The following is a 144,179-nucleotide window of genomic DNA, read 5'->3' on the forward strand; positions in this document are numbered from 1 at the left end:
AATAGGATTAGTATTGCCCATTAGCTGCTGATTACCTTTTAACATAAAAGGAATGTTGGGTGTCTTGCAAAATTTCAACAAAGCATTCGGCTTCAGTGTAATATGTGCCTTGTAATTTTTAATACTGCTTGTTGCTTAGGAAAGAAATCATATTTTTGCGCCAGCACACTTAAATTTCATTTGGAATGTCAGTTGGAATTTGATGCTCTCATTCGTGAATTGTGCAGCCCAAAGCATTGAAAAGATCCTATCCTAGTAAATTCGTCACTTTATTTGAATTTGTCTCTACCAATGTAGCTGTTTGGTAAATTGTCTACACGTAACATCAGATGACAATTGTCCTTTTACTCCAATGTCTTGTTTAATGTAAATAAACAGAGGTCTTTGAAAATTTGTTAACTTTGGCGATCCTGATTTCAAGTACGCCTGCAGGTTAACGATTGAAATTGACGACCCTGTGTTAAATTAAGGAGTCATTGGTACTTTGTTAACTCGAAAAACTATTGATAAAAACTTGGTATTGAAAAAAAGATGATGTTCAGGTGAAATTTAGTTCCTGAATATATACATGTTCGTTATGAACATACTATACTTTTCATTATTAACCACTCGAGTGTGTTTGAGGGTCTGATCTTTTGTCGGTTGTGCTCCATTTTGCCCAACTCAGCCCTCTTCCCGATCTTTAAAGAGTATTTACAGCGTGTGTTCCGATAGAAACATCTGTCTTTTTTTGTGGTTTACACCGCAGCGTGAACAGGATGATACTAGGGGCTTTCAATACGAAATGCAACACATTTTTCTAGGCTATTTTAGGCTGCAAAATGTGTAACTGGTTGTGGGACATCGTGAAATACTCCCGCTTCAGCCCCTAGAGTTTCACGAAGTTCCACTATACGTATCCTCAAATTGGCGTTTGTCATGGAGACGCGTTCCAAGCACAGAGCTGTCATTGAGTTTCTTTTGCAGGAAAACCAAAGCAGCCCAGATATTCATAGTCACTTTCAGGATCTCTACAGAGACCAGACAGTGAACAAAAGCACGATAAGTCGTTGTGTGAGCTTTATGTCATCATCGCAACAAAGTCACTCACACCTGTCCGGCCGCACTCAGCTGTGACTCCTGCAGTGTTGGAACGTCCGGACACTCTCATTCTAGGAGATCGACTAAGCTGGACGTCTCTGTTGGTAGTGCTGACATACTCGTCCACCATTTGTGATCCTCAAAGTTGTGTGCCAGCTGGGTGACTGGCCGCCTAAAAGAAGACCATAAAGAGCAACGAAGGATCGTCTGTGCGGAATTGCGTTCGTGTTGTGGAGCTGATAGTGACCATTATTGTGCGAACATCGTCACAGGTAGTGATACATGGATTTGTTACTTCGAATCTGAGAAAACGGCAATCCATGGAGTGGCACCGCCCCGCCTCTCTCCCGAAGAAAAAGTTAAATTCCACACCTGCAGCTCCTAAAGTCATGGCGACGATCTTCTGGGACTCTGTAGAGAACATTGTTTGATGTCCTCCACCGTCGTACAACGCTTAACTCTGACGTGTATTGTGGTATCCTCAGGAAACTGAAGAAACGATTTCAGCTATTCGTCGCCAATAAAATGCAAATGAAATTCTCCTTCTCCACGACAACGCAAGTCCGAACACAAGTCTACGCACCAGAGAGGAGCCCAGAAAACTTCTTTGTTCTTCCTCATCCACCCTCCGGACCTGATCTCGCTCCTTCCGACTCCCATCTATTTGGCTCAATGAAGGCTGCACTCCCCGCGAAGCAGTACGTGGATGATGGGGAGGCTACTGATGAAGCAAGACATTGGCTCCGACGTCGACCGGTAAAGTGGTACTACGCGCACATACCGGCCCTCACAGTAGTGTGGCGTCACACTGAACGAAGATTATGTTGGAAAATAGGGTTCTGTAACCACAGGAGTAGGGAAAACGTGGTATTTAGGAATCCTGAATAAAACAAATCTGCTTTCAGAAAAAAAGTGTTGCATTACTTGTTAAATGCTCCTCGTAATTTAGAATTCTTGAACTACTTTATTTACTGTGTCAGTCGAGTAGCGTGCTCGCCCTGTGTGTTCCGGGTCCGTCCGTGCCGATCGCTTGGCCGTGCCGGCTGTTGACGTGTAGTCAATACGTCAATGGCTTCGCACTGTAATACTTCAACTGTTAGACACCCAAATCAATGGCTAATAGTCTTGCAAACACGGGTTTGCTAGGCTTAGCACGTCCTTCTTTAATTTATTGTCACGAGATTGCTTGATAAGAATGTTGAGAATAAATGAGTTAGCATAATATTTCCTAAATTATTTATTTTCGCAATTAAATTTACATACCCTAGTCAGGCCTGGTCGGTCTACAATCACTGATAGTGGTGACACGCGGGTCCGACGTAATCTGAGTAATCCACTCTTCATGGCATTGATGTGACTTCATAAAACGTTGAAGAAATGTATGTCTGCCAGCAGCAACATGGGCTACGAGTCAGAATATATCTCTAGAATGTCTATAATGGTAGAGTAGGGAACAGTCGCAGGTTTACAGGTAGGTTACAAATTCTAGAAAATCTGAAATACAGTGGGACCTGAATAAGAAAATTAAAATTATTTTCATTTCACATCACCTGATATCTGACGTATGGGCAGGTGCTGCTCCATGCGTTATATATAGTTGTTCCAGGTCCCAACTTCCCGATCAAATGCTAGAAAGGGTAGTGGCTTCATCTGAAATTGAAGTGATTCCCGGAAGAACGACTTAGCGCCCATTAATTCGTTTTTACTTCTCCTGCGGTAATTGTGTCTGTACTAACCGGTCTTTGTACTGACAAAATATTATTACTCTCCGACAGACGCAACGCCATCTAGAAACATTTGACGGTCATTCTGCTTCTAGCCGTTCCACATACCGCTGTAGCCAGTAGACATCCTACACACCTTTCGAACTTGTCTTCGTGTGCGCCGTGATGAGACGTATTTATTAGGGGCAGGGTATCCGTACCGTGGAATTTACTTTTGCCAACATCACATAGGAAGTAAGTAGTGACTTGAGATTCAGAAAGAGTAGAGGAAGAAAAGTTGCGAAGAAGAAGAGAAATTCAGGGCAATATTGTGTTTCAATAATATCTTCTTTTGTGTTAGCAGAAGAGCCAACACCGTGTTACGAGTGGAGGGCGAAATGCACGCGTTTTGGCTCACGCAAGCTGGCGTGAGGAGGGAAGAACTATACTGACGTGAGGTCTGGAACATGACAAGGAATGAGAATTCAGAAAGCGGACGTAATTAGTTTGATACTTAACTTTAATCCATTAAATGATGAACGTCGCTCTTGACGGTACATGATTCACAATATTATCTGTTCAGAATACATTCCTGAAGATAGTAATTATAGTAACTGGGGCTTTGGTAGGTCATAGCCAATGACGTAGCTGAAGGGTATGCTAAACTGTCCTCTCTGCTAAACTGTCCTCTGAACCATCGCTAGCAAAGTCGGCTGCACAACTGGGGCGAGTGCTAGGGAGTCTCTCTAGACTAGACCTGCCGTGTGACGGCGCTCGGTCTACAATCACTGATAGTGGCGACACGCGGGTCCGACGTATACTAACGGACCGCGGCCGATTTAAAGGCTACCACCTAGCAAGTGTAGTGTCTGGCGTTGACACCAAATCTTCTCTGCTTACAAGTGCGTCATTTCGTATAAAATACTCGAGCTTCCGATAACTAACTACGCAATTGTCATTAGCAGTTAAGAACACTCACTGTCAGGGCTGGCACGGTGTTCTACTTGTGTAGATGTAATGGCAGCGTCTGGGACCTTTCAAAGAGAGCCGCAATGGCTCATGCCGCGGAAGGTAAGTCGAGCAGCTCCTGGTTGCTCCGTTCCGCAGCGTGACAGCGGCCCACGAGATATAAGGGCCTGGCTTGTCTGCCATACTTCGCCAACGCTCAGCTCCGTGCAGGGCCCTCGGGAAAGCAGTATGTAATGGAAAAGGTATCCACTGAAGGTCTTAACTTTGTCGTGTGCTACAAAGAGCTTGAGTGCAGTTAAACGCGGAGACAAGCATTATTAAATTCGTCCGAAAGAGATATTCGCTTCCAGCCGGAGATGGCTGCTGGCACTCGTAAGATCTACAGGATTGTGTGCTTTTATGTACACTCCACGGCTTAAAAGTTTTCTGGGTTTGGTACCGCGTCATAATGTAAAAACTACTGCTGCTATACAAAAGCCAACGTTTCGGCCACGATTGCAGCGGTCTTCTTCTGGGTCTAAGACCCAGACCCAGAAGAAGGCCACTGCAATCGTGACCGAAACGTTGGCTTTTGTATAGCAGCAGTAGTTTTTACATTATGACGCGGTACCAAACCCAGAAAACTTTTATGTCGACTGACTCTGGCCGCAGTAGCTTACGCAATTATACTCCACGACTTGTCTTTCTCTTGGACCTCGCGTGGGATCACATGGCGCGAGTGGCCGGCGCCACGTTTGAAACTACCGCTCCCGCGTCCCTACCAGTGACAAGCGTGTTTGCTTTCGCTCAACGTCCAAAGTCTGACTTGCCTTCCGCGTATGCGACACTCCATTCTGTATAACTTCAAATTCCCGGCAGAAATCATAAGAATCAGTTCTTGGTTTCCGAAAAGAGTGCAGACTATTCTCCCTAAAGAAACATATAATAAGTGTCATACTTGATCTCGAGTACGGTTGTCGTTTCATGGAGAAAATGATCGCTGAATTATGTCAGTAATTTTGTAGCCCTAAAGTTCCAGAAGCTGCCATTACAACTATAAAAGCAAAACACGGTGCCAGCCCTGGCAGTGAGTGATTTCAACTCCTGATTATGATGGCAGGGTCAGCTATAGAAAGCTATAGTGTTTTATCCGAATTGACGCTGCTTGTAAACTAAGCAGATTTTATTGAAACATGTCACAACGAAAGACTCCAAGGACACAATGTTATGTTTCGCCGGAAAGAAGGTAATAATACAAACAATACTGTTGGAAAAACATTCGCAAGTGAGCAGTATAGCAAGTGTTGAAAATGAGGATGGGCTTACAACAGTCCTAAACCGGTCATGGGAAAATAAAGTAATTTACAACTGAAGCGGTATTTTCAACCTCTGCTAAGGTGAGAATAACTGTTCCAAGCAATTTTCAGTCAGTAGGAAATGTTGCGCCAAGAAATGTTCTCTGAAAATACGCGCAACGGACCAAGCACATGACCATGAATGATTTTGGGCTTTAGGTGATAAAAACCCACAAGGTATACTGAGGTTAAGTTTACCCGAAAAGAACACCATCTATAACATCTAATGCAGTTAAGGTCTTATCGGAACGTAGGTCCACCTATATTTACCATTCAGAATGCAGCAATAATGAGACTGTAGTCTGTAAATCCCTATTCCAGAGAATCCTGAAAGTTATCGAGAGTCGTTTGAAGACAGTTTCAACGGGGGTTGAATGTTGGTGCTCTTGCAGTGGACGACGGAACTGGGAAGCACAGCGAGAGACCACATAAGCTAGCAGTGGAAACATGGTCCGATCTCAATGGGATCAATTTCCTTCCAACAGTCGCATTATTGTCACGATGAATTCGAAAGGAAATATTTTGACAACCCTGACCTTGGTGCTATAAAATTATTCATATAATTCAGCGATCATTTTCTCCATGAAACGAATACCGTACTCGAGGTGAAATATAGCACTTATCATGTGATTTTTAAGGAGCATAGTCTGTATTCGTTTCCAAAACTAAGAACTGATGCTTACGAATTTTGCCGGGAATGTGAAGTTAAATTAAATGTCAACGCAAATGATTCCCGTAAAAAGAAAAATCAAGAACACAAACAAAAGGCGGTGGATTACAATAAACACAAGAACAAGTATTTGAGGAGGGTCAAAATTGACAACACAGATGCCTTAATGCTCGAGTTTGATTCTGCCCAAACTAAGCATTACTGCGCAGTTCTATAAAAGGCTGCTGTGGCTCTATGCATTTAATTTTCACTCTCACAATGGCCAATCGAGTACATTTCACTGGTTTCTCGAAGGTTCAACAAAAATGATTCAAATTCTGCTTGTTTCTTTTCATATGACTTCACATGTAGGACACTCTAGTAGTCAAACTATATTAAGACCATTATACTTCAATCGGATTCGTGCGGAAGGCAAAATAAAAATATGATTAAGGTACAAATTTGTACTTGGCATCCTGGAACAGACGGGGTAACCATACAATACACATTTACAACTAGGGACACTCATAGAGTCCATACGGCTACAACTTCGGCGTGTACTGAAAAATGCTTGGGTAGCTCAGTTGGTAGAGCACAGGTCCCGAGTTCGAGTCTCGTTCCGGCACACAGTTTTAATCTGCCAGGAAGTTTCATATCAGCGCACACTCAGATGCAAAGTGAAAATCTCATTCTGGAAACATCCCCCAGGCTGTGGCTAAGCCATGTCTCCGCATATCCTTTCTTTCAAGAGTACTAGTTCTGCAGGGTTCGCAGGAGAGCTTCTGTAAAGTTTGGAAAGTAGGAGGGGAGGTACTGGCAGAAGTAAAGCTGTGAGGAGGGGGCGTGAGTCGTGCTAGGGTAGCTCAGTTAGTAGAGCACTTGACCGCGAAAGGCAAAGCTCCCGATTTCGAGTCTCCGTCCGGCACAAAGTTTTAACATCCCAGGAAGTTCCATACCAGCGCACACTCCGCTGCAGAGTGAAAATTTCATTCTTGTAATTTATATGTTAAACAGCAAAAGGAGGAGATATCGTCATTAAGAGATCCTATGATCAGCTTCAGGGGGTAGTCAAACAGGGCAAAATCTTCATTTTAGAGTTCAGTATTTTCCGTTGCGCACATTAATTTGACACCCGCTTGGAACGGTAAACTCATCGCATTCGCAGAGAGCGGCTGACGACCCTCCGAACGTACGATGACACATGCACCAATTTCTCAGTTTCCACGTTATAGTACAACAGGCTATAGACCGCAAGTCAATATGAATCAAATTGGACGACAAAACACTGATCCAGTAATGGGAAATTTTAACGAAATTTTCAGTCCGATACACGAGGAACGGTACGGTTTAGGTAACTGCACATCACTGCGTAGATACGATGCTAGATGGGACGTATATCTGCCATCTCAACACTTATATATGGTAGAACGAATAAATGACACTGTTGAAGGGAACGGATAATGTTGTGAAAACACAAACGCCGAATGGTGGAATAGAAAAATTTGACAATGATCACTTCTTGACAGTCAGAAAATTCGAACATTACAAAGAAAAAGGGAATGGCTTACACCCATGCGCGTTTATAAATCAATTCCAGATCGGTTTACCAGAGCATTGGCCACTTAGACATAAACTTGACTTCATTTGTGTTGATATGGACGGCGCAATAGCGGAAACCATACAAAGAGTAGCTGCAAACTGTCAATCTTATGAGTAATTTAAGTTAAATCCGCATTCTTGGAGCGATACTGACCCACGGAAACACAAAATAGAATAAAGTATGAACTGTTACAGAAAGAGTTATTCGAAAATTCAGGAAAAAACAAACCAGTTAAATTTTTCGAAGAAATGAAAAAAAGGAATCAGTGTTTACATAAGCCATACAGTGATGGGGAACTTATACGTATGTACACAATGAAGTTAACGTTAAGTTATCAGCAGTCATTGGTTGGTATGGCAGGAGATAATATACAAGCATTTAAAGGGATGTTAAGAGAACTTGAATTCATCGTCAGTGAAGATGACGTGAAGAAACAACGTACAGTGAGAGAAAACAATGGTGCGAGGATAACAGCAACCGATTAGGCTTTAATAATAATTACAACGGCAATAATAGCGTAGGAAAAGGTAATAGTTTTGGAAAGAATGGTAATCGCCCATGGGATAACAATAATAACTATGGTCTTGGAAACTCACAGAGGTCGTATAATAATTATGGTTTTGGTAGGCCACGGAATCACAGTAGTAGATTTGGTCCTAGAAACTACGCTGGTAACTGTGATCCGAGATACAATCACCGTGCAAATGAGGCAGGAAGGTTTAGAGCTATTCAGCAAAACATTCCAAGTTACTCAGGTGGAAATGGAATGGACAGAACGCAGAAAGGTTGGGAAAAATCAAGCTTTAGCAGGACAAAACACGCGAAATGAAGTGGTATAGGAAATCGAGTTGAGGCCACCAAACCCAGGTAAAAGACAGAATTGACGAAATGAACGGTACGGAGAACGGTCACATGTGATTCAGTAAATGAAGTTAATTATATAATTAAACATGTAAATAGACTTAGTTTCGATCATCAAGATTCTGATGTAGGTTTAGGGGGTAATCGGTTACAAACACCAGCATGCTGGAATTCAGTTGACCGGGAATCGACCGATGATGAGGAACAGGAGCTATGAACGGTGACTATAGACAGTAGTACAAAAACTGATGATGAACAAACTGTAAAAGATGTAGCTCATTAATACAGAAACGGAGAAAGAAATGGTATGCCAAGAGAATAATGCACCATTGATGACACCAATAGTGATATCCAAGTTGGAAGTAAAGCCCCACTAGTACCTAAAGTAAAACATCGACATCAAGTAAAATTAGCACTAAGCAATAGGAAGGTTACGGCGTTGAAAATAAATTCTTTTCTATATACATGGAAGTGAGTAAAGTAGTCCATGATAATGCAGTCGAATTGATTAATCCAAAAACAGGAAAATAATTGGGTTTGCACCATGTGAGTCAAAAATGGCTCTGAGCACTATGGGACTTAACATCTGTGGTCATCAGTCCCCTAGAACTACTTAAACCTATCTAACCTAAGGACATGACACACATCCATGCCCGAGGCAGGATTCGAACCTGCGACCGTAGCAGTTGCGCGGCTCCGGACTGAGCGCCTAGAACCGCGAGACCACCGCGACCGGCTACCATGTGAGTCATTTGAAATTGTATAAAGGGTAAACAAAAGAGAAAAAGAGTAACTCTACACGAGAATTTAGTTGTATTAAATGCCCAGAAATCAAAGAGTATGAAAGATAAAAAAACGCACACAGATAAAACTTTTAACTTTTACTTATTTCAGTTAAATAAATAAAACAAATTTCATAGGAAGTTAAAAGGATATTATGAAGAAAATACAGGAAAGTAACACCTAAAGTAACTCTTCTGCAAACGAAATGTGTTCTTGGGAAAGAGTAGAAAGCAAAGAGGAAAATCAGCATGTGGATATTTGGACGAAACAGTAGTAGATTCTCTCTTAAAGACGTAGTGTAAAGGAGAAGGAAGTTGATTTATGTGGACGAAAGGAAGTAAAGAAGTAGGAAGGAAATAAAGAATTAGGTAATAAGGAGAGAGTAATTTCTAATTTGTTCCGTCGAGGACGGTGAACAAACAATTGAGGAGATATTTTGGGGGGATTTGTGAAACATATATGATTTGTGGGAGGTACCAGTAACTAATACTGAAATACAGATATGAGGGAAATAAGTATAAGAAGTCTTTAGGAGATAAGCTAAGCAAGAAATATGTTATTTCGTGAAAGGAGGTAAACAGTAGGAAGTAAGATTAACCCAGAAATGATTTCAACAAGGATGAGTATGATGGGGAAATAAAGGAATGTAAAAGTTTAATATCGAGAAAAAGGAGAAAGGGATAAGTACAACTGCGAAAAAAATTTAAACTTTAAAACAATTAAATAGAACAATAGAAAACAATTTTGAAAAGGAAAGGAAAAGAAAAGAGATATATATTATATTTTGATGTTCTGTAACAGCTAATGCCAAAAAAGAAGAGAGTGTAGAGAAAAATACGTGGGAGTCGGAGTCAAGGTGCGAAGTTTCTAAAAATAATATGAAGTACTTGTAGTGGTACTTGGAAGGTAGGAGACGAGGTACTGGCAGACGTGAAGCTGTGAGGACGGGGCGTGAGACGTGCTTGGGTAGCTCAGATGGTAGAGCTCTTGCCCGCGAAAGGCAAAGGTCCCGAGTTCGAGTCTCGGTCCGGAACACAGTTTTAATCTGCCAGGAAGTTTCATGTCAGAGCACACTCCGCTGCAGAGTGAAATTCTCATTCTGGATACTTGTAGTTAGAATAATAAAGTGAGGTGGTGGAAGTAATTCACTAACTTACGAACTGTCATCACCATCAGTTTCACTCTTACTATCCGAAACCATGACCCATATATTAAGAAAATCAAGTAGAATGGTGAGAAGAGATGAATAAATAAAAACAGTGATAAGAAATATATTTTATAGAGGAAATGATGACTTTTGTAAAGTTTATTAAAAATTTTAATGTTTGTTTAAGTTGTAGCGTAATTTAAGGGAGTAAGGGTTATAAGTACTGGGAGATGAAGAAGCTTGCACAGGATAGGGTAGCATGGGGAGCTGCATCAAACCAGTCTCAGGGCTGAAGACCACAACAACAACAACAAGGGTTATAATAAAATAGATAATGATATCATGTGAAATAGAGAATTGGTGAGGATGTAAGAGAAGTAAGATAAGCTAATCAGGGACAAACATTGTGTTAGATATGAAGTCAGCACACAAGGTACAGCATCATTGCGGCCAGATCAACAGCAGGACTGAGGAAAACCGTTATGCGTGAGAGGAAGGGACACTGAGTGTGAGTGCCTGGTACGTCACCTTACGAGATGAAGAAGAGGCCTTGGTGGAAGCAACGGTCCAAGAGAATAACACCTCTGGGGAAAAGTTTGGAGAACTGAGACGCATCCTGGATACAATCAACATGTACCCTGACGTGAGCTATATTCATATGAAAGCCACGTACAAGCGTTATAACAATGGTTTTGCGAAAGTGTTAGATACTTGGCACTTCTATCGTGAACGGTTCAAAGCAGCATATTGAGAGATGCTGGGTGTCGACCGACCCGGAATGGAGGTGGACAGATTACTGCAAGGACAAGCGGGTGTTTAAACTCACCACAGGAAGAAGAAAAGACGGGTTTCTATAAATCAACCTGCAGAATAGCTGAAACTGTCATCAGACCATACAGAATTCAACAAGTATGAAACAACCCCTGAATACTCATGGGATGAAGCAAGAAAACGATGAAAAGCTGTCCAATCTATCTAGATGAGCAACCGAATACAATAAAAGAATACACAACAATTTCAAAGAAGACACCATAAGAACGGATTAAACGATAATGAGATTAAACAGGTATTCAGTCCCAATTCCCCGTCCAGACAAGATCGAAGACACAAGTGAGAAGACAGCAAGATGCACCAAGAACAGAAGATGCGTCGCAGAAGATTTGGAAGAAGGAAGAGCCTGGACCAGAAGAGATAAAGAAACCTTTTCAAATTCCTTCCCAGACAAGACCATTATTGCATTTAACTAACAACGAGAATCCAACTTAACTGTTCTAGCAGTATAAATATCCGATATTTCTATGGCGAATTGCAACATCCTCAGATGTCATACTGAGAAATAGGAGATGACTATTCGTATGAATACCTAGAGACGAATAGACCAACGATGAACCGACATGAAGACGAAAAGTTTTAGGCTGCCAAAAACGGATCTCTAACACAACGTCACCAAGGGCACATGAAAAATGGACCATAGGCAACCACCCATTCACAACATGCTCAGATCTTCAGCAACCTTTCTCTCTGCCCACCGTCATTCCACGCTCAGCAGAAACGAGGTGAGGCTTCTGCCAATCGCCATTCCATGCACAATGGAGACACGGCGAGGCACACGGCGGACCGCCATTCCATGTTCGACGGGGACATGTCGAAACACATAAAAAAAACGTGACGATTTCAATGAACCATGTTAAAGATGTAGGAGAAAGAACTGTCTGTGTCAGACTACTATCCGAACAAATTGAAAAAAAGGGGATAATCTTTGCGATTGTGTTAAAAAATTGAATTTGAATACTTTTATGTGTTAGCAACAGATCTTTATTATCGACGTTCTTAAAACTTTAATCATGTCATACCAATAATATTTCCTTGTATTTCATATTTTTCCAAATGTTTAAATTAAGAAAACCTAATATTAACTTTTCCTCGGAGGCTAAGATTTCAATGTGTGATACGTTTGTCAAAAACAGAGGATAAATAAAGATGAATGGATTTAGGTATTCCATGACGACAGTTTAAATTTTGTAAAGTAATTAGTAGGATTAGAAATTTAATATGTTTGTAAAAGTCAAATTTGAAATTTTTTAAAAGTTATAATATGTAGAATTAAGATTTTTGGGGAATATAAACATGTTTATGAATAGGATTATGACTGTAAAGTCATGGGAATGATTCGGTTGAGTATAATATAGATCATAAAGCTTTATTATAAGAAATGAAACTTTTTTAGATTATGATCGATATGAATGCTGGAGATAAAGTGAAAATTATGGGAAAAGAGGAGGATTTTTTTAAAATGAAGGTTTCTTCAACTTCAGTACATATTCCTCATTATTTAACATAAATTAGGTAATCAAAGGAAACAGTTCAGTCTCAAAGTAAAAAAAAAAATAGGGAGATACAAATTTATAGATAATCTCGAATTGTTTGAATTTAAATTAAAAGTAAAATGTAGACAGGTATATTGAAAGCAAAAGATCCTAGATTAATAAATAGAATTGCATAAAATTCAGAAAATTAGAAAGAATGTTAAATTTTGAAAGAAAAAAGAACATCACTTAAGAGCTCAAATCCCTAAACATGAAATCAAGTATAATGTAAAATAGAACGATAAGTGACTAGATCGAGCCACTGTTTAAGGTACACCAGATATTAAAATAGGAAGTTGGTCAGTAATTATGCCTCTTTGTACAGTAAGCAGTTGCAAACAATTTTGCACTGACTCAATCAATTTCTCAACAATTGATTGACCCAGTGAAAAACTGAACACAGAAGGAGGAGGATATGTAATGTGGCAGAATAAATGAAGGTCAATTTTGCACCTTACATAAGAGTTTATACATGGTAACGGGAAGGTATATGAAACTTAAATGACTTCGGCGGTAATGAGCAGATTTGCCTATAAGTGTGTAATGCAAAAGGGATGATACTCAATCAACGGTATTAACACACTGCTCCAATATAATGCATGTCAATGAGCAGAAAGTGAAACAAACAACGAGAGGAAACGTTCTGTGTGGAAGCAGGCGTGGGCAGAAGCAGAGGCCGCACCACGGGAGGCACCACGAAAACCTCTTAGGGGCCGTCCCATGGCGGGAGTCAGCGACCGGACAGGTGGTGCATTTTTGGAATTCCATCAGAAACTCTCCCAATGTTTCTCGTTATGTGAGAAAACAGGTACTAATCCCTAGTCTTGGAATATGGCTCAAAACCAGTTACGCAGTTGATCACGTGAACAACGAGTGGTAAACATGTTATGAATGCATGTAACTTTTAGGCATCTGGAGCGGGCACAAAAGATCCGATTGGCGGAAACGAACTAGGAAGGAGTAGAGTGGCGAGATTTCGATGCAGTTTAATGGTAGGGCGCTTGTGATTGACACAGAGAGTTTCCACAAAATAAGAGGAACGCTCCTATTGGTCGCAAAAAGATGTGACGTCGAGAACGAAAGGACCCCGGTGTGGAGACAGTTCGGCTACGAGAAAGACAAGAGTGAAATTTTCAGGAACTCTTCTCTGACCTGGCATCAAATGCAGAATGGGTCGCATAACACTCTGTACGATGAAGAGGAGAAATTTGTGTGAATACTGTGTTCACTGCAGCTGACATTCAGCTAGATAATAGCTGTAGTGTCGTTGAGATCCAACTGTGGAAAAACAAACCAGCCAGTCAGTTAATTGTTCTTGTGAGGACTGGGAGGGCATTTCAATATGCACCCGGCTCCAGCCATGTGCGTGCATATCGCCATATTCCAAGACTAGGGATGAGTACCTGTTTTCTCACATGACGAGAAACACAGGGAGAGTTTCTGCTGGAAAAATGAGCAAAGGCTTACTTAGTTTTTATAGGAATTTCAGAGCACGAGAGCAGATACGCAATGACAGCTCATCGCAGTAGATGTAAATACCGCGAGCAGAGGTTCAAATGGCTCAGACACTATGGGACTTAACTGCTGTGGTCATCAGTCCCCTAGAACTTAGAACTACTTAAACCTAACTAACCTAAGGACATGACACACATCCATGCCCGAGGCAGGATTCGAACCTGCGACCGTATCAGCCACGCGGTTCCAGACCGTAGCGCCTAGAACCGCTCGGACACACGAGCAGAGGCGTAAACTTGTTGGTTCACCAGCTTGCGTCCACTGTAAACTCGAGCGACCTAGGGTAATCTTTTGCTCAACTTGTCATAAAACTAACAATCCTCTGTAGACTTGATTTTCATCCTAAATAGTACTGAACTTTGAACCGAAATCAGATGATTTACCGTAGTACTGGCCAACATCATGACATGGTAATAAGAATATCTTGCAAAGAAACTTCTAGTTAAAATTTACCATTCTTGTATTTAGGATTATTTCACTTTCTGAGGACGAGATGTGTTCGTTTGACAACTGTCGTAACAGTGTCACATTGTAAACTGTGTAAATGAGTGTATTTATGTGATAAGATTGCAACATTAAACGAAAAATACACTCCTGGAAATGGAAAAAAGAACACATTGCCACCGGTGTGTCAGACCCACCATACTTGCTCCGGACACTGCGAGAGGGCTGTACAAGCAATGATCACACGCACGGCACAACGGGCACACCAGGAACCGCGGTGTTGGCCGTCGAAAGGCGCTAGCTGCGCAGCATTTGTGCACCGCCGCCGTCAGTGTCAGCCAGTTTGCCGTGGCATACGGAGCTCCATCGCAGTCTTTAACACTGGTAGCATCCAGCGACAGCGTGGACGTGAACCGTATGTGCAGTTGACGGACTTTGAGCGAGGGCGTATAGTGGGCATGCGGGAGACCTGGTGGACGTACCGCTGAAATGCTCAACACGTGGGGCTTGAGGTCTCCACAGTACATCGATGTTGTCGCCAGTGGTCGGCGGAAGGTGCACGTGCCCGTCGACCTGGGACCGGACCGCAGCGACGCACGGATGCACGCCAAGACCGTAGGATCCTACGCAGTGCCGTAGGGGACCGCACCGCCACTTCCCAGCAAATTAGGGACACTGTTGCTCCTGGGGTATCGGCGAGGACCATTCGCAACCGTCTCCATGAAGCTGGGCTACGGTCCCGCACAACGTGAGGCCGTCTTCCGCTCACGCCCCAACATCGCGCAGCCCGCCTCCAGTGGTGTCGCGACAGGCGTGAATGGAGGGACGAATGGAGACGTGTCGTCTTCAGCGATGAGAGTCGCTTCTGCCTTGGTGCCAATGATGGTCGTATGCGTGTTTGGCGCCGTGCAGGTGAGCGCCACAATCAGGACTGCATACGACCGAGGCACACAGGGCCAACACCCGGCATCATGGTGTGGGGAGCGATCTCCTACACTGGCCGTACACCTCAGGTGATCGTCGAGGGGACACTGAATAGTGCACGGTACATCCAAACAGTCATCGAACCCATCCTTCTACCATTCCTAGACCGGCAAGGGAACTTGCTGTTCCAACAGGACAATGCACGTCCGCATGTATCCCGTGCCACCCAACGTGCTCTAGAAGGTGTAAGTCAACTACCCTGGCCAGCAAGATCTCCGGATCTGTCCCCCATTGAGCATGTTTGGGACTGGATGAAGCGTCGTCTCACGCGGTCTGCACGTCCAGCACGAACGCTGGTCCAACTGAGGCGCCAGGTGGAAATGGCATGGCAAGCCGTTCTACAGGACTACATCCAGCATCTCTACGATCGTCTCCATGGGAGAATAGCAGCCTGCATTGCTGCGAAAGGTGGATATACACTGTACTAGTGCCGACATTGTGCATGCTCTGTTGCCTGTGTCTATGTGCCTGTGGTTCTGTCAGTGTGATCATGTGATGTATCTGACCCCAGGAATGTGTCAATAAAGTTTCCCCTTCCTGGGACAATGAATTCACGGTGTTCTTATTTCAATTTCCAGGAGTGTATTCACAGCTTACACAGTTGTTGTTCTGTCCTCAAAACCTTACAGCCTAACCTTTCTCTCTTGTTTTTGGTCGGTTTCCTTGTGTTGGGTGTTTACGTGGGCTTTCTGTCCAGAAGGAGCAGTGTTCAGTTCCCAGAAAGGGCACCGCCATTTTTAATTTCCCACCAGTCCCCAGGTGGGGAGTGGAGTGGCACTTCAGCACAGCCCTGGGACAAAGAAATTCCCTTCGGGTTGGTGGGGGGAGGAGTGGAAGGGGGACCCATATGAGGTCATCCTGCAGGAGGTGAGACTGGTGTAATTAATTGATCAATTTAATTAATTTGCACACCATTTTGTTACCAATTTGATTTCAATTGTGTCCCAGCACCACCCTTTTCCTACTATTTGTGGAAATAGAAATGATAACAGAGGCTATTTATGCTTTACATATTTTATACTTCTGGAGTCAATAAGGGCCCACATAAATGAAGGCCAGCTACCCAGGATCTTCCCACTCTTGATTGGCAGCTCTTAAATTTGTTTTGGCCTAATGTTTCTGTAATACATTTTTAAATTATATTTACATATGTAGCGGAAAGTTCGTGTTTTCTAACGTGGTTAGTGCAATGCCAGTCCCCGCCACCCCGCCCCCTGGCCACGCCTTCCCTCTCCCTCTCCGACATTACATGTTTCCATAACCCAGCCATTTTTACAGTAACTTACAATTTTAATACATACTGTGTAACAGAAAACAAATATACGGAAATAGTTCACGTTCCTGGGAAAAAAAGGAACTAGACAGAAAGGGAAAGAGAGGTAAATCGTGGTATATGTGCAGAGGTTATCAGCAATGAAAATGTAAATACGTACGTTTGGTGCATCCTACACCCTGAACAGAAACATGAAAAATGCTATAAGCATCCATATCCACTTCACCATCTGGTGCGCAACTGGGATTTAGGAATTTTATTTTACGCAGTCGCTTTTTGATTCTACTTCCAGATATCACGTTAAATATTAAATACGTTCTGAAAGTGAATAGACCTTTTTAATCCCTTACGATTCTGTACTTTTACAGGGTCTGACCGCGTCCTAGTACGCGTGCTGGAGCTATACAGAGACTGCGCTCATCAGTGGAGCTTATCTCGGCGCTCCGTTTCGTCAAAGAGCTGCGCGATGCACTGAGAACAGATAGCTTACAGTGCCCCGCCGCTGACGCACGCGCCATCTCAGGCAGACAGCTGCTTACCGGTCCGTCATCCTTCCTCATTCCCACGAGTCCGAGCGAGAGACCACGTTGGCACGTTCAATCCGGCTAATCTACAATGCGTTGCTCTCTGACACGTAGCAACCGCAAGGCCATTGTGCTGTCTGCAACGTCTGCGTTTGCACTGCTGCGGCTATTCGATGTGAACGATTCGCATCTGGATAGATGTAGACAGTTCCACCTTATTTACCCACGTGTGTAACACGAACTGATTCCAAACGAGATATTCATGAAAAATAAAGCACTACCGGTCTTCCATGTAGCAGTATGAATTCTACCTCTTTCAGTTAAAGTTTAAATTTTTCATCGCGGAGGGTAACTGGCATTGATGAACTACATTCTGACATTAGAGTGATTCTTTTTGACGGTGTATCATTCGATAGAAGCAAATTAGATATACTGATGTTGACACTAATGCTAATTGCACAGCTCCTACCTATGGTGAAACTGTCACTGATAATGAGATGTAAATATTTCTCGTGCAGCCTCCTAACATATTAAATATGTGTACCGGAAAGAGATTTTAACCCGGAACCACTGCAACATCCTTTGTTTCAGGAGTGCTAGCCTCACTAGGTATGCAGGAGGAAGTAAACCAGTAAACCTGTGGGGGGGGGGGGGGGGGGGGGGAGGTCGTAGGTCGTGAATGGATAGCTCAGTCCCCCCCCCCCCCCCCCCCCCCCGATTAATCAAAGTTTCAACTCCAAGTCCGGCACACAATTTAAATATGCCAAGAAGTTTCAAGTCAGCGCCACTCTGCTGGAGAGACGAAATTCATTCTACCTCGGACTTGTTAATAAGGAACACCAAAAAACTGAGTGACAGAACAAGCTTGCTGTAGAAAGGAAACCTATGAAAATTGCGTTTCTTTTTTGGATGATAAATAATTTTTATATCTTCTTCGCAACTATAAATAGTGTCAATCACACACCGAGTAAATTTTTTTTGGAACATTTTCCTGAGGAAAAACAATACTCCGTAGAATTATATTAAAATTATTTCAAAATACAATCTTGATCGCAAATGTGTTCTGTATTTCGTTTGGTTACTGGTTTCGCTCTTTTGTAATACCATTACCAGATCATTTTTTGCTCCTTGGTACTCCTTGCTGACAGCAGGAGCCGATTGCGTGGCGCTGGCCACTCTGGAGGCGTCTGGAGATGGAATTGAAACTTCTTGTCAGATTTAAACATCGGCCTTTGCTTATTCGAGACCAAATCCTCTGTCGAACATGCATCGAGAGCGGCCTGTACCACGCTATTGGCTCCTGCTTTCACCAAGGAGTAAAAAATTGTCTGATGAAGATCTTATAAAAAACTGAAACCGGTCACCAAACGAAATACGCAACATACTCGTACATGCACTCAAGAGTGCTTTATTAAAATAATTTTGAGACATCGAGTGATTGCACATAGTGCAGACCCCACGTCCCTGAACGTATAGGCTCGTAAGTCCAGTCTGCGTTATGCTAGGTGAGACATACACTAGGACAGTGGCTAGAATTTATTTGCACTTTTGACACAGGCAATTTCTGCTTGAATAACGTTTCAACTGCGTTCTCTTGTGGCTGCTCTCATGGATAAGGTAGCATCAGGAAGACACCGAGGGGAATTGACTCGTCCCTCAAAAGGACGTAATGTGCGACAACATTAGAATTCGGTAGCTCCTCTGTCGGTGTAAACGGCAGTCTGCTAGCGGCAAGATCTTTGAAAAATGTGGTATTGCACACTATCCTCCTATCTGTATCTTTTCGGTAAGTACCTACGTCAACTCTAAATTTATAAATGGAATCAGAATTAGATGTTTGACCTTTTGGGACAAAAAGCTGGTGTGTAAATGCGGTACTAACTATGGGTGCTAGAGTAATGCCTTCCTTGTGTACCTTATGAAGGCCGTAATGTCGTGGTGACACAGATTCTCCTGTTCTACGACCATTAATGAAGCTTAACTTTCTAAGAAGAGTCATCAGACTGACACTCCATGAAACGCTTATCCCCTCAGCACTTTCCAGCTCTGGTGGACGTGAAGGCCGAGGACATCATAATAAACTGAGTGCCACTAGCCTTTTTTTGATTGAAACCTGTCCCTGTTTATTACGTTTTCAAGTTTTTTTTCGATAGGTTCCTTAATTACACTGTCCCAGAAACTTGGCGTTTGTACCACTATACTGGCCTCGTCGTATTTCGTTTCATGATTTTATTCGAGGCAGTGTTGGGCAGCAGCTTATTTGCTTGCTGATTCGAAACAGAAGTATCGCTGATGTTCCTTGCATCCCTCCCGAGTTTTGTAATAATCTGCCTCGCGTATGACATGCCACATTCGTATGGAATGGGGTACACATCCCGGTTTCGGAGACCTAAATTGTCTTTAGTATTAAAAGAAGTCTTTTTATGTTTGCTAATGGGAATATAATACACTGGATACCAGGTTTCGATGGGAGTCTACCGATGTTTCTGGATACTGGAGCATGATAAGGTAGCTAAGCAACTCTTGACTTCTTAGTCTCAACCTCTTTCTCAGGCATTGATGATTCTGACCGCAACGTCCGCTCAGTTTCAAGATCTGAGTAATCATTACTTTGGAACACTTTCCGTACGTGTTGTAGTTCTTTAGCCAGGCGGTCCTTGTCTGAAAATGATTGAATTCTATGGACTAGAGTCTCTAGCGCCAAATTTCTTCGTGAGAGGTGATGACGGCTCGAGGCTTCGAGATAGAAGGTAGTGTGCTCAGTACTCGGAAACATTAGTAGACTCCTACAGAAACATGACGTTGACCGTTTTGGTCTGTGGGGCGCTCAACGTCCCGTTTATCCATACAATTCCAAACCTTTTCACTTGAAACGCCCCTTAGAACGGAAAGACAATGCTGACTCTTGACATGCAGACAGGTAATGGGCCACAAGAGAGCAGACCCACAGCAGAGTCAGTCGAAGTTTTGAAGAATATTGGTAGGTAGGTCATCACACAGCAGACCCATTGTAGTCCTGGTAGAGATTATGGTATTGGTGGGCCATCAAAGGTAGGTTCAGACCCACTTCAGTCCTTGTAGAGACGACCAGCAGCCATCTGTTGCGACTGCGCAGATGCACAATCGCCATCGAAAAGTCTTGCGGACAATATAGCAAGTCCATAAACCACCACTTGTGCACTCACAAAGTTTTTGGAATTGTCCTTAGAACCAGTCCCTTACTGAATTATCAACACACATGCAAACACTAACAGTCCCAACTTCTCACATATTGTGCATTTACTATGACCAACAGAAACGTGTGCACTGAAATGAATGCTCACAAGTTACTTAATTTGCTGAACTGGTGTCCATTACAATTTTATAACATGAGAATACAATTACAAAGATACAGAAAACATCATTAAAAACATAATAATACATATAACAATTGTAGTAATACAGGTTTATAAAATAATAGAAATAAACATATACATCAGTATTACAGGAATTATGACATAAGTAAATACTATAAAATAATGAGAATAGTTTTCGAAACATTAATTTCACCCATGAGCATTGAAACAGAACAGAATTAATAATGTCTAAAGATCTTTACAAAGTAAATAACATATTATTAATGGAAATTATATTTGAGGACAACAGTATTCTTCATCATAGTGAATGTAGCTAAGGACTAGAAAAATTCTACAACATAAATCTTATTAGCTAAACACATAAAGAAAGTAAAAACACAAATACACAAGAGTACACAAACAGATAGCAGAATAACACGGGAGGAAAGGACAGGGTTTGTTTTCGGTGTAACATTTGGTACTGCAGTCCAACCCAAAACTTCATTCCATAGATCTTTCCTCTTATTTCTACATTTGTTTCCACCGAAAGAATCCTATCCAGGCATGCTTTCTGTATTTATATGTTCACATATTTCTTATCTCATTATTTATTTTCCATTATCTTACCTCATCATTTATTTCCAAGAAAATCCTACCTAAACCTGTTGTCCCTAAACCCTATTTTTTGTTCATATCCTCTATCAAAATACTTCTGTTATATAGACTACCCCATCTTAAGCTAACTTCAATCTACTGAGCTCAGATGCATAAACTAAGGGACGAGGCAATGCAGCAGCACAAAACAATTAACACAAACAGCAATGACAAAAAATGCAAATTGGCAAAGCAAGCAGCATTATAGAAATTAGCAAAGCAACTGCAATATTATAACTAATATAAGGCACTGTGCAGCAACAAGAAAAATAAATCAGTAGTAAAACTGGCTTAACAGAGTAATACAAAGTGAAATTGAGTAGCACTATGCCTGGCAAACAGCAGCAGCAAATGCTATAACTTATACCTACTCATGACAAAGCTCAAGAAGAAAAAATAGTACACTAAAGACAACAATGCAGATAAGGGAAATGTATATTCACATCTTAATGTCTATGTAACGAAAGTGGTGCAACACAAAAACCTATTCTAAAAAAAAATTACCAAGTACTTGAAAGGAAATTATGTATGCAGTTACTGTTATTGGTCCCTTCTTAATGTTCTTTCCTTTCCAAGTGCTCCTTTTTCGAAGAATGTGGGTCATAAAATTATTATTTAATAGATCTGTTGACAGAAAGTGTGCACATTATCAAATGCATTTAATTTCATTTTATAAAACCAATGCTGCAACACAGCTGGAAACCAGATATCAAATGAAATAAGCAACTATGTACAAAGTAAAGCATAAAAATATCATTCAATAGTCATGTGGCATTTCATAAGTTAGTAGAAATTCTCTCAACTCTCGTAGAAAGACGCTTGTCATAATCAGGTGTGCAGATGTAAGCACTTTTACAAGTAATGAGATGCTTTCTAGACAGGTATGTCAATAGCGAGGTCAATGGCCTCTCCTTCTTTTTGGTTGTGCCTCTGAAAGGCACTTTTTTTCTCTCGAAGCGACTGTCGCATAGCTTTGCGCAAACAGCGCATTACGTCACGGTCACTTGGCTTTCTTACCGAAATATTTACGACAGCAGTTTGCACTACAGTGACAGTCTCATATAAAAAATTTCACAGGTCAAGAATTTGCGTGTAGAAACAAGATCCTGTAAATATAACAGTGTCCAGAAAATTTTCGCCGGCATTGTGATACATTCGAGCATTTACACACATTTCATAACTCTTAAAGTACGATTCTTGGTTTCCAACAACCTTTTTCACAAACCAGAGTCCCTAACCACTACTCATTATTCCTTACCTGATAACACATATTCGTCGACACTTCTTAAATATTTGATCATAATAGATACGTAGCATAATCAAATTCCTCATATAGCATCAGCTTATTGATCATAAACGTACCTGACAGCATAATACACATCATCATCGTAATAATAACATCATAACACCTCAGTCAAATCTTAAAATCGTCGTAGCTTTCTGCAATAATTTCAAAACCTAAAAATAATTCTCTGCTCATTTCAATAGTGTCATCTACCTCAAACGTACTTTAAAAATCATGATCCCATACCAAATGCATCATTCAAAGCTCTTATAGCATCAGAATGGTTTCGAAAAAATATGAACAGTTCACAAAGTACAGACAAAATACAGTTCCATAAGTGTGAAGTTATCCAACTGTGTAATTGTGTAAACATGTGCCACTAATGTAGTAAAAAGATGTTTGTTTCTCCGTCAAATAATCAGATAGCTGTGTAATTTTGTTTTAGAGGAATATGGTACCGATGTGTAAAGTTGTATAAGCAGATACCATATTAGCAAGGGGTCCTTGTGTTTGCCACACAAATGGTACACAAAGTAAGCGTGTACCCCCCTGAGGATTAATGTACTTATACCCTCAGGTGTTACAGATTACAGCAATTGAATGAAATGTATCAGGGAAACCTTTGTATCGTTGAAATTCAAAAATCTTTAAAAATAAATGTTTTAAGTACGAAATTAATCACTCAAATACGTGTCCTTTTGCGCTAAATGTGCGTCTTGCTGTAAGATAATTCTGTGGAAGTGTCGTAGTTATCGTCCTCCGTAAACTAGGTACTGCAGAAGTTAATGTACTTACCTCAAGATAAACAAAAGTGAAATGCTATTTGTATATATATCGTAGTTATTACGTACATTACTGTGATCAAGAAAGTACTATACTGTAACGTATTGTTGTGCTACGAAAAAGGCTGTCTCATTGTAGCTGTACCACAAAAGTTACTACTAAAACATGTTTTACTTTCCAGAATAATACAGAAAAACTGTGCAGATATAAAACAAATACACCGCAAAAGCAACAATGTAAATTGTGTCACACGTTAGTAGCGTCGTGATATAATCGTGTAGCTGTCAAAGATACCAAATACTAAGTCATCATTAATCTCACAGAAAGTACTTCAAATAAAAATGTCTTTTCAACTAAACCAAAATGTTGCATTAAAATCTCATTAGCGGTATGTGTTCTAAGTATGTAAGCCTTATAGTCGTTACATAATCGTGCAACTAACAAGCAAGAATGTACATACACAGTATGTAAGTATCGTCTGTTCACTATAACACTGCATTCGTAATTATTGTCTAAATATGTTCCCTAGGTTCTAGACTGGATAGTTAATTTTAAAACACAGTTGCATGTTAACAGTTTCTAAGTGTGACAAAGAGTACTAGAAACGTGAAGTGAAAAGCTTTATAGCAAAGACAAAGTTAAAAAACAGATTATCTCTCAATAAACGGTTTTACATGTGAAATGTGGTATAATCCTTTACCTTTCCTCAGTACGCAGCAAATCAACTTGAACGCAATTATCATGCGGTATATGTCGGTAAAGAATACTAAAATTTTTCTCAAGGTTAGCGTCTATGTTACTTTTCTCTGAGCCAGCCGGCGCACGTGGCTGCCTGCGCTGCGAGTCATTGTCTGTCTCTTTGTTGGCGTGCGGCGTTATGAGGATTTGGAGACCTAACTTCTACAAATTCACCTTGTCGAGAGGGCCCTGCCCTGTTTGAATCCCGCCAGTTCTGATGCAATTCAGGTCTGTCGTTACGATCATATCGTCTGTCGTCATGTCGGTAGATTCCATAGTTTCCTTCTTGTCGGTCAGGGAGTGGAGAATTTCTCCCTGAATCGTAACTGCGCGCTGAACTGTTGCGCTTGAAGTTATTCTGTCTGCCTAGATAATAATTGTTTTGGTTGACATATTGTCTGTTTCTATGATTGTCTCTGTTATATTCATTACTACGGAAATGCGATCTTTCTCTGTAACTCTTACTACAGTGCCAACGGTTGTCATTCGGGTGGTGTTTGTTTTGGTGACGATTTACGTTGTAAGATTAGCCTTGTCGTGTCCAGTTATTATTTCTTTCATCGCGGAATTGCGACGGATGTGACCTGTAATTGTTGTGTTCCTGTTTTCGCGTTCCGCGATTGTCAGTGTCAATTTCTAATTCTTGTAAGAGTCCCTGAAAAGCTTCAATGTCGTCTTTGCAACGGCCTGCCAAAATAATATGCCGTAAATGTTCAGGCAATTTGATTAAGCAAATGCGAATGAGTTCTGACGGGCTGTATGGGTTTGACAGGTACTGATTCTTGTGCAACATGTCTTCAAAATATTTCACAAGACTGGAAAATTCAGATTGTTCGAAATGTTTCATCATTATGATGCTATGTTTTACTCGGTCTTGTGTGGCTTGAGACCAATATGTTGAGAGGAAGGCATGATAAAATTCACCTTCACTGTGGCAATCGTGAATGACCGATCGCATTCTCACAGCTGGTCCATTCTCTAAGCAGCCACGCATAAATTCAAATCTATGCTCTAACGACCAGTTGGGAGGAAAACAATGACAGAATTGTTGAAGTCACGTTTGTGGATGAATGTCGTTGCCAGAATTCTTAAATGTTTTGAATTTACGTTTAGTAATGAACAGCTTATAGTCAAAATCATCGTGTCGGCGAGTCGCGTATCGGTAATTGTTACGTCGTGTCGGCGGTTCCATCTCAAAATTTGGTGCACCTTGCCAATTTCTTTCATAATTTCCGAAATGCCCTGTGTTATTATTTTGTGGCTTTTCCGTATTTCTAAGTCCCTCTTCCCGTGTTGGAGCGCAAGTGTCATCTGAAGTAAATGTAATTCTTGCATTACTTGTGCCAACTGATCTTGTACTTCCCGGATTTCTCTTTGGTGTTGCGTATTAATTTGATTCTGATTTTGTTTGATTCCCTAATTTGTTCTTACTCTGCTGTGTCATTAAATACTACCGGTCTTGCGTCATTCAGAATATCATCTACCTTCGTAGAAAAATTATTTACCTGATCCGAAAGTTCGACTACTTTCTCTGATAATGAACTAATTTCCTCCATGTGTCTTTCTGAACCAAATTTTCAGAGTATCTACTGTGTCCTTTAAGTTTTCCTGGGTTTTTGCAAGTAGCGTAACCGAATCGGTAGATGCAACTGAGTCAATTTTAGCCCACAAGTTCTCATGATTTTCATGAACAATGGTTTGCAGTTCTTTTATGGCTGCTTCATGACTCTAATCATTTTCATGCCGCGAAAAATAGGTTTAAAATGCTCACAAATTTGTGTTTTTACGTCATTACAGGCTTTTTTACATTTCGATTCAATGTTATGTAACTCAGTAGTTAAATCTTCACGTGTTTGTTCAAGTATGGTGTCTAACTTTTGAAGCTTTTGCTGTGTTTGTTTATGAATTTGTTCCATTGTGTCTAACTGTTGCTGTGTTTGTCTCTGATTTTGTTCCATTGCGTCTAACTGTTGCTGTGTTTGTCTCTGATTTTGTTTCAATTGTTGCATTAATTGCAATAATAATGTGTTAGTGTCTGGAATCTCTTCCTCTATGCTTTTCGGCTCTGCATTTGCACCGGCAACATTCACATTTTGACAAGCAGAAAATGTGTCTTGACTTATTTGAGGAAGCGTTGAGGACGCAAAACCTGAATCTACAGTATTTTCAAGATTGTGTCCCGTAATTTCGGATTCGTGAGGCGAGCTGTTGCCGACCGATCGATCGATAATGCTTCCCTGTTCCCTAATTGCTTCACTACCTACACCATTATTTGCAGCCCGCTCCATTTCCCTGCGCACAATTACCAAATTACTACTTTGAACATTAGTTAATTCATTACTCGGCAGCACTAACACTCTACTTTCGTCTTCACTGTCATTTCTCAGTTTACTTTGGAGCCTGGTATTACGTTTTTCACACGCCATTATTGTCACAATATTTCACACGAGAACACAGAAAAGCACAATTTGAAGGGCAAAATAAGAAAACACATTAACATAGCATTGAATATAATGTCTAGTTAATTGCAAGCGCAGCTGCGAAATACTTGGTGCAAAGCTAGTTGCATGCCACAACTGTTTTACTGTACAACAAAGAAAAACTACAACTACAAAGGAAATTCTCTCTGTGATTACGCGCTAGCAATAAACAATAGCTACACTAATTACACACACTACAAGAAAAAAATCTTCTTACATTATTTGATTTTCAAACAGCTGAGCAGAACTGAACGTACTCAGACATTTCTCACTTTATTTATTCAGATCATCACTAAATTGACACACAATATTTTTAGCGCAACGCAATCTGACTTTCTACAATCCCTACAAGAGAATGGCCCTGACTAACAATTAACCTATACCTTTCACGAATCACTTACCTCACAAAAATCTTCGTTACTCGAACTACTGCAATACAGCGAGCGCCACTACTGCCAGCTAAATAAAAGATTCAAACTACTGAAGGCACTATCTACTAATAGGCATAGTTATCAAATGAAAGATTTTGATAGAGAACAAACAATGTATTTACCTTAATAGTGTTCAAAAGTCATAATATATATAGCAGTTAATGACATCCATTCTTACAAATGTACTGTTTCTGATGGACACACGTCCAGATCATCCACTCTCAAAATTCCGCCATCTCTCTCCCCACATCCATCACTGCTGGCGGCTGACCTCCAACTGCACAACGCTACGCGCTGTTAACATCCAACTGCCCAACACTACAATAGCGAACAACAATGCAAACCAGCCACAGACTGCACACAGCACAGCCAGTGATTTTCATACAGAGCGCTACGTGGCGTTACCAATAATAAAACATAAACAGCCTACTTACACACTGTCCAGTTTCGCCATTTTCCCGAATGATGATGAAATGATGAGGGCAACAGAAACACCCAGTCTCCACGCATAGAAAATTCCCGACCCGCCCAGGAAGCGAACCTGGGATCCCGTGATTCAGAGGCAGCAACACTAACCACTAGACCAGGAGCTGCGAACGCAGGAACATAGCAGCCAGAGTATTTTACCCCATCGACTACGATAAAAAATCCTCTTTGTAATTTTAAAGACAAATTATCTCTCGGAAATCTGTGTGTGTGCCGTATTCCATTATAATAGTGTGTGTCATATGTGGGCTAGAATATTAGCACAGTTCACAAGAGATGGAAGGAACTGTAGGGTGTATAATAACTGTGCGATATTTATAGCTGTTCAAAGCAGAGATCCGACAGAAAAATATTAAAAGACTTACTACAGGTTAAGTGGACATTTTAGGGACTTTGACACGTTAAGCCACAATATTCGGAGGTGGCAACAGCCGAAAAAGGAGGCCGATGACCAGTGCAGTTTGCGCAGCAGCAGTCAGCATTTCGACAGATCAGCGACCGAGCACATGGCCAATGCTTCCAAGGAGAATAACCACCACCGCATCAACAGTCAATGCTCCAGGAACTGTCATCATACTGACCACACGTGCGTGACGAATCTGGCGATGTGGAGGAGGACGACAGGGCAATGCCCGATCACGTCAGCATACAGGTCACGTTTCTGCCCAATGTAGGAAGCATAGATCAACGACCCTAGAAAATTCGCGACCCTGGCGAAAACACCAAATAAACACCTCTGACAAAAAGGCATGAATGGGTCCAAAAAATGTGTATGAAATCTTATGCGACTTAAGTGCTAAGGTCATCAGATCCTAAGCTTACACACTACTTAACCTAAATTATCCTAAGAACAAACACACACACCCATGCCCGAGGGAGGACTCAGACCTCCGTCGGGACCAGCCGTACAGTCCATGACTGTAATGCCTTAACCGCTCGGCTAATCCCGCGCGGCTGAATGGGTCCTTTAAGAGGAGAAAGAAGAGACGGAAAAACGTCGCTTGGACCGGCGGATATATGGTTAGCTAGGGCTTCGCTGCTCGACAGAAGAAAATTACTGATGAGAACGAAGGGACTGCTGCCTCACCAAATAGGCCATATATGAACCTAGAGGTTGATGAACTCCTCCAGAAGACGTCGAACCTGGGGGTCTCTTGTTCGATTCTAGGACAGAGCACTCCATGCCACACCTTAACTGCTTGTTAATAATGCAACGAGTGTATTCACAAGCAGAAGCCCGCACCGCTGCACTGCAACACGAGCCGTCCCCCCATCAGCGGTCACTGGAATCTGCACGCTACGACATCGCGCCGCACCGCTGCCTGCGAGAAATTGAGCGAGGTAAAACACAATGTATTACTCTTCATCACTAGATCCTTCCGGGCTGAGATGCCGTGGTCCATTCATAAGACTCTCCCCTGACGTTTCACCTTCGACTGCGGAAGGCATCCTCCGAGGACAATCGGCGAACTGCAACGAGAGCACGAATGAGCACTGTGTATATAAGCCATCCAGAGGGCGCCACTGTCACTCACGTGACGTCGGCTGTACTATGATCTCTGATATTGCCAACTTTCCCAGTTGAAATTAATCGAGTGTCGCGCTGTTTCTGCAATGTTGACATCCATATCTTATCCAGCTTAATGCCTTCATCTTTTCTATTGAAATTATTTCAGTGTTTGGCAATCTCAATGGCCTCTCTGTACATTCGCGCATAATAATGCAACGTCTTTGCTATGACGGTCGTCTCACTAAACTTTATTTCATGATCACCTTCCTGAAACACATGTTCCGCTACAGCCGATTTATCAATATGTCCGAGGCGGCATTTTCTTTTATGTTGACCCAGACGGGTGTTGACGCTTCTCTCTGTTGTGCCTATATAGAACTTTCCACAACTGCACGGAATTTTATAGACACCTGGTGTAGCTAGAGGATGTCGTTTATGTTTTGCGGATCTTAAACATTCTTTTATTTTCGTGGTGGGTAATAAAACAGACCCATCCACCACGAAAACAAAAGAATGTTTAAGATCCGAAAAAGATAAACGACATCCTCCAGCTACACCAGGTGTCTATAAAATTCCGTTCAGGTGTGGAAAGGTCTATATAGGCACAACAAAAAGAAGCGTAAGAAGCGTCTCCGTCGGAGGTGGCCGATCGGTTCTAGTCGCTATAGTCTGGAACCGCGCGACTGCTACTGTCGCAGGTTCGAATCCTGCCTCGGGCATGGATGTGTGTGATGTTCTTAGGTTAGTTACGTTTAAGTAGTTCTAAGTTCTAGGGGACTGATGACCTCAGATGTTAAGTCCCATAGTGCTCAGAGCCGTTTGAACAATTTGAACCTAATTCTGGGTGTCTTGTTTCTTGTTACATCTCATCTTCCTCCTCCTCATGTTGCTCTTTAGTGACACTGTTTTCGCTGTCACTGTGGGTGTTTATGTCCACCCTCCGGAGGTAACTGTTAAGTTGCGCACACGCACGTCTGTTACATCGTGTCCACAGGTACCCTTCATGTGTTGTTTTTTAAATACTCTTTGTTAATGTATTTGGTTGTGCCCATTGTCCTTCGTGTCTTGTTGCTGTGTATATATGTATGTCTGTTTCAGTGTGCTCTAAGTGTAGTCGATGTCTATTGTTCGCATATTGCCCACAAAAGAAGACAGTGTGTTCTGGGTAACCTTCTTCCCCGCATGTGCATGCAGGTGTCTGTTTCAGACAAATGCGGGTTAAGTGCGTGGGATAAGGTCCATGTCCAGTTAAGAAATGTACCATAGCGCGGCTGCGATCTATATGTTTCATTCTCAACCGCTCCCTTACGTCAGGGAGGAAGACTTGCAGTCTACGTCCCTTATCACTTACATCCTACTGACCTTGCCATGTATCGAAGCGCCAACTTTTAAGATAACTTTTAAGGCAAGGTCTGTATGGAGCACTAGTTATTGTGTGTAACTTATCTTGTCTCCCCCTCTTTAACCAACACCTTACAGCTCTGTATTTAATCGTGATATCTATGGGATATATTCCGACCACCAAACACAGTGCATGCACTGAGGTGGTGCCGAAGGCTCCAACTAGCCTTAAGTCTGCCACTTGTCTGCCCTCGTCTGGCTGGTGCTTTGTCGGTGACCAGGTTCAGACGGTGTGCCAACGTGGTAGCGGCGAAGCTGAGTACTGATTCGACGAGCGCACAGTGGCATGTCCGTATGATTGGTAGAGATAGCCTGCACTATTTTGAATTTAGCCTCAGCTGTTTATGTAGTATTTTTTCCTACTTATCTGTCGTTAGCCTCTTGTGTTCGTGGAAACTCAGTTTCTCATCTGTATGTACACCAAGATAGCGTGTAACATGTGCATCTTATGTTTTCCACACCGCCCTTTTTCACTCACCACTGTTTTCTCGTTGTTTTTATATTTCTAAGTATGTGTTGCGGTTTGTATTTTGTAGTGTTGCCAACATAACCTTGCCACTAGTTTGCCTTTGACCTACAATCTATTTTTTTTTCAGATTATGGTATGTGTGTAGTTCTATTTGATTATTTTGCTGTGTATTAATGTACTGTATAACATAGAGTAGGAATAGTGACGAAGTTTTTTTGAGGTGGGGGAGGGAGAAACCATGATGAGTGGACATAAGTATATAGTATTGTGATGGAGTATGAGTTGGAGTAGAAGGTGAGAGCAAGAAGTAAAATGAAATTGGGGGGAATTGGGAGGATCTTTCAGATCGCATTTGATAATGTACCAGCCTGTTTTCTTGTCCTTTTACTACTACTACTACTGACCCTGCTCATCGAAATCTCTCCACAAAATATATATGTGCTCTGTCACCTTGCTATGCTTGGCACTAGGTTTCACTATGCTTGTGACATGGTGTTCTACACCTAGTTTTTCCTGTAGCATTTGGTCTACACCCCTCCCGTGACCGCTACCTATCAGTAAGTCTCTTTTAATTCTACTTGAGTTTGTTATCAACGTATCCTTTAAGTTGTTCCTACGAGTCTGCTCCACTCTACTTTCCTCAAACATTGTTGAAGCTCTGCTCCTATTTCAGGTAACAAGTCAAACTGACTGCAACCGGAATTTGAAACGTGATTACTTAGGTTTCAAAATATGCCGTTTCTAATTCTGCCAGAAGGGCTCAAATCTTCCTCCCCTGTTCCAGGATTTTCTTGTCTCGTCTACATGATCTACAACTTCATAGGAGAGCCTCAGCTGACACTTTAGTACCTTCTCCGCTACCATCACCTCATTGAGACATCAACCCGCAGTCCTGACATGTTTCTTTTTTTCCTTTATTGATTTTCAATTCCCCCCCGAAGGGAGCGGGCTGGCAGCAGCTTAGTACGCTGCTCTACAGCCTACAGACTTTTATTTCTAAAAAACGGAAGAAGAAAAGAAACAAGAAAAACAGGCGATAAAACGGTGACGTCAAGTGTAAAATGGCAGAAAAATGCGGAAAGCTAAAACAGAAAGCAAGAGATAAAAAGCACACCCAGCGACAGTATGATGGCCATTCGCAACACTTCCAAAAAAAAAAGAAAAAAAAACACAACATGGAACACTCACTGTAAGACACTCTCTGCAGAACACTGCACGAAAGTGGCGGCACAAAGATGACACTCCCGAGCCAGAGGCAGATGGGGGCGGGGGAGGAGCTGGAAGAACAAAGAGGGAGGGAGGAAAAAACGAAAAAGGGGGGAATCAAGGAGGGAGAGGACTAATAAAGAGGGAGGAAAGGGCAGACGTGAGGGGGAATGAGAGGTGGCAGAGGAGGGAAATGCAAAAGGACTCGGGGGAGAGAAGGGGGCAAAGAGAGAGAAGGACTCGGGGGAGAGAAGGGGGCAAAGAGAGAGGAGGTTGGGAAGAAAGAGGATGGAAGGGGGGAGAGTGGGCCCGGGAAAAGGACAGAGGAAAGGAGGGGGAGTGAGGATCAGTGTTGACAGGACGGATAAATGGAGGGAGAGAGGGCATCATCCAGGAGGTGGAGTTGATGGAAGCCACCTTGGGAAAGGAGGTGTAGAGTGTAGAGTTGGAGGGTAGGGAGGACACAACAGTGAAGACGTGGTAGGGGGCAGGGATGCGAGAGTAGAGGAGCAACCATGTGGTGAGGGGGTTCTAGGTGGCGGGAGGTGTAGACAATGTGGATATGTTCGAGGAATAGGAGCTGATGGGGGAAAGGAATGAGATCATAGAGGATCTGTGTGGGGGATGGGAGGTGTATATGGAAGGCGAGGCAGAATGCATGATGCTCAAGGATCTGGAGGGGGGGGGGGGCAGATATCCAGGCAGGACTGGCATAACAGAGGATGGGACGGATTAAGGATTTGTAGGTGTGGAGGATGGTAGAGGGTTGCAACCCCCATGTCCGGCCAGAGAGGAGTTTGAGAAGTCGGAGGCGGTTGTGGGCTTTGGATTGGATCGAGCGGAGATGAGGGATCCAGGTGAGGTGACAGTCAATGGTGAAGCCAAGGTAGGTGAGGGTGGGGGAGAGGCGGACAGGACGGGCGCAGACAGTAAGGGAGAAATCTAGGAGTCGGAAGGAGCGAGTGGTACGACCTATGATGATTGCCTGGGTCTTGGAAGGAATGATTTTCAGGAGCCACTGGTTACACCATGCACCAAAAAGGTCAAGATGATTCTGGAGAAGGCGTTGGGACCATTGGAGGGTAGGAGCGAGGGCGAGGAATGCGGTGTCAACAGCATATTGCAAGAGGTATACTGGGGGGGTGGGGGGATTGTGGCATATCTGCCGTGTACAGGAGGTAGAGGAGAGGGTAGAGGACAGAGCCCTGGGGCACACCTGCAGAGGAGTATAAGGTGTGGGAATTGGCATTATGGATGGTAACGTAGGAGGGGCGGTGGGAGAGGAGGGAGGCCATCAGATGGATGTAGTTGATAGGAAGGGCATGGGTTTGGAGTTCAAACAGGAGACCAGGATGCTAGACATGGTCGTAGGCCTTTTCGAGGTCAAGGGAGAAAAAAATGGTGGAACAACGGGAGTTAAGCTGGAGGGAGAGGAGATGAGTGAGGCGGAGGAGTTGGACATCAGCAGAGAAGGAAGGTCGAAAGCCACATTGGGTGTTGGGGAGGAGGTGGTTTTGGCGGAGGTGGTGATGGATGCGCCAGGAAAGGATGGATTCCAAGAGCTTGCTGAACACCGATGTGGGACAGATAGGGCGATAGATAGAGGCATCAGATGGAGGCTTGTTGGGTTTGGAGAACATCAGGATATGGGGAGTTTTCCACAGGTCGGGACAGAAGCCAGTGGCAAGAATGACATTGTAGAGGGTGGCAAGGATTGAAAGGAAGGAGGGAGGGCAGTGTTCGAGGTGGCGGTAGGTAATGCAGTCGTGGCCGGGAGCAGTGTTGCGTTTAGTGAGGAGTGTGAGGCTGACATCCTGTGTAGTGATGGGAGTATTAAGTTCAGATGGTGGTGTGTGGCCCAAGTACTGGAAGCTAGGAGCAAGGGGAGGAACAGAGATATTCGTACGGTCCATGACGTCAGGGAAGAGGTAATAATCAAAGAGGGGATCATCTGGGATGGAAAAAACATCGGAGAGGTGAGAGGCAAAGTGGTTGGCCTTACTGAGGTTGTCAAGAGTGTTTCTTACATATTAATTATTTAAGCAGATATTTAACTCTGATCGATAGTGAGAACAGGTTTCTAACTTTTGTTACTTTTTGTAATTATTTTGTTTTTTGTTCTTTTACGATCTTACTGGGAATTTTCAAAATATGTTACATTTTGTTCGTTGACAAACATAGAATATAAATTCCTGTTTCTTCTGTTTTATAGTAACGTAAATTTGGAGTAATACATAGTAAGTTCATTATTACACTAATGCTTCCTATATAACGAGGTTTGATAAAATAAACTAACAAGCTTCCAATATAGGAATAATAGTGATATGAGACATTACCTGAATGTCAAGAGCAATTTTTCCTCAACGCCTATTGGTTTCTTGTAGTTTGTGTGTACTCTCGTCACGAATTTCACTCCATATGTAGTCTAACATTGCTTTCGAGATTCTTGTATATTGTTAGAAAGTATCCTTTCCACTCCGAAGCTCAGAATAAATATGATGGTATTCTGTATGCTTTAATCGTTCTCTGTAAATTTGATTAGGAGATTGACGTTACTTGGTAACGTTACGGCTCAATTCTGGTAACAGGCAAACGTTTCTTCCGAACAAAACAACGAATCATCCGCGTCAGCCACTCCGCGACCACGTGAATTTTATTTGCAATTCCTACTCGCACTGACAAACAATCTCAATTCCGATTCGCTTGTTTTTCACTGAGCGAGTACCTGTAGCGCGGGCAATGAACGTCGATCGACCGCTCGCGCTTAAGCCGCCAGTTAGGTCGTAGTCTTACACAAAGAAGTAATTATGTGCTAAGTGACGTACTTTATTTAGTACTCTAGGGCTAGGAATAATGCCAAAGGTTGTGAGCTTCATCCTAACACCGTGAAAAATGCCGGTTGTTTTCACCTGCTCCGCCATTCGTCGGGAGAGCTAGGTAACAGGCTTCAATTCTTGCAAGGTGGGTGATAACCTGCGGCTCAGAGCACCCTGTACCACAGTCTTTCTGTAATTGCCTCTTCCGTACGTTGAATAAGTTCTCCAGGCTTACACACTGAGTACACATAGTTTTCTTTCCTTCTTTTGGTCCATTTCTTTAAGGGGTATCATTATTGACCGTAGGCTTAAATTATCGATGATACGTAGACGCTTATCAGCATCTGCTTTGACCTAACATGAGATATAGATGGCTCACAAATGTGGAAGTGTATCGCAGTGGCTCTGATTCGCTGCCAGATACCATTTCATACTTGCTAGTAAGTTAGATTCTTCAGGGTCTTCCCTTGCACTGTATGTGGTAGCTATTACTGCCACTAACATGTCACTTACAATCAAGTGGCAGTTGATATTTCAGACAAGTCTTTTGTGAAAAGGAAGCATACTTCGTGAACATGAACAATTACTGAACTATTTTCAGTATCTCACATATTAATTACAGAATATTGCGTAGGTTCCTGGAGGAACATAGACATATTAATAACTTGAATATACAGTGTTACTGTTCCACAATAATTACTGTGGAACAGTAATACTGATTACTCAAGTTATTAACGCAAAAAAAGTTTTAAGTGTTCCCACACACACAGTTTTGTCACCCAAAACTGATAACTTGTACACAATAGCATTTACAGCTACTCTTTCATCAGTATGAGGTATGGTGTAGTTAGTTTTGATGACTGCATCTTATCATAATTTGCTTCCAGCAACTCCTCATCCTATAGTTAAACAGCTCTTTGATTTGACAGGCAGATGACATCCAGCAGTTAAATGGCACATTATGTAACATTTTGCTTATAGCAGGCCTACTTGCCGTGCTCGTTCCTGAGAAATGCTATGTGCCCTTGTATCCACCGTAATTATAGGTATATGCTTCTTCTACTATTGCAGGATGAGATAGGAATCTTATACAGTGTTATTCATTAGTGCCTCCTCGATTCCAGAAGACAGCTTCACAAAAACTGTACGAAACATACAGAATATAGACATGCATCAGCGGTTAGAGAATGTTAGGTAGTTTTTAACTCACATTCTAGGTTCTCCATATGGTCACCGTTTGGGTGCATCAAACGTCAATATGTGTGTGCCGAAACCCACGAGAAAGACAGGCCGTAGTGTGTACGTCACGAAGGTAGGCTTGAGCTCACTCGCTCGTTCGGCTAGCAGAAAAACTACGTTTCTACATCTGTTAATTCGTACTTGGGTAGTTATGTACAAACGAGAATTCCATCTTTTACTGGAATGCACTGCTGTGCAGTCTCAGTGTCACGATCGGAAGTCCATGGGCCTAGTACTAATTATTTATGGCTGTACAGGGCACAATAATATTAAAATCGAGCCGAAAGGATTATCGTTTGCATGGGCACCACGTTTTGTATGAAATGAATACTATTAAGCATAAGAGACGAAATGCTATAACCACGCCTTTATACCATATACACTCCTGGAAATGGAAAAAAGAACACATTGACACCGGTGTGTCAGACCCACCATACTTGCTCCGGACACTGCGAGAGGGCTGTACAAGCAATGATCACACGCACGGCGCAGCAGACACACCAGAAACCGCGGTGTTGGCCGTCGAATGGCGCTAGCTGCGCAGCATTTGTGCACCGCCGCCGTCAGTGTCAGCCAGTTTGCCGTGGCATACGGAGCTCCATCGCAGTCTTTAACACTGGTAGCATGCCGCGACAGCGTGGACGTGAACCGTATGTGCAGTTGACGGACTTTGAGCGAGGGCGTATAGTGGGCATGCGGGAGGCCGGGTGCACGTACCGCCGAATTGCTCAACACGTGGGGCGTGAGGTCTCCACAGTACATCGATGTTGTCGCCAGTGGTCGGCGGAAGGTGCAGGTGCCCGTCGACCTGGGACCGGACCGAAGTGACGCACGGATGCACGCCAAGACCGTAGGATCCTACGCAGTGCCGTAGGGGACCGCACCGCCACTTCCCACCAAATTAGGGACACTGTTGCTCCTGGGGTTTCGGCGAGGTCCATTCGCAACCGTCTCAATGAAGCTGGGCTGCAGTCTGGCACACCGTTAGGCCGTCTTCCACTCACGCCCCAACATCGTGCAGCCCGCCTCCAGTGGTGTCGCGACAGGCGTGAATGGAGGGACGAATGGAGACGTGTCGTCTTCAGCGATGAGAGTCGCTTCTGCCTTGGTGCCAATGATGGTCGTATGCGTGTTTGGCGCCGTGCAGGTGAGCGCCACAATCAGGACTGCATACGACCGAGCCACACAGGGCCAACACCCGGCATCATGGTGTGGAGAGCGATCTCCTACACTGGCCGTACACCTCTGATGATCGTCGAGGGGACACTGAATAGTGCACGGTACATCCAAACCGTTATCGAACCCATCGTTCTACCATTCCTAGACCGGCAAGGGAACTTGCTCTTCCAACAGGACAATGCACGTCCGCATGTATCCCGTGCCACCCAACGTGTTCTAGAAGGTGTAAGTCAACTACCCTGGCCAGCAAGATCTCCGGATCTGTCCCCCATTGAGCATGTTTGGGACTGGATGAATCGTCTTCTCACGCGGTCTGCACGTCCAGCACGAACGCTGGTCCAACTGAGGCGCCAGGTGGAAATGGCATGGCAAGCCGTTCCACAGGACTACATCCAGCATCTCTACGATCGTCTCCATGGGAGAATAGCAGCCTGCACTGCTGCGAAAGGTGGATATACACCGTACTAGTGCCGACATTGTGCATGCTCTGTTGCCTGTGTCTATGTGCCTGTGGTTCTGTCAGTGTGATCATGTGATGTATCTGACCCCAGGAATGTGTCAATAAAGTTTCCCCTTCCTGGGACAATGAATTCACGGTGTTCTTATTTCAATTTCCAGGAGTGTAGTAGCAAATTCCAGTAGAAGATACAGTTCTCCTTAGTATATAAACACTCAGTTACAAGCTAACTTCGTGACGTAACCGCCTCAGCCTTTCTTCTTAGTGCGTGCAGTTCTACATCTACATGATTACTCTGCAATTCACATTTAAGTGCTTGGCAGAGGGTTCATCGAACCACTATCATACTATCTCTCTACCATTCCACTTCCGAACAGCGCGTGGGAAAAACGAACACCTAAACCTTTCTGTTCGAGCTCTGATTTCTCTTATTTTATTTTGATCATCATTCCTACCTATGTAGGTTGGACTCAACAAAATATTTTCGCATTCCGAAGAGAAAGTTGGTGACTGAAATTTCGTAAATAGATCTCGTCGCGACGAAAAACGTCTTTGCTTTAATGACTTCCATCTCAACTCGCGTATCATATCTGCCACACTCTCTCCCCTATTACGTGGTAATACAAAACGAGCTCAGTTCATTGAAGTCATTGCTTCTGCTGCCACCCAGAGTGGTGCAACAGCAGCAGTGCGCTTTGGAAGTCCGTTCGTTGAGTTGCCTACCTGCAGGTGTAAACTTATTCCAGCGACAGTATGGATCGGATGATTTATCTACATGTCCTGATATAACTGCCCCTAGTGGTGCATTCTGCAACTACACCAAAGAGCATATTACGAATTGAAACTTGGACAGATCCTGTATCCATTGACCTGTGTCGTTCTGTATGGCCTGTAGTCTTCACACAGTCGTTTTCTGAAACCCCAGATGTACAGGATAATTGAAATTGAAGTTCCAGTTTCAAAAGGTTGTAAAAAAAAGAAACACTATCCAGAATGACGCCAAATTTATTCGAAGAAGGGGGAAATGATATGAAAAAAGCAACTGAAGTTTCACCAGTAGATGGCGACATAACTGTCAGAATATGAGAAGTAGAAGACACAGGGCACATGATACCCGGCTGTTCCTCAGTTTGTGTCCGAGACCCATGGCATGAATGCCTGAATGCAGGATCGCGTGCTTCTGGTAAATCTCTTTTACAATAATAGTGACTGTGCGCCAGCAGCTCTGCAGAAGTTCTGGACTCTCAAGGATATGAAAAAAAGGCATTGCTCTTATGTCTGCCAAGGGCTTAGAGAAAATGATTACGACATTCGAAAAGAAAGGCTCTTTTGAAGTGTAATGTGGCAGAGGGAGGAAAAAAACTGATCCGGCGTCAATAAACGACGTTGCCACAGCATTGCAGAAGGGGTCGAGCAGTCGTGTGTAAACATGCAGAACAGAGGGAACAGCAAGAACTCTGGACATGCCTGTGAGCATGGTGCATAAAACAAACACCCTGCACTGCCTATGCATACAAAATTGCCCAGCTTCAGGAGCTTCTTCATGCTGACCTTCCAGTATGTTTGCTCTCATGGAAGTTTACAATGAACGGCCATGGAGCATTCTGTGGACGGACAAAGCCCACTTCCATCTCCAAAGACACGTCAACAAACAGAACCGCAGCATATGGGCAACGAAAGATCCGCTCGCACATCATCTGGTAGTACCCAATTCTGCAAAAGTAACTGTATTGTGTGCGTTGACGGTATCGTTTATCAGCGGCCTTGTGTTTTCGAAGAGATAGGTCCTGTTGGTCCCGTTACCTGTGCAGTCGCTGATAAACGCTGTGAGAGTCTTTTGCCCAGCAACGTCATTCCATCTCATCAACAGCGTGGATGTGTGGGTAGGATCATTTCTATGGAAGATGGCGCTCCTCCCCACATTGCACAGCCAGTGAAGCAGCTGCTGCATAGGCATTTTGGAAATTCCTGAATTATCAGCCGTCATTAAGCTACAACCTGGTTGCCCAGATCACCTGATTTTAATCCGTGTGACCTCTGGCTATGGTGTTATATGAAAGATGCTGTGTTTAGCGTTCTGATTACAAACGTAGCTGAACTGAAGGTACACTTTGTGTAACGCAATCTGAACGTCATTCCTGACACTCTGACCTGTTTTCTATTTCAGCTCGTGCCAGGAAACGGAGGATAGCATATCGAGCATGTCTTGCGCCAGTCCCATGATCGTTAAAAACCATTTTCATTGTTGCTTTTTATCAACTGCTGGATTACAAATCTGTGAGGTCAAGCCCATTGCACAGGACGATTGGTTTAATGTGCAGCTTCCACCATACCAGTCGCATTGCAGTTTACTTTTCATTTGTAGCCTAACTCATTTACGTTATGATAATTACAGAGCCATGATGTAGTGGGTGAATTCTCGTATTTCTTCTTTTTTCCATAAGTATTCCCTTATATTTATAAATAACCGTGAATATTTTAATCATTTTATTTGTAGTTTATATTCTTTATGGTTCTTGTAGCACATTAAGTTAATCAGAACTATTGAGTGCCTGCAGGATCGCCTACTTCTCTACATTTTACACTGTAAATTCCTTGACGAGTAGAAACTTGAGGACACAGTTCTGGAAGACTAACTAAGCAGCCATTTACTACAGTTACATTAATCAGATTGACATGGATGTTATGTAATAAAAATTGGTATCATAAATGTAAATCATCGTCATTGTCAAGTGGAGAGATTCAATCACATTTTGAACATTTTTTTTAATCTAAAATATTATTATACTTTTTATTATGAATAAATATACACACGCAGACACTGTGCTTGATACCCCATCCCTAACTATGTCTAATTTGGGAGTCGTAGATCCATTATTCATATTTACCTTTATCTGGACATGAAATATATTTCAAGCACTGTAATTATTATTGCTGAATATTATCCATTTTATATAGTCAAACTTTTACGTCGACCAATGCGTATGAGAACCTCCAGAACCATTATAATCCTTGGGTAGTTGTGGCACATCAATTGGAAAGGTACATTTAGTGTTATGCAACCGTAATTCAGTTTAGGCTAAAAGCATGTAACAAACGCAGGGATAACTCGTAACAAGCACCTTTAAACAAGCACACGCACACACACACACACACACACACACACACACACACACACACACACACACACACACACTCATTCGAGTACTGCCCTTGTGACTCATTCATCTATATACACACTGAGTTTATGCAGTACAAGAATGAAACGCTCATCGCCGTAGTTAAGTATAGATATTCAAATACATTTTTGAACATTGCTCTAAATGGTCATATTCATGGAGTCTGGTTTAGTCAGTAGTACTTTTGCAGTGGAACAGATCTCAACAAAACTTAAGTGTAGAGCAAGACGATGCAGACAGTTTTCCAAAAAAGAACATTTAAAGTAAAGTAGTTAAACTGAATCAAGTTTGCTATGGTGACATATTTAGTTACATTACGATGTTTTCCTGCTACATATTTAGTCGCACATACATACAATTTGTTGAGACCACTACCTGTCTTTTTCATATAATTTTCTGATGAGGTATGCATATATTAACATTTAGAGTATATTTGGCGTTTAGGAATGACACCAGAACAATGCTAAAATCACATGGACATACATGAAATCATTATTGCGACTGGAAATTAGAAATATCGAGATACACACAGTAATTGAGATGTTTTGTATGTCATTGAATTCCGTCCACTTTATTGAAACTATTTTTCCTCGATTTTTCCAAATATTGTGAGTTACGTAGCTCAATGAATATTCCGTCTTTCTACTGTATAGAAAACTCTTTCTATATGTTGGTGTTATAATCTTCTAGCAGAGTGATTTCCAATCTGTGAACCGCGGCTCTGCTATCGGGGTGCCGCGAAAATATTCCAATATCGGATACCTTCTCCAACACCAACCGATACAGAGAAGACGAATAAAAATACATTGACTTCTGTTCGCGATCCGCTGCAAGGCACGTGCCATGCAGTACTGTTCGGCGTAATAACGAATATTTATGTAATATAAACGCGTGCTGCATTCCTTCGTTTATCTTCACTACGCAGAGTCTTGTTATTCGAAGAACGTGGCGCTTGAAATATAAGTCGTAACATCATATGTGATATGAAATACGTGGAGCCTTGGCAAAGCGTCCGGCCACCACCCTTAGTGATCAAATAATACCCGAGAGAAGTGGCAACCATACCTCAACTGTCGGACGAGAGCGAGCTGTACTGGTGACAGCTGTGTAAATAAAGTGTCGTGTGGCTTCATAAACCACGTCAACGATAGGCGTGTATTTAGCAATCTTGGTTCCGCAATGGTAATACTTCGACGGTGGCCATGGTGGAAATGTCATTGTGCGAGCTGTACCCCTTTACATTCTCGGGCCGAGGGAAAGGCTTTTTATTGCTGGTTACAAAAGAAGGACAGCTTAGAGGTGAAAGAGTTGACATCCTTCTGCCACCCAATGGTTTCAGTTCTTCGCATAGTAACAGTGCGATGGTAAAGTAATCATTAAAGTTAATTACTCCAACAGCTCTTAGACGGGAGAAGATTTCATTGAGACTGATAACCAAGTTCGAACTGATATCGAAGCCCATACACTACAACCGAGTGGCGTGGGTTTTGTGTAAGTGAAGACATTGTAAATACACTCCTGGAAATGGAAAAAAGAACACATTGACACCGGTGTGTCAGACCCACCATACTTGCTCCGGACACTGCGAAAGGGCTGTACAAGCAATGATCACACGCACGGCACAGCAGACACACCAGGAACCGCGGTGTTGGCCGTCGAATGGCGCTTGCTGCGCAGCATTTGTGCACCGCCGCCGTCAGTGTCAGCCAGTTTGCCGTGGATTACGGAGCTCCATCGCAGTCTTTAACACTGGTAGCATGCCGCGACAGCGTGGACGTGAACCGTATGTGCAGTTGACGGACTTTGAGCGAGGGCGTATAGTGGGCATGCGGGAGGCCGGGTGGTCGTACCGCCGAATTGCTCAACACGAGGGGCGTGAGGTCTCCACAGTACATCGATGTTGTCGCCAGTGGTCGGCGGAAGGTGCAGGTGCCTGTCGAGCTGGGACCGGACCGCAGCGACGCACGGATGCACGCCAAGACCGTAGGATCCTACGCAGTGCCGTAGGGGACCGCACCGCCACTTCCCAGCAAATTAGGCACTGTTGCTCCTGGGGTATCGGCGAGGACCATTCGCAACCGTCTCCATGAAGCTGGGCTACGGTCCCGCACACCGTTAGGCCGTCTTCCGCTCACGCCCCAACATCGTGCAGCCCGCCTCCAGTGGTGTCGCGACAGGCGTGAATGGAGGGACGAATGGAGACGTGTCGTCTTCAGCGATGAGAGTCTCTTCTGCCTTGGTGCCAATGATGGTCGTATGCGTGTTTGGCGCCGTGCAGGTGAGCGCCACAATCAGGACTGCATACGACCGAGCCACACAGGACCAACACCCGGCATCATGGTGTGGGGAGCGATCTCCTACACTGGCCGTACACCTCTGGTGATCGTCGAGGGGACACTGAATAGTGCACGGTACATCCAAACCGTCATCGAACCCGTCGTTTTACCATTCCTAGACCGGCAAGGGAACTTGCTCTTCCAACAAGACAATGCACGTCCGCATGTATCCCGTGCCACCCAACGTGTTCTAGAAGGTGTAAGTCAACTACCCTGGCCAGCAAGATCTCCGGATCTGTCCCCCACTGAGCATGTTTGGGACTGGATGAAGCGACGTCTCACGCGGTCTGCACGTCCAGCACGAACGCTGGTCCAACTGAGGCGCCAGGTGGAAATGGCATGGCAAGCCGTTCCACAGGACTACATCCAGCATCTCTACGATCGTCTCCATGGGAGAATAGCAGCCTGCATTGCTGCAAAAGGTGGATATACACTGTACTAGTGCCGACATTGTGCATGCTCTGTTGCCTGTGTCTATGTTCCTGTGGTTCTGTCCGTGTGATCATGTGATGTATCTGACCCCAGGAATGTGTCAATAAAGTTTCCCCTTCCTGGGACAATGAATTCACGGTGTTCTTATTTCAATATCCAGGAGTGTATGACGACAGCTTACATAAGGGGAGATCAAAAGTATCCGTTAGAAATACGCACTGTCTAGAATCGTTATGCCTCCCACGCAGAATCACCGTCACCACTGAGGCAAAGATCCCACCGACGCAGCAAGTAGAAGATAATCGTTTGGTAAAATCCGTAACCTGCTGCGTGAAAAATTCTGTAACTGTCTGCAGCACATCTTCGTCCGACAGGAATCGTCGACCCTTTGACGCCATTTTTAGGGCACCGAAGGAGTCATAACTGCGTGGTAAGAGATCAGAACTATAGAGCAGGTACTAAAGTGCCTCCCACATTCTGTGCTGCGACATTCGCGATATGGACGAGCATTATCACGAAGAAGCAATGCCCCTTAGCGCACCATTGCACAATGGTGATTTTCGACAGACATGCTTTGTTCATAGATGAATGTGTGTCGGTGTTTGTCCCTCTGCAGCCAAGGAAAGAATAACAGCACACGCGTACTTCATCATAGTTCACTTTTCCGCATTTACGGCACATATGTGGGAAAGACACAAATGCCATACTAATCCCTTGCCTACATGTCTTATGTACCACGGAGCCACGCTACGTTGCATACACACTGCAGCAACGCCCACAAACAGAATCTTTCTCATCGCCCCCTTATATAATAATTTCTTACGTCCATAATCGCATACAAATTTCTATGTTCATATTACCGGTTTCAGTACTTGATTAATCGACTAACAATTTCATTAAGATACGTAACAATTCCAGCGAAGATTTCTGAAAATTATGAAGTCTTATGAAATATTTATATGAACACATCATATCGTAACATATTAAAAGAGACAAATTAAAATATTGCCGTGTGCTATTCACAAAGAGATTATGGAAGAGATGGTCACGGAACAGACGGAAGGGAAAAAAATAATTGCAGGGATAGAGGGGCAGTGGGGACATCCACCCTAGTGAGAATTCATTTAGTTTGTGATTATCACTAAAATGACCTGAAAATATCGATAAAATGACGTAAACATTACATGAAAGATATGTAACTGAGTTATAAAATGAACTAGAGTAATGAAATACGTTATAAGAGGCTGGTACTGAAATTACATGAGGGATGTTGTTGTTGTTGTGGTCTTCAGTCCTGAGACTGGTTTGATGCAGCTCTCCATGCTACTCTATCCTGTGCAAGTTTCTTCATCTCCCAGTACCTACATCAACCTACATCCTTCTGAATCTGCTTAATGTATTCATCTCTTGGTCTCCCTCTATGATTTTTACCCTCCACGCTGCCCTCCAATACTAAATTGGTGATCCCTTGATGCCTCAGAACATGTCCTACCAACCGATCCCGTCTTCTCGTCAAGAAGGATAACAAATTAAAAATTGCAATGTTTTTCTTTCAGAAATCTCGTTCTTTGAAGATATACTAAAATTGTTGTATAACCAATTTAGAGTTACTGCAGTGTACGACATGCTGCATTTTTTCACGCTGCTTTTGGACTACTAGGACACGCCCTGTAATAAGTTTTGTGCGGGCCGCAGTGCTACACTCAGTTCACTTAGCCGGAACCAACGACCCGTGTCGCGCAGCTCTTACCCTGCGCAGCTGAGGCTGCGGGATCCGTTGCCATATGCAGCACCGTGTGGAGGTGAGGCCTCGTGGGGATCTTTCCTCCTTTTCCTTTGTGTAAATAGGAGCTCTACTATTCTCATAAAATTGTTATACGACAGACTACGAATAGGAAATAACCAAAGAAAAAATTTTGATTCAGGACGAGCGATGAAAGGAGATAGGTTAGATTGAGCAGTAGATATCTCGAAATGTCACCTCTAGCCTGACATCCGTATGCAGTACCTCCCAAGGTTACGTGTTAAGATAACTTAATATGCTAGTGAATTTAATTCTCGGTTAGCGTTTTAGAGATTTACCGTGGCGTCTGGTACAATAACCTGGCATTCTAGGCTGTACAGTCTACATCGTGTTTGTATACTATGTCATTAAGAATTACTATTGATATGCGTTGTGTATGCTATATATTGTGTCTCCTCATGTGCTTCTACATGTGTTTACTCTTACTGTAACCTACGCTATGTGCTACATATCTGTGTTATTAGAGAAACAGATTTAACGTGGCGTCTGGAATATTAACGGCCACGATTAGGACAACTGAAGGTAATGACGACATGCATTCCATTAAGTGTCTCTAATGCTGCATAGGGATGTGCAAAATAACTAATTTTTAATTATATATTCTCTAATACCTTCATTATGGAGTCCTTTAAAAATAATTGGCCTATATTTAGTATTTTTTTGGATATAATACTTATGTAGGAAAGGGAAAACTAATGTTTGTAATGAGTAAAGTAATAACGCTACTTGAAATTCTCTCACATTTATGACACCCAACGTACCACACATAAATCAAAAATGAAAAAAATCCATAATTCTGGCCATTAACGGACGTGAGACACTTTCAGTTATGGAAACAATGTAAACTTTAAGCATACAATGACTTCTCATTCAGAACAGCCATCTTCGCACATTGTATATATCCCTGAGTTTTTGCAGATAAGTTATCACATTTTTCATGCCATGTTTTACATTTTGTGCAATGAATCCAATCCTTCCGCCCTTTTGTCGTAGACGTAGCTACCACAGTCACAGCAGTACAAATCCTTATTACAGGACTTGGAGCGTCCTTTGAGGTCTTCTTGCTCGCATTTGCGAGACCAGATGTTGATGCTGCTGTTGAATAAGTATTAAACATCATGCCTGTTGAGAACTGTGCTTTGGCATTAAGTGACCCTTTGCTGGTAGCTTTACTTTCTGTCCTTACAGTTGCCATTAGTTGTTGAACTGGTAATTTCTCAGGAGTCTTCTCTCTTTCAGCTGGCATGTTGACTTCGACAGTCAGTCTTTCAGAAACAGAACTCGTTGTAAATGAAGTTTCTGAGAAAATGTTTGGGTTGTATGGAAGAATTCCAGGTGCCTTAAACCTAGAACTAGCATTAGCAGGAGTTGCAGCACGGTACCGGAGTTCAATCATAGACAGAGACAAATTAGAATACAGAACTACAGAAACGCAAAAGACCTATTCAGGAACAAATTACAGGAGACAAGAATAAACACAAACATGAAGCTGGAAAGCGTTTACAAGTGCATTATCTGTCTACTGATAATCAGAATGAATTTATTTCTGTTTCTGCACGTCGTGTCGGGAGTGCTATCTTGGAACGGAGTGAAAATGCGAAGTATTATTCCGTTATCGTTGATGCAACTCCTGATTAAAATGATGTTGAGAAGTCGACATGCAAACTGCGTTATATTTACTTCAATAAGGAAATTGATAAATATGAAATAAAACAAATGGTTCAGATGGCTCTGAGCGCTATGGGACTTAACATCTGAGGTCATCAGTCGCCTAGAACGTAGAACAACTTAAACGTAACTAACCTAAGGACATCACACACATCCATGCCCGAGGCAGGATTCGAACCTGGGACCGGAGCACTAGCGCGGCTCCGGACTGAACTGCCTAGAACCGCGGCCGGCTATGAAATAAATGAACAGTTTTTTAAATTCATAGGCTGTAATCAAAAAACAGGAGTTTTCGATCAACACACTCAGTTCGTATCAGTGAGTACCGTGGTCAAGTTTATAACAACGGAAGTAATGTGAGTGAAGCCTACAATGGAGCTTAGACACATTTTCTTCAGCGAAATCCTCCTGCAAAATTTTCTTCATATGCTTGCCGTTGCCCTAATTTATGTGGAATAGATGGCAGCTGAGAGTCGTGAAGCTGATACTTTTTTCGGAGTGATTGTACAACTGTTCAGTTGCAGTCCACAACGATGCCAAATTCTCCTGCAGTGTGTTGGAAATTCTTTATATTCTCTGCCTGACACCCACTAAAGTGCTCGGGTTGACGCACTAAAGACTAATTACAGCACACTTCGATAAGATTTCCATTGGATTTGAAACTCTCAGTAAGGTAAATTTATCATCTGAAACACGTTTTGTAGATGGGATATTTTGGATTATGTGAGATCTTTCAAGAGTTTAAACATAGCATCAGTTTGGCTAAAGTTGTTGGTACCAAGCGACTACAGAAAAAATTACTACATGTTCAAAAAACCATTATTGTTTTTGATGTAACAAACATTGAGAGCTTTTCAAACGACTTAAAATATCTTCGCGAAAATCGGGACCCCATCGTCTTTGAATCCAATGTTGTTGCTACTGCAATTAATATCGGTCCCGAATTTCCACTAAGAAAAGGAAACCCTTTCGTGATAAAGCCAGAAACGGACTGACAGATGTGAATTCAGAAGATGTAGTCAAGATGCTTCAAATGGCTCTAAGCACTGTGGGACTGAGGTCATCAGTCCCCGAGACTTAGAACTAAACCTAACTAACCTAAGGACATCACACACATCCATGCCTGAGGCAGGATTCGAACCTGCGAGCGTAGCAGCAACGCGGTTCCGGATTGAAGCGCCTAGAGCCGCTCGGCCACAGCGGCCTGCTGTAGTCAAAATAAATATTTTTATGCCATTATTGACAATCTGGTGTCTAGCTTGAAAAACCTGTGTGAAGCAATGAAGATTTTAGATTAAACATTTGAGCTTGTATGGAAATACTCGAAGATGACTATCACGTCGCTGAGGCATGTAAGTTATTTATCAGTGAACAACATAATAATGCCACAAGAGATTTAGAATAAGAAATTACGTATTTGAAAACCTTCATACTTCAAACTTTGGAGACATTACTTTGGAACCATTAGACCTCTTGAAAAGATGCACAATCTTGAAATTTCAAGTTTATTTACGAAGGTATGTGTAGTTTTGCGCTTGTTTTGCACTCTCCCAATACCTTTAGTCGAAGAAGAAAGATTCTTCAGCACTCCGTCTTGTGTTAAGAACTGTCTATATCAACTATGCAGCAACAACGTCTCACAGATTTGACGACGTTAGCTATTTAATCTAATTTGGCAAGGCAGCTAGACTTCGATAATGTGATTCTAACATTGGCTCTCCAAAAGGCTCGAAAAGCGACTCTGATAGTGTTATAGAGAAATAGGTTATAATATAATCCCCGATGCACCACTTATTGCGGTTAACGTGCGAGCGCGCTTCTATCTGTTTACTGATATTTGTGGGCACATCAGAGAACGTGAGCAGGATGGTTCCCAGGACAGCTTGTGTTATTGTTCAGTGGATACCATTGTCAATGACCGTTCCCTTGATTAATAGTGTTATTGTTACGACGACAATTACTATAATTACGATTCCCACCTTTATTCTTATTTATTTTCGAAGGATCATGTCCGTTATTATTATTGTACACTGAAAGGTATCAGTTAGCGTTGTTTCGCTTTCGATTAGGTGAATTCAGTCCATAATCTAGAGGATCCGAATTCACGTTCGGTGGAAGATTAGCTGGTGCCATATCAGTTTACTGAGTTTTCACGATGCAGATTATGTTCGCTATATTGCTGCGACTGCGTCGCATAAGCTGACTTGTTGCTTGCCGTGTCTGTCCTCATGAATCACGTCCAGTGAATCGAATTCAGACATAAAATTCTCGAGATCCGTTTCTGGAATTAACTTTCCTCGTAATTCTAATGGTAGTTTTGCTTTTAGAATGATTATCTTTATTATCTCACCATTCTGAGAAATTGCTACTAAAGGTATGCAGTTGTTCATCAAATTGCAGGTTTAAGGTTGTAAAGTTACGTCTGTTTAGACAAGCTAGGCAGCCGCCTAGAATTGGTACGAGTGAACGTGAATCTGTTGCATGGCTGAACGCTAGCGGGCCCAGGGCATAGGACTCGCTGTGGCCAGCCCAGCTGGTTAATTGTTTCCGGTCATCCAGGTGCAGAGACAATGAGCGCGTCACCAGAAACACGCATATACCAGAGCTGGGAATTTGGATGGCTGATGCTCGCTTTGCCTTCGTGCAGAAAATGCTCCAGAAAATGGCAGTGTGTCAGACACTCTTAAAGATGGCCAAGTTACAGCTCCTTCAGATTCGCTAAAACCTCACACCAAATATTAATGCATATATGAATACCTATGCAATCTCAGACAAATGAGGCGCATGTCATGACAGGACAGTATTTCAGTATCTTTAAAACTTCCCAGTGAATAAACATTTACACTGTCAACCTCTGAATTAACAACTTTTAATCGCTTTGTGAGATTTCAGCAAACGATATCTCAGATAATAGTATTGAACTGTAGCTTTTACCCCTGAAATCTACGTATCTCTATCTATTTTATTTATTGATTTAGACGTCCTTTACATCTTTTACACGATACAAATGTTTGTCAGAACATCGTATACATCACTTTTACACAGCATTTGAACACAGCATCAATACCTCACATATTTCTACACCTGTGTTTTTATTCAATGAACTGCTTAGTGTTTTACAGCAACTTTATTTAAATGTTGATTGGAATTGATATGAAAAAACTGTGCTAATTTAAAAACGGTCAATCACAAATGTTAGCGGACACCACAATTGAGGAAAATTGCCAGAAGTCACTTCTGCCGAGCAGGCAAATCTTAGCGACATTCTGTTGTAATTTAATGTAAGCGCACTTGCGTAAGAATGCTGACTCATTTATTAATCAACAAATCTTTATTTATAAGTATTGTGAATAATCTGAGTATAACCGAATGTTTATGATATTTCTTCACCTAAATATCATTGTAACATATTAGTTTAGTCCGGGAAGTGTCCATGTTGAGTCAAATCATGTCATTAGAGCTTCATATGGCTCTGAGCACTATGGGACTTAACTTCTGAGGTCATCAGTCCCCTAGAACGTAGAACTACTTAAACGTAACTAACCTAAGGACATCACATATATCCCCGCCCGGGGCAGGATTCGAACCTGCGACCGTAGCGGTCGCGCGGTTCCAGACTGTAGCGCCTAGAACCGCTCGGCCACTTCATCTAGCGTCATTAGAGCCTGTGAACAATGTGTTTTTGGTGGGGATGGCCTTCGGCCAGTGAGAATTGGACACTGGGAGAACAGTGTTGGAATCAAGTAGAGACTGGGATATTCCGAATGAAGAGCTCAAAGAAGCGATTCTGGAGACTTTATGCCGAGTTCTTGAAGAAGGCAGATTTGCCTATCGTAACGAGTGGTATTCGATTGAGGGGGTGTTTGATTCTGGGCGGTGGACGCTCGCTATCATACTCATGAATGGACTTTATAATTCGAGAGATGTAAATGTGCTCCAGAGCAGAACTCTAACTTTTTCCGCTTGTAATACGGAACTGCGCGCAGACAGAATATGAGTTCCTATTCTTTGTATCGTGTGTTTAAATTTGTAAATTATGATGTTGAATTATTAACTGTTTTGAGCTGGTAAATCTTCCATCTCTTATGATCACTCAGTGGACTTAGTTTTCTCGTATCTTTGTTGGCTATTTATTTTGGGAATTTTGCTACCATTCTCGTAACGCTGCCAACGTAACTTTACTGCATTAGAAAAGGGTATTTTATGTCTGTATTTTAACGGAATACCGTAGGACCACTTCCCTTTGATCTGAGATGTTCTCTCTTGACTAAACATTATTCGGCACAGATCTCTGTCATCTATGTCAGTTACAGATGTTAGAACAGAACCTTTTTATTAAATTAATTATTACTAGTCAGCGTGTCGTGTTTCTTTAAAGACATAATTTATTTGGATAGTGGCAAGATCAGTAGTAATGTCGTCATTGTGTGATTTTAGAATGGACACTGACGATGATAGATCAGATATATGAGTTGTTATATTATTTGTAATTTAATCAGTTTATTATGTTATTTCAGTTGATAGTTTAGTGGTGATTTCTTATGATAACCAGTATTTAGAGTATTAAGCGTAGCAAGCTTTGAGTTCATATTATTCATATTATCTCGAATTTTTGGCATAATTCCTTGCATAGCGAGTTCACCAGAATTTTGTGTTGGCGTAAACGCCAGGTCAACTGAAGGTTTAACTGTTGTCTTTACCATCTGTACATCACTTGCAGTCGGTTGAACATGTGGCTGAACAGTACTATTTTCAGATGGTGTACTCATTTAGCACGCTGCAGCATTAATACCTCCCACAAAAATATTGCTTTCCACTTCACTGCATTCTTCGTTCGAAGATATGTTACTAAATATTGCATCGTCCATTACTTGCTTCTTTCTGATCTTCACCAAAATATTTAGAAGTTAGCAATTTCAGTGGAGTATTTTTTACTTCAAATAACGGTAACTCGCAGCGGAAAATAATACTGCCATTACATGATGACTACAACACAGCTATCTTTTATTTCTAAAATGGAACACGCCATTTCGCGCGAGACAGATAAAAGTCGTCTGTCTTAAATCAGCTAAAATTCGTATCAATTGGTTCACTACTGTTAGCTGTAAATTGTATAATGTGAAAGTATTTGGCTACCTAAGACAGGAAAAATAATGTACTGCTGAATTTTTAAATAAAAGGTTAAGCAAATCAGCCTGCCATTCAATGCTTTAAGCAATGAAGCGCAATAATAAACTTTTTCTTACCTGAAATATTTCCGTACTGCTAAGGCTTGGATTAACCTTTACAGTTTCTCTTGACTACCTCATAATACAAAACCTTTTCTATTTATCCTCATTCTCCAGTCTCATTTCTATATCACGTCCATGCAACAATGCTCTGAACAGTTCGTCGACCATGAAAACAAATGCAGAAAATTAGTACATGGAAACAATTACAATTTTCATACAACACATATTATTGTCTTTTAACATTTGTCCTGCCACGGTCGTCAGTGTGAGTTTTAACCGCTACCTTGGCTGCCTGTGAAGGTGGAAGAAAGTATGTAGTCGTAATTACCGACCACTTCCCAGCAGGAAATGATCTCAGTAGTTTTAATTAGCCCAGAGGTGTTTGTTGATTTCTGTTGTGATTTACTATTACTGCAGACTGGTGTTGGAGAGTAACACAAAATTACACATGTGGCCCATAGTAATTTTATAAAGGAGAGTGCATAATGCGATCGGTAAATCTCGTTATGCTGTATGGTTAATTGGGTGTCGGACTTCGTATCTGAGGAACTGCACGTTCATTGGTACACGATCAAAAATTTAATAACTTGCTAATCAGTATTTGGATCACGCCAATGGCAGGCGGTCTTCACGTCAGCACTTTGGCATTTCTTTCACGAATTACTGCGAACAAAGCTGCTAATTAAAAAAGATTATTATTAAGGGATATGTTTGGGTTGGTTGGGTAAATCTGAAAGGCATTAATTTAAATGTAAGTAAATATATTCATGGTTCTTAAGAGCTAACAAGAGAGATTCTCACATAGCGAAAGCTCAAAAACAGGAGACGATACGAAACAGCAAGGCATTTCCTTGCCGTCCGCAGAAAAAAATGCGAAGGCTGCGCTCTCCTTTATTATCATATAAAGTATTACAAGTACTTATCAACATTTGTGGACTCTCTGGTCCATACATTTCATACTTCATAAACATAAAGAAAGACAAATTTTGTTGGGGTCTTACTGAACATATTCAAGAACTTCGTCTTGTTGCTCCCCCTTTATGCCACTCCTGAGGGTTTTTCGTGTCGATTCTGAGCTGCGTTGTGTCTGAAATGTTTTCCTCGGCCACCCATAAGAAAACCGTATGATTTCGACGTTGGGTGTCGCAGTTGTGGTCTCCATAGCAAAGACGTCAAAAGAAGGAATGAAATGTGGGTGAGAGAGGGTGTGGCGACCTTCCCATCTTTGTGACAAATCCACGCTGGTGATGGCAGAATTGTGGTCATATTGTGTGCCCACCTTACACCTAACATGAACTTCTGAGCTGTAGCCTTTTTCTTTCTTCTGTTTTTATTGTTGTTTGTGCGAACAAAAAGGGATGTAATCATAGTAAACTATGAAACATAATAAATAGTAAAATGTTAGCAACTATAATAACCACCGAATAATAAATATTATATAATAGAAACAATGTATTTTTTTTCAATCAGCGTTGGTGTACACACGTTAGCACAAAGGACGCAGTCAAGAGTAGGATCCACGCGACATGAAAAAACCAGTACAGGCAGTGAATGACAGCTGGGCTTTCAAACCTGTTGCAACCTCTTATCGCATTCCGAGCAATACGGTGAAGAGGAGAGTTTTGAAGAAAAATCTACGTGATACTGATAATAAGAAGGTATTTGGTCAGTTTCAGTCCGTGTTTACTTCAAAACAGGAAAGGGGAATTAACGCCCATCTCCTGTTGTTGCCGACAAAATTTTTTGGCATAACAGTTAAGGATGAACGACGAGCAGCATTTAAACTGGCAAAGAAGACTAATCTTCCTCATGATTTTAAAAAGGACATCAAAATGGCCGAAAGGCGTAGATTGTTGTTTCCTGAAAAGGCTACCAACATCGAACTTGTGGTCAAACGCCCAGCACGTACTACGTGGGTCCACGAACAGTGTGCGGCTGTCGGTAAGGACGAAACTGGCAACTTGTGCAGAAAACCATGCCTAAAAACTTTTGAATAAATTTAATTCCCATTTTCCGTGTCGAAATAATGAATTTTGTCTTGAAAACAATGTTAATTATATTATGTAATTAATTTTTTACTCTCTGCATATAGTTTGTACTGCAAATATGTTTTTTTTTCATCTCAGTAATCTTTGTCAAAGTTAAAACTAGTTTAATCGATTTATTTAGTCATTTTTAGTCATCTTCCAACTGTCTTGCTGCTGTGCTCACGTTACAGGAGCTCCTTGGCTGAGAAGGAGGGGCTACGCTCACGAGAACTGACAACGGCCGGGAGAGCGGTATGCTGACCATATACCCCTCTTTATCCGCATCCAATGATGACTGTTCTGATGGAGAGAGAGACAGAGAGAGAGAGAGAGAGAGAGAGAGAGAGAGAGAGAGAGAGAGAGAGAGAGAGAGAGAGAGAGAGAGAGAAAATTTTATGTGTGTGATCATTATGCCATGCACTGTCGGGGTCAATGGTCATATTGGTACTTTTCGGATTATTTATATGCTTTTCTTTAGTTAAACGACAATGAAAAAAGTATCAAGCAGGTTGGAGGATAATCTGATTGTGCACCCTGTGATTTTGGAATTTCTAGATCAAGTAATACCTATATAAAAATCGCTAAACGTTAGGGTGGCACCGAAAGAGGTAGTGCAGTGCTTAGCACTGGATTCGCATTAAAGAGGACGACGGCACAACTCCCGGCCTGGCTATCCAGATTTAGTCTTCTCCATGAATTCACTCCAGGCAAATGCCGATATGGTTCCTCTATTAAATGGCTCAAATGGCTCTGAGCACTATGGGACTTAACATCTATGGTTATCAGTCCCCAAGAACATAGAACTACTTAAACCTAACTAACCTAAGGACATCACACAACACCCAGTCATCACGAGGCTCCTCTATTAAATGGAACAACCAGTTTCCTTCCTCATCCTTTGTACTCTAAATGTCCATCTAGTCGATGGACATTAAACTATAGATATTCCCTCCTCGCTTAAGGTGGCCGCTATGTCCGCTCTTTCCATATAAAACACACTGACCACTTGGGCACATCATCACAAAAAGTGAGCTCATCATAAAACCAGAATACAGCAAACTATTCAGCAAGTAAACCAGCCTTTTCTTCAGTACAGCACATGGGACAAGCCTCATTACTGTTGTTTGTAAATATTATTCTGCTTCCACATCTTGTTAATATTTGGCATGATAATAATGTACCACTATTACACGTGACGAAGTATTGTAAATAGTGATACTTGTCTAAAGAGGGAAGTATATAACAGCAATGAGTTCTTACCACACTTTGCACATTTTAATTGAATTTCATATGTACAGAGTATTGTCAATCAGTGCACTAAAATCTCACTATCTATAAGCTGCTTGTAGATAGACTGGATATAAATGTACCCGTCGATGGGCGTGCCTCTGGCAGTGATAACTCTCAGAGTTAGTGTGGCCGTGAGTCTCTGTGATGGACGGGGCAGCCAACTGCCTGGAAGCTGGTACGAAATGCCCGATGCTCGAATCTTCCAGTTTTGCATGTCAGCAACGGTGAAAATATGGTTAGTGGGCAATGGTAGCAAAACTCTGACTCCAGTGCATTTTGCTTCAAATTTCGATTGTATAAGCAGTAAAACATAACTTAGATTGATGAATGGATGAAATGTACTTTTAGCATCCAGAGTCGATTAGATTAATATAGTGGTGTTCATCAATTACTAACATAGCTTTCGTAGGCTTCTGAAAGCTCGCACCTGTCCTGCACAACGTGTTGAGGAAGTTATGTAAAGGTAAGTTATTAGACTTCAGCGATGGTCAGTACAATGCTTCTGCAGTATGGTGGGCTTACGCCTTTTTTCTCTGCAACCCACACTCCACCTAAGTTATGCGGGCAGCCGGCAAACTTACAAGCGACACTCGTGGACTGCCCATGATACATATGCCTACCAGAAGGCGATCAAGGCACTAGTAGAGGTCGCTGGCCTCAAAAACCTCTTTCCTAAGCCACCCACGTGACGGCAAACATGACCGAACGAATCCTGGCGCCAAGTGCTGTACTTAGACTGGTGCACAGGCCCTGAAAAAGCAATTCGCTCTGAACGGGCTTCCTGGGCCAAGCGCCGAGTGCTTGTGCATTTCTTCAATCAGGAACTCACTCCAGAGGCAGCACAACGCCGTCCTCGCTTTCAAAGCCAGCCTATGCTTCCCAAGACCTGCAGCGTGGCCTTTCCGAAGAATACGTGACTCCGGCGTGGTAACCAACCTGTAGATTTCCAAATTTCTGTTCGGATGTTGACTGGGATCTTTAAATTAATCGTTCGTTGTTTCTACCTTACGAGTATCAGGAGCTTTTAGGGACTTTGTTTCAGATCTAAGTGTGTCACTAACTTGTCATGGGACATTTATTCTTTCCCACTGTGCTAAGAACTTTTGTTTTCTTCATTACGAGGCTTTCGGGTGACGAACTATTTTTGTTCAAACCATACAAGCTCAGTTTTTATGACTGTCTTACGACTCGTTCCCAAGAAGGAAAACTCTGTTCTCTTAATTCAAATATACTACATGTTCATTCTATACCTGAGTCTTAACATTTTGGAACACGTGTGGCAGATATTTCAACTGGCGACAAGGTGTTTGTTGTTTTGAGTATCAGTGCTTGCATGGGTGTTTCCAGCCATGTATAGAGTGCCCTTTTTTTGGCTTCTGTTGTTTTGAGGCTGTCGCACTGCCATTCCATTTCTTGTCCCATAACTGTTGGCGACGTGTCTTTCAGGCCGCGTATCTTGTACCGCTCCAGTGTGTCTCCTGCAGGGGAGGAACCTCCTATCTTCCCTTTACGGTACGACTATAGGCTAACTTAACGCCACCTTATGGACTTACTGGTGCGTATCTCCGCGACGCCGACGCTGCGCACTGCGACGTCGGATCCTTTCTGACTTCACTACAGTTTCTGGTTCGAGGCACAGCACCGTCTTCACGAGGCTTGAGGTTCCTAGTCGCCATACCAGGCGCACCAGCCGTGTCGACCACCTCCAGCCACACCGGCGCTGCCTTGTGCTTCTGGCGTGCCACCGGGCATCGTGGACAGCATCATCACACCGGACGCTTCCCGCAGCCGTTCCCGATGCTGCACCAAGATCTTCGGCTGCAGGTCCAAGCCGCCGTGGTGTCTTCCTCTGGACGCAGCATAGAATTCTCCATCTACTTCGACCCTACCTTGTTGTTCTGCCTGCTCCTGAAATGCATCCGTTGTTGCTCCACGAGCCCAATTTTGTTCCTTGGGTTGCCACCCTTACACATGTCTTACAATTTCCCTTTCCGTGTCCAACTGACGCATGCAGCATCCTACCTTCTCCCAAGAGCTTCTGCACACCAAAAGTTTATCTCGAGTGTTTCTGTATAAAAGGTTTCCCTCGAAAGTGCTTCCACACAATAATATTTTACCCTATGTTCTTCCACACAACAAACTCTTACCCTAAGTGCTTTCGCACAACAATCTTTTTACCCTACATGCTTCTGCACAACGCACGTCTCCCTTCAGTACTTTCACACAACAACATTATATCACAAATGCTTTCACACGACCAGTTCCCTTACCAAGACCTTTTACTCGACACGTTTTCCTCCCATGTGCTTCCGCACAACGATTTGTTTTTCTCCTAAGTGCTTCGTCACGTCCACCTTGCATCCCAAATGCCATTAGCACAATGCTATGCAGGTGACTGAGCAGTCAGGCCTGGGATGTGGGCGTCCAGGGTTGACGCTGAGTGATGCAACAAGAAATTTAGTCACATACATAGCATATATTTCGGTAAGTGGGATACATGGGACACGTCTAGGGTAGGAAGCTACCAGTTGTAGACCAGTCTAGGGAGTCTAATAATCTACAGAAATTGGGCAACAGGAGAGGAGGCAGTTCATGTTAAAATCCGTTGGTACCCTGTCAGTGGATGCAGAGACAGAGGCTCTGTCTCCCAAGATAGAAATCTCTTCTACTTGAAGTCTGGATCACAAGAGAGGAGCGACTCAGTTCTGCTCTCCAGAACCTGCCTGCCACAATCGCTACTACCGAGCGAGGTGGCGCAGTGGTTAGCACACTGGACTCGCATTCGGGAGGACGACGGTTCAATCCCGTCTCCGGCCATCCTGATTTAGGTTTTCCGTGATTTCCCTAAATCGCTTCATGCAAATGCCGGGACGGTTCCTTTGAAAGGGCACGGCCGATTTCCTTTCCAAACCTTCCCTAACCCGAGCTTGCGCTCCGTCTCTAATGACCTCGTTGTCGACTGGACGTTAAACACTAACCACCACCACCACCACCACCACAATCGCTACTGAATAAACCGATGGCGTGAACTCGCTAGAAACATCAGCAGAGTACTGAAGTCGCCTCAGGAGAAAAACTGTAAGATTTTGAATGGGGCCTTTGAAATAAAAAGAAATGTAACCCAATTACCTAAAATATTCCTTGACGTACTGCCATCTTGTACAGTCCATCCCCCAACCACAGGAGTTGGTACTCACATTGCTTACAACAAGGTGTCATCCACTCCCCAGAAGGACGGTTTGACCTAGTATGGGCCTTAATGCAATGGGAGGGATCTGTTACACTATTTTATTTCCTGTAAGTGGGAAGGATTTTGAATATAGTTGCTTGTGTTGTTTGACGAATATGAATCTTATTGCTCCGTAGTGGAACCATAGCCAAAAATGTGAATTGTATCATCAACATAACAAGATACTTAATTCTTTAAAAATCTATGTATATGAGTGACAAATACAATAAGTCAACCTACTGTGAAACATCAACACCCGACTTGGATCAAAGCTGGATTAAGTACATTTGAGAAAGAGTAATTAACTTGTGGTCTGTCTTACGGCAGATCTTGTCATGGGGGATGCTTCGTCAGATAGGTCCACCGTATGAGCGTCTAGGGAAGTGATTTCAGTTGTGGTTTACCGTTGCCTTCCATTGGTGATGATGAAATGATAATGAGGACAACACAACACACAGTCCCTTAGCGGAGAAAATCTCCGACCCAGCAGGGAATCGAACTGGGGCCCCTTGGCGTGACAGATCGCAGCGCTGACCACTCAGATATCGGGGCAGACAGAAAGAGTAATAACAAAGGTAAAATCTTCCTACATCCTCCATCTGTTTTTATAGTTAATAGTGGCAATCACATTAAAAATTACTAATTCCCATTTATATAAGAAGGCAAAATGTGAAAATACAACAAGAAAGTACAAAATATAATGTTACTGGCATGGAGAAACACAAGACAAGACTCTAGAACAGATTAATTAAATCTAAGTATCCACAACAACATAACAACTAAAAATATCCTCGTCCTATTCATCAAACTTCACATAAAGGAAGGGCAAGAATGCAATGAGTTTATGAGTAGATCATAAAATAAGAAGAGGAACGCATGTTTGTAAACAACGTTCCACTGATGGATTCGTCCAGCATCCGCGTGGATCCCAAGGCGATAGGAATGTGACGTCACAGAAATCATAATGACGGGCCCGTTGAGTTTGGAGGAGCAGTGGTACCGCTTACCGCACGAGATAAAAGTTCCAGGGGAGGGGTAGCGGGAGAGGGGATAGGTTCGCTGTGGATTGAATCAAATGGTTCATGGCTCTGAGCACTATGGAACTTAACTTCTAAGGTCATCAGTCCCCTAGAACTTAGAACTACTTAAACCTAACTAACCTAAGGACAACACACATATCCATGCCCGAGGCAGGATTCGAACCGCGCGGTTCCAGACTGTAGCGGTTAGAACCGCTCGGCCACCCCAGCCTGCGCTGTGGATTGGACAGCAGGGTATTGGTGAGGGTGGAGAATGGAGGCAGAGGGGTTGCGGCTGGAACACAGTTATGAGCTGCGTAACTCGCGGTTACTGGAAATAACAGTAATTCGACCATTAAATCAGTTCACGACAATGTTTAACGAACCAGAAACATTTAACACTATAACTATTTGGCTTTCTTCGCTTAGAACTGATATCAGGAATCTTGGGATGGGTCAAATGACAAGATACTCTTGGATAATCTGTCAGCCCGTCTCTCGTGCAGCTGCGGATAACAAGTGAAACGGCTTAATTACTTGGATCAGATGTGTGCTGATCCTTTAAAAGAAAACTGGGTTCTTTCTCCAAAGATCTCTAACATCCATGAACATTGAAAACCTATACAAATAACTATAGGCAAATGAACTAGTACATTGTCCCATATAAATTCTTAGTTATAGGGCAGCTAAAACTTAAAACAAGTGCAATTTCTAATAGAAAACGGAATAGTTTCCACAAAGTTTAACGCTGTTTGTACTCACTTAAAACATATACAATAAATCACTTATGAATCATATCAAAACTAGACTTCATTATGACAGACAAGACGAAGAACTGGAAGAGAAGAAATAGCGTCTATGCGTGGCTGGCTTATCGCCAGCGACTGCTGTGCCGATCCACGTATTTGAATCATGCTGTCTTTGCTTTTAGCCAGCGTTCATAGGTAACAAAAACTGCAATTTAATCAATTCCAAAGACACATTGTCGTCTCAACTGGAAATTCACTGCGCAATAAAATGAAACATGGTTAACCATTCTACGCTGCCCTCGGGTGCGACAGCACAAAATACATCGTTTAAAATCACTCAGCCCCCTCTATATTATCGGAAAAGGGATCCCCCTCAGCTTCCATCTCAAAACATTATCTGTACAGCAGTAACAACATCGCCTAAAGCAACTGACACATGAACTATTCAGTGCACATAATAACCTTGAACTAAATTACCCGCAGGACCACTTGCCTGTTCAGAAATAACCTCAATAAAAACCTCATCTTCATATCAACAAAACTTCGCAGTCCTCTTGAGGATAACAGTGGAAAGTCATCATATCTTCACTTAACAACTTACAGGGGTACAACAGATCAATCCTCCATCATACATTATAACTCTTAATAAATTTCATCACTTTAATACATCGTAGCCTCGTATATTGAGTTAACCAGTTACAAGCGACTACCACTTACGATAAACTTAACGGGACCCGGAACGTCCTATACCTCCAATGTTAAATGTAAGGAACATTTTCTTATGAACTATTAACACCAGAATGATGAAACTTTTACAGTATAATATTACACATATTTAATAGCATGTACCATATGGATTTTAATTTATTGGTGATTTTTGGGAAGATATTAATTATTTTCTTACTGAAAATAATTGACACATTTTTTGGCATAGTATCTTTGAAATAAAATCTGTTATCAATTATGTATCACAAAAAGGCTATGATACAAGTTGTATATTGGCACTGTTTACATTCCTTGAAAATTTTAAGTCTTTATCTCTAATTGTTTAGCAGAAAATGTTCCTTATATGGCAAAAAAGTGAACTTGTGGAAAGCGAGTTTCAAAGTTTCACTAATATTTTAGTGGAGTCCAGAGCCATAAGAAGGGTTTTTACTGTCACTAGACATCTCCCCATCTAGCCTTCTTCCACACCTTTCATACTTTGTCTGGCTTGCCTCTCACACTCCTTTTCTTTCGTTTCAGCGTCCCGTTTTCTTTCATTGTCTATCGACATCATAGCACTCACCATGGACTTTCCGGGCATCACATCCAACTTCTGCAGCACACTGCACTTTAAAATGTTACCTATGTTGTACGTAGCAATGGCATTATATACTCCAAAATGAAGAGTATGAATTTCCATAAACATATTTTTTGGGATTCTTGTGCAAATTACATTATTCACACTCTCATTTTGATTTTGTATACGTCCCTGGAGACATTTATTCAAAAGTTCAGTTGCAGAAAGGGCTCTGAAAATTGATTTTATAGCCTTCATGACAGTTTCTGGTAGACTGTGATGATGCTTGTATACACGTTCAGATCCCTGATATTTGTTGTACTTTCACCAGGAATTGGGTCCCTGTAGGCATAGTCCATGTAGTGGTTCCTCGTCATTCGATAAGGTGTGGTAGTAAAGTGCCATTACAGCCTTTTCCATTGCATCAACACTGTGAGTATTTTGTCTTATTGCCAGTCAATAGTCTCTCTGCAATCTGTTGATTACCTCGTCTGTCAATGTTTTAGCTCCACCCAAAGGTTTTCCATCAATGAGTACTTGGCCTTTCATTGTGGTCTTCAGTCGACGCAGCCTCGTTCCCATACGTTTCTGAACGTGACCTATGGTAACATCATTTCCATAAGATTTCAGCTCAGACACAGCAGCAAAAGACTTCGAATCACCATCACCCAGGAACTGTAGGTATCTGACCATGTACCACAGAAGAGAGCGACTGAAAATGTCTTTCACACTGGAAACTTCCATCGCCCCACTAGACCCACTGTAATTCCTTCGACAGTTTTCTGCATGCTCATCCTTCACTCTTTTAGAACACCTACAGTGCTTGGATTTAATTTCAACATCTATAACTTTTGTAGTATCAGCACTTGTTGCCGTTATTACCCCATTATGTGAAGTGTGCCCTCGCTTCAGCCACGTACCAAGTAGTGCGACAGTCAGGTCCCGAGGATTCTAAACATCTGGAATTTCTTCATTCACCGCCACAGCCTCCTGCACTGCTTCATTCATTGATTCTTGGGCAATATCTTCAACACGGGATCCAACAACCGAGTTATATTTTAAGAATTTCGTTGGTGGTGGTGGTAGATTCATTACACCACAAAACATTTGACCAGCAGAGTATCCCTTACCGATTGACCTTAGGTCATAAACACATCTAATATTTACACCACACTACTTGCTTTTCTCACTACCAGTTTCACCCTGGCCTACTTCGATATATCCTGAGTTCCAAAATGAAACACTGTAATGACAACTAGTACAATGGAGACAGCTTTCTGCTGCAAGTCCTATGTGTCGCTTGACATTTACTGACATACTCAATTTGCAACATTCCTTACACAGTACTGAACTTTCAGTCACCTTTGAGAGCAATGAAATGTTAATTATTTCGTTGACGTTATCCTCACTAGACTTCTCCAATAAACTGCAGTATTTTTCAGTTGATCCATGCAACTTCTAGCTTGTGCTAGAGACAGGAGTAGATTTCACTCCATGAATAACCTCACTATTTCCAGAATCATTTCCCAAGGTCGGAGAAATTGTCACAGTTCCACTAGTGTACCTGGGAGGAGGCTTCTTCCTCTTGTAAACTCTGTTACTAAATCTAGGCATATTTGATAAGTTCCAGTTACGCAATAGAAATACAACACAAATCTTGCAATAACCACCAAATGCTCAATGTAAACAACGGTATCCAAAGACTACAATACGTAGACAAAACAATTGCTTATCAAATCGTGTTGCCCACATAGTATAAAGTCTTTGGAAAGACCGAAAGTTTTGAAAAACGATGTTTTCAATGAAGATGTATCCATGGAAATTCAATGTCGCGACATGCCCACTACAGCACATTATTGAAAATAATATTTTCAATACTTGGAGCTGAGCTACAGGTAATATTAATATGTCATTTTAAAGAGGAAGATCTGTAGTATTTTATTTCACAATAAACTGAAAACCCAAAATTTCATCATTTTTAGGTTCCGGGTTCCCTTAAGGCATGGACAGAGAACGACTTCAGTATGGGGCGAGAAAATATAGAGAGACGCAGAAAGATGAGAAAGAGAACATGAAGAAAGTTCAATTCTTTCGTTTTATAATCTGGAAACTCACAGTGTTCTATCATATTCGGCGGTAGGAGATGCAAGTCGTATAACGTCGATATGGCATCTGCAGGCATGAAGCTGTCTAATCCCGTATGTAATCTGATAGCCAAATCGCGATTGGAAAACTTCACGGTTTGTGGCGCTTCTTATAAGGCCCAGATGCGGATTTCACGTCTTGCAATAAAAACGCACTCCATCAAGGATCAAAGGATTTATCTTGTTCCCTAGCACAGTGATACGTTTTGGTTCCCTGTTACAAGCGGTTTTTTTATGCACAAGAGGTTTGCACGGTACCTGAAGCTCTCACGTCTGTTCGCAGGAAGATGGCGACAAGGCAGAACACTACTTATACCGGGACTCGACAGGAAAGATAATAAGAGGGTAAAATAGAAAACAACAGGAAAATGAAAACTGAAGGGCTGTTGCGAATGGCTTGGGCTCTCTGTGCACGCCAGACACATGTTTCAAGCTGCAAGGCAGTGGAGGTTAATCGAAAACTCTGAGGTATATATCTACAGAAATTACTGATCACAACTAAGGAAGAACTCAAATACTACAGCTGGCACACACATATTAAAATAGAACTGGTGAGTTGCTAAACTAGAAACATTACCAGGCAAAGATACTTCCGAACAAAATGCAGTAACTAAATAAACACGATAGTTAATGCTATACCTAATATATTTAGTTGTTAATAGGAATAATTCAAACAAGCATCAGCAGAAATGATGTACAAAAGCACAATCTGGTACAGGAACACAAAACTCTAGTCTGGGTTGAAGTTATGGACACAAAAAGCATTAGCCTTGGAGTCTCAGACGCGAAGACTTCCATAAGAAGAGTAGTCTGCTCTGAAGGCGGCACTTTCCGCTAATACGTCGGCACTTACAGTAACTGCGGCGAGTAGGTAGGGGCGGACAGTGACGGTGTGGCATGCGGGGTCGGGCCGCATGCACGCGATACCCGTGCAGCAGATCAGTGGGCGGTGGTGCGGCTGGCTGTATGAGGTCAAAAGTAAACGCCTCGGCACTAACGTCAGGACCCTCACGGAGGTGGCGGCAAGAGGCTGTCCGGCAGCGACGCGGACATCTCAGCCGGTAAGCAGCGTGGTGGCGAGGCAGCGAGACCGGCCAAGTAGTGTACAAATTCTCCTTTCAGCCTGTTTGCCTCCGCCGCTACCATTAAAGCATCTCAACGTGCCGCAACGGAGACACAGGAGTACTTGTATAGTGAAGCACAGCAGTTAAAGCGGGGCAACCTGGGTTTCCACAAGCCTGGCAAGCTTCACGGGACTCGTTCAGCCTGCTGCACCTGACAACAGGTTGCGCTTTGAATCCAATGTGACTACAAAATAGTAGGTATATGTTTGCGTAGGTAGTTTTTCTGCACCTCAGCTATTGTAACTGTGGGAGTAGAACAATGAACAATCCACATTTAAAGGAGACTGATGAGAAATTGAGAACTGGTGAATATATCCCAGTCACGAAAAAGAGCCCAAGTCCAGCATGGGAAAAGTTTTCTTTTGTTTGTGAGACAGATTCAAATAAATCAGTAGGTGTCTCACAACGCAAATTGCGTAAAAACTTACCAAACACTCATTCGGGAATTTCGAGTATGTTGCAACATGTTTGTAAATTTGACCAGAGGTTTCCTCACTCAATTAATATTTTGAAAGAGGTCTAAGACTTAGTGCCTGACAAGTGTGTGGAAATGTGTGCTAAGGATGTGACGTCATTTAGCAGCACATAGACTTTCTGAATTTAGGGAAAACATTGACTGAAATAGGAAAAAATATGGCTCAGTGGATATTAAAAATAATCACACTCTGGTGATATGCAACGTATTGTGAGGGAAGCTTAAAACGAAAGAAGAGCTTCTGCTTTCAAATATGTTCTTTTCAGGTTGACATAATATGTAAAACGAACTTTTTGGTGTCAAAATGCATATGGGGGATTTATATTAAATGAACTGTTTTGACCACTTAGAATGAATTCAGAGAACCTGCAATACAAATTCTGGTAAAAGTAATTAAAACTGGTATAACTGAGTTCATATCTGGCTGAAATACACTAAGGTTACAGAAATAGACTTCCAAAATCTTGCTTTAACTGGCGTCGCACTGTAATAGACATCTTCTGTTTCTTAAGTACAAAGGATCTTGAGTTCCAAAGATGGTTCTCCTTGCCACAGAAAACATATAATAGAGGAGACCTGATGATGGTCGAAATTGAGAGTAGCCAATAGTGGTCGAACGAGGGTTAAGTTGCAGAGATCTCTCTTCATATCGAAATAAATATATAAGCCGGAAATACTCCGAAAACGAAAAAAAGGTGAAATAAAATCCACAATTTTTTGGCTACAATGACCCAAAAAGAATATCTGTTATATTGTGCCTCGTTTTGCGATACTCGGCTGGAAAACTTCCAAATCCTACTCATAACACTACAAAGAGAGCATACAAAGTAAATTGCTATGTAGAGTAGCACCGTGGCAAGACGGGCTGGCAAGCAAGGTTCCTTTAGCTTGCTTCGGTTTGTCGTAGCTTGGCTTGGATGGGAGTAAAACAGCCTGCACGTTCAGCTGGTAACGTGAGGCAGCTTGCGTGCTTGGCTAGCAGGTAAGTATTAGGAAGTTAAAGACGGAATGTGTACACCTCTGACAAGAGAAACTCCTCATCACACCCCCTCAGATTTAGTGGTCAGATGGCCCAGTAGATAGCCAGTCAATGACTGAACACAGGTCAAGCATGGAAACAGGAGGAAGTTGTACCGAACTGTGAAAAAGGAAGCGAAATATAAACAGTGAAAGGCGGAAGCTCAAGATGTGCCAAATAGAGCAAAATTGAATGACCACGGCCTCATGGTTATGTGGTCAAGGTGTTGTACTGTCAATGGGAAGACTCATGTTCAAATCTTCCGGAAGGCACAGTAGCTCGCCGGAACGGTAACACAGCGTGTTCGGTGAGAGAGCTAGCTGATCGCTGTAATAGAAAAACTGAGTGAAGGATCAAGAACGAACTTCAAAGAATGTCATGTGATCATGTGACGTCCGCTACGACCAAATGCAATGAACAAAATGCAAAAAAAGAGAGTTATCTGCCCTCAATAATAAAAAAAAAGTGTGAATAGATCAGCAAAGAACTTCAAGGCATGTTATGGGACGTCCTCCCCGAACAAATGTAACGAATAATAATGAACAAAATCAGATCAACAGGAAAAGCCGCATTTTTTCACAAAATTATAAACTGTCCGTCCGGTCATTGATATGTCTGTTCGATGTATTTATATTTATGTCTGTGTCGTGGTGTAACGTATACAGAGAGTCGTAAGGAAGGGCTCTCCAGACGTACACATCACCTATGCGTTCTACACGAGTGCCACATGTTACGACTCTTATGTTCTGTTTTGGTAGTTTTGAATTAGTTTGTTTTAACATAGCTCACACCCATTTATTTCTTGTTTTCATTTCTGTGAAAGGTCTATGCGGTGTCTCGCCTTCTCTCACTATTCATCACATTTACTTGCGACGGTAATATATTCCTACCACGGGACTCATATTCTATAATGTACGTAGTAAGACACATGCCAAGAATACAGGAGAACAGACATGTCAATGACCGGACAGACAGTTCACAATTTTGAGGAAAAAAATGGAGAACGTGCGAGATTTGAGCACGGATATCCCGTTTTCTGGTCCAACACGATGACCACACGACCACGACGCCGTAGTTCCGGCAGGTCACGCGATGCTGCATACCTTGAGTTTGGACAGCTCAATTTCTATTTTCCTTCTCTTCTCACAGTTCAGTAAACCTATTTCCTTTTTTCATGCTTGATCTGTGTTCAGTTTTTTGACGGGTTATCCACTGTGCCATTTTGCCACTGTATTTGACAGGGGTGCAATAGGGAGTTTCCCTTGTGAGCCAGCCGCGCAGCACTCTACTGACAGGAGGCGCCAGTGGGCGATGCAGATGGACAACACTAAAGCTGGTGGGCGGCGCCTATGGGCGGCAGCAAGTAAGACGTGCTGGCTTTACGTAGCGCACCCACGCGCTTGGTGGGCCACGGGAGCGGCAAAGACGCATCGCGTGTTTCTTCACGTCCCGGCGCCTAGTTCGAGTGGACGTGAAAACGCACATGGACGAGGAATTGGTGACATCACAGCTTGGAAATCCACGTTCCACTACACTTCCTAGTTTGAAATAAAGAATCTGGTATTGCAGATTTTAGCCGGTCGTGGTGGCCGAGCGGTTCTAGGCGCTACAATCTGGAACCGTGCGACCACTACGGTCACAAGTTCGAATCCTGCCTCGGGCATGGATGTATGTGATGTCCTTAGGTTAGTTAGGTTTAAGTAGTTTTAAGTTCTAGGGAACCGATGACCTCAGAAGTTAAGTCCCATAGCGCTCAGAACCATTTCAACCATTTTTATTGCAGATTTTCGCCTCGTGGTGAGGAATATGCCCGAGGAGATGCGGCATCGTTTTCCGTCGCAAGCAGAACATAGGAGCTATCATATTGTACGGTGTTAAACTTCGTATTTGGTGGGTTTTATTTTTCATAGAGTAAGTGGTATGAATGTAAGCTGTTACAAAGCATTAGCAAATTTAGGATCTCTCCAAACCGCGTCGTTTTAGCTACGATTTGTTATAATTAAAGCACAAGAAACTACACTACTGGCCATTAAAATTGCTACACCACGAAGATGACGTGCTACAGACCCGAAATTTAACCGACAGGAAGAAGATGCTGTGATATGCAAATTATTAGCTTTTCAGAGCATTCACACGTGGTTGGCGCCAGTGGCGACACCTACAACGTGCTGACATGAGGGAAGTTTCCAACCGATTTCTGATACACAAACAGCAGTTGACCGCCATTGCCTGATGAAACGTTGTTGTGATGCCTCGTGTAAGGAGGAGAAATGCGTACCATCACGTTTCCGACTTCGATAAAGGTCGTATTGTAGCCTATGGCGATTGCGGTTTATCGTATCGCGACATTGCTGCTCGCGTTCGTCGAGATCCAATGACTGTTAGCAGAATATGGAATCGCTGCATCACAGACAGGAGCGCCTGCGATGGTGTCCTCAACGACGAACCTGGGTGCACGAATGGCAAAACGTCATTTTTTCGGGTGAATCCAGGTTCTGTTTACAGCATCATGACGGTCGCGTCCGTGTTTGGCGACATCGCGGTGAACGCACATTGGAAGCGTGTACTCGTAATCGCCATACTGGCGTATCACCCGGCGTGATGGTATGGGGTGCCATTGATTACACGTCTCGGTCACCTCTTGTTCACATTGACGGCACTTTGAACGGTGGACGTTACATTTCAGATGTGTTATGGCCCGTGGCTCTACCCTTCATTCGATCCCTGCGAAACCATACATTTCACCAGGATAATGCACGACCGCATGTTGCAAGTCCTGTACGGGCCTTTCTGGATACAGAAAATCTTCGACTGCTTCGCTGGCCTGCACATTCTCCAGATCTCTCTCCAATTGAAAACGTCTGATCAATGGTGGCTGAGCAACTGGCTCGTCACAACACGCCAGTCACTACTCTTGATGAACTGTGGCTCCCCGTTGAAGCTGCATGGCAGCTGTACCTGTACACGCCATCCAAGCTCTGTTTGACTCAACACCACCCAGGTGTATCAAGGCTGTTATTACGGCCAGAGGTGGTTGTTCTGGGTACTGATTTCTCAGGATCTATGCACCCAAATTGCGTGAAAATGTAATGACATGTCAGTTCTAGTATAATATATTTGTCCAATGAATACTCGTATATCATCTGCATTTCTTCTTGTTGTAGCAATTTTAATGGCCAGTAGTGTACATACCGGTAGGTAAAGTCTTCCTGTACCTCATGTTTTTTGTGTTATAATTTTTCTGCTACGAAAGTAAACTGTTTGAATGCTACGGCACAGCGATGAGCTATCCAGAGGGCAACTTTCTGGTACAATTTGCGTATTAAGTATCAAATAATGACATTTGTTGGTACAGTCTTTAGACATTCTATACAATACACGGAGACTCAGCTGGTGTATCCTAGTAGTAGCGCAGTTGACATCGTCGTGTGAACGTGACCTGTGAACTGAATGGTAGAAGTGTCGCATCTACCTTCTTACAATTTTTCTTTTTTTTATTTCGCCTCTTGTTTTCTAGAAAAGATTTCGTGTGTTTCTTATTCATTTAGTAGAAGTATTTTCGGAAAAACCTATGTTATTCATTAGAAATAATGTATTTGCTGCAGCTGCTGTTATAAAGGTCGACGACTGGAACGTTTCCGCAGAGACCATAAATCTAAATGTGATTGCCAATCTATTCTGAAAACAAGCACAAGTTGTACACTGGAAGTTTTTGCTTTTATGAAACTTTCCGTAAAATATATATGTCACCTCTGGTTTGTATTTTTGCTAGTAAATATATTTTTCAGTTGTTTCAGTGATGGTTAACAGCTTCGGAAAAATCTCCTCTTCCATGAAATTACGAAACGAATCTCGATCTTGAAATCTATGTGAGAAGTACGTTATTTCAGATTGCTGGTAGTCAATGCAACATCGAGAATATAGATATTACGCAGGTGAAAACTGACTTTAGGTACTATACCTTAACTATATTCAATTTAAAACCCAAAATGGGAAGAAAATTTAATGCAGTTAACGAATTTCTTTTACTAGTAGGCCTATATACACTCCTGGAAATGGAAAAAAGAACACATTGACACCGGTGTGTCAGACCCACCATACTTGCTCCGGACACTGCGAGAGGGCTGTACAAGCAATGATCACACTCACGGCACAGCGGACACACCAGGAACCGCGGTGTTGGCCGTCGAATGGCGCTAGCTGCGCAGCATTTGTGCACCGCCGCCGTCAGTGTCAGCCAGTTTGCCGTGGCATACGGAGCTCCATCGCAGTCTTTAACACTGGTAGCATGCCGCGACAGCGTGGACGTGAACCGTATGTGCAGTTGACGGACTTTGAGCGAGGGCGTATAGTGGGTATGCGGGAGGCCTGGTGGACGTACCGCCGAATTGCTTAACACGTGGGGCGTGAGGTCTCCACAGTACATCGATGTTGTCGCCAGTGGTCGGCGGAAGGTGCACGTGCCCGTCGACCTGGGACCGGACCGCAGCGACGCACGGATGCACGCCAAGGCCGTAGGATCCTACACAGTGCCGTAGGGGACCGCACCGCCACTTCCCAGCAAATTAGGGACACTGTTGCTCCTGGGGTATCGGCGAGGACCATTCGCAACCGTCTCCATGAAGCTGGGCTACGGTCCCGCACACCGTTAGGCCGTCTTCCGCTCACGCCCCAACATCGTGCAGCCTGCCTCCAGTGGTGTCGCGACAGGCGTGAATGGAGGGACGAATGGAGACGTATTGTCTTCAGCGATGAGAGTCGCTTCTGCCTTGGTGCCAATGATGGTCGTATGCGTGTTTGGCGCCGTGCAGGTGAGCGCCACAATCTTGACTGCATACGACCGAGGCACACAGGGCCAACACCTGGCATCATGGTGTGGGGAGCGATCTCCTACACTGGCCGTACACCTCTGGTGATCGTCGAGGGGACACTGAATAGTGCACGGTACATCCAAACCGTCATCGAGCCCATCGTTCTACCATTCCTAGACCGGCAAGGGAACTTGCTGTTCCAACAGGACAATGCACGTCCGCATGTATCCCGTGCCACCCAACGTGCTCTAGAAGGTGTGAGTCAACTACCCTGGCCAGCAAGATCTCCGGATCTGCCCCCCATTGAGCATGTTTGGGACTGGATGAAGCGTCGTCTCACGCGGTCTGCACGTCCAGCACGAACGCTGGTCCAACTGAGGCGCCAGGTGGAAATGGCATGCCATGCCGTTCCACAGGACTACATCCATCATCTCTACTATCGTCTCCATGGGAGAATAGCAGCCTGCATTGCTGTGAAAGGTGGGTATACACTGTACTAGTGCCGACATTGTGCATGCTCTGTTGCCTGTGTCTATGTGTCTGTGGTTCTGTCAGTGTGATCATGTGATGTATCTGACCCCAGGAATGTGTCAATAAAGTTTCCCCTTCCTGGGACAATGAATTCACGGTGTTCTTATTTCAATTTCCAGGAGTGTATGTAGATTGTTGTATAGCGTAATGTAGTATTCTGGTACCAGTAATTCGCAGTTCGATCCATCGACGAGTCCAGAATCATCTGCGTAATTTTCTCCGATCTTCTTTGATGATCGAAAAGAGCGTTAAAGCCTCTGTTTCCGTGTGCCCATTTTCGTACAGAAACTGTGTAGTTTACATGCCAGACAAAGCCAACAACAGAAGCTGAAAAAGGCTGAGAGCGCAAATCACGTTAAGTAGCTTGTCCCGCGTGCCGGCGTTGCTCCCTCTCTAGTGATTATGCATTTCTTCAATCAGGAACTTACTCCAGAGGCAGCACAACGCTGTCCGAACTAGACTTTGTTTCCTGTAACGTGCAACATAGACCTCCCGAAGAAGACATGACCCCGGTGTGGTGACCAATACGTCGACAAGTAAATTTCTGTATTTGTCTTTAAAAGCGACTTCGCCTGACGTATTAATTTTCAGACACGGGGGTGTACTGGAATCTTCAATTTAATCGGACCTTGTTTCAAGAACTTTTTATGTGACTATGTTTCTATACTGTGTTACAAATTTCTGATCGGACTTCGCTTCTTTCCTAGTGTGCTAAGAACTTTAATTCAGAACTTTTCTTTTCTCGATTACCCTCTCTTCTGCCTGAAGTACTGCTTTGTGTTCATCCTAGAAAAGTTTAGTTTGTTTATGACTATTTTACAACTCGTTTACAAGGAGGAAAATTGTGTTATTTCAATTCAAATAAACTTTGTGTTCATTCTGTACCTTAGCCTTTACTACTTTAGGTTAAAACAAATTTTCTACAAAAATTGAGGTGCTTCAATTGTTTGACTCCAGTGGTAAATTCATAAAAATTACGACACCACAAATGGTAGGTATTTATCCAGAATGAGATTTTCACGCTACAGTGGAGTGTGCGCTGATATGAAACTTCCTGGCAGATTAAAACTGCCGGAGCGAGACTCGAACTCGGGACCTTTGCCTTTCGCGGGCAAGTGCTCTACCAACTTATTTTTTTGACGCTCTATCCATTTTTTTAAGTATGTCTGGGGTCAGACGGGGCAGGGTCGTATTTGGAGGCCTGGCCACGGTGTCTCCGACTCGAGAGGCAGCGGGAAGGAAAAGTTGTATATTTATATATTTTTTTTTTTTTTTCCTCCATCCATGAACCATGGACCTTGCCGTTGGTGGGGAGGCTTGCGTGCCTCAGCGATACAGATTGCCCTACCGTAGGTGCAACCACAACGGAGGGGTATCTGTTGGGAGGCCAGACAAACGTGTGGTTCCTGAAGAGGGACAGCAGCCTTTTCAGTAGTTGCAGGGGCAACAGTCTGGATGATTGACTGATCCGGCCTTGTAACATTAACCAAAACAGCCTTGCTGTGCTGGTACTGCGAACGGCTGAAAGCAAGGGGAAACTACATGCGTAATTTTTCCAGAGGGCATGCAGCTTTACTGTATGGTTAAATGATGATGGCGTCCTCTTCGGTAAAATATTCCGGAGGTAAAATAGTCTCCCATTCGGATCTCCAGGCGGAGACTACTCAGGAGGACGTCGTTATCAGGAGAAAGAAAACTGGCGTTCTACGGATCGGAGCGTGGAATGTCAGATCCCTTAATCGGGCAGATAGGTTAGAAAATTTAAAAAGAGAAATGGATAGGTTAAAGTTAGATGTAGTGGGAATTAGTGAAGTTTGGTGGCAGGAGGAACAAGACTTTTGGTGAGGTGAATACAGGGTTATAAATACAAAATCAAATAGGGGTAATGCAGGAGTAGGTTTAATAATGAATAAAAAATAGGAGTGCGGGTAAGCTACTACAAACAGCATAGTGAACGCATTATTGTGGCCAAGATAGATACGAAGCCCACACCTACTACAGTAGTACAAGTTTATATGCCAACTAGCTCTGCAGATGATGAAGAAATTGATGAAATGTATGATGAGATAAAAGAAATTATTCAGGTAGTGAAGGGAGACGAAAATTTAATAGTCATGGGTGACTGGAATTCGTCAGTAGGAAAAGGGAGAGAAGGAAACATAGTGGGTGAATGTGGATTGGGGCTAAGAAATGAAAGATAAAGCCGTCTTGTAGAAATTTGCACAGAGCATAACTTAATCACAGCTAACACTTGGTTCAAGAATCATAAAAGAAGATTGTATACATGGAAGAATCCTGGAGATACTAAAAGGTATCAGATAGATTATATAATGGTAAGACAGAGATTTAGGAATCAGGTTTTAAATTGTAGGACATTTCCAAGGGCAGATGTGGACTCTGACCACAATCTATTGGTTATGAACTGTAGATTAAAACTGAAGAAAATGCAAAAAGGTGGCAATTTAAGGAGATGGGATCTGGATAAACTGAAAGAACCAGAGGTTGTACAGAGTTTCAGGGAGAGCATAAGGCAACATCTGACAAGAATGGGGGAAAGAAATACAGTAGAAGAAGAATGGGTAGCTCTGAGGGATGAAGTAGTGAAGGCAGCAGAGGATAAAGTAGGTAAAAAGACGAGGGCAGCTAGAAATCCTTGGGTAACAGAAGAAATACTGAATTTAATTGATGAAAGGAGAAAATATAAAAATGCAGTAAATGAAGCAGGCAAAAGGGAATACAAACGTCTCAAAAATGAGATCGACAGGAAGTGCAAAATGGCTAAGCAGGGGTGGCTAGAGGACAAATGTAAGGATATAGAAGCTTATCTCGCTAGGGGTAAGATAGATACTGCCTACAGGAAAATTAAAGAGACCTTTGCAGAGAAGCGAACCACTTGTATGAATATCGAGAGATCAGATGGCAACCAGGTTCTAAGCAAAGAAGGGAAAGCAGGAAGGTGGAAGGAGTATATAGAGGGTCTATACAAGGGCGATGTACTTGAGGACAATATTATTGAAAGAGAAGAGGATGTAGATGAAGATGAAATGGGAGATACGATACTGCGTGAAGAGTTTGACAGAGCACTGAAAGACCTGAGTCGAAACAAAGCCCCCGGAGTAGACAACATTCCATTGGAACTACTGACGGCCTTGGGAGAGCCAGGCATGACGAAACTCTACCAGCTGGTGAGCAAGATGAATGAGACAGGCGAAATACCCTCAGACTTCAAGAAGAATATAATAATTCCAATCCCAAAGAAAGCAGGTGCTAACAGATGTGGAAATTACCGAACTATCAGTTTAATAAGTCACAGCTGCAAAATACTAACGCGAATTCTTTGCAGACGAATGGAAAAACTGGTAGATGCGGACGTCGGGGAGGATCAGTTTGGATTCTGTAGAAATGTTGGAACACGTGAGGCAATACTGACCTAACGACTTATCTTAGAAGAAAGATTAAGGATAGGCAAACCTACGTTTCTAGCATCTGTAGACTTGGAGAAAGCTTTTGACAATGTTGACTGGAATACTCTCTTTCAAATTCTGAAGGTGGCAGGTGTAAATTACAGGGAGCGAAAGGCTATTTACAATTTGTACAGAAACGAGATGGCAGTTATAAGAGTCGAGGGGCATGAAAGGGAAGCAGTGGTTGGGAAAGGAGTGAGACAGGGTTGTAGCCTCTCCCCGATGTTATTCAAGCTGTATATTGAGCAAGCAGTAAAGGAAACAAAAGAAAAATTTGGAGTAGGTATTAAAATTCATGGAGAAGAAATAAAAACTTTGAGGTTCGCCGATGACATTGTAATTCTGTCAGAGACAGCAAAGGACCTGGAAGAGCAGTTGAACGGAATGGACAGTGTTTTGAAAGGAGGATATAAGATGAACATCAACAGAAGCAAAACGAGGATAATGGAATATAGTCAAATTAAGTCGGGCGATGCTGAGGGAATTAGATTAGGAAATGAGACACTTAAAGTAGTAAAAGAGTTTTGCTATTTAGGAAGTAAAATAACTGATGATGGTCGAAGTAGAGAGGATATAAAATGTAGACTGGCAATGCCAAGGAAAGTGTTTCTGAAGAAGAGAAATTTGTTAACATCGAGTATAGATTTATGTATCAGGAAGTCGTTTCTGAAAGTATTTGTATGGAGTGTAGCCATGTATGGAAGTGAAACATGACGATGAATAGTTTGGACAAGAAGAGAATAGAAGCTTTGGAAACGTGGTGTTACAGAAGAATTCTGAAGATAAGGTGGATAGATCACGTAACTAATGTGGAGGTATTGGATAGGATTGGGGAGAAGAGAAGTTTGTGGCACAACTTGACTAGAAGAAGGGATAGGTTGGTAGGACATGTTTTGAGGCATCAAGGGATCACAAATTTAGCATTGGAGGGCTGCGTGGAGGGTAAAAATCGTAGAGGGAGATTAAGAGATGAATACACTAAGCAGATTCAGAAGGATGTAGGTTGCAGTACGTATTGGGAGATGGAGAAGCTTGCACAGGACAGAGTAGCATGGAGAGCTGCATCAAACCAGTCTCAGGACTGAAGACAACAACAACAATAACACATAATGTTTTTTATTAGTAACAATAATATTTTATTTATTCATTTAATTTTAATGTTCCGAAATAAAAATCATATATGAAAAAGAAGGTAAAGAAATATAGGGCGGAATTGACATCCTCGTAACTTCGCTGGGAGTATATCCTATTCCTCCAAGCAACGTAAACCAGGGACTCTCCACCGCTTCGGGGGGTTATGAAACATGCTACCTAGAAAGTTCGCAAAATGCGTTTTATATTTAGAGTGACAGCGGATGATTTGGTGTTGTTCTACTAGATAATGCTAATAGTCCGTGCACGATATGAAGGTCCGCGAGAGCACGTAGTGCGATGCGTGTCCTCCAATCCATCGGATTGCCGATGTTCTTTGTGAGGGGAAAAAGACAGCGTCAGGGAAAAATAAAGCGTCCTTCGTGATCGTGGATTCGTCGGTGCGTCGGAGGAGGGCCATGATGCGTTGCGTCAGCCGCCAAAAATCCTTTGCCTCACCGCACTGCAGAGGATGTTCGTTGGTGTCCTGCATGACACATATAAGGCAGAACGGGGAATTTACCTTGCGGTTGATTACTGTATACCATGACGATCGCGCTGCTGTGGTGAGGAGAGGCGTATGGACAGCTCGCCAAATCCGTCGCCAGTCTCGCGTTGGGTATTTAAGTACGACAACATTGTTGCCATGATGACGCCGCAAGTATCGATATATCTCACGGGTAGTGGGGATTCTTGTAGAAGGTATCTGCAACTGAACATAACTAAAATCAACAAAGAATCGCGCGACGTGAGAAAAAGATGGCGATATTGTGCCTATCGCCACCGGCGGTTCAAAGGAAGTGGGAAGAAACATATCAAGGATTGCCGACGTGATGACGTGTTGCCGTTGGTTCCAAGTTCGTACCGTCGCTCGCAGGAATAGAGCTAGAACCTTGTTCCGCACATCCGTGAGGTTAAGTCCTCCAGAATGGCATGGGAGAGTTTATGTCTCGTATTTGATCTTAAACAACATTCCTTGGCTGACGTAGTATCCAAAGGCCGCCATTAATTTGTCAGCAATACCATGTGGCATTGGCAGTACCTGTGCCAGGTGCGGCATTCGCGAGGCCAGGTGAACATTAGTGTAGTCCACCCTTTGGAGCAGGTCGTGCGTTCGGAGTGAATTGTTGCGTATGTGCAGTCGGACGTGCTGGAGGAGACGTCGATAGCCCGCGCCGCTGATTGCCGTAGCGATCGGGTGAATAATACACCTAAGCATCGCAAGATGTCCACCGTCGTAAACGGACTGTGCAGAGCGTCCAGCCCTCGACCGATGGGCATGATCTTGGTTTTATTCATGCTGACCCTACTTCCCACAGCTACTGCGTACGTAGTAAGAAGGGTAACCACCTTACTTACTTCGTTCTCCGACCGGACGAGTATCATCAAGTCGTCGGCATATGCACGACAGGTGAATGAGCTCGCACGGAGTCGGACACCTGTTAGAGTCCGTCTAAGAGTCTGCATCAATGGTTCGAGCGCTATTGTAAACAGTATCATCGACAAGGGACATCCTTGCCTAACTGAGCTGCTACCAGGAATCGTTCCTACCTCCTTGCCATTGACTCTCACCGTAGAAGAAGCGCCGCGAAGGAGGCGCATGAGGACGGTAATAAAATCCTGTGGTATCGCCATGCGTCGCATGGTCGAGGCAAGGAAATCATCGTTGATCCTGTCAAAATCAAAATCCACCGATACGAACGCCCCTCGCATGCGAAAAGCTTCCGTCAGGGAAATTATGTCACGGTATTCTCCTAGGATAGAATGTATGTTGCTCCGAACCCCTGGACAAGCCTGGTCTGGTGGTATTGTCTTGGATATTACAATCTTGAGCCTTGCCGCCAACATTCGCGCACAGATCTTATAGCCAGTATTGAGCATGGTGAGCGGACTAAATTGATGTTCACTGTGCCCACCTTACATGCTCGGTCCGTTGTCGTTGTCATGCTCGTGTCATGTCATTGAGAACTCCAAGGGCTTTAGTCAACTTTTCGTGCCAGAGGGGTGCCCGCCAACGGGTTTCCCACCGTTGTTGTCGTTCCATGGTGTGCATCCTGTAAGTAAGTTGTCATCATTTGGGGGTGGCAATTCCTGTATGTCTTAGACAGGTTCCGCCCAGTCGCAGTGGTCATCAATCCGAGAAACGTCCTCTGATGTATTTCGATGTGGCTGCCGGCACATTGGTGTCCCTGACTCCTTTGTCGGCAGCGCGGTGTCAATGAAGAGGGTCCGTCTGAAAGGCAGGACATCCGGTCACCATCTGACGGAATCCTGTCAGCGTCCTCTAAAGGCACGTGTTGTGTGTCAGACAGTTCTTCGGCTAGGATAACGTCCGTGTCCCGTAGGCTAGGGGGGGACGTGTCACCCTCAATATGGCGACGCTTTTTGCGACGCTTCGGCGATCACTGTTTGCGTGCCCTGCCCTCTGCTGCCTCACTGTGTTCGTCGATCGTTCGTTGGTCCTTTGCCGGCGCCACTGTCTCGAAATCTACTTCCACGCCGCGTGCTACATGTGAGTTTTAGGAAGGTTCCTCCCTCACCTGACGTGACGTGGGTGTAAGGACATTCTCTGAGTCACCTCCATGCTCCTGTAACTCGGTCTGCTCTTGTATAAACACGTCCCTGCCACGCTCCGAACTAGGCAACACCTCCCGGCGGGCCACCGACACGTACGTCATCGGCAGTTGCGTGGGAACGTCTCGCTGTGACGCTTCTCCATGTGGCACTTGCACGACGCGGCGTTGGATGCACTCCGAGAGGATATGTCCTTCTCCGCCACAGCCATAACAGGTGAGTGGCTGGCCATCGTAAATCACAATAGCTCGACATCCTCCAACGTATAAATAAGAAGGGATATGTTTAGTAAGGACGATCCACACCTGTCGGACGCCGTTTAGCACAGGATAGGTGCTAAAACTTGCCCAGTGTTCAGGCGTATGACTAAGTACCGTTCCATATGGTCGCAGCGATTCAGTAACCATCGATTCTGGCATCTCAAACGGCAATTCAAAGATCCGAATGACCCTCACACCCAATCCGGAAGGAGCTGCTGTTATATCGCTGATATGGCCATCAGAGTGTCGAAATTTAAATCCTCATTGAGCAGCGGAGAGACTTCTTTCACACGCAGCTTCATCGGTCATCTTTACGTTCATTGTACTGCTTATAATGGACAGGCGTATTCCAATTATGTCTGCAGCAGGTAAACCAGCTTCTTCTCTCAAAAAATGCTCTATTTCGAAAGCTTTGCGTCTGGAATATTCGTTGTCTAACGTAAACTGGAGCGTAGTCTTTCGAAAATTGTGTGCCATGGCGATCGAGTCCGACAACAACACGCGCGAGTATCGGCGATGTAAACACTTCCTCGTCTAGGCGCGGCCGCGGCCGGGACAGCAGGTCCTTGCCGCGCCACCGGCTAAAGCAGACTTCCATCTGCCAACTGCACTACCCAAGCACGACTCACGCCCACTCATCACAGATTTAGTTCTGCCAGTACCTCGTCTCCTACCTTCCAAACTTGACAGAAGCTTTCCTGCGAAGGATGGGGCGTGAGTCGTGCTTGGGTAGCTCAGTTGGTAGAGCACTTGTCCGCGAAAGGCAAAGGTCCCGAGTTCGAGTCTCGCTTTTGGTAGGTATTTATGTCTATTTTCCTCATACTGTCATCAGCAGAGTTTCCTTTTGGCGATCTATCTAGTTATTCAGCCAAATAGTGTTGTAGACATCATGAATAAAAAATACCCGACACCTATGTAATATTTTACAATATTTATTATTTCTCTAACCGTATTTCAGCTGTTAGGACATCATCAGGTACAAAGCTAAGGATGTGTGACTGTGAATTTTTTGGTACCAAATACTATGGACTATCATGGCCTCTTACATGGAGACCACTGTTGCAACGCGCAACATGCTATCCTACAGAACATCCAGAAAAAAGGAAGATGAACCATCTTGAAATAATAGAAATTAGTAAGCATTTGCCCGTTTGCCCAAACTTGGTAATGAATAATAAGACAGAGTTTCCTTATTCACCACTTCGAACTGAAAATACTGCAAACAGACCCACCCAGACTCTTTTATACATCCCTCTCCTTCTTACAGGTCACAAATATTCTTTATATCAGCTAGTGTGGTTTCACTTGCCCTTTAATTTTATTTTGTATAAATCATCCAGATGAATTGCATGCGTCGGGATATGACGAACACTCTGCTCAATGAAACGCTGAAAAATTCGTGGAGCTGACAGAATACTGAAAGGTAACCTGATAAACTTGTAGCGGTCAAGGAGCTTATTAATAAATAGCAACTGCTGTGACTCAGAACCGAGGAGTAACTGCAGGTAAGCGTCTCGCAAATTTATCTTCGAAAATCAATATCCACTACCTTGTCAATAACTTCTCGCTACGAGGGATTCGATAAACTTAATACTCACTATTGCCGTTAGTTGTGGATTTAAAATCGCCACATAAACGAATTACCCCATCGGGTTTTTAACCGCCACTAGCGGCGTTGCCCACTGACTCAGTGCAATAGGCGAAATAAGATACATCGTTAATGACACCTCTCAGAGCAAATGGAAAAGGGCGAGCACGGTGAAACTTAGTAGTCGCAGACGGCTTACGCTGAATTTGGGCCAAAAAATCCCAGAAAACCCCTTGCTTTACCCAAATTTTGTTCAAATTCCTGTTCATGGGACTGCGAAAGTGGATCAAGCTCGAGAAAAGGGATGACTGGCGACGCTAAATTAAAGTGATAAACAGCCTCGAAATCAACTGCCACGCGGGGTATCCGCGCGGTCTTGGGCGCCTTGTCACGGTCCGCATGGCTTCCCCCGTCGGAGGTTCGAGTCTTCCCTCGGGCATGGGTGTGTGTGTCGTCCTTAGCATAAGTTAGTTTAAGTTAGATTAAGTAGTGCGCAAGCTTAGGGACCGATGACCTCGGCAGTTCGGTCCCATAAGACCTTACCACAAATTTCCAATTTTTCTAAATAAAATTATATAGAGTCATGCAACCCAAAAATATTCGACGCCAAGGCAGAATCGATCACTAATAATGTTACTTGGCGGTCCACATTCTTATATTAAACCGGTGCAAACAGTTGACCCCTCAACAAGATTTGTTCGTGACCATGGGAAACAACTGTTTTGGTAACTGCATGTAACGGAGTGTGGCAGAACATCCGCAGGTAAACAGTAAAAACACAAATGACTTGAGCCGGCCACCGCCTGAACTCCTCCCCCCAAAAGAAACCCGATGTTCTATCGAGCACGAATAGCGCGGGCGCCCTGTGTCGGCGGCCGCTGTGATCAATTCGCTGACTTGGTTCCGAGTATTACGTTGCCATGACATTATCGGCAGGCGCGGATACCAAAGCGGACGCTATTAAATTTATGTAATTTGTTCAGGGACTTATAGGTCCCGTCAAGCAGATTGCTTCTTGTATATCCACAGCAGCCGTTCAGCTTTTCCGTTTCTGATCCGTGAGGTAGTATCAGTGATGCGTAATCTGACGACTATGGGGACGTTCTTAATATCTTTTGCTTCCCACTCTTCCTTGCGCGGTTTTACGTTTGTAGGATTTCCGCTGTCTACATATTGTAAGTTGTGAGTTGCTATAGCCTGCAGACGTCTCTTCTTAACAGAACAAAAATAGCGTCCGCTGAAAGATGGCGTACTTGCAGATTTCAGCTAAACGAATCTGGGTGAGGAATCATTTTTGCTTCTATGTAATCTTTGACATAAAGGTAAATCAATATAATCATTGGTAGTTTCATTTGCTCGTAAAATTTACTGGCATGACAATACGATATTTCTAGAGTCAGAAACAGTCGTTTTATTTTATGGCCATTTTCGGTTTTATTTTCTGTAGGTTATGATGTTATTTGTCGGTGTTATTTACTGCGGGCTTGTTTCTCTTTTCGAACAGTTATTTTCTTTCTATTTTACAACTTTTCAGTGTTGAAAATGAAACTATACCTACCATTTAACATTATGTTCATTACACCATACACATCAAATTTATTTACATTACATTGACATGAGAACAGAAATAAATCGCTTACGTAGTGCTTGATACTTAATGAAGAAATATAACATTAAGGCAAGAATGTTTTCAGCCCAACACAGTTTGTCAAATGACAGCCTTTTCATGGTTTCTAAATTATCTTCCGAGCCGACTTGTCAACCCTTCAGTGTAGTTAGAAAATAGTCTCTCACCATCTACAGTGCAATACTAAATCCAAATAGCATTCAGTGGCACAACTGCAAACAGCTGATTATTAGGTCCTGTTCTCTGAAGAATTTGAGTATGTTAGCATTTTATGATTTCATGACAAACTCTATATTTTTACAGTGCATACTCAGATGATAATGTGCACTAACTTACGAAAATATTATTTAACATCACCATAAACTTTGGGGTATTATTTTAAAAGTCATTCGAAGAGGTTCTGCATTCTGCGTGCACATTTACTCTCTCTGAAGAGATTTGTACCACTTTAGAGTATCCGCACTACAAAGACAAGTTATTGCAGGTACAGACTGCCACATCCATGACATGTATACATTAACGGGTTCAAGCTTACGTGTACATTCCTTGGTTACAATATGAATATGACGCTCTGAAGACCTACTTGTCTTGTATTTGTCTTGATCTGTGGCCCTGACAGCTGACAACGTCACCTGAAGAATCAAATCGGTGCGCTTGAATCCCACCTTAAGACTCCATTGTTTCATCACCAAAAGTTCCTTCGCTTACAGTACTGGAATATTCTTCAAGCTGTTTAAATTTTGAATGAAGTTCTTGTGAAATGAGATAGTTAGAAGTTTCTAAGCAAACTGTCATATTAACTAAGTAACTGACATGTTATTTACCAAAGGTGGCCTTCAAAACAATCCAATTCGCTTCGTTATTCGACAGTGAATTTATGTACTCAGTGTCTGCATTCGACAGCTCCCGCATGCCGTGACTGTGGAAGAATTCAATCATTTCCCAAAACAATCTGCCACGTAACTTTCTGCGGAGACCCATGAGTTACAGATTATTAAAGCGGAAAAGGAAAGACGTTTCGTCTGTGTTCTTTTTTTGTTTTTCAGGGACTGCGATTCAGTTTATGTGCTCAGCACTGCACATATCGCATAAGAATGGCGCTAGGTAGCGTCACGCTGTGGATGCATATCAAGCTGGCTTTAAATGCTGTAACGAGTGTGAGCGTTACCTACCGTTGATATTGCACGTGGTGAGTAAATGTTAGTCGACAATGCCTTTAAGGCGAAAAAGATGCCATTGTCAGCACCTCACTGAGTTTGAACGAGGTCGTGTAATAAGCCTACGAGAAGCTGGATGTTCCTTCTGCGATATTGCAGAAACATTTGGCAAGAATGTAGACACTGTACTATACTATCATTTATCTGATTTTAACATAATTCGGTACTGTAATACAGCAAATTATATTTCTTATTAAGTATTACGTTTTAACTTTTAATAGCGGCAATGGCAAACTATGTTTTTACTGTTAACAAAATGCTGCTCAGCGTCAATGAATTCGTTCATCCACTGCCTAAAATCTTCGTTTTACGGTTTATGGAGTGGAATACTGGCCTTGAAAAATGTTTCCATAGTCTATTGGCTCATATATCCACAGTCGCTTTTCTTTTCCCCCACCTTCAAAGTTGCTGCCAATTGAAGACAGCGCTTTATAGCCAAAATGGACTGCTTCATTTTGTTGCCTTTATGCTTTTGACTCTCCACATGTTTGAGAACTGTACCTATATGTTCCCATGAAATGCCGCTACTGCAATATTTACAAAACCCGTTGATTTATCACTTCGCTTTCAAATTAACGTGCCCGGTCATCAGAAATCACTGTAGGCTTCGGCATTTTCACAGGCATTAATTATTTTAGCAAACGTGTTCCTCGCCTTGTTTGGGACACGTTGTTGTTGTTGTGGTCTTCAGTCTTGAGAACTGGTTTGATGCAGCTCTCCATGCTACTCTATCCTGTGCAAGCTTCTTCATCTCCCAGTACCTACTGCAGCCTACATCCTTCTGAATCTACTTGGTGTATTCATCTCTTGGTCTCCCTCTACGATTTTTACCCTCCACGCTGCCCTCCAGTACTAAATTGGTGATACCTTGATGCCTCAGAACATGTCCTACCAACCGATCCCTTCTTCTAGTCAAGTTGTGCCACAAATTTCTCTTCTCCCCAATTCTATTCAATACCTCCTCATTAGTTATGTGATCTACCCATCTAATCTTCAGCATTCTTCTGCAGCACCACATTTCGAAAGCTCTATTATCTTCTTGTCGAAACTATTTATCGTCCATGTTTCACTTCTATACATGGCTACACTCCATACAAATACTTTCAGAAACGACTTCCTGACACCTAAATCAATACTCGATGTTAACAAATTTCTCTTCTTCAGAAACGATTTCCTTGGTTTGGGTCACAATTAATATACAGATGTTCAAAGTTTGCAGCTGTTTTTTGTGCTATCGATGTTTTCTCCGAAATGCTTGCGAAATCTTGAATGAGGACAAGTTCTGTTTCTATTCATTGTTTTGGGACACAATGAATAGAAACAGAGCTTGTAATCATTCGAGATTTCGCGAGCATTTCGGAGAAAACATCGATAGCACAAAAAACAGCTGCGAGCTTTGAACATCTGTATGGAACAGCTACACGACCAAAAAGACTGCATTTTTCTCCGAATGCGGAACCTCTTCCAATGACTTAAAAACAGCAGCCCAACACTTACGGCGACGTTAAATAATATTTTCGTCAGTTAGTGCACATTATAAGCTGAGTATACACTTTGAAAAATATAGAGTTTGTCATGCTTTCACCCATACGAGGAATCCTCACACGTTTTGTCTAATCTAAATTTAAAACGGGTAATATATTTACCTGTTCAATAGTGGTACGTTGGTCACAAAATTATGCATTAGGGGTAAGAAATACAGCGTTCAGCCGTGACTACCACCACACAATTGCGCCCAATATTGTTTAATTGCTAAGGTTGGAAGTGAACAGACAAAAAAATCTCCGATCTCATTTTTTAACGCAGGAAGTGAACTGTTACTTTAGGCTAGGCTATCCGCCACAATCAGCCATGGCGGAAAAGCCAGTATCTAATTTCAACATCAAACAGCTATTAGTTGTCACCGGAGCCCTCAGATTTCTTTTTTGCCCGGTCACAGGAAAAAATGCTATTTTCCGTGACATTGCGTTGGAAACCGCCGATTTCGCTTTATGGCGCAAAAAACCACAGGTTTTGCGTTACTTCGTTAAAAACCGCAAATTTCACGTTGTAGGTCGCACTGTTTTTTAAACGAAATTTACCTGTCTCTAGATATTAGGTACTCAACCGCTTTTCGTGAGTTTTCATCTACTAGGCAGTAACTGACACATCTAGAATCCTAGTAGCGTAATTTTGACTGGAATGCAGTCTTTCGTGATGACGAACACGACGTTCCTGCTTCATGTGCAGCTGTATCGTATTTGTTACAGTTTTCGATACTAGTTTTTGGCATTTTTGGTTGCTCATAGTGCTAACACTTAAGAACTAGCGTTGCGATAGTAAAACGGAGCCTTATTTTCACATGGACGAATCAAGAAATTCTGTGCTCTGGCAACAGAGTGGATTAAATGTGAGAATACAAGTGACTTTTAGCTCAACATTTACCATCTTCACTATACTGATCACATTATTATTTCCCTATTTAGCGTAAACTTCTCCTCGGGAGACATTGACTCATAAAATGTCGACCGTATATGGCTCTGTCCCTGATACTGACGGTGATATGAAAGCCAACAGTAACTTTGTAATGTACAAGTAATTCTGCATTTTGTAGTTTTGCAGCTTGACTAGTTATCAATGTTTCTAATTTATAGGACATTTTACATATCTGAGCGTTCGCACAAAACGATGTAAGCGTAAAAGGGAGTCGCCTTTTACGAAGAAACACATTATCTGAAGCAGTGAGTGATCAGTTACGCTACATAGGATTTATGGAAGACATGGATCAATGTGATCTACCAAAAGCTCTCTTTGTTGAGAGATGTCTCCTGGGCATTACACTCATCCCATTGTGAGATGCGGTAGATGTCGCAGAGATTAGCAGCTAACGATTATTTTGCTTCGCAACTATGCACCCCATGGTACGAAACTCTCATTTAGGTTGAAAGTTTCCTTGTAAACGTTTGTACCATCCTTATGAGGCGAGAAATTAAGCTGAGATACCCGTTTCCTCAGACGTATAACGCTCCAACGCCACGCTGAATAGCTGATACTGATGATTGCACAGATCTTATACGTGATTTCCGAAATAGCCAAGTTTGTGAACTGTTCGCATGCCGCTGTGGTTAAAGTATCCAAAGTAATGCAAAATCAGCGCCGAAGCAACTGTGGCGCGCCAAAGGCCATAGGTGACAGGCTGCCTATATGAATATAGGACAATAGAAGGGGAGTTGTAGAGTAACTGACCGCCAAAATGAACCAAGGGGCTACCTAAAGTGTCTCGTCTACGACCGTTTAGCTTGGTTCATGCACCCATTCTGACTGCTGTTCATCGGTGGCGAACGCAAATGAACGCCCACTGAGTGGCTACAGGTGGCCTTTTCAGATGAATCACGTTCTATGCTCCATGGGCCAGATGGTCGTTGGCGTGTACGGCGTGAAACGTCTGAAGGCAAACAACCTACAACACTCATCAGAAGGGTCCAGGCCTTTATTGTATGATTTTGTGATAGCAGAACAAACACTGGTAGCAGTTACTCCTGTAAAATATCTGGGAGTATGCGTGCGGAACGATTTGAAGTGGAATGATCTTATAAAATTAATTATTGGTAAGGCAGGTACCAGGTTGAGATTCATTCGGAGAGTCCTTAGGAAATGTAATCCATCAACAAAGGAGGTGGTTTACAAAACACTCGTTCGACCTATACTTGAGTATTGCTCATCAATGTGCAGGTCGGGTTGACGGAGGAGATAGAGAAGATCCAAAGAAGAGCAGCGCGTTTCTTCACAGGGTTATTTGGTAAGCGTGATAGCGTTAGGGAGATGTTCAGCAAACTCAAGTGGTAGACTCTGCAAGAATGGCGCTCTGCATCAAAAAAATGGTTCAAATGGCTCTGAGCACTATGGGACTCAACATCTTAGGTCATAAGTCCCCTAGAACTTAGAACTACTTAAACCTAACTAACCTAAGGACATCACACACACCCATGCCGAGGCAGGATTCGAACCTGCGACCGTAGCAGCCCCGCGGTTCCCGACTGCAGCGCCAGAACCGCACGGCCACCGCGGCCGGCCGCTCTGCATCGCGGTGTAGCTTACTCGCCAGGTTTCGAGAGGGTGCGTTTCTGGATGAGGTATCGAATATATTGCTTCCCCGTACTTATACCTCCCAAGGAGATCACGAATGTAAAATTAGAGAGATTCGAGCGCACACGGTGGCTTTCCGGCAGTCGTTCTTTCCGCGAACCATACGCGACTGGAACGGGAAAGGGAGGTAATGACAGTGGCACGTAAAGTGCCCTCCGCCACACACCGTTGGTTGGCTTGCGGAGTATAAATGTAGAAGTAGATGTAGATGTAGAAGACGGAGCTTATGGTCTGAGGAATTTTTCCATGGCACTTCGTGTGTGAGTTCGTCATTCTGGAAGGTACAAAGGATCAACACCAGTATGCAACTATCGTTGGGGACCATTTCCACCCCTAGTTGCAGTTTGCTCTTCCTCAGCACGATGACATCTACCAGCAGAACAATGCAACGTCTCACGCAGCTCGCAGTGTACGACGTGAATCGAAGAGCAGCAGGATGAGTTTACCGTACTCCCGTTGCGACTAATATCCTCGGATTTAAACCCAGTCGGGAACCTGTGTCACCACCTAGACCTGGCTGTTCGCGCATGGTCGCTTAACCGAAAAACCTAGTGCATCTCCCCGCGACACTGGAGTGGCATGGCTCCGCATCCCTGTCGGCGCTTTCCAGAAAGTCACTGACTCTCTTCCTGCACGTCTCGCAGTATTTCGCACTGAAAAGGCTTCGGGCAGGTGGTCACATTAATGTGACTGGACGATGTATAAGTGAGGTGGCAGTGACGAGCCTCCAGTTCGGAAACTGTCCGTCCCCGGTAGCTGAGTGGCCGCTGGCACGGTAGCTCAGCATGTTCGGTCAGAGGGATAGCTGCCCTCTGTACTAAAAAACCTGAGTTAACGGATCAACAACGAATTGAAACGGGTGTCTTTCGACGTCCGCCCAGAGCAGATACAACGAACGAAAACGATCAAAACTGCCGTCACGGTAACTAAGCGTGTTCGGTCATAGAGAAGGTCGGCCTCTGTAATAAAAAACTGAGCGAAAGGATCAACAAACAAACTTTACTGGATGTGGTGTCCGCAATGTACAAACCCAACGATCAACAAAAAAAAAACAAAAAAAAACAAAAAAAGAAAAGTGGTGAGCGCGATTGACTGTCAATCCTAAGGGCCCGGGTTCGATTCCCGGGTGGGTCGGAGACGCCGAAGTGGCGTCATATTGAAAGACTTGCACCAGCCGAGCGATCTACCCGACGGGAGGCCCTCCTCACATGCCATTATTATTAGTTCGGAAACTAAAACCGAATGCAATCACTGTTGAACAAGTTTTACGAAGTGCTCTTTATTTAGATTTTAATCTGGAAGCACTTTTAATTTCTCGAATACCACGAATTGGGCTTGAATATTGATTCGACTCTGTGAGGACCACAATCTAAAAAATGGTTCAAATGGCTCTGAGCACTATGGGACTCAACTGCTGTGGTCATTAGTCCCCTAGAACTTAGAACTACTTAAACCTAACTAACCTAAGGACATCACACACATCCATGCCCGAGGCAGGATTCGAACCTGCGACCGTAGCTGTCGACGGTTCCGGACTGCGCGCCTAGAACCGCGAGACCACCGCGGCCGGCACCACAATCTCAGTATGTGCTATTAAGCAGATTCCCTTTAGTACTCTCGCTTCCTACAGGATAATAAATATCCAACTACACATCTACACTTCTGCCACTCGTGATTTACGGAACAGTTTCTTCACCGCTTCGCGTTTTTCCAACTGTGCTTTTCCACGAGCTCGCACGTGTACTTGACTGGCAGGTCTTGTGAGTCAAATAAAAATACTTTCCAGTGTCCATTTTATCACACTTTCGATCGTAGGAGTTATCTTCAGTTTAGTTTTGCGCAGGGACTTCAGTAATTCAGAAGGGACAGTATTTAAAGTTTGCATTGATGAGGTCTGTGTCAACATGAGCTTTATCGGGGCTTCTGTTTAGCAGGTTTACTTTGCTGTTTACTTCATTCGAGTCTTCAAGAAACCTGGTGTACTGTCACTGTAGCACCCATTATCCATGTAACTCAACTGTCTCTTTAGTGATTCTGAAAACAGCCAGACGAGCAGGGGCAGTGAATCGAGTTGTTGCAATTGTAAGACTCTAAATTCATATTCGAAAGAAAAACAGAATTCAAATTTCCATTACCTCATCCAACTTTGGTTTCTGCTGGTTTTCATAATTTCAGACGAGTAAATCAAGATTTTTTTCCTTGGCTTTTTTCATTCCACGCCCTTGCACAACTGAACAAGTCGACTTAGTCATAGAATATACCGAATAAGAGAAACATTCTCTTAATATACCGGTATAATATCTCTGGGAAGAGCTGACGGTCACGGACCTATGATTGCTTTCTGAGACAAAGTTGCATATTATTGAAAATACCGTACAGTCTAAAACTGGCGAGAAAGACATTCTAATTTGCTGATCATCATTCAATTAACAAGCTTGAAAACAATCTTTCGTCCCTTTTGTGTAAAGCTTTCAGTCCTCGTTAGATGTACGAAATAACTCGTGAAGTGTAGGCGATTGGGTTGGTGAGGAGACACTGCTGACTTCACTCGTTGGAATAATTTCTTGGATATTGAGCGAGTAGGTAAGTTAATTGCAGACGCTGCTGTTACTTCCAATTCTCTGTGATATGCTGTCTCACTTATCTTAACAGTAGACCGTCTGTCGTAGTAATCCTAGGTCAAAATAAATTTTTATTTTTACCTTTATTTCACCAGGCAAGATTACTGCCTTTAGACCCTTTCCTATATCTAACCAGCCATCCTAAGTGAGCGTACGTTACAGTTTCTATGTTACATGAGCAATATATAATGATGATAACGGCTGAAAACAAAAATAATAGTACACCCCTTTCACGTTTCCGACGAAAGAACTGAACATAAAAAGAAATGTAAAACTAACATCACATTGCCATTACCGAAATTGCGCAGCCGCGTTTAGCAGTACTGAAAGCGCAATACAGCTTAATAACATAGCAAAACATACTACACAAAAGGTTTTAAAACTGATTAACAGAGTTTAGCAGCCCGAGGCAGGCAGAACGGCACCCGACTTCCAATATTAATTTTGAATTCGAGCTTTATTGTTCCACTCGCTTTATCTGCAATAATCGGTGCTACTATAAAACACACTCATAATCAGAACTGGACACGAAGTGAAAGAAAACAGGCAAATGAGGAATTAACCAGGGTAAAGCTCGTTTCCTCGCAAGTCGGTTTGTATTTTCATCTCATAAGCTCCCGTGTATTTTGTGCCATGATCGCTTTTTCAGACATGAACACTTTTCATCGAGAAGGATATCGGAAACCGAATTACAAACGATGGATGAAAGCCTCCTATACAGCAGCAGGCTAACAAACAATACAACCGAGTAAATGAAAACGGTTTGGAAACTTACACCAATGAATAATGCGACAACGATTAAAGAGCTTCTTTACATGCATTGTACTTCAAACTTCTGTGCAATGAATTACAGAACTATTTACCTGCTCTTAAAGCAGTTGGAAGAAATCCCTGCCGTCGTTGTTAGCCACTGACATTTTAAAAATCAGTGTCTTGTGTGCTCTAATATGTACTCTGCCATAAACTTCACGTTAGTTTTCAAAGTATGAATGCAGATGTTATGTCTGACGATCACTGTGAAACTAGAAAGAAGAAAGGGTATTACGTAATAAACAGTACTACCACACAACCGCCAGCAGAGATTTGATAGCCATGAAACCTACAGTATCTATTAACGTCGTCTTATATACCGGGTGATCAAAAAGTCAGTATAAATTTGGAAACTTAATAAACCACGGAATAAAGTAGATAGAGAGGTAAAAATTGCACATGTTTGGAATGACATGGAGTTTTATTAGAACCAAAAAAAAACAAGAAAACTAAGTTCACAAAATGTCCGACACATGGTGCTGGACAGCAAAACGTCAGTGACTGCGCATGACAATCGTCTATAAAAGGAGCTATAATGAGAGAGAGTACAGATGCGCCAGCAGTCGCAGCATGTTGACGTTACCTGAAAAGGCGCTTTTAGTGAAGCTGTATTATCAGAAGGGGAATGTGATAGTTCAGCGTTACGATCCTATCGCCATAGGAAGGGGATTCGAACGAGTAACAGTCTGTTGACAAATGCAGCTGTGGCGAAAATGATTTCGAAGGTCGAAGCCACGGGTTGTTTACACGATAGACCCCGTAGTGGCAGACCGAGCACAAGGCGTAATGCTGCTGAGACAGTTCAGGAAGAAATGGAGACTGTAGCGGGATCGTCTATGTACGTGGAGGTCAGCGCTCGTACAGTCGCATGTCACACCGACATTCCATACACTACTGTTTGGTTGGCACTTAGGCTTACCCTCCGATACTATCCGTACAAAATCTATCGGCATCATGAACTGTTACCTGGCGATTTAGTGAAACGGAGGGCATTTGCGGTATGGGCGTTTCAAAAGATGGCGGAAGATGACGATTGGTTGAGTAGCGTGTTGTGGACCGACGAAGCTCATTTCACGCTCCGAGGGTCTGTCAACGCCCACAGCTGCAGAATTGGGGCTAACAAAAATCCTAGAACTGTCGTGGAAATTCCATTGCATGACGAGAATGTAACGGTATGGCTTGGATTTACCACATCTACCGTTATCGGGCCATTTTTCTTCGAGGAAATGCGTGATTCTGGTTTTGTAACTGCTACCATGACGGGTGAGAGGTACGCCGATATGTTACAGAATCGCATCATCCCCAGTCTGGCTGATATACACCTGCTGGAACGTACGATGTTTATGCAGGATGGCGCTCCACCCCATATTGCTAGACGCGTGAAAGATCTCTTGTGCGCGTCGTTTGGTGATGATCGTGTGCTCAGCCGCCACTTCATCATGCCCGGCCTGCCAGGTCCCCAGACCTTAGTCCGTGCTATTATTGGCTTTGGGGTTACCTGAAGTCGCAAGTGTATCGTGATCGAATGACATCTCCAGGGATGCTGAAAGACAGCATCCGACGCCAATGCTTCACCATAGCTCCGGACATGCTTTACAGTGCTGTTCACAACATTATTCCTCGACTACAGTTATTGTTGAAGAATGTTGGTGGACATATTGAGCATTTCCTGTAAAGAACATCATGTTTGCTTTGTCTTACTTTGTCATGCTAATTATTCCTATTCTGATCAGATGAAGCGCCATCTGTCGGACAGTTTTTGAACTTTTGTATTTTTTTTTCTACTAAAACCAAGCACGTGTGTCAATTTGTACCTCTCTATCAACATTATTCCGTCATTGATTCAGTTTTCAAATTTATACTGACTTTCTGATCACCCGGTACATTATTTAGACCAAAAGAACTAACATCCGCGAAGTGGACGAAAGAAAACAAGAAAATCTCTCAAACGTACTGGTTAAGCTGAAATTACTCAAACAATACGGACATTGAATACAATGCCGAATGGTAGGCGACATCACGTTGGTATCCCGCCGCTGTCGGGGGCGTCTCCAGACACGACTTTGGCCCGGAATCTCATTGACCTTCAGTGATGAGTCCCGCTTCGAACTAAGCCCCAATTACCAGCGAAGACCAGGTTCGAGACGCCTCGCACAACGGTGTGATACCTACCTGACTGTCGCTCCCCATACGGCCAGACAATCAGGAGGGATGGTCTGGGGTGCCATTTATTTTCATAGCAGGACCCCTTTGGTTGTCATCCATGGCACTCTTAGAGAACAGCGGTATGCCGATGATATTCTACTCCCCGTTTTGTTGCCCTTCACGGAAAGCTGTCCTGAGCTTACATTTCAGCAAGATTATGCCCGCCCGCACACGGCGAGAGTTTGTACCGCTTGTCTCCGTCCTTGCCAAACCTTACCGTGGCGAGCAAGGTCGCCGGATCTCTCCCCAGTTGAGAACGTTTGGAACATGGGTCATGGGCCACCAACAATCTCGGTATTTTGACGATCTAACGCGCCAGTTGGGACAGAATCCCTCAGGAGGACATCCAACAACTCTATCAACCAATTCCAAGCCGAATAACTGCTTGCATGAGGGCCAGAGGTGGACCATTGACTTGCTCCGTTTGCGAAGCTCTTTCTCTCACATAAATCACCCACTTTTTTCTGAAATTGGAACCATTTGTATGCTTCTACATGTTTCATATGTACCGATTTCTGTCCCATTCGGATTATTCCTTCGTGATGAATCGTTTTTCCACAGTATGTTAGGTAAGGAAGACAGCCAATGACGGTACTGTATTGACGGATACGAAAGTCATATATTTTGAAATACAGAATTATTGATACAATTCATAAATATAATATGGTATTAAATGACAAACAATTATCTGTTATTACAGGAATTTTACCGTATCTGGGTATTTAGTCTGTCAGTTGATAGAGAGCAATTTATACTGACATATTAATTATTCGTAATAGCTCTCAAATATTTTAGGAACGCATCTATGGGTCATTACGGCGGTTTAACTACCGTATTTTCCGGGTTTCGCTTGTTATTGGAGAGCGAGCATGTTTTTTCATGTTGCCTGATAGTTAATATATGTGCAACCACCGTGTTTTTCATTTTCATTCGCCGTGAAACAACGACCAGACTTTTGATTACGTGACATCTCTCAACAGTTTCGAAATATTAAAAAATAAACAGAAATTTTTGGCTCCTAACTTTGTTCTATCTCCGAAAGCTTATATCTCACAGGTTACTGTCACTATGCTTTATCTGTTGCATCCAACTTTTATATATTGTTAACACGGTTTTATTGTATATTACTAGTTCTGTCGTAAGTTGAAAATTGTTATATAATTCTGCTAGACTTTCAACGGTACGCTCACATTGCACTCTGGCTTACAAATTTTGAAAATTATCTTCGCATTGTATTAATGTTTAGGCGTTGAAGAAAATACTGTACGCTAACCTTTTATCCTCTCTCTATGAGAGCAAATTATTTTCGCTCAAAGCTCGTCATCTCGAATAACTTGAGGTCATATACCTGAGTATACATATAAAAGAAAACAATATTTTTTGTCTCATATCCAGATTTGGCGCTGATGCCAATGTTTCCCTACTATTATAAGCTGTATATTAACTACATATTCATCCAGAAATTTGTCACGTAGTAAACAAGGTGATGTAACAGATATAATAGTGAACTACTTGCCATTCGACGTGATTATGGCCGCACGAAGGGAATTAGCAGACTTGGAACGCAGAATGCTATTTGGAGATAAACGTGTGGTACATTCCACTTCGGGAATCGTTAGGGAATTCAATATTCCGAAATCCACAATGTCAGGAGAGTGCCGAGATTACCACATTTCAAACATTACTTCACACCACTCACAACCAAGTGGCCGACGACCTCCGCTTAACGACCGACAGCAGCGCCGTTTGTATAGAGTTGTCAGTGCTAACAGACAATGAAATAACCGCAAAAATCAACGTGGGACGTACGAGGCACATATCTGGTAGGACAGTGTGTTGAAACGCGGCGTTAATGGGCTATAGCAGCAGACCATCGACGTGAATATCTTTTCTAACAGCAATACATAGACTGCAGCGCCTCTACTGGACTCATAACCATATTGGCTGCACCCTAGACGAATGGAAAACCGTCTCCAGGTCATATCACTCCCGATTTCAGTTGCAAGAGCTGGCAGGAGGGTTCGAGAGTGACACAGGCTTCACGAAGCCATTGGCTCAAGTTAACAACAAGGCACTGTGCAAGCTGCTGGTGGCTCCACAATGGTTTGGGCTGTGTTTACATGGAATGGTGTGGGTCCTCTGGATGTTCGGCTACTTAGAGACCATTTTCATCCATTCATGGACGTCACGATCCAAGGCAAAAACGGAAATTTTATGGATGATAAACGCCATGTCACCGGGTCACACTTGTTCGTGACTGGTGTGAAGAACAGTCTGGATAATACAAGCGAATGTTTTGGTCACCCAGATCGCTCGACATGAAGCCCATCGAACGTTTATGCGACATAATCTAGAGGTCAGTTCGTACACAAAATACTGCACTGGCAACACTTTCGGTATTATGGACGGCTATAGAGGTAGCATGGCTTAGTATTGTTACAGGGGACTTCCAACGACTTGTTATATCCATGTCACATCGAGTTGTTGCTATCTGGCGCTCTTCTTTACCTAATACTTTGACATGTACAGTTAGTCAGTTCGTACTCAGATGCACATCACATGAAGGTCTTATTTCAATAGTGAAAATGAAATGGCTCTGAGCACGATGGGACTTAACTTATGAGGTCATCAGTCCCGTAGAACTTAGAACTACTTAAACCTAACTAACCTAAGGACATCACACACATCCATGCCCGAGGCAGGATTCGAACCTGCGACCGTAGTGGTCGCGCGTTTCAATAGTGGTACAAGTCCATTTTTGTTCTTTCTGAGATACAAAGTCCTAAAGCTATACTTGAGTATAAATACTTGAATATTTCTGGTATCTCAACTGCAGATTTTTCAGCGCCCATTTAAATTTAGTTGTATCTCAGAATGAACAAAAGTGGACTTGTACCACTATTGAAATAAGATCTTCACATAATATAGATCAGACACTTTGTATCCATGTTCGACAAATCCATTTTACGTCATATATGAATGTATATTTTGATTTATTTCACTTTTACACTGTGCATTTTATGTAATTTTATCAGTATTTTTTATTGAGAATTTTTTCATTTTTTACGATATACATTTTATGCAATTCTACCGGTGTTTTTTTACTCATACCTTTTCATGTATTTCTCTTGTAGAAGCTTTGAGAATGGCGTAATGCCGGAACGCGTAAGACAGAATAAAATTACTAAACACTGCGGTCATGACGTAATATGATGAATTGCAGACCCATATTGCTGACTTCGATTTGCAGTGGTATTCTGTAACATATACTGTGCTCGAACATTATGAATTAACATAACGAAAACGATCTATTGACTCATAACACAGATTTAAAAAGATGTGGTTCCTTATTCCCATGAAATAATTAGTGCTATCGACAAGGGATCACAAATTGATAACCTATCTCTAGATTTCGATAATGATTCTGACACTATTCCTCATAATGGACTACTAATCAAATTGCATATGCCTATGAGGTATCGTCTCAGTAGTGCTGCTACATTCGTGATTTCCTGTCAGAAAGGTCACAGTTCGTAGTGACTGACTAAAAGTCATCGAATAAAACACAAATGATATTAGGTGTTCCCCAGAGAAGTGTTACAGGCCCTCTGCTCTTCCTTGTTTGGAGACGAAGTTGTCGTTTACCGTCTAGTAAATTCTACACAATATAAAAACCAGTTGCAAAATGGTTTAGACAAGATATCCTTACGACGCAGAATGTGACAATTGATTCCACCCAATGAAAAGCGTGAAGTCGTCCGCATGAGTACTAAAAGAAATCCGTTAAATTTCGGCTACACGATAAATCACACAAATCTAAAGGGTTTCAGTGCAACTAAATTGCTATGAATAATAATTAGGAACAACTTAAATTGGATCACTCGCATAGATAATGTTGTTGGTATCGCCAAATAAACGCCAATATTGCAGAACACTTAGAATATGGAAAGCGTCTACTAACGTGTCTGCGTACACTACGGTTGTCCGTGCTCTGCTAATATATTGCGGTAAGTGATACTTATCAGACAGGATTGACGGAGGACATCAAAAAAGTTCAAAGAAGGGCAGCTCGTTTTGTACTGACGCGAAATAGAGGAGAGAGTGCGACGGATATAATACGCGAGTTGGGGTGGCAGTCATTAAAATAAACGCGTTTTTCGTTGCGGTAAGATCTTTTGACGAAATTTCAAAGACCAAATTTCTCCACCGAATGAGAAAGTATTCTGTTGACGCCCACCTACATAGGGAGAAATGATCTTCGTAATAAAATAAGAGAAATCAGAGCTCGCACAGAAATACTAAAGTGTGTGTTTTCCTCGCATGCTGTACAGAGTGATGAACCTTCTACCTGGCAGTTAATCGTGAGCTGGAGAGTAGTTGCGTAGATACTGACTGCACCCTGCACATAACTCTCTAAACGTGCGGGAGCGACCTTTGCCACTTCTCTCTGTCCAATCTTGTCCTCTCAGGACAATTAATTTCGGGAACGAGCTGATGTTAACAGTATGCTAATAGCTGCGCTTAGCAGGCTGCAACCTGAGCTAAAGGGCAATACGGACTGGTACAGCACTGATGTCACAGTCGCTGGCAACAGGCGTTGTGCAATGCTGCAGTCTCTCGGCGGTGTTTCGCCAGGTGGAGACCGCAGAACACTCGGTAGGACTCAACAACGAACCGGAAACGTGAGCAACTCACATACGGTTAGTTTCTCATCATTTATACCAGTTCACATACGCCGGAACTATCAAGCACGCGCCGGAAAGTAACCAACCATTCTGCGTGTTCGCTATATCTGGTCCAGAGTGATATAGCCGTGACGGCACGTATCGGAATGAAGAGGCTTCTCAGTAGGCAGAAATCAACTGTTCTACTAACAATAACATAAATGACCTTTACAATAATTTTGTGATGAAGAAGTGATGTACACTCGAAAATAACAATCAGTTGTCGTTAGCAAATTAGAATTTCTGATCGGGTGAACCAAGTTCCTAATAGAGTGTGTTTCACAATGTTTGGAGGATTTCAGATTTGAATAACGCGAGCTAAAAACAAGATGCAGCGACGATGCCGCCGTCTGTCAGCAGTGGGGAGTGTTGAGTTTCATCCTATATACAGGTCAGTAATCATGGCGTACTGGTCAGAGTAAATTCGTACGTTCGTGGTGGAATATTGTTTTTGCTAGGTCGAATTTTTCGTGCGCGTGCTACGTGCCTTTCGTAAACATTTCAAGATTCAGCCATGATATACAATTCCTGCTCGCGGAACAATATTGAACTGCGTACGAAAGTTCCGTGCGACTGCCAGTGCATCGAATCTAAAGTCAACCGGTCCTCGGAAAACCGTGCAAAGTCCTGAGAACATCGAATAGCTTGTGGATAGCAGTTTAGAGCCAACCCCTCGTCGTTCGTTACGAAAACGTGGTTCCAAAAAGACGGTGCGGCATGCCACACGTCCAACAAGACCTCGCTAGTTCTCCATGAAGCGTTTGGTAACCGCATAATTTCCAAACGCGCTTGTGTCGAATGGGCACCACGCTCGCCAGATTTAACCGTGCCACAATTTTACATATGGGATTATTTGACCGTGAATGTGTACTCCGACCGGCCCAGAATCTTGGAACAGTCAAAACATCGAATTCACGATGAAATTTCAAGAAGTCGTCCTGCATTTAGATGTGTTCAAAAATTGTGTGAAACGCCTCACATATTTTCTAGCCACGAATGGTCGTTATTCCTCCAAATGTAGTATTTTATAAGGAAACTTGTATAAATGTTGTGCCTTGTGTAAAATGATCAACTTTGTTTCACGATTAGTTTTTGTTATTCAAATTTAAAGTCGTCAACATTGTGAAACATCATGTAGTTTGTCTTGATGAATCGCCAAATCCAGAAAAAATGGTGGAAATTCTAAGTCTGAATGACCATACCGTAGAATGACAACCCCAGAATCCAAATAAACTAGTTGGCCATGATACCGTGCTCGACATGTCCAATCGTTGAGGACAGTGCTGCGTGACATATACAAGAAGATTGGCAGCTCCAAGTTGCCCACAAAGCTCCCAACGTGAACTGGTTCAACAGCTGCGACCGAGCTGCAGTTCTGTTTCTTTTCCATGGAGATTGAAATACAGGTTACCCGTTGCTCACGGTCTTACTGTCTTGGTGGATGTGAAAACTGTTCCATTCGACAGTGATGTCACACCAAAGATATCGCTCGCAGAAGATGTGACGGTGAAACCCATACCACCCTCCGACGGTGAAATTTCAGAGGCAGGCAATTGGTAACAGAACAACTAACGACAGGAGGTATCAACATTGGTGGATTACTGTGGTCAACACCCATCGAGTGGTCAAGGCAATACTAACGCTGTATGAGTGGCCGTAACAAGACTATCGCTAGCCGTGAGGTATTATTCCTCAAGGACAATGAGAGGAACGAGTTGTCGGTGCCAGTGCCGGGGAGGCGTAGTGTTAATGTTTTGTACGCCAGCGGTCGTGTCGCATAGAGCTTCTAGGCTTCTACTTTGGCATAGAGACACTTTGCCTTCTCTCGCATGAACGTCTCGAGAGTGGCCATGTCCGTTTCCTCGTGGAGGGTAACTACCCTCGTGAGGGGAGTGGCATGCAGACTCCACCGAAGCACCTTATTCTGCAGGCGCTGGAGGGTCTGAATCCGAGAAGCACTAATCGTAGGCCACGCTGTGGGGCCATAGGTTAGGAAAGGGTGGACAACCATCGGGTACATTGGGAGCTTGGTGTCGAAGTACAGTTGCCTGCTGGTGAACATCGGATACAACGCTTTTATCAGCTTGAGCCCTTTCTGGGTTACATATTCTGCATGGCGATAGAAGAGCACTTTTTTACCCATCCAAACGCCTAGGTATTTGGTATCAGGGGACCATGAGACCTGATGCCTGCAATAGTGATGTAGTGGCAGAGGATGGGGTGCTGTTCAGTGAAGTAGACTGCCGTAGTTTTGGCGGCATTGAGGGCAATCTTGTTGTAACGACACCAGCTCACTGCCGCGTCCACCTGCCACTAGAGTCGAGCAACGAGCTGGTCTGTGTTGCGGGCAGTGGTATAGAGCGCCGTATCATCGCCTCATAATGCCATGTGGCAGTGTGGGAGGACTGACATATCGTTAATATAAATGTTAAAAAGGGTGAGATACAACACAGAGCCCTGAGGGGTACCCCTCGACATGTTATGTAAGCTGGAGCGTTGAGTTTGTTGACTAACCTAGAAAGTCCTATCGTGGAGTAAATTATCCACGATCTTCGCATAGATGTCGGGGATGGTCGCCTGTGTCAGCATTTTGTACACAAGATTGTCCTGCCAGATCTTGTCATACGCGTTTTGCAGGTCCAGGAAAACCGCTGGCATCGATATGGTGGAGTTAAAGACCTTGCTGACATGTTATGTGATCCTAGGGACTTGGAGTTCGTCCGACAGATGGGAAGCGAAACCAAATTGCTCCAGATGGTGGAGGATCAAATATTCTGGAACTTTGGCCATGGTATTCAGAAGGCTAATGGGCCTGTTGTTACTAGGGACAGTAGACTCCTCGAGGGCTTGGGGCTGCCAATCATTTTGGCCTACTTCCACTTTGGGGGAAAATGCACTTGTGAGACAGCGGTTCAGTATGCTAGTGAATAAAATTAGTGGCTTGCGTGGGAGCCAGCGAAGGTGTTCGTTTAAGATACCATCGAAACCTGGATCCGACTGTCCACACTTCCGCCAAAGGATCCATTTGATTTCCGCCGGTGACGTAAGGTGAGGGGTAGTCAGATGTGGTCTTTGTTGAAAGCGGCAACGGCCTCTAGAATATCGTGTTCAACTTGGAGTTCATCAGGTGTGAGGTCCTGGATAGGCAATTGGTTTTGGGCCTCGAACACATTGGCCTTAGTTTCCACCACACTGAGGACATCATAATTTGAACCATACACTGAGTGGATGGGATGGTTGGTCTTCACTTCTGAGGGCTGCAGGGCTCGGATAAAAGCCTATTGGGGTTTATGTTGGAGAAGGGTGGCGGACATCTTGTCCTCCCATTGTTCCAGCCAGTGACAGAATTCACGCTGGGGACACTTCATGCGATGTTTATCACGAAACTGTTTCCACCGCCTGTGTTAGCGGTTCTTCTGGATTCTGAGTTGGTGCAAGAGGGGGGCCAAGTCATCGAGTGGCCCTTGGCACAACGGAAATAGAGACATTCATTGCCCTTTGGATTTTTGTGGTTAGGTAGTCAGGAGCACTACCCAGATTGGCAGGCGTTGCCAGGTCGAGATGTTGCCGAGTGGTGCTATTAGGTATTCTGGAAAACTTGTCCCAGTCCATGATGGTCAAGGTAAAATGGAAGTCTAAAGACAGAGTCACGACGATAAGGTGCAGGAACACAGGCCGTGGTCAGAGGCCCCTTCCTAGAGTGTTTCCAACGAAAACTGCATCGCAATGTTCTTTAAAATGGCCACATACAGAACGTCTGGTTGGAAGTCAGAGGGGACTGGTATGGGTGGGAGTGTGGGGGGCACAGACCGATATCGCCAGAAGACCTTCTACGTCAAGGAGGAGTCTTCCCTTGGGATTAACTATGGGTGAATGCCAAGCTGGATGCTTAGAGTTGAGATCTGCCCCAACAATGAGTTTGTCAAAAGATGTCAAGGTACTGAGATCATCTTCAAAAAGTGGTAGGTTAGGGCTCAAATACGTCGCAGCAAACGTTATAGCACCAAGGCGGGTAGAAATAGTGACCACCGTAGCCTCTTTATGTTCGAGTTGTTGGAGAACCTCGTGATTATGGACGAGTGACTTATGCAGAAACACTGCTATGCCCCCACCTCGGCAATGGAGTCGGTCAGTGCGACAGCAAACCATCTTATGGAGACGAAAATCGTCAGCGGGTTTCATGTGGGTTTCTGAGACAAGTAAAATTTCCACATGGTGGTCGTAGAGGAAAGTGTTCAGATCAGTCTTCATATCTTTAAGGCCATTAGCAATAAAAATTCAGACAACTAGATCACGAAGGGTCTCATGGTTGTGTGGTGGGCGATTCACCATTATAACAAAATCTGACTGAGCACTTCAGCAAGTGCGATGACCTTAGTGAGCCCATCCTCCGACCGACGAATCTCTTGGGCTGTTTCAGGAATGACAGCCGTGATGTGGGGCTGCATGAACAGAGAGATGAGCTGGAGGATCTCCCACGTGTCATCCCAGAAAGAAGCATCAGTTTCCACCACTGGAAGAACATCTCAGGTGGGCTGCTTGACCCTGCGACGAGTGGGGATAAGCGTGGTGGCTGGTGGAGAAGGCGCCGCAATGGAGCTTCAAATGGCTCTGAGCACTATGGGACTTAACTTCTGAGGTCATTAGTCCCCTTAAACTTAGAACTACCTAAACCTAACAAACCTCAGGACATCACACACACCCGTGCCCGGGGCAGGATTTGAACCTGCGACTGCAGCGGTGGCGCGCTTCCAGACTGTAGCGCCTAGAACCACTCGGGCACCCCGGCCGGCCGCAATGGAGGGTTGTGGCACTTCAGCAGGTAAGCGGGAGGAGGCTGCAGACAGTCTTTCAGCTTGGTGGCGTTGGTATGCGTCACAGAAGGCGGATGAGCAGGAGGAGACTGAGCTGCAGCAGTGAATGAGGTCGAAGGGGTTGGAGCTGTAAGGGGCTCCTGGGTCATAAATACGTCTGGCGCCTGAGCATCAGTGATGGAACGGTCGTCGGGTGTATCCTGTAAGACGGGGAAATGGGTGCGGTCCTGTGAAGGCCGATTCATCCTTGGTTTCCTTCGTGGAGGGCGGGAAGACATCATAGCCTTCTGGTATATAGGACAACTCTTCCAGGAAGCCAGATCGTGGGTATCGCGAGAAGTGCCCAAACAGCAGCCACATGTGGGTTTTTCTTAGGCTCGGAGTTTGCACTCCTCTGACGGAAGCCAACCAGCACACTTGCATCCACATCTACATTTATCCTCTGCAAGCAAGTGGCGGAGGGCACCTTACTTGCCACTGTCATTACCTCCCTTTCTCGTTCCAGTCGCGTATGGTTCGTGGGAAGAACGACTGCCGGAATGTCTCCGTGCGCGCTCGAATTTCTCTAATTTTACATTCGTGATCTTCTTGGGAGGTATAAGTAGGGGGAAGCAATATATTCAATACCTCATCCAGAAACGCACCCTCTCGAAACCTGGACAGCAAGCTACACCGCGATGCAGAGCGCCTCCCTTGCAGAGTCTGCCACTTGAGTTTGCTAAACATCTCCGTAACGCTATCACGCTTACCAAATAACCCTGTGACAACACTCAAGTATAGGTCGAACGAGTGTTTTGTAAGCCACCTCCATTGTTGATGGACTACATTTTCTAATGACTCTACCAATGAATCTCAACCTGGCACCCGCCTTACCAACAATTAATTTTATATGATCATTCCCCTTCAAATCGTTCCGCACGCATACTCCCAGACACTTTACAGAAGTAACTTGTAAATGTGTTTGTTCCGCTATCATGTAATCATACAATAAAGGCTCCTTCTTTCTATGTATTCGCAATACATTACATTTGTCTTTGTTAAGGGTCAGTTGCCACTTCCTGTACCAAGTGCCTATCCGCTGCAGATCTTCCTGCATTTCGCTGCAACTTTCTAATGTTGCAACTTCTGTGTATACTACAGCATCATCCGCGAAAAACCGCATGGTACTTCCGACATATTTATATTTATTGTGAAAAGCAATGATCCCATAACACTCCCTTGTGGCACGCAAGAGGCTACTTTAACGTCTGTAGACGTCTCTCCATTGCATTGAGAACAACATGCTGCGTTCTGTTTGCTAAAAACTCTTCAATCCAGCCTCACAGCTGGTCTGATATTCTGTAGGCTCTTACTTTGTTTATCAAGCGACAGTGCAGAACTGTATCGAACGCCTTCCGGAAGTCAAGGAAAATGGCATCTACCTGGGAGCCTGTATCTAATATTTTCTGGGTCTCATGAACAAATAAAGCGAATTGGACCTCACACGATCGCTGTTTCCGGTATCCATATTGATTCCTACAGAGTAGATTCTGGGTTCCCAGAAACGACATGATACGCGATCGAAAAACATGTTCTAAAATTCTACAACAGATCGATATCAGAGATATAGGTCTACAGTTTTGCGCATCTGCTCGAAGACCCTTCTTGAAACCTGGGACTACCTGTGCTCTTTTCCAATCATTTGGAACCTTCCGTTCCTCTAGAGACTTTCGGTACACGGCTGGGGGCAAGGTCTTTCGCGTACTCTGTGTAGAATCGAGTTGGTATCCCGTCATGTCCCGTGGACATTCCTCTGTTGAGTGATTTCAGTTGCTTTTCTTTTCCTTGGACACTTATTTCGATGTCAGCCATTTTTTGAGAAGGAACCGCAGTGCGGTCTTCCTCTGTGAAACAGCTTTGGAAAAAGGTGTTTAGTATTTTAGCTTTACGCGTGTCATCCTCTGTTTCAATGCCATCATCATCCCAGAGAATCTGGATGTGCTCTTTCGGGCCACTTACTGATTTAACGTAAGACCAGAACTTCCTAGGTTTTCTGTCAAGTCGGTACATAGAATTTTACTTTCGAAGTCAATGAAGGCTTCACGCACAGCCCTCCTTACGCTAACTTTGATACAGAGGGTTTTTCGCGTCCCTCACAGTTTTACTCGGTACGTACCTGTCTAAAACGCATTTTACGATTGCCTTGAACTTTTTCCATAAACACTCAACATTGTCAGTGTCGGAACAGAAATTTTCATTTTGATCTGTTAGGTAGTCTGAAATCTGCCTTCTATTACTCTTGCTAAACAGATAAACCTTCCTCCCTCTTTTTATATTCCTATTTACTTCCATATTCAGGGATGCTGCAACCGCCTTATGATCACTGATTCCCTGTTCTGCGCTTACAGAGTCGAAAAGTTCGGGTCTGTTTGTTATCAGTGGGTCCAAGATGCACTCAGTATAATGTCACTCGATGCTCTGTCCCTACCACCCGTCCTAAACATCTAAGTGTCCCAGTCTATATCTGGTAAATTGAAATCTCCACCTAATACTATAACAAACTGAGAAAATTTATGTGAAATGTATTCCAGATTTTTTCTCAGTTGTTCTGCCACTAATGCTGCTGAGTTGGGAGGTCGGTAAAAGGAGCCAATTATTAACCTAGCTCGGTTGTTGAGTGTAACCTCCACCCATAATAATTCACAGGAACTATCCACTTCTACTTCACTACAGGCTAAACTACAACTAACTGCGACAAACACGCCACCACCGGTTGCATGCAATCTATCCTTTCTAAACACCGTCTGTGTCTTTGTAAAAATTTCGGCAGAATTTATCTCTGGCTTCAGTCAGCTTCCCGTACCTATAACGATTTCAGCTTCGATGCTTTCTATCAGCGCTTGAAGTTCCGGTACTTTAACAACTCTGCTTCGACAGTTTACAATACCGATTGCTGCCTTCATATGATTCAATACGCACCTCGGTGCACTGCAGATACCTGATTTCGTAAATTCGTTAGACGTCCTCTCTCCAAAGAAGGCATACAACATGGGTGGGCACAGGGATTAATTTCCGGGTACCGGTACCGCGGTCACTCTTGTTGTGTTGGTGGACCAAAGGGTCCAGGAACTTGAGACGGAGTAATTCAATCCTGACGTCCATTTCTGTACCTTCGCAAGGTAAGTCTTTGATGACGACTTTCGTTCTTTTGTCGACAGAAGCCTGTTGAGTGTAGTAGTCCATAGCCCTGGACTTCACAAAGTTGAGGACTTGGAGATAATCAAGCAGATACTTGAAATGGTCTCTGTGGTATACTGCCTGCAGTTGGCTCGCAATATGGCGTTGCAGTTCAGTGTCCAGTTTAATGTAGTTTGTAAGATTGTAACCAACGATAGGAGGGATGATCTTCTTTGGTGGTGGTGGTGGCGGATTCTAAGAAGTGGGGTCGGGAGGGGGACGCATGTCCTGGTCCATAGCAGCAACAGGTGTCGCTGCTCCAGGCGCGGAGGCACGGGAATCTGAATCTCGGCCGTCGCGACGGGTGCGAGCGGAAGACAGTGTCGGAATCCCCAGACCGTGGAGACGAAGCAGCACCCGGCTGAGCGTCCACCTGGGGGTCGGTTGTATTAATGTTGGGGGCGGACATGGCTTGACCGTCACTAGGTGAGCTGTCTATCACCAGGCGGCCATGGAAGAAGAGGAAGCTCGGTCCCTCACACGACACTGTGTACAGTGGTCACGCGAATCGGCATCACACTCAGTGGTTATCGGAGAACTGTGGTGTGAGGCACGATGCGCTCGGTCCTTAGCCCGTTGGGTGGTGTCAGTATCAGCGCAGCCGGCTCCTTACCGGGACGGCCGTCGAGCGGCCGATGTCACTGCCGCGCGAAGGGGTGGCACAAGAGTCGCCTTGCAGCGGATTCCTGTCCTTGGCCCTATTGATGCTTAACCCCGGTCCGACCTTCGCAGTCAAGGTGCTGGCAGGCTATAGGCAATAAACGCCTGTCGCCTATATATACCCGGTACAACGGGACGCGTACGAAATAACAATGCTGCCTGATAGGGCGACCGACAAATGAACGTCAACTCAGACATTACGACTACACAACGCTGAGCAACCCTCGTGACCGCACCGAACAATGCTCACGTACTCTCAAGTAAAGCGTGTCAGGGCTCCATTCTGATTGACGCTGTTCTGTGGTTGTGTTGTTTTTTTTTCGTTTATTGGATTTCGGTTTCCTTCCAGAGGGGCGGGTGGCTGGCATCAGCTTAATATGCCGCTATTCAGCCTACAGAAGAGATAAAAACATAATGAGAAGATAAGAAATAATAAAAATAGGCGATAAAACGGTGACTTTTAAGAAATTTAGAAGGGCGGAAAGTTGTTCGGAGTTAAAATATAAAACACAGTGTTGACAATGCTAATTAAGGCATACACAGTAAGTAGACAGGCACAATTAAAAACATGGTGACAGTCTGGTTTCTGTTTGCAACGTCTAAAAAAGGGGATGCAGAACACTGAACACTCACGTAGGACTGAAACTGCCCTATAGAGTAGACACGAAATGACACACCACGGCCTAAGGCAGATGGGGGTGGGGGGAAGGACCGACAAATGAGGGGAAAAAAGAGGGGGAGAAGAGGAACAAGCAAAAGGGGGGAGGCAATGGAGGGAGCGGACACATAAAAAGGGGGTGGCAGGGCGGACACGAGAAGGAGTGAACAAGGCAGAGAGGGGAAGCAAAGAACTGGGGGGAGAGAATGGAGGAAAATACATGGTAGGCAGGGAAAAACACGAAGGGAGCGGGAGGGGAAGAGTGAGCCCAGGGAAAGACCAGAGGTAGGGAGAGGGAGGTAAGGATCAGTGCTGTTAGGGCGGATAAATTGAGGGAGAGATGGCATCATCCGAGAGGGGGAGTTGACAGAAGCCACCTTGGGAAAGGAGATGAAGGGTATAGAGGTGTAGAGTGAGTGGGAAAACGAGCAGATGGGGGAACGGAATCAGGTCATTGAGGATCCACGTGGGGGACGGGAGGCATATACGGAAAGCAAGACAGAGTGCATGGCATTTGGGATCTGGAGGGACTTATAGAATTTGGGGAGGGGGGGGGGATATCCAGGTGGGACTGGCATAACAGACGATGGGACGGTTCAAGGATTTGTAGATGTTGACGATGGTAGAGGGGTTCAACCCACATGTCTGGCCAGACAGGAGTTTAAGGAGATGGAGGCGTTTGTGGGCTTTGGATTGGATGGAGTGGAGATGAGGCATCCAGGTGAGGTGACGGTCAATGGTGAGTCCAAGGTGGATGATGGTGTGGGAGAGGCGGAAGGAACGAGTGGTACGAACTACAATGATTGCCTGGGTCTTGGAAGGGTTTTGTTTTGAGCCACTGGTTACACTATGTGGCTAAAAGGTCAATGTGATTCTGGAGAATGCGTTGGGACCGTTGAAGGGTAGGAACGAGGGCGAGAAAGGCGGTGTCATCGGCGTACTGCAGGAGGTGGACTGGAGGGTGGAGGGGTGGTTGGGGCATATGTGCTGTGTACAGGAGGTAGAGGAGAGGCACACCCGCGGAGGGGTAGAAGGTGCGGGAATCGATGTTATGGACGGTAACGTAGAAGGGGAGGTGGGAGAGGAAGGAGACAGACGGACATAGCTGATAGGAAGGGTCTAGGTCTGGAGTTTAAACAGGAGACCGTAATGCCATACTCGGTCGTAGGCCTTTTCAAGATCTAGGGAGACAAAAACGGCAGAGCGATGGGAGCTAAGCTGGAGGGAGAGGAGATGGTTGAGGCGTAGGAGTTGGTCGTTGGCAGAGAAGGAATGTCTGTGGTTGTGCACCGACATAAATATTATCGCTGCGTACGGATACGGTGCGACCTGCGAAAATAGTGCCCAAGATTGCAGATACGCACAGTGGGCCATAATCCTGAAAAACTGGCTAAATTTCAAAATTTGCTCAAAATGTGGCCAAGAAATGGGTATAATGAGGTTTCCGGCCCTTCTAAAGATTTTTATATCAAAATTTAAAAATACAACATGGCGAAAAAATGTGGAAAAAATTAGTTAAGTGGACAAAAAGTGTTTTCTGCGAAATTTTATAATTTTAATGGTAAACTTTATCACAAAGTTGCCTCCATTACTGTCTCTATCATAGAAACGACATATTAATAACAGAAATTTATAGTTTTATATGTCTTCTTAATCTTTTTTCTCTTCTGCTTCTTGTTCATCATCATCCTTCATCTTCTTCACCGATGTTTGTATCCACTCCATCATCCTCAGCGTCTGTCTCCTCGTAATTCTCTGCAGCGGGTACCAAGAGGCCATTAACAGCTCCCGACGACAAAGTTTTCACTTTCCTCGGAGATGGTTTCCGCAAAGAAGACATCGGAACACATCATGCATATTTTCAGGCGAGAAGACTTTAGGACAAAGCTTAGGGGATACTACCTTCTTAATCCTCTACTGCACGACTTTTTTTTTAGGAAATCAATTTCACTGAAACAAATATCTGGGTAGGGTATGACACATGAAATATTATGTAACAGGATGAACACTGATATTCTGATTTAATTTTTATCTATGCTGTATTTTAGGTTTGTTGCCATACATCAACAAACTGAAAGTATTGATTAATTATTAACCGTTCAGTTACAGAGACATGGAAATATAATCTGCGATATCATTAAGCATCGTTTTACATACCTCAAACATCAAACGACAAGTTATCTGAGCGATAGAAATAACGGACATTTCAGCTGCTTTCGTATGTGTTTACATACGTTCGACCTTCAGCAAATATTATCGATTTATAATTGTCTCTGCCAAATTAATAACGCTAATCACAGTTTAGCCCGATGGAACCAGACTGTGTGCGTTGCCAGATGGCAACATTATGCATATGCGAATGGTTTCCTTAACCTTATACGTAAATTTACGGTTTGTTGTCAAATGGCGACTCTAAGAGACGACAGTTCTTGGTAACACACTGCAGGGGTAATGAGAACGCTTCTGCAGCCTTTCCGATGGTAAAGGCTGCAGAGCCCGGAGTTGGCTTCCTCTGATTTTCATCTCTGCTCAAATGAACCGCTGGCTATAAAGACACCATTTTGGCACAAACAACGAGTTGCAGTCCAGCGTAGAAAATTGTCGGAAAGCACAGGAGGCTGCTTTCTACGAAGAGGGTACGGGAAAGTTGGTACAAAGCTACGACGGATGTATAAATCGGAGCGGCGATTATGTAGACAGTTAGCTAGAAGGTGTAGCTAACTATTGCAAATAAAACAATTTTTTTGTTTTCACTGTGGTTTCCATTACGCAACCGATCGTTCCTTACTTTCCGATTAGCCCTCGTACATACTTAAGGACGGAATGAAAAAGAAGGCGGAATGTCGTGCAATCCAAAACTTATATATGTTTTTCCTCTCGAGTTTTCAGTGGTCTTGGTTGCATTCCGCAAGAAGTTAATTAAGAAACACTAATTGTTAATTAATGATTAAATAATGAAATACTTGTTCTTAATCACGCACGTATCTCCTGGAATAACCTAAATTTAAAAAAAAAATCGGTATGGTTTCCCTGAACAAAAATATTTCATTAGAACGACACAGTACTTTTCCAGCTTCTAAGCCCAGGATTCAGTAGTCCCAATATTACTCTAGCCAAAACATTAAACGAAATTTCTTAACTCAGAGATTTATTTATTTATGGCTACATTTTCGGGATTCTGACCCAATGTGCGCCGCGATCGTGGATGCCTTCTCTGGTCGCAGCGACCCAGCCTCCTCTCGTGTGGGCTGTCAGAGATTCCGAGGGCAAGTCGACCTCTGTGGTTGTTGTCCGGGAAGTTCACTGAAGCTGCGAGGCGAGAGAGGATCAGTGTTTGGCTTGCAGGCGCTTGTGCTGGTTGCGGCGGACGACGCCTGAAGTTTGGTTACCCGCTGGACACAGCTGTATGTCTGGTTGGCGAGTAGTATATTATGAGAGGAATCAATGCACTACTCTTACTTACAATATAGTGATAAGATACAAAAGTTGTTATGTAAGAACACATTGATTCATGTTAGGTTTTACAAAGTGCACAGCGCTTGTGTGGCCAAGGAATACTGGGTGTTTTTAATTAGAGTGCAGCTACTCACAGAACTCCAATGTGGGCTATAATTACCGTATGGCAGCGGAACTTGGTAGACAGACCAACCGATTTATGCTAGAAAAAATAGTTCGAATTACGGCCACCAACTTCAAATTTGGTGCTTTGAATGCAAGAGAGACGTGTAGAAATGTTTCCTTATGGAGTAGATTAGGAACGGGACGTGGACAGAAAGGCTCAAATAAGTGAGAAAGGCAGAATGTTGAATTTATTGTTAACAGCCGCTTACACAATTTGTTCAATATGAGCTCCGGAAACGTCGATGAGATGTAAAACTGCGATTAACATGTTCGTGGAACGTTACATTAGGGAGATCCTTCACTGAGCGAGTGACATGCGTCGGCCAATCTTGCATGAGAACAGTGGTTTCCACACAGTTGCGCTTTTCCAGGAATCACGTGCTGTACAAGGAGGTATCGGTAAAGTGGAGACGTCACGGTACACCCGGCAGAACCTCTAGGTGTATTCTGTTCAAAGAAGAACAAGAATAAAACTGCTTCTGAATCCAGACCACACAGTTACACTCGGCGAGTGCAATGGCTCTTCGTGCGTAGCACGCGGTTTAACAGTACCCAAAAATCGGCAGTTCCGCATACTCACCGTACCCTGTAGTGTAAAATATGCCTCGTCACTCCATAGAATATTACCTGGCCATATGTTATCAACTTCGATTCGTGCCAGAAACTGAAGCGCGATTTCAGAAATTTTATGCAAATCATGAGGTTTCAGTTGTTGCACTCTAAGCACGTCAGACGTTACGTGACTGACACCATTCCAGGACGTTGGATAGGAAGAGCAGGAGCAGAAGATTAACTTCATCACCGGTGTCCTCCCAAGATTCCAGATCTCACACCGTGTGACTTTCATCTGTGGGGTTACGTAAAAGGCGGAGTTTTTATCCTCCCTTTGACTGACACTCTTGAAAGTCTGCGACATAGTATTGTTGAAGCTGCGAATCCGATAACGAGAGACCCGCTGCTTCTTGTGTGGCAGGAAATGAGCCACCGTTTTCATATCTGTCCTGTAACACAAAGTGCTCACACTGAATACACAAGAATGTGAACTTTTTTATATCCAGGAACGTTGTAATTATGTTTCTATCTTTTGTAGGTTGGAAGCATTAAATGTATGAAATCTGTTCCTTCTTTTTGAATAGCCCTGCATTTACAGCAAACGGTTAGATTGTGTATTCAATAGATCATGTGAAATAATCAAAAGGAGGTTTTCATAATTATACTGTAATTTCAGGATAGTGATGTTACTTTCAGAAATAAAAAGTGGACTGTGTATGGCATAAACATACATCACATTAAAATGTTGTCTAATAGATTATAAGAACAACCCAACTATTTATTAAAACAGAACTGAAGACCAAGTGGATTGGAATTAATCGATTAGCAAGTAATAGATTTTGAGCACACAGTGCACAAGTCTGCTAAAAATGTTTACATCTCCATGTGTCAGTTTCTACTTGTCAGAATAGTGTTACTTCCATGGAGACACTACGGCAACATATTGCGCTCGTACAGCTTCAGAGTGCCAATAATTATCTTTACGAAAATCTTTATCCATTTCTTTACGTTTATTTGATTTATGCAAGGACTAAATTCAATGGACGTCACGTTGAACATATCGGTAGATACGTGATTTGTCAATGTTAAACAACATATGTTCACGTTTCTCACTGTCTGCTGGAAATCGATATTTCTTATTGTAGTGGCTCAGGTATGTGCAAGTACTTGTTGCTATAATTGCACTATTTACCATAATCAACTAACGATGCATTTCGCCAAAACACGCCTGTCGGTACACTGGCCCAAACGTTTGATCCATGGGCAACAGTATTACAGAAACCTGGGAATTATTTCTCACTGCTTATTTTTTATCCCTATTCCTCATAGATATATTCATCATTGGTTTGTAATGTGCACAGGCTATGAATTGCTACTGTAATCTGCAGTTCCTGTTTTTGTGTGTTAGAGTATTGGCTGTTTATAATGCTGGTTTTACACCAGCATTTGAGGTGCAGGGACTTGCATCGCGCCCATGTAAGTAAGGGACAGAAGGGAGCAGGTAGATACAATGAGTAATGTCTCGTATAATAGATGAGCTCGGATCCAGTAGCTAGTTGCAAGAAGTTTTGGCTGTGCTCGAAAGGTATCAGCATCTTACAGACCATGACATTATGAGTTAGTTAATACTATATATGTAGCAGACAAAAATTGTATTTTTTGCGAATATTGTGACTGTCATTAAATCATTGCTAATTTATTTAGTTATTAGAGTGAATGATGTTGTGAATTCGAAGTATTAAATAAATGAAAATTGTTGTGTGTATTAAATGAGTAAACGTTGGTAAGGCAAGTCCGTTTATCTCGGTAGTTTACTTTTCCGCTGTCTTTAGTATGGATAGGGACTGCGATTGTTCTGTGAAGATGCGAGCCAAGTTGGTGACACTTCGCTCTCAGCTCCAGGCTATGATGGCTTCGGTGACACAGCTTGAAGCTGCAGTGGATGGGCACCACTGTTGTGGGCCGGCCTTGGGGATGAACGGACGTCAAGGACGACAGGGTCCTCCGATCGGTCCTCACCGGTTGCCTGCCCAGTTACTGCTCGCACTGAGTCTGAACGCTCACCTGTGGTACAATGGGATGTCGCCCCGAGGCGTGGCAGGTTGCAATAGGCTTCCAAGGGGGTTGCACATAAGGCCTCCCCTGTTAGTCTGACTGACAGGTTCCTGGTGCTGTCTGTGGCTGACACTGTCACTCAGCAAATTGCAGTCGCCTGTCCCGTTTCAGAGAAAACCTCTCAGCCTGCAAGATCTGGACAATCACAGAGGGCGGGATTATTGACAGTTGGGGGCTCCAACGTTACATGAGTTAGGGGCCCCTCAGTGATATGGCTGGCAAGGAGGAGAAGAAAGCTAATGTGCACTCCGTGTGCATATCGGGTGGAGTCATTCCAGACGTGGAATGGGTCCTTCCAGGTGTCATGAAGAGCACAGGGTGCAGCCAACTGCAGGTGGTGGCTCACGTCGGTACCAATGATGTGTGTCACTTTGGATCGGAAGAGATTCTCTCTGGTTTCGAGCGGCTAATAGAAGTGGTAAAGGCTTTCAGTCTTACTTGCGAGATGAAAGCAGAGCTGACCATTTGCAGCATAGTGGACAGGACCGTTTGCGGACGTCTGGTACAGAGCCGAGTGGAGGGTCTGAATTAGGGGCTCAGATGGTTCTGCGGCCATGTAGGCTACAGATTCCTTGACTTGCGCCATAGGGTGGTTGGGTTTCGGGTTCCGCTGGATAGATCAGGAGTCCACTACACGCAGGAGGCGGCTACACGGGTACCAGGGGCTATGTACCGTGAACTGGCCGGTTTTTTAGGTTAGAGGGTCTCGTGAAAACACAAAAAGGGCTTCAGTCGCAAATGGTGCAGGCCGAACACAGGAATAACGTAGAAACAGGAGCCATCGGTATAACTTGTAAATTCTCGTAGCTCTGTTGGGAAAGCACTAGAGCCCCAGGCACTAATAGAAAGCACTGATCATTATAGCCACTGAAAGCTAGTTAAAGCAGCACATCAGTTCAGCCCAAATTTTCGCGATGAACCTAACGGTGTTTCGAAATGATATACAGTAGGCAGTGACGTGTTTGTTGCTGTAAGAAGTAGTTTATCTTCTCGTGAAATTGAAGTAAATAGTTTCTGTGAGTTAGTATTGACAGAGGTTATTCTTGGCAACCGGAATAAAGTAATAATTGGATCCTTTTACCGACCTCCTAATCCAGATGATACAATTGCTGAAACGTTCAAAAAAATGTTGAGTTTGACTTCAAACATTTACCCGCCTCACACAGTTATCTTTGGTGGTGACTTAAACTTACTATCGATATGTTGGCGAAAATACATATTTAATTCTGGAGTTACGAGTAAAATATCACCCGAAACTGTGCTAAACGCATTATTTCGAGCAGTTAGGTCATGAGCCCACGCGAATAGTAAACGGTTGTGAAAATATACATGACCTCTTGGCAACAAATAATCCTGAAAAAGTAACGGTCATCAAAACAGATACAGAAATTATTGAACACAAGGTGGTCTTAACGAGACTGATTATTGTAACTCCCAAATCGTCCAAAAATAAACGAATAATATACCTATTCAAAAAAGCAGTTAAAAATTCACTTGTGGCCTTCATGACAGACAATGTCCACTCATTCCAAATTAATAATGTAAGTGAAGAGCAGATTTGGCTTGAATGCTAAGAAATAGTGTCGGCATCAATTCAAAGATTTATACCAAATAAATTAACAAATGAAGGAGCTGATCACCCACGGTTTACAGAACGGGTCAGAACACTTGCAGAAACAACTAAAAATCATTCAAAATTTAAACAGACGCAAAATCTCCAAGATTGGCGATCTTTTGCAGAAACTCGAAATTTAGCACGGTCTTCAATGCGTGTTGCTTATACGCTCCTGGAAATTGAAATAAGAACACCGTGAATTCATTGTCCCAGGAAGGGGAAACTTTATTGACATATTCCTGGGGTCAGATACATCACATGATCACACTGACAGAACCACAGGCACATAGACACAGGCAACAGAGCATGCACAATGTCGGCACTAGTACAGTGTATATCCACCTTTCGCAGCAATGCAGGCTGCTGTTCTCCCATGGAGACGATCGTAGAGATGCTGGATGTAGTCCTGTGGAACGGCTTGCCATGCCATTTCCACCTGGCGCCTCAGTTGGACCAGCGCTCGTGCTGGACGTGCAGACCGCGTGAGACGACGCTTCATCCAGTCCCAAACATGCTCAATGGGGAACAGATCCGGAGTTCTTGCTGGCCAGGGTAGTTGACTTACGCCTTCTAGAGCACGTTGGGTGGCACGGGATACATGCGGACGTGCATTGTCCTGTTGGAACAGCAAGTTCCCTTGCCGGTCTAGGAATGGTAGAACGATGGGTTCGATGACGGTTTGGATGTACCGTGCACTATTCAGTGTCCCCTCGACGATCACCAGAGGTGTACGGCCAGTGTAGGAGATCGCTCCCCACACCATGATGCCGGGTGTTGGCCCTGTGTGCCTCGGTCGTATGCAGTCCTGATTGTGGCGCTCACCTGCACGGCGCCAAACACGCACACGACCATCATTGGCACCAAGGCAGAAGCGACTCTCATCGCTGAAGACGACACGTCTCCATTCGTAACTCCATTCACGCCTGTCGCGACACCACTGGAGGCGGGCTGCACGATGTTGGGGCGTGAGCGGAAGACGGCCTAACGGTGTGCGGGACCGTAGCCCAGCTTCATGGAGACGGTTGCGAATGGTCCTCGCCGATACCCCAGGAGCAACAGTGTCCCTAATTTGCTGGGAAGTGGCGGTGCGGTCCCCTATGGCACTGCGTAGGATCTTACGGTCTTGGCGTGCATCCGTGCGTCGCTGCGGTCCGGTCCCAGGTCGACGGGCACGTGCACCTTCCGCCGACCACTGGCGACAACATCGATGTACTGTGGAGACCTCACGCCCCACGTGTTGAGCAATTCGGCAGTACGTCCACCCGGCCTCCCGCATGCCCACTATACGCCCTCGCTCAAAGTCCGTCAACTGCACATACGGTTCACGTCCACGCTGTCGCGGCATGCTACCAGTGTTAAGGACTGCAATGGAGCTCCGTATGCCACGGCAAACTGGCTGACACTGACGGCGGCGGTGCACAAATGCTGCGCGGTTCCTGGTGTGTCCGCTGTGCCGTGCGTGTGATCATTGCTTGTACAGCCCTCTCGCAGTGTCCGGAGTAAGTATGGTGGGTCTGACACACCGGTATCAATGGGTTCTTTTTTCCATTTCCAGGAGTGTAGTTTCCCCAACGAAACATTCTCTCGAAACCTGGCAGAAAATTCAAAGAGATTCTGATCATATGTGAAGTATGCTAACGGCAAGACACAATCAATGCGTTCTCTGCGCGGTAGCGATTTAGATACTATCGAAGACAGTGATGCCAAACCAGAGTTACTAAACACAATATTACGAAATTCCTTCGCAAAAGTAGACGAAGTAAATATTTCAGAATTTGAATCAGGAACAGCTGCCAACATGAATAACGTAGAAGTAGATATCTTCGCATTAGTGAAGCAACTGAAATCACTTAATAAAAGGAAGTCTTATGGTCCAGACTCTATACCAATTAGGTTCCTTTCAGAGTATGCTGATGTAATCGCTCCATACTTAACATTCATTCGCTCGACGAAAGTTCCGTGCCCAAAGACTGGGAAGTTCCAGAGGTCACACCAATACTCAAGAAAAGTAGTAGAAGTAATTTACTTAATTATAGGCCCATATAATTAACTTCGATATGCAGTAGGATTCTGGAAGATATATTCTGTTAGAACATTGTGGATTACCTCGAAGAAAACGGTCTCTTGACACACAGTCAACACGAATTTAGAAAATATCATTCTTGTGAAACACAATTAGCTCTTTCTTTACTCGCACGAAGTAGTGACTGCTATTGACAAGGGATTTCAAACGGATTCCGTTGTTCTGGATTTCCGGAAGGCTTTTGACACTGTACCACACAAGCGGCTTGTAGTGAAATTGCGTACTTATGGAATATCGTCTCAGTTATTGACGGAAAGTCATCGAGTGAAACAGAAGTGAATTCTAGAGTTCCCCAAGGTATTATTATAGGTCCTTTGCTGTTCCTTAACTATATAAACGATTTGGGAGACAATCTGAGCAGTCGTCTGGGGTTGTTTCCAGATGACGCTTCCATTAATTGACTAGTTAAGTCATCAGAAGATCAAAGCAAATTCAAAAATGATTTAGAAAAGATATCTGCATGGTGAGAAAATTGGCAGTTGATCCTAAATAACAAGAAGTGTGAGATCATCTACATGAGTGCTAAAAGTACTCCGTCAAACTTCGGTTACACGATAAATCAGTCAAATCTAATGGCCGTAAATTCAACTAAATACCTAGGAATTACAGTTACGAACAACTTAAATTGGAAGGAACACAAAGAAAATGTTGTGGGGAAGGCAAACCAAACACTGCGTTTCATTGGCAGGACACTTAGAAAATACATACCTTCTAAAGAGACTGCCTACACTAAGCTTGTGCTTCTCCTTTAGAATACTGCTACATGGTGTGGGATCCGTAATATATAGAATTGACGGAGAGCTCCGAAAACGTTCAAAGAAGAACAACATGTTTTGCATTATCGCGAAATAAGGAAGAGAGTGTCACCGAAACGATGCAGGATTTGGAATGGATATCATTAAAACAAAGGCGTTTTTAGTTGCGGAGGAATCTTCTCACGAAATTCCAATCACCAACTTTCTCCTCTGAATTCCAGTATATTTTGTTGACGCCGACCTACATAGGGAGAAACGATCACCATGATAAAATAAGAGAAATCAGAGCTCGCACCGAAAGATATAGTTGTTCGTACTTTCCGCGCTCTATACGAGATTGGAACAATAGACAACTGTGAAGGTGGCTCGATGAAACCTCTGCCAGGCACTTAAACTTGATTGGCAGAGTATCCATGTAGATGTAGATGTAGAACTATGTACTGGGAGAATGAATCATACTCAGGGGAAATTGTAAAGGGCAACTAGCCACTTTATGGCACTGAGAAAATGAGACACATTTTATAATAAATTTGTTATTTAAAAAGGGCGTTATATTGATATTTGTGGATTTCATAAATTTGATCTTTTGATAAATTGTTCATAAAAGCTATTAAGTTGCGATTGGTCAAAAGTAAAGGACGCAGGATTGTGCAGTTCAATACTGATATTGGATTGGTTGCGATGTGTATTAGCCAATCAGAGGACAGTACGTTTGCATGTATTTTCTGGGCTAAGATATTTGTTTTGTGAAGCTGAAGCGCAGTTCGGATCTCAGCCGTGATCATTCTCCGACGTGGTTATAAGCACTCTGAACAGATGTGAAAATTTTACGAAATGGCGGTTAAAACTTGACCGTGAAGTGCTGCAAGTTGGATGCAAACGTGTGAGAAAAACGAACTCGTGGAATTCAGATTTTAATATTCAAACAGCGACTCCTGAACAAGCAAACTCCGCATGGTCTGTTATATAAGCCGGGACCGCAGACTGAACATTCGTACTACGAATTGCGTAATATTTGAACGAGCATTCTGCCACAGACAACCGGTTTTTGTTCCTTTTGGTAACAGGTCTGTTACCTGGCTATTATGAGTGAGTACGATTGCGTGTGAATGACGGAACTTTAACTTAAGATTAGCACGGGCTTCGCGGTGTTTTGTATCAAACGAGTCACAATATATTTAATTTTTTACTCGCAAGCTACCTTGCAATTAATCGCTCGTCTAACCTGGTACTGAAAAACATTTGTTGCGCCCACTGGATTTGTATAATGCTACTGGTTCTAGTACAGATTTTCCAATAGAGGAACATTACTCGCTTTTAACAGGGCATACGTGTGGATGCACTGCATAAGAAGAAATCACCGCAAGGTGAGTGGAGCTGTTTTTCTGTAGGATAAGTACACAGAAACCGTGTCGTTGCACATTGTAACAACATTTTTGTTGCTACTGTACACGGTAAAGTTCCGCATTGAAGTTGCGGTCACTCAATTTTCATGTTTTTATTTTGCTGTTTATTATGAAGATTTTATTCATTTTATTTGTGTGCTACAGTATTTTGCTCATTGTTTATGTATTTTGTAACGAAATAGGGATGTCCATGTGTACATCGGTTCCCTCTATTCCCCCATTTTAATTTCAGTCATGCGTACTTTGTTTCAATAGATTAACCTAAGTTGGATTCCTTTATCTACTGATGTACTATTTATGGTTACTTTCCATTGTTCATGTAATACGACATATGTTTGCTATTTTACTATGCCGCCTAGCCTTTATCTGTTTTATTCCCTATCTTTTACCTTAGATATGGTTTTTATGTATTTTTATTCTCATGATTCGGAATTTCCTAATCATGTATTTATAGTTATTGTTGTATAAATTCCTGTTTATATGCGTTTTTGTTAAACATTTTTGCTTTTTTATCCGGTTTGTCATATGCATCCACCATGACGTTACGGTACCTGCACCACTTGGTGGCTACTTTTGCTGCTCAGGTTCAATATGAAACTGGCGACTCACTCGTGATGCCATACCGAGTGTATGAAGCACCTTTCCTCCTCTGGTCTGTTCATTTTAATGCAGGTTTTTAACTTTTGTCAATTTCATTAGTATTTGTTTTATGTAAGCTGTGATTCCTCATGACATGTGTATCATTTCGGCAGATATTCTGAAGAAGAGTTAACTGAAACGCATAAATAAAACTGAGTTGCTGAACATCAAGTGACTTAAAGATTTTTGTCCGGCGGCTATAACAACAGTGTTTAAAATTTATAACCTGAATTTGGGTTCCTTGAATATATATATCTGTTTCCTGTTGCTCGTAATGTGTAGATACAACACGCACATTTGCAATTAAATTTTCTTGGTTATCCGTATATCGAAGCACGTGTACCCTCAAGACCATGTTCCTTAATATGTGGAAAACGAAATATGCTCGTTTTCACAAGACAGGACTTGCTGAATAATACTGACGAATCTTTTTTTTTTGTGGGAACAAGTCGAAAATTGTTGATTCAGCATGGTGGCGTGCTATACAAACAGAAGCCCAGTACGAGCAGCTAGTTGTTATTGCTGCACTCTCAAAGACTTCATCGTCCACATTGTCACTGCTGTCGGTCAACACTTTCTTCTTCTTGGACGTGAAATGTAAGTCTGGCATTCACTACATACTACTTCCAATAATAAACTTTACATATTTCGTTTATCAGTTACTTGTTTAAGACAAGGAAGCAGGGTTTCATCTGCCTGCACGGTGAACACCTTTAAGCACCTGGGTAAGGGCAAAATCGCTGAACGCACTAAAAGACTACAGGCGTTGTAGAAGGGAGAGTACCATCCAATACTGAGCACAAGATGCATCAACACAAAATTTGGAGCAGCAGTGCTACTTTATCTGAAAGACAGCAAAATATATCTGACATCAAGATTCTCAGCTATCAGCGATAGTGAACTTGACATTCTGAGCTGTAGTACCATGTCCACGGAAGAGTGAACAAAATTGACACAGATTTCGAAAACACTGATCTGAACTAACTATTTCTTCGTATGTGCCCTTTACAAAACTGTGCATACAAAAATGTCAGTTCTTGATCATAAAATATCATTCACTGGAACTATAATAGACGTTAATGTTCGCTCTCTAAAAGAAGGCTGTTGTGGCCATGTGTTTTATTCGCAAAAGTGTTTAGTTCCCACAAAGTCATTGGTTTCGGTTATGATTTTTACGCTTTTTCAGAAACGTACGTGAAATTAAAAGAGTTGCTTAAGAGGAAGTGATTTATTAATTCTGATAAAGTTGTTGCTTTTGAATTGCATGATAGGTATATATTAAGTACAGGAAAGTTTATATGTTTCGATATAACAAACAGACTGATTATTACATTAAGAAAACTTTATTCACATGTGTACAGTTTACCACAAAATGGAGTACCTTCTCCTTTCGAAAATGCTACGACAGATATATCTGTCAGAACTTGGTTATCTGACGGAGATATCTCAAAATGTACTCAAATTTTAACAACCTTCTATTTCCAATAGACGATATTCTAAAAAGTGTTGAATATGATGATTAAATTCTTTTTTATTCATTGCGTGAGGGCGTAAGATGACGAACTGTTTTGTTGTAAGTCAATGTTAACTGATTTATTATATGAAAATGTAAAAAAATATTGAAAAGTTTATATCTTTCGTATTTTTTGTTTGGTTCTTTTCCTCTCATTTCCTTTGTAATGTAAAATAATAAAGTTGCCTCCGTGAAGTAAGCATTACATAATACAGAGACAGAGAATTTACTGTAGTGTGTAGATCAGAGAGGTGAAATTTAATGTGTGCAACCGAGCGAGGTGGCGCAGTGGTTAGCACACTGAACTCGCATTCGGGAGGACGACGGTTCAATCGCGCGTCCGGCCATACTGATTTAGGTTTTCCGTGATTTCCCTAGATCACTCCAGGCAAATGCCGGGATGGTTCCTGTGAAAGGGTACGGCCGACTTCCTTTCCCATCCTTCCCTAATCCGAGCTTGTGCTCCGTCTCTAATGACCTCGTTGTCGACGGGATGTTAAACACCAACATCCTCCTCCTCCTCCATCATGTGTGCACACATGTGAAATGAAATTTAATAATTTAATTACAAGGCAGTACAGCATTTACTGTGGGAGAACGTTAAGCATTGTGTGTGTGTGTGTGTGTGTGTGTGTGTGTGTGTGTGTGTGTGTGTGTGTGCGTGTATGCTATAAGAGGCAAATATCTTCAAACATGGCGGCAATTAAAGTGAAATTTACGTATTTTTTCGACTTGAAAATATTGTATACCTATGAACATGAAGCCATTTTTACGCAATTGAAGTAAAGGTAACGAAATTTGTTTGTAAACAATGTAGGACTGGCAAATACACTGAAGCACCAAAGAAACTAATATAGGCATGAGTTTTCAAACACAGAGATATGTAAACAGGCAAAACACGGCGCTGCGGGCGGCAACGCCTGTATAAGACGACATGTGTCGGGCACAGTTGTTAGATCGGTTACTGCTGCTACAATGGCTGGTTATCAAAATTTAGTTGTTGTAGTCGGCGCACGAGCGATGGAACAGCATCTCCGAGGTAGTGATGAAACAGAAATTATCCAGTACGACCATTTCATGAGTGTACCGCAAAATCAGGAATCCGGTAAAACATCAAACTTTCGGCATAGCTGAGGCCGGAAAAAGATCCTTCAAGAACGGGACCAACGAAGAGAATCTTTCAACGTGACACAAGTGCAATCCTTCCACGAATTACTGCATATTTCAACTCTTAGCCATCAACAAGTGCCAGTATGCGAACCATTCGACGAAACCTCATCGATATGGGCTTTCGGAGCCGAAGGCCCACTCGTGTACCCTTGATAACTCCACAACACAAACCTTCACGTCTCGCCTGGGCCCGTCAACATCGACACTGGACTGTTGATAATTGGAAATATGTAGCCCGGTCGGACGAGTCTCGTTTCAAATTGTATCGAGTGGATGGACGTGTAAGGGTTTGGAGACAACCTCATGAATACATGGACCCTGCATGTCAGCAGGGGACTGATCAAGCTGGTGGAGGCTCTGTAATGGCGTTGGGCGTGTGCAGCTGGACTGGTATGGGACCCTGAGAAGTCTAGATAGGACTCCGACAGGTGATACGAAAGTAAGCATCTTATCTGATCACCTGCAACCATTCATGTCCACCGTGCATTTCGACGGACTTGGACAATTTCAGCAGGACAATGCGACACCCCACACTGCTTGAATTGCTACAGCGTGGCTCCAGGAACACTCATCTAAGTTTAAACACGTCCCCTGGCCACCAAACTTGCTAGACATGAACATTATTGAACATATCAGGGATGCCTTGCAACGTGCTATTCAGAAGAGATCTTCGCCCCCTCGTACTCTTACGGATTTATGGACAGCCCTGCTGGAGTCATTGTATCATTTCCCACCAGCACTACTTCAGACATTAGTCGAGTCCATGCCACGTCGTGTTGCGGCACTTCTCCGTGCTCTCGGGGAACCTACACGATACTCCGCAAGTGTAGCAGTTTCTTTGGCTCTTTAAGTGTATATGAGAATATGGAGCAATTTTTAAACAGTTCCAAGTGAAGCTTACATAGTTTGACAGCAACATTATGACTGGCTGCCTCATTTTAATACCTGCTAAAATATTGCGCTGTTATTAGTTGGAGAAGGAAGGGGCGAAGATGAAGGAGGAGAAGGGCGGTGACGCACCATATGATGATAACGGTTATGATGATGATACCATTGATAAAAGTCATGACCTCACTGATAATGAGCGCAGGGTTTGTGACGTGATGGCTACAGTACTGACCTGCTCAAATCAAGTCACAAAGCAAAACAATTGCGCTGAACAGTAATCACTGTTCTAATTTCACAACTGTTTCGTGTTTGTAATTTGGTATGCAACAGTTTAGCAGGATTTTACAGTCGTAGCCTACAGAGTGTTCAGTAGATGGCTACCCATCTATAAAAAGTGTTATATTTTTCTACTGTGTTCGCTGTCTGACAATTAAATTTAAATTTTAAGTATCTTTTACTAACTGTGTTGATAACGTCCCTCTTGACCTGTTCAGTGAAACCAACTTTGGAAATAAAATAATTATTGCGGTTAATGACTTAATCTACACTACTTGCCATTAAAATTGCTACACCACGAAGATGACGTGCTACAGACGCGAAATTTTACCGACAGAAAGAAGATGTTGTGATATGCAAATGATTAGCTTTTCAGAGCATTCACACAAGGTTGGCGCCGGTGGCTACACCTCCAACGTGCTGATATCAGGAAAGTTTCCAATCGATTTCTCATACATAAACTGCAGTTGACCGGTGTTGCCTGGTGAAACGTTGTTGTGATGCCTCCTGTAAGGCATACTATCACGTTTCCGACTTTGATAAAAGTCGGATTGTAGCCTATCGCGATTGCGGTTTATCGTATCGCGACATTGCTGCTCGCATTGGTCGAGATCCAATGACTGTTAGCAGAATATGGAATCGGTGAGTTCAGGGGGGGGGGGGGGGTTAATGGGGAACGCCGCGCTGAATCCCAACGGCCTCGTATCACTAGCAGTCGAGATGACACGCATCGTATCCGCATGGCTGTAACAGATAGTGCAGCCAAGTCTCGATCCCTGAGTCAACAGATGGAGACGTTTGCAAAGACAACAACCATCTGCACGAACAGTTCGACGACGTTTGCAGCAGCATGGACTATCAACTCAGAGGCCATGGCTGCAGTTACCTTTGAAGCTGCATCACAGACAGGAGCGCCTGCGATGGTGTACTCAACGACGAACCTGGGTCCACGAATGGCAAAACGTCATTTTTTCGGATGAATCCAGGTTCTGTTTGCAGCATCATGACGGTCGCAGCCGTGTTTGGCGACATCGCGGAGAACGCACATTGGAAGCGTGTATTCGTCATAGCCATACTGCCGTATCACCCAGCGTGATGGTATGGGATGCCATTGGTTACACGTCTCGGTCACCTCTTGTTCGCATTGACGGCGCTTTGAACAGTGGACCTTTCATTTTAGATGTGTTACGACCCGTGGCTCTACCCTTCATTCGATCCATGCTAAGCCCTACATTTCAGCAGGATAATACATGACCGCATATTGTAGGCCCTGTACGGGCCTTTCTGGATACAGGAAATGTTCGACTGCTGCCCTGGCCAGCACATTCTCCAGATCTCTCACCAATTGAAATCGTCTGGTCAATGGTGGCCGAGCAACTGGCCCCTCAAAATACGCCAGTCACTACTCTTGATGAACTGTGGTATCGTGTTGAAGCTGCATGGCAGCTGTACCTGTACACGCCATCCAAGCCCAGGCGTATCAAGGCCGTTATCACGGCCAGAGGTGGTTGTTCTGGATAATCACATGTCAGTTCTAGTATAATATATTTGTCCAATGACTACCCGTTTATCATCTGCATTTCTTCTTGGTGTAGCAATTTTAATGGCCAGTAGTGTACAAAAGTCATTATAAAGTATCACTGGTTCTGTTTGCAGGATGCCCTTTAAACGTATCTCTGTTAGGCCAAAAAATTTTAACCATTACACTGCACGTCTGATGTGGTCCTGCTGCCTAGTGAAGATTTTTTTTAACCACATCGTACATCAGTCTTACCAAGATTTTGTTGTTGAGATGAAACAGCCATCTACTGTAAATTTTTCTTTTCCTTGATTTATTGGCTTTTTGTATGTGCCCATAGACCCAGCTCAGTAGTGAAATGTCTGTTATGACAATACAAACGTGAGAACAACGCAACACGCAGCCGGCCGCAGTGGCCGAGTGGTTCTAGGCGCCTCAGTCTGGAACAGCACGACCGGTACGGTCCCAGGTTCGAACCCTGCCTCGGGCATGGATGTGTGTGATGTTCTTGGGTTAGTTAGGTTTAAGTAGCTCTAAGTTCTAGGGGACTGATGACCTCATTGCTCAGAGCCATTTGAACCATTTGTTCGCAACACGCAGCCCCCGAACGGAGGAAAATCTCCAACCCAGTCGCGAATAGAACACGTGCTCATTGGGTTAGCAATCCGCTGCGCTGAACGCACAGCTAACAAGGCGGACTTCGGAACCTTAGAGAATGATTTTAAGCAGACGCGGCTGTGCGCGCATGTCCTGTATTTACATTGTGTTGGCGAGGTTCGCCTGGGCGGCCACTTGACTAAAAATGTAGGAGAGAGTTTAGCGTGGCGGCGGGCCGAAGTACCGAGACGTGTTGTTGATATACGGTGGCAAGTCTGATGCGTGCTTAGGGCCAGACACTGACATCTGAGAAATACCCATGGCTCAGCTCCTAGAAGCTTGTAGCACGTAATGTCTGGGAAAACCAGCCACTCTGACCGTTGGAGGGAGATGGCAGCCATAGGTGGGCCATACAGCGGAAATAAAATAAAATAACTGATTATTCTATAGAAACAAAACAAGACTAGCGACAAAAAAACCAATAGTGCATATTAAAGGGAAAACTGAGACTGTTTTATTGTTTGGAGAAAACAAATTTTCACTCTGCAGCGGTGTGTGCGCTGATATGAAACTTTCTGGCAGATTTAACATATTGCCGGACCGACACTCTAACTTGGGACCTATGCCTTTCTTTTTAACCTCATTTTGTTCGGGACGGTCATCCAATGACACCGTTCACTCAGTTTTTTTTTCTTTTTCTTTTTTTTTTTCGAATGGCAGCTAACGCTCTGATCGAACACGCTGAGCTACCGTACTGACACCTTCTGAGCTACCCAACCACGACTCACGACCCGTCCTCAAAGCTCCAATTCCTCTGGTACTGGCGAGTCGTGAGTCGTGCTTCGGTAGCTCAGATGGTAGAGGACTTGCCCGCGGAAGTCAAAGGTTCAGAATTCGAGTCTCATTTGTTTCATTGACATTTACGCGTCTTCAATCGGTGTAGTTGTTTGGTTGGTTGGTTGATTAAGGAGACGGGACCAAACAGAGAGCTCATCTGTCTAATGGTTCAAATGGCTCTGAGCACTATGGGAATTAACATCTATGATCAAGAGGTCATCGGTCCCATCAGGTTAGGGAAGGATGGGGAGGGAAGTCGGCCGTGCCCTTTCAAAAGAACAATCGTCGCATTTGCCTGAAGCGATTCAGGGAAATCACGAAAAACCTACATCAGGATGGCCGGTCGCGGGTTTGAACCGGCGTCCTCCCGAAAGCGAGTCCAGTGTGCTAACGACTGCGCAACCTCGCTCGATGTAGTTGTTTGTAAGATATTTCAATCTGGAGATGATGAATATAAAATATACAGTTGAAGTTTGCGTCTCGAGAATGAATAACGCAATTTTAATGAACGAAGTGTCAGTGGATAGAGGACGATCAGGGGTCTCAGTTCACAGTCATGTATGTTTTGTACAAAATTCACATTTTCAACTATGAACGTGAATATGATTTCTGAACCATAAAAAAGAGATCCACCGAAATATATTGTTTAAATTATAAAAGTAGTGACAGCAAAAAAAAAAGGTTCAAATGGCTCTGAGTACTATGGGACCTAACTGCTGTGGTCATCAGTCCCCTAGAACTTAGAATTACTTAAACCTAAGTAACCTAAGGACATCACACACATCCATGCCCGAGGCAGGATTCGAACCTGCGACCGTAGCGGTCGCGCGGTTGTGGACTGAGCGCCTAGAACCGCGAGACCACCGCGGCCGGCTGTGACAGCAATTAGTGGTATTAGTTCTTATAGATATATGTATTCTGTTCTTTTATTTTATTATTAATTTTTGGAAGATAAAAAAGGTAAAGTAGTCGTACCAAAGACAAAATCACTAATAATATGAAAACTATTTAGCCAATTGTAAATCTGAATGCAGCACTGTAGAGCTGGCAAAATTTCGAACTACTCTCATTTTCGCGTCAAGTAACGCGAATTCTTTTAACGTTACAACCAGTAGTAAACTGTCGACTCTGTATTATTTCACACTGAGTGAACTTTGTTCATCGTGTTTAGTTGCTAGCAATTTCATCGGGTGTTTGGAAATATCTGCCCGTGTCGAGCTTTAATTTGAATCGAGTGATATTTACGCGAGAGATTGGGGGATGTTATTTATGACCTCAAAATAAATTACAATAGGACAGTGCAACGTTTCAGTTGCAGCGCTTTTTGAAATCAACGTAGTTACTGCTTCTACAAAGGACACAGGAAAAACAAATCCTACGCTAGTTCTTCACACATTTTCCAATTTAGCGCCTGTTATATCCAGAAATTGCAAGAAGAATGTGAGTGAAATGCCATTCGATTCTATCTCTTTATTTCGAGGCGCTCTTCTAATTCTTTCGATCTCGTGGTCGGTGAAGTTATCTGTTAATTTTTCGTTGTCTTTGTCATTTACTGCCTTGTCTCTTACAGCTAAAATATCATCAAGAAATCCTAGATCTATCTTCGGCAACTCGTGTAACTCAGCCAAATAGCCCGTTATTAACTTTTTAATCGTGATCTGTGTCTATTCCCGATTGCTGTGCTCAAAGGTTACTCATCCGTTTCCCCATCCTTTCTTCTTTCATTACGTGCTATAAGGTTCACCTCTCATGTGTAACATCTGTTTTGTTACGCGGTGTAACGTTTTTTGCAATTAAATTCTGAGTGCCCTCCTGAATCTTATAACTTTCTTTGGAAATTCCATTGGACTCTTTTATTGAGCATGTAAAATAATACTTTAATGTCATTTCATTATCTTTGAATTCATCCTTTAATTTTCTGTATGGTGTCTCCCAAGTTACATATCCATCCAATTTTCGGAAACTTCCTGAGTTCCGAAGGTAATTATGCCACACTTACAGAAGCCCTTGTTACAAAACTTGGTTCTCAAAATGCATTGCATTTTCTGCGAGACACATTTTTTCTCGGAAAGTCTTCTAGGGTAGTAAATTTGTCCCATTAAAGCAAACACTTGTGACTGACAACCTTACTAATCGTATTTCTATATGTGTGATTTTGGTCAAACACTGTGAAGCCACGTCAGGTCTGCCTTATCTGCTTGACGCTTCCTGTTCACGAAGGTATGCACTTCTTTGGTGCAGTTCCTTCCAGCTGTATTTCATGCCCAAATTTCTATTAGTTTCTCTTTAAAAAAATATGTTTTACTGTGACTTTCCCTTGAGCTTGGTAGTTGATTAGAAGGAGAGCTCGCATAGAAATATGTCTACCACTTAGTAGGAATGCTGCTGTGTTACCATCGATAATTTGTTGTATGAAGTGAAAGTTTGGCCAATTAATATTTACAAGTTATAGCAAAACCTTCAATATGGTAGACCTTCATGTCTCGTATGTAGCGATTGATGATCTGCTTCTAATATTTAAAATTATAGCAAAACCTGGTATTTTCAAAACATCACAGTCCGGAGCATAAATATCATCTTTGAAGGAAAGTAGTTATGCCAGTGACTGAAATCCATAAACAATCACAATTTCAATTATAATTATCCTACCTCAAACTTTGGTTACTTGTTAATTGCAGTCATCAGTCTAGCTATTAAATTATTCCCGTAATTTTCCGTTTGTTTCCATTTTTTCTTCATTGTGGTCATTCTCTCTCTGTATTTGTCTTGTCTTAGTGCTTCATGCTTCAATTTACTTTCTTGTGCGATCCTTTCTGATTTCCTTTGTACATTTTTTTCTTATAAATCATGAACCACTTCCTGTGTTCGTATACTAACCGCTGTCATGTATACAGAGTGTTCATTTTGACTGAAAAGATTGAAAAATCTCGAAAACTGCAAATTGGATCAAAAGAAGTTATAATTACAATTTCTTTGCCTCGAAGGAGGACATCCAATGATGCCATACTCGATCGCACACCCCATTCTGTGCGTAGATGACGGGCGGCAACTTTGAAATTTTCAATGGGAACCCCCGATTTGTATTATAGATTACGATTCTAAGGTAAAATTTACATACTTTTTGTCTGAAGAATTTTCTTCGATTCACCACAGGTGGCGCTGTAGTGTAGTTAAATCCGTCAAATCATTGTGTAGTTTCGTAATTAGCAGGGGCAGATTTGCGTTTTTAATATCTGTGACGCGTAAAGTCGCGTAGTCGTCTGTCATTTGTTTATTTCTTTCAAATAGACTTTGTACGTTACTGACAGTACAGTTAACCCTCTGCAGCTGAGCAGTGTGTCTGCAGTGCGCAAGTAAAAGCATTACTGCATGTAGTAGGCAGTCTTGTATTTTAATAACTGTTTAGATTATGTGTCAAATTGTTTGTTCTCTCTGTAGACTAGTTCAGACATTCTTTGCACAACAGTATTTAGCATGGATAGGGACTGCGACTGCTGTGTTCGGATGCGGGCTGAGTTGGCATCCCTTCACTCCCAGCTTCAGGCAGTGTTGGCTTCGGTCACACAGTTTGAGGCTGTTGCCAATGGGCATCACTGTGGGGGTCCAGATGGGGGTTTGTCAAGGACAGCCAGCTCGTCCCACACATCCCCCGATCGGACTACGTCTGTGGCTGCCTGGAATACTGCCCACTTTGAGTCTGACCCCTCACCCGTGGTAGAGTGGGACGTCGTCTCGAGGTGTGGCGGGGTGCGAAAGACATTCCAGAGGGCTGAACAGAAGGCCTCTCCAGTTTGTCTGGCGAACCAGTTTCAGGCTCTGTCTCCAGCTGATACTGATCTTCGGCCAGACATGGCTGCTTGTCCTGTTCCAGAGGTTTCCCATCAGTCTGCAAGATCTGGGCGGTCGCAGAGGCTGGGCTTACTGGTAGTAGGAAACTCCAACGTCAGGCTCGTAATGGGGCCCCTTGGGGATATGGCTGCAAGGTAGGGGAAGAAAACCAATGTGCACTCCGTGTGCATACCGGGGGGAGTCAGTCCAGATGTGGAAAGGGTCCTTCCGGATGCAATAAAGTGTACAGGGTGCAGGTGGTCGCTCATGTCGGCAGCAATAATGTGTGACGCTATGGATCGGAGGAAATCCTCTCTGGCTTCCGGCAGCTATCTGATTTGGTGAAGGCTGCCAGTCTCGCTGGTCGGATGAAAGCAGAGCTCACCATCTGCAGCATCGTCGACAGGACTGACTGCGGACCTTTGGTACAGAGCCGAATGGAGGGTCTGAATCCGAGGCTGAGATGGTTCTGTGACAGTGTGCGTCACAGATTCCTCGACTTGCGCCATAGGGTGGTGGGGTTTCGGGTTCTGCTGGATAGGTCAGGAGTCCACTATACACAGGAGGTGGCTACACGGGTAGCAGGCGTTGTGTGGCGTGAACTGGGAGTTTTTTTAGGTTAGATGGCCTCGGGAAAGTACAGAAAGGGCAACAGCCTCAAAGGGTGCTGGGCAAAGTCAGGACATGCGGGGACCAAGCAGCAATCGGTATTGTAATTGTAAACTGTTGAAGCTGCGTTGGTAAAGTACCGGAACTTCAAGCGCTGATAGAAAGCACCGAAGCTGAAATCGTTATACGTACGTAAAGCTGGCTCAAGCCAGAGATAAATTCTGCCGAAATTTTTACAAAGGCTCAGACGGTGTTCAGAAAGGATAGATTGCATGCAACCGGTGGTGGCATGTTTGTCGCTGTTAGTTGTAGTTTAGCCTGTAGTGAAATAGAAGTGGATAGTTCCTGTGAATTATTATGGGTAGAGGATATACTCAACAACCGAGCTAGGTTAAAAATTGGCTCCTTTTACCGACCTCCCGACTCAGCTGCATTAGTGGCAGAAAAACTGAGAGAAAATCTGGAATACATTTCACATAAATTTCCTTAGCATGTTATGGTCTTACGTGGAGATTTCAATTTACCAGACATAGACTGGGACACTCAGATGTTTAGGACGGGTAGTAGGGACTGTGCATCGATTGACATTATACTGAGTGCACTATCCGAAAATTACCTCGAGCAATTAAACAGAGAACCAACTCGTGGAGATAACATCTTGGACCTACCGATAATAAACAGACCGGAACTTTTCGACTCTGTAAGCGCAGAACAGGGAATCAGTGGTCATAAGGCGGTTGCAGCATCCCGGAATAGCATCCCTGTTCCGACGCTGACAATGTTGAGTGTTTATGGAAAAAGTTCAAGGCAATCGTAAAATGGGTTTTAGACAGGTACGTGAAGGGTAAAACTGTGAGGGACGGGAAAAACCCACCGTGGTTCAACAACAAAGTTAGGAAACTACTGCGAAAGCATAGAGAGCTTCACTGCAAATTTAAACGCAGCCAAAACCTCTTAGACAAACAGAAGCTAAACGATGTCAAAGTTAGCGTAAGGAGGGCTATGCGTGAAGCCTTCAGTGACTTCGAAAGTAAAATTCTATGTATCGACTTGACAGAAAATCCTAGGAAGTTCTGGTCTTACGTTAAATCAGTAAGTGGATCGAAACAGCATATCCAGACGCTCTGGGGTAATAATGACATTGAAACAGGATGACACGCGTAAAGCTGAAATACTAAAAGCCTCTTTCCAAAACTGTTTGACAGAGGAAGACCGCACAGCAGTTCCTTCTCAAAATCCTCGCACGAACGAAGAAATGGCTGACATCGAAATAAGTGTCCAAGGAATAGAACAGCAACTAAAATCACTCAACAGAGGAAAGTCCACTGGACCTGACGGGATACCACTTCGATTCTACGCAAAGTACGCGAAAGAAATTGCCCCCTTCTAACAGCCGTCTACCGCAAGTCTCTAGAGGAACGGAAGGTCGTCAAGCAGATGCGCGAAACTATAGGCCTATATCTCCGACATCTATCAGTCGTAGAATTTTAGAACATGTTTTTTGCTCGCGTATCATGTCATTTCTGGAAAACCAGAATCTACTCTGTAGAATCAACTGGATTCCGGAAACAGCAATCATGTGAGCCCAAACTTGCTTTATTTGTTCATGAGACCCAGAAAATAGTAGATACAGGCTCCCAGGTAGATGACATTTTCCTTGACTTCCGGCCGGCCGTGGTGGCCGAGCGGTTCTAGGCCCTTCAGTCCGGAACCGCTCAACTGCTACGGTCGCAGGTTCGAATCCGGCCTCGAGCATGGATGTGTGTGATGTCCTTAGGTTAGTTAGATTTAAGTAGTTCTAAGTTCTAGGAGACTGCTGACCTCAGATGTTAAGTCCCAAAGTGCTCAGAGCCATTTGAACCATTTGAAAAAAGAAGCGTCAACACCCGTCTGGGTGAACATAAAAGGAACTGCCGGAAGGCGTTCGATACAGTTCCGCATTGTTGCCTGATAAATGAAGTAAGAGCCTATGGAACATGAGACCAGCTGTGTCGCTGGATTGAAGAGTTTTTAGCAAACAGAACACAGCATGTTGTTCTCAATGGAGAGACGTCTACAGACGCTATAGTAACCTCTGGCGTGCCACAGGAGAGTGTTATGGGACCATTGCTTTTCACAATATATATAAATGACCTAGTAGATAGTGTCGGATGTTCCATGCGGCTTTTCGCGGATGATGCTGTAGTTTACACAGAAGTTGCAGCATTAAAAAGTTGCAGCGAAATGCAGAAAGGTCTGCAGCGGATATGCGCTTGGTGCAGGGAGTGGCAACTGACCCTTAACAAAGACAAATTTAGTGTATTGCGAATACATAGAAAGAAGGAGCCTTTATTGTATGATTATATGATAGCGGAACAAACACTTTTAGCAGTTACTTCTGTAAAGTGTCTGGGAGTATGCGTGCGGAACTATTTGAAGTGAAATGATCATATAAAATTAATTGTTGGTAAGGCGGGTGCCAGGTTGAGATTCATTGGGAGAGTCCTTAGAGAATGTAGGCCATTAACAATGGAGGTGGCTTACAAAACACTCGTTCGACCTATACTTGAGTGTTGACAGAGAAGATAGAGAAGATCCAAAGAAGAGCGGCGCGTTTCGTCACACGGTTATTTGGTAAGCGTGATAGCGTTACGGAGATGTTTAGCAAACTCAACTGACAGACTCTGCAAGAGAGGCGCTCTGCATCGCGGTGTACCTTGCTGTCCAGGTTTCGAGAGGGCGCCGGCCGGAGTGGCCGAGCGGTTATAGGCGCTACAGTCTGGAACCGCGCGCCCGCTACGGTCGCATGTGCGAATCCTACCTCGGGCGTGGATGTGTGTGATGTCCTTAGGTTAGTAAGGTTTAAGTAGTTCTAAGTTCTAGGGGACTTATGACCTCTGCAGTTGAGTCCCATAGTGCTCAGAGCCATTTCGAGAGGGCGCGTTTGTGGATGAGGTATCGAATATATTTCTTCCTCCTACTTATACCTCCCGAGGAGATCACGACTGTAAACTTAAAAAGATTCGAGCGCGCACGGAGGCTTTCCGGCAGTCGTTCTTCCCGCGAACCATACGCGGCTGTAACAGTAAAGGGAGGTAATAACAATGACACGTAAAGTGCCCTCCGCCACACACCGTTGGATGTCTTACGGAGTATGAATATAGATGTACATGTAGAAGTAATAGAAATAGGTACACAATCGTAATTTACATGCTATTCAATGATAATTGGATATCCAATGGCACGTGGGATCCCACCTCCATGCTGCGTTAGTAGGACAGGCAGTATTTCGTAACTTCAATTTGGAAACTCCATTCGCAACGTTATATTCCTCCCATATATCGAATAGGGGACTACTCGAAGGGCCACTGTGGTCGTGACGTTAAACTGCCAACTTCAATACACTAAGTGATCCGCTTTTCAAATGACGGTACGCAGGACAAAAGCATACTGCAGGAATGTCAGCACAGGCTTTTCCGATACGGTCGACTATCTCTTAACGGGCTGTTGTCACTTGCTGGTACACTTCATCTTTTAAATAGCCCTACATAAAGAAATCCGGCGACGTAAAATCCGGCAACCCAGTGGGCCAATTAATAGGACCACCTCAGCCGACACACCGACCAGTATAAACACGGTCAATATCCGGATCAGAATAACAAAGTGATTGATAGCGAAGCACAGTTGGGCGTGGAAGGGAGCGACGCTCTCTGTTCACTGGTGCGTGAGCGAAGAATGGCTGCAGCAGCAACTGCTGTGCGGTTCCTTAATGGAGAACCTTTTCGCGCCGCCTTTTACGCGCGATATTCAGTTCGCTTTAGAAGATCGCAATATCCTTGTGGCTTAACAAACGCACTCCTGAGGATAAAACGATACCGTGTTCCTGTTATTTGTATGTCTCAACACAACACCAGGTAGCTCACTGCCGTTTATAATAATCAGAATCAATCACATTCAGTTGTCATATTCGATAGGAAAGGGCTGTTAAAATGGATATGAATGATTCATTTAAGTACAGTAACAAACAACATTAAAATAACATAACCTGCTTGAGTACTTACCGATCACTATATGTGCATGCAGAGTGTTATATTTGTAAAGAGAAGTATTCCTTAATAATGAGATGAGATTTATTGTGCAAATGCAAAACATATCATTCAGTCAAAAACGGGAAACACAGATACACAAATAAAGGCGAATTGAAGGCAAAGGGTAAATGCCATATAGTTCAGAATCACAATCTTCGTCGACGTTGTCGTTATCTGAGCTGTGGCCCGTGAACGAATCACTGGAATTGCTCAATGATATAATTATATTTTCGGTACTACTCTCTACACTCAGTTCACTTTTACACGCGTCTTTAAGAACCGTATCTGTGTGGCCAACAACATTATTCCACTCCTCTAGCATTATTTGTGTCACTGCTTCCTCTAAAAATCTTTGAATTTCTCCCACAGTGAAGCTTTTTTTATTTGTTGCCACATTTGCTGGAAGCCTAAGATCCCTGTGTACACGTTCTTTAGCTACCTCCTCACAACACGCTGTTGGAACTGTGGCGTACTTTTTCACTATTTCTCTGAGCTGTGCCTTATGTAAATCGTCCTGAATTTTCACATTGTGGTGTTGCAACTATTCAACAACGTCGGCTTTTTTTCCTTGCCATCGTTGGCGCTTTATCTTAAGTAACTGAATGGTAGGGCCACTGTCTATTACAATGACGTACGGCCGGTTCACGTTTTCCAATATCTGTACTGTGACCACACCAAGCGCCTGCAACTCTCCCTTCCCGCGAAGCAGCCCGGTACAGCGGGCCCCGGACCGAGTAGGGGTCAGCCTGGCCGGTCGTCCCAGAAACATAGACGCTTCCCAGAGACCACCAGGAGGTGTCCACGCCGCCGCAAGAGGTCGCTACACCTCCTGGTGGACTCTGGGAAGCGTCTGTGTTCCCGGGACGACCGGCCAGGCTGACCCCTACTCGGTCCGGGGCCCGTTCTACCGGTCTGATTCGCGGGAAGCGAGTGTTGCAGGCGCATAGTCTGGACATAGTAATATGGCCCTTGAACGATTTCAGAAAACTGTCGTGGTTCATGTCCACGTGGTATTCGCATGTTTTTCTCGATTTGTAAACGATGAGATGGTTAGGCGCGAAACGAGATGCAGTTACAGCAGCCCTTTCCACTGGAACAGTAGAGCATCCAGTTTTTTTCTGACGGAATGACCAGTGTTTATCTAGGTTTCGTTGAACCACGCAATGTTTTCAAACAGAACTTTCACGATATTTCTTAAAAATCGGCAATTCCATGCTACAATGTCACCTCTCTCTATTGTAATTTTCTGTCCATTAATTTTTTTCGTACTGAAAACAGAGGGCTCTGACAACCGTTAACAAAGACGTCTTGCTGCGACTGAATAGCTCCGCCTCGAAAAGAGTGACGCACATCTTTTTTTACAGTTGGATGTTCTTTTTTCTCATAATATCCATGTACACTATGTGATCAAAAGTGTCAGGACACCCCCAAAAAGATACGTTTTTCATATTTGGTGCATTTTGCTGTCAACTACAGCCAGGTAATCCATATTAGCAACCTCATTAGTCATTAGACGCCGTGAGAGAGCAGAATGGCGCACTCCGAGGAACTCACGGACTTCGAACGTGGTCAGGTGACTGGGTGGCACTTGCGTCATTGGTCTGTACGCGAGATTTCCACACTCCTAAACATCCCTAGGTCTACTGTTTGCGATGTGGTAGTGGAGTGGAAACATGAAGGTAAGCGTACAGCACAAAAGCGTGCAGGCCGACCTCGCCTGTTGACTGACAGAGACTGCCGACATTTGAAGAGGGTCGTAATGTGTAACAGGCAGACATCTATCCAGACCATCACACAGGAATTCCAAACTGTATCAGGATAAACTGCAAGTACTATGACAGCTGGGCTGGAGGTTAGGAAACTTGGATTTCATGGTCGAGCGGCTACTCATAAGCTACACATCACGTCGGTAAACACCGAACGACGCCTCGCTTGGTGTAAGGAGCGTAAACGATGGACGATTGAACAGTGGAAAAACGTCGTGTGGTGTGACGAATCACGGAACACAATGTGTCGTTCCGATGGTAGCGTGTGGGTATGGCGAATGTCCGGTGAACGTCATCTGCCAGCGTGTGTAGTGTCAACAGTAAAATTCGGAGGCTATGGTGTTATGGTGTGGTCGTGTTTTTCATGTGGCACTATCACAGCACAGGCCTACATTGATGTTTTAAGCACCTTCTTACTCACCACTGTTGAAGAGCAATTCGGGGATGGCGATTGCATCTTTCAACACGATCGAGCACCTGTTCATAATGCATGGCCTGTGGCGGAGTGGTTACACGACAATAACATCCCTGTAATGGACTGGCCTGCACAGAGTCCTGACCTGAATCCTATAGAACACCTTTGGGATCTTTTGGAACGCCGACTTCGTGCCAGGCCTCACTGACCGACATCGATACCTCTCTTTAGTGCATCACTTCGTGAGGAATGGGCTGTCATTCCCCAAGAAACCTTCCAGCACCTGATTCAAGGTATGGCTGCGAGATTGGAAGCTGTCATCAAGGCTAAGGGTGGGCCAACACCATATTGAATTCTAGAATTACCGATGGATTGCGCAAGGAACTTGGAAGTCATTTTGAGCCAGGTGTCCGGGTACTTTTGATCACATAGTGTATATGATAACGAACGGCCTCTTGTTGAAAATAGTCCAAGTTTGTTATGCGTGGTTCTGTCTTCTTTTTACCGGTTGTGTGTTGTATGGATGTTTCGGTGAACCAGGCTCTTCTCCTTGTGCACAGTATTTCTCCTTCCAAACTTTGACAACAGTATTTTTATGTATCTTCAAAGTGTCTACAGTTAGTTCGACTACCTTCGTTAGAGGCACTACATTGGAATCTCGCATAGAGAATTAATTCGTTCCAGAATCTTGCTAAGCAAAACAATTTACCCCTTATAAATTAATCTAAAATACGATAATGCGTTCCATGCAGAAAAAGTACTAAAAGTTTGGTCTCCTTCATGCCATTTATCCAAAGAAAATTATACATACAGTGCTATGCACTTTATTATTCACGGGACATTACTAATTCGTTTTTACGGGGAAACTATCTGTAGTCATTTGTTTCTGCCGACGCTACAACACTTGGTGAAAATGCGATACATCATTATCGTGAAATAAAGTTGTAGCGCCGGTAGCCACTGCTTTATTGAGGTGATGATATACAACATATGATACAACCGATTCCCACGCTTTCAACGTTTCTCTTATTGCGATAGAAGATTGCTGCTTTGCTGTATTGCCCCCTATGAAGAGCCTCTCTCCATAACTTCGTCTGTAAAACACACTATAACTCCATAATCTCTTCAATGGTCATTTCTTGGCTGTGATCTTCCACAAGTTCATCGATATCATTATTATTCTCTGCTAGTCCCATGCTCTTGGCCAAAGAAACAACCTCGTTGACTACAGGTTCCACAGGTACCGACTCAAATGCCTCAGAGATACATTCGACAACGCACTCCGGTCAAAGCTTCTACCAAGTTGAAGTGAGAGTTCTCTTGATAACCCCTTCCCACGCTTTTCGATCATCTTGACGCAGGCGACGATGTTGAAGTGATATTTCCAAAACTCTCTGAGAGTAACGCTGGTAGCTTCAGTCAACTCAAAGCAAAGCTCGAAGTGTGCTTCAGTGTAGAGCTTCTTCAAGATAGAAATTATTTGCTGGTCCATACGCTGGAGTAACGGAGTGGTGCTGGCAGGCAGAAATTGGATCTTGATGAACTGAAATTCTTCAAGGAGGTTGTCTTGTAGGCCTGGAGAAAGGGCAAGAACGTTGTCCATAACAAGCAAGACATGGAGTGGCAGATTCATCTCAAGTAAATATTTTTTCATCGAAGGGTCCAATCACAAAAAACATCATGTGCCACCCTGGCTTTGTTGTTGGACCTACACATGACACTTAACCAGCTCTTCTGGGCATCACGCTTCCTGAAGGCTTGCGAAGTTTCTGAATGGTAAATAAGCAGTGGTTTAATTTTCAAACCACCGCTTGCACTGGCACAGAATAACAGTGTGAGACGGTCTTTCATTGGCATGTGACCGGGCAATGCATTCTTCTCTGATGTTATAAAGGTACGTTTCGGCATCTTTTTGCAGAGCAGACCCGTATCGCCACTATTAAAAACCTGTTGCGGCAGATAGCCCTCACAATCTGAGAACATTTTTAAGGTGCTGATGAAGTTCTTTGCTGCCTTTGTGTCGGAACTGGCGGCTTCGCCGTGCCTCACAACGCTGTGGATGCCGGTTCTTCTTTTAAACTTCTTGAGCCACCCACTGCTTCCCTTAAACACTTCTTCGATGATCTTGCCTTCTTCTTAACGAAGTCGGTGAAAATCATTCTCGCATCCTTGCAAATTGTGTTCTCGTTAATAGTGTCGCATCCCAATTGCTTTTCATTTATTCATATAAGGAGTTGCAATTGCTTTTCATTTATCCACATAAAGAGCAACCTTTCGACATCGTTCACAATTCGAAACCGTTGTTTAAATACTCTGGTCACTCTGTTTAATCTTATCCTTGTTCTTGAGGATAGTGCAAATAGTTGATGTAGACCGATTGTATGTGCGTGTCACGCTCACACCACGTCCTCGTTTTTCAATGAATTTACGTTTCGTTTCTAAGATCATTTTCTTTGTCTTATGGTCGTCTTCTTGCCGCTTTATGTTCGGAAACATTTCTACAAATGTTATAAAAATTTGCACACAAAGAAACAGCGTGTGACCACAAGTTTAGAAAAATGTGTCATCACAAGATGCACTAAGATGGTAGCCGAAAGAGCGCTAAACCCAGGCTGCAGTACATACTACACATTTCCCCGCGGAGCGGGAACGGCTGGTGACGTCACACTAAATCGTCGTCACTCGTTACGCGAAACATCGGTCGTTAACCGAGTCATTTTTTTACAATTTGCTTTGCTCGTTGTGCGAATTGAGATTCATGGGAGGTACTCGTTAAGCGTGGTTCCACTGTATAGTTGCACCATTGTCTCTTCTTCTCGTAATATTCCCTCACCGAGAACACAAACTCAGACCACACAAAACATGGGCAGATCACCGAACTTTCGGTTTAGCAGTTTCCTCTACAAGCTTCAGACAGTTTATGAAGCAAAATAAACTCGCAGAGCAGAGAAATAAAACACACAACGAAACGGACCACAACTGTTTACGTTACCGGCTGCGAGCGTCGTCTGCAACTGGCTACAATAGCCGCTACCCGCAGAAACAGAAAGACTCGCCAACGGTGAACGGAGCAGGACGTACGGTCAAGCGCGTTCCCTGATTGGCTGTTGCTATGTTAGTATCCCTGTAAACAGCTAGACGTCAATGACTTTGTTTTTCTGATCCAGGTATAATATCTCCCGTGCTGAACTGCGTAATACACTGGTCAACCATCATGATGAAATCGTATACGTTATCGAACGTCCAGAGCAACATCCTGCAGTAGTAGCTGAAGCTCCTGTTCCAAAAAATATTTGATATTTGCGTCCATTCAAAGTGCCGTTGATAAAATACGGACCAATGAGTCTGTTCCCCATGCTGTCATTGATGGGCAACTTTCGTAATCAGTAGGGATTTTCCACACTCCAGTAATGCATGTTATGCCGATTAACGCTGCCGTGATTTGTGAATGTAGAACGCCGGCCGCGGTGGCCGAGCAGTTCTAGGCGCTACAGTCTGGAACCGCACGACCGCTACGGTCGCAGGTTCGAATCCTGCCTCAGGCATGGATGTCTGCGATGTCCTTAGGTTAGTTAGGCTTAAGTAGTTCTAAGTTCTAGGGGACTGATGACCTCAGAAGTTGTCCCATAGTGCTCAGAGCCATTTGAACCAGTTGAACTCATCGGAAAACAATACCCCGGCAAAGGACGTGGGGGTCGTTTGGTTTTGTTGACGGGCCGATTCACAAAACACCTCCCGTTTTGGGAAATCGGTGCCATAAAGTTCTTCATGCAGTGACATGTTGTATAATTGCCGGGCGCTTATCCGTGCGTTGTGGTTCACTGCCGCTTGTACAGCTAGCTATTTCGTTAGCTTCTCCTGTAACACGTTGGCTTCGTTTCCTTTTGCTAGTTTGACATCTGTCATAAAGACGTTCACAGGCTTGTAAAACGGCGAACGAGAGCGAGCTTTCTATGGAAAACTCTTGACATACAAGTCAACAACAGCTTCAACAATTGTCCTACATTGTCCGTAAATCACGACCATTCCATTCTTCTGTGATTGCTGTGGTGTCACCGCCAGACACCACACTTGCTAGGTGGTAGCCTTCAAATCGGCCGCGGTCCGGTAGTATACGTCAGACCCGCGTGTCGCCACTATCAGTGATTACAGACCGAGCGCCGCCACACGTAGGTCTAGTCTAGAGAGACTCCCTAGCACTCGCCCCAGTTGTACAGCCGACTTTGCTAGCAATGGTTCACTGCCTACATACGCTCTCATTTGCAGAGACGACAGTTTAGCATAGCCTTCAGCTACGTCATTTGCTACTACCTAACAAGGCGCCATATTCAGTAATTAGAATGAATTCTGAACAGACAGTATTGTGAATCATGTACCGTCAAGAGCGACGTTCATCATTAATGAATTAAAGTTAAGTATCAAAATAGCTACGTCCGCTTTCTAAATTCTGATTCCTTGTCATGTTCCAGACCTCACGTCAGTATAGTCCTTCCCTCCTCACACCAGCCAGCGTGAGCTAAAACGCGTGCATTTCGGCCTCCATTAGTAACTCGGTGTTAGCCCTTCTGCCAACACAACAGTTGCAACTTTCATCGCCCACTTGCACATAAGTTGTCCAAATGTTAGATAGGTGAGTAAGTAATAAACACTAAACAAGTACTGTAATGTTTACAGCCGCTATCTGTTCTACGTCTGCACGATATGTGAGCTCCGGTGACGGGTCGAGTAGCCCTCGTTCGACATGTCGGAGAAATACAACGTTGGGAATGGGGTTTTCAATTAGAAGTTACAAAATATTGGCCTATCCTGTCCTCGCAGCACCGATATTCAAGGACCACTGAGTAGAATGTCGTAAATTACGACTGTGTACCCATTTCTGTTCCTCCGATTACAGCACCATCAGTGGTGAAACGAAGGAAATGCTTCCGACAAAACGTATGTAGATTTTGCCGTAGAATCGTAAACTGCAATGAAAAACAGGGGTTTCCATTGAAGATTTCAAAGTTGCTTCCGGCGACCCACGCACGAGATGGGGCGAGGGGCCGAGTGTGCTATCGTTGGATGTCCCTTCTCCCGAGACAAACAAATTGGAATTATAACTTACTGACATGTAGTTTTCGAAATATTTCAATGTCTGCAGTTAAAAAGAACACCCTGAACCCTGTTGATGATGATGTTGTTGTTGTTGTTGTTATGGTGGTCTTCAGTACGAAAATTGGGTTTGTTGCAGCTCTCTATGTTACTCTATCGAGTGTGAGCCTCTTCATCTCCGAATAACTACTGCAACCTACATCCTTCTCGATCTGCTCTCTGTATTCATCTCCAGGTCTCCCTCTACTGTTTTTATCCCCCCGCACTACCCTCCGTTACTAAATTGGTGATCCCTTGGTGTCTCAGAATGTGTCCTATCAACCGATCACTTATTTGTGTCAAGCTGTGTCATAGATTTCGTATCTCTCAATTCTATGAAGTGCCTCCTCATTAGTTACGTCATCGAGCCATCTAATCTTCAACATTCTTCTGTAGCACCACATTTCGAAAGATTCTATTTTCTTTTTGTCTATGCTGTTTATCGTCCATGTTTCACCCCCATACATGGCTACTACTCTCCAGGCAAATACCTTTAGAAGAGACTTGCTAACACTTAAATCTATATTCGATGTCGCTTCTTCAGAAATGCTTTTCTTGCCATTGCCAGTCTACATTTCATATTCTCTCTACTTCGGTCATCATCATTTATTTTGCTGCCCAAATAGAAAAACTCATCTACTACTTTATGTGCCTTGTTTCCTGATCTAATTCCCACAGCATCAAATGATTTAATTCGACTACATTTCATTACCCTCGTTTTGCTTTTGTTGATGTTCATCTTATATCCTCGTTTGAAGACACTCTCCACTCTGTTCAACTGCTCTTCCAAGTCCTTTACTGCTTCTGACAGAATTAAAGTGTCATCAGCCAAACTCAAAGTTTTAATTTCTTTTCCTGAACTTCAATTCCGACTCCAAATTTTTCTTTTGTTTGCTTTACTGCTTGTTTAATGTACAGGTTGAATAACATCGGGGATTGGCTACAATCCTGTCTCACTCCATTCTCAACCAGTGGTTCTCTTTCATGCCCTTCGTCTCTTACAACTACCGTCTGGTTTCCGTACAAATTGTAAA

This window comes from Schistocerca gregaria, chromosome X (assembly GCF_023897955.1).
Source record: "Schistocerca gregaria isolate iqSchGreg1 chromosome X, iqSchGreg1.2, whole genome shotgun sequence".
Classification (NCBI taxonomy): domain Eukaryota; kingdom Metazoa; phylum Arthropoda; class Insecta; order Orthoptera; family Acrididae; genus Schistocerca; species Schistocerca gregaria.